Source organism: Primulina tabacum, chromosome 7, assembly GCF_025594145.1.
Source record: "Primulina tabacum isolate GXHZ01 chromosome 7, ASM2559414v2, whole genome shotgun sequence".
Taxonomy (NCBI): Eukaryota; Viridiplantae; Streptophyta; class Magnoliopsida; order Lamiales; family Gesneriaceae; genus Primulina; species Primulina tabacum.
The window spans coordinates 37,365,076-37,505,740 of NC_134556.1; the positions used below are offsets into that span (position 1 = coordinate 37,365,076).

Consider the following 140,665-nt stretch of genomic DNA (forward strand, 5'->3'; position numbering starts at 1 on the left):
AACTCATCCTTTATAAAGATTCACTGTGAAATATTAATCAAGCTGTAATATGATCAGTTTGTTTTAAACACAACTAGAAGTTGAAGCACTATTGGCTCACTCACATTTTTCATATTTCAGTCAAATATTCGGAGTGTCTATACCAAATATAGAAGATTCACACGTCCAAAGTAATCCCAAAAATCACGTACTATTTTCTCAACAGAAATCAAGATTTATAGCGACGCAAAGACTTCTTTTCTTTTGCTTGGATATTCTCATGTATGTATATTAGTCAAGGGAATTCCTCAAAACTTTAATCTTCACTTGCTTTTCTGAGATGGGATGGTCATGGAATTGCACCACAATGGTGGCAATGGGGATTGTGGTGATGGGATTTCTATTTCATGGCTGTTTCGCCTTTCCGCCGGAGGATCTGGTGGTGATATTGCCTGGTCAGCCAGTGGTAAAGTTCAGGCAATATGCAGGGTATGTGGATTTGGATTTGAAGAAAGGGAGAAGTTTGTTTTACTACTTTGTGGAAGCTCAGGATGATCCTGATCACAAGCCTCTCACTCTTTGGCTCAATGGAGGTGATATTTATAACATTTTCTTGGTGAATACTTAATGTTTTCTTTCGGTCCATATATATATTTATATTTGATAATTAACTGCGTAAGTTAGAAAAGAAGAAGGTTTTTTTTTTGTGTTGCTTGAATGGAGTGATTTGCTCATATTGCAACATTTTCGCTTGTCCCTTGTTTAAATAATAGCTCTTGTTTTTTAGTTTCATCTTAATCTTTGAAAGGCATCTGTGTTCTGCTCGTGTTTTCAGGCCCTGGTTGTTCATCCATCGGAGGAGGTGCCTTCACAGAATTAGGCCCCTTCTTTCCTACAGGAGATGGCCGAGGCCTTCGAATAAATTCAAAATCTTGGAATAAAGGTTAATACCACCCTTTTTTCTCATCCAAACATGTGGAAATCAGGCAAGTCTCATTTTCTTACAAGTTTTCTTCCTTCCTATGTAGCATCAAATCTTCTGTTCGTGGAGTCTCCAGCCGGCGTGGGATGGTCATATTCAAATACAAGCTCGGACTACACCTGTGGAGATGCATCCACAGGTAAATTTCTGCTACAAAAGAGAGCATACAAACACGATACATGCCTGAACGTTGTAGAATTTCGTGTTTACTATTGATGAGTTTGTTTGTTAATTTGGGTGAATGAAAATCCCATTTTCTTGATTTATGACAGCTTCGGATATGCGTACTTTCATGCTGGGATGGTACAAGAAGTTTCCGACGTTTAAAACCCGAGATTTGTTCCTCACCGGAGAAAGTTATGCTGGTACAAAAATTACAGTCTGTATATTAAAGGCATATTTTGAGAATGAATACAGGTATCTGTTTTTTCTGCATAGGGCATTACATTCCTCAATTAGCAGTCGCCCTTCTCGACTACAACGAGCATTCTACCGAGTACAAGTTCCCCATTAAAGGGGTTGCAGTAAGAAATCATATCTCGATCTGAATGCCATTTTAGTACAAATTGTTTTTAGCTTGAGAATTATTGAACTTTTTCCAGATTGGCAATCCACTTCTTAAAATTGATCGTGATATATCATCAACATACGAATTCCTCTGGTCACACGGATTGATCTCAGATGAAACCAGTCTTACCATCACAAATGCCTGTGATTTTGAAGACTACACACTCGATGATCCGCACAATGTATCCAAATCCTGCAACATTGCCATATCTAAAGCCTTCGAGTCTGTTAGTGAATACACAGACAACTACGATGTCATTCTTGATGTGTGCTATCCATCTATTGTAGAGCAAGAACTACGGCTACGAAAAATGGTAACTTAATCTTATATTTTGGTTAAAATTTTATTTTAGGGGTTGACAAATACATGGACGAATAATTGTTTGTGCCATTTGTAGGCTACAAAGATTAGTGTTGGAGTAGATGTGTGCATGAGTTATGAAAGGTTTTTCTACTTTAACCTTCCTGAAGTTCAGAAGGCTCTACATGCAAATCGAACCAATTTACCATATGGATGGTCTATGTGCAGTGAGTAAGTTCACAAAACCTCAATGATCAGTATTAAATTATGGAGGAATCTATATGCACAGTTCAAGCTTTTTCTTCGCCGCTGCAGTTTTTCGATACTGTTTTAGCATTACATAGACTTAAAGCTAGAACAATTAACAGGACTACTGAAAACTTTACTCAAAACAGAAACTATGTATGAACTTAATCATTATTTTCCCTGGAAAGGATTCTGAACTACAATTACGAAGATGGAAACATCAACATGCTACCTTTGCTCAAGAGGATCATTCAGAATCAGATTCCAGTTTGGGTTTACAGGTAAAAAGCATTCATTCGCGTGAAACCGTTATGACATTATTTTCCATAACTTTGTCATAACTTTCAAAATTTTCAGTGGAGATCAAGATTCGGTTATTTCTTTAATTGGCTCCCGGACACTTGTACGTGAACTCGCCGACGATCTGCAGTTCAACATTACAGTCCCATACGGCGCTTGGTTCCATAAAAAACAGGTAAACATCTCATACCTTCTCATATGTTTAGTGCTAAAGGATAAAAAGGGATGTAAGGAGAGCTGAACAGCTCGATCAAAACATAATTTATCGTGCAACTTGCGAAACATATATATGAACGAAGCTCGGGATTGTGCACAGTAGCCATTCTTGAATGACTACCTACTTAAAAATCACAATGTCAACAAAATTACCACATATCACTCTCTTTCTCAATCGATCTTAAAAAGATTCCGACGAACGAGTCGTTTCCAACCTTTTGATCTCGAAAAAGTCCTATTCTGTTCACAGGTGGGAGGTTGGGCAACTGAGTATGGAAATTTGTTAACATTTGCTACTGTAAGAGGAGCAGCACATATGGTACCCTACACGCAGCCTTCAAGGGCTCTGCATCTCTTCAGTTCGTTCGTGCATGGCCGGAGATTGCCTAACAACACACGTCCTTCCATTGACGATTGAATGATCTCACGTACTGGATTCATTATCTTCTTTCATGTTAAATTTTTTCTTGTAGTTTTGATTCAAGTAGAAAACTAGCCGTGAAATTTGAAAATCTCAACTAGATTTGCCATGCACTTTTTTTTATATTAGTAACGCAAGTACATCATTAATTAGCTAATATAATATTTGATTCGTATGTGCCAAATATTGACTTGAGATATAATTTCAAATTTTTGAATATATAAAAATTTATAATAACAAAAAAAGAAGCGCGTTTAAGAGTTCACACGCTTTTCATATCAAGTGCTGTTTAATTGGGCCCGATAAGTGGGAGTTTCATAGGCCCAATAATATGTAATATAGTAGGGTAATTGGCAAAGAAATCAACATGCCGAATATAACCCTGCAAAAATCAGTCGAACAAAAGTTTAAAAAATATATAAAACCAGGGCAAAAACTTATGTGAAATGGTCTCACGATTGTGAGATAGATTTCTTATTTGAGTCATCCATGAAAAAATATTATTTTTTATGCTAAGAGTTTTACTTTTTATTGTGAATATCGGTAGGGTTGAACCGTCCCACAAGATCGCTTCACAAGAGACGTACTCTAAAACAAAGAACAATTTTACTCTTCGAAGTTTAGGCGGCTTACCCGGTGCTTAACAGGTCTGGATGCAACCCATATTCTCTAGCAAACACAAATGGTACAATCCCTTGGGGAAGAGCTGCCTACAGTACACAAATACCCAAAAATATTGCATATATACATATATATATATATATCAAAAAATTATAAAAAAAATTTTGATACCTGAACTATGGCGGCATGAAGGTGTATTCCTTTAAGCCCGACGGCTAGAGAGGCGGCGGACATAAGGACTGGGCCGCCGATAAATCGGACCACCATGGATATAGCTCCCATCTTTAAGCCACAAGCGATTATTCGAGGTCGGAGTGCCATGAACAACCCTAATATAGTAAAATTTAAATTTTTATCTGTTTTTTTTTTTAAAAAAAATTATTATAAAATATATGGATAGACAACATACCCAAACTAAACATGGCCATCCCAAGCCCTGCATCCGATATGATTTTGATCGAGTATTTCACCACACTCGGCATTCCCACATTCCATCTGTTTATGTCAACTCCAACAAGATTAGTCATTTCATTCAAAACTTCCCCAATTTCTTTTTTGATTCGCAAAATAAGTAACCTAAAAAATTTGGTGAAAAAAAGACATAAAATTCCGAGTCAAATGTGATAATTTTTTGTGTAAGAAAATTATCATACAGTACAGCTAATCAATGATGCTATGTGTATATTTGATTTCATGATATTAAATAAGAAGAGTTTTGATATGGTGAGCATTCGTCATGAACACTTATGTGAGTGAGGTGACGTACATTTATTTGATTTACAAAACACCACTAGGTGTATGCATGGTTCAGATTTTTCAGGTACTCACCTTTAAAAAAAAAAACTTAGATTTTCTCATTTTGTGGCTAAAATCACTTATGATTTAAAAAAATATAAACAAACTATCTTTCTACGTCATCCAAGAACAAGTTTATAGATTTTTTTTTTTTGGAAAAAATTTATTCGGGTTCTCGGATACCCGATAGGGTCGTTCTATCCGAACCCGACGAATAACTCGATTTACCCAAAATAATGCACCCGGTCTGGTAACCCAATTCGATTGCCCACTCTTAAACATCGATGTTCACATAGATGTTCATGATAGATGCTCACCGTATCAAGATCTCGGAATATAGAGGGACAACCAAACTTGAATTTTCATACAAGAAAAGTAGAAATTAAATAGACTTACTTAAATGAGATGAGAGACCACAGAAGGCCTAAAACACTGGAATAGGTATTTGGGTTACGCGAAAGCTTCCTTCCCACCACGATCAATATATGTCTTAGCATAACCACAGCACGTGGCAGCTCCTGATTGGCCGTCTCACCTTTCATATCAGATCCCTCTTCCACTGGAATCTTTATGCAGTCTCTAAAGCTAAGATCTTTATCTGAAAATAAACAATAATAATAATAATAATAATAATAATAATAATAATAATAATATAATTATTATTCCAACTTTTTTATTTTGATATAATTAAAATTTTGTAAATAATCATATTGTGTGGGCCAAACCATAAAGATGGAGTGGGAATATTATTACTATTACGACCATTACAACTTAAATTCAAATGATTAATGATAAAACATATAAAGTATCAAATCCTAATTCGAACTCACGTGCTTCCTTGTAATAATAATGTCATCCATTACCAAAACTACAATGCTCATCCCCAACAACAACATAATAATGTCATCCATTACCAAAACTACAATGCTCATCCCCAACAACAACATAAAACACTAGGAAAGGCGATAAAATATATATAGACATCCCCACGAATTTTTATTAACGGTATTTTCGAAGTTTATTTATACTTCTTTTTTTGTCTAAAAGCGAGAAAATGCCAACTTTGGATCGGTTTTAATCAGACGGACTATTCCATTTTTTTAATGAATTTATGGGTTTATTATTTTCCAGATATAAGTGAAAAGGTAACACAAAAATTAATGGTATAAAAGAAAAAGGGGGAAAGAAAAAGTGTTGGAGTTTTAACTTTAAATTGGATTGTGCGGGTTAAAGCGTTGAAAATGCATAGTTATTATGAGAAAAGACCCAAGTGAAAGTGAGTCGCAAAAGTTGGATGTTGAAAGATGAGAAAAGATCAATGATTGCTACAAAATTCGAAAAGCATAGTTATTATTCATTTCTAAAATAATTGTTTTTTTAAAAAATATGTCCCTTAATTAAGTAATAATTACTAATCTTCCTTATTCCCTTCCTATATTAGTCTTTATACACTTAAGGAGACTCAACACATATCAAATTAGCATATGTCGTTGTGATTTTCGCTTTTTCATATTATACTGTTTTTTTGTTAAGTTCGACCTCATAAAGTTGAATTTTTTTGCGGTTTTCGCATTTTTGTGCTAAAATAACTTACTTTCTCATCTTATAATCTAAATTATAGATGCGTAATTATATATAAAAAAAAAATTAGGTCATGTTGACTGGATTTTTTTTTTTTTTTTTTTTTGAATATGTGATTGGAATTTATGATATCAAGACCCTACAGAAGCCTGCCATGCATCTGCATGCATTGTCTCACGCCTATGTTTCCCGATTCTTTTTCGTAAATTTCGGTAAAAACAGAATCCAATTCAAGCTATCGCTAAATCCAAACGGAATCTTGCAAGAAATATACACTGACAGGCGCAATAATTTACATAAACATTCAGACGTACCTCCGATGTTAACATCACCTCTGGACCCCTCTGATGGTGACTCCAACAGGATTTTCACCACCGGTGATGGCTGCCGGGAAACCTTCCCCGATGCGGGGCTCGTGGCGGTGGAATCCATTTCGTTGAAGCTCGAGGCTCTGGGGGTGGGATGGAGGGAATATGCATCAGAAGAAGCGTAACCCGAGACCCTCGGGCTGAAGGGTCGGAACCCGAGACCGAACTCGTGGGGTGTGTTGATGGAGAATATCTCGGCGTTGGAGAGATTGGAGGCACGTGGGGTAGCCCCCATGGAGGATGATGGTGGTGCGGAGGATGTGGACCGTCGGATGCGGACACGGATAATGCGTCCGGTGTCGTCGATCTCGGAGTCGGTGAGGAGTGGGTTCCGGCCGTCGAGGGAGATCACGTCATTGTCGACGTCGAATTTGGTTACGGCGGCGGCGATTCCGCCGGGGTACTGGGTTTGTATTAGTATAATTGCGGCTCGGTACTCAAAGAGGAAGAGTAGTAGTGTGTACCTGCAAATTTCATTTTTTAATTTGCAAACATTGGGAAGAAATTAAAATATGTCATTAATTAAGATACCCAAATTGATTTAGTTTCAGGTTTTAAGAAACAATCCAAACTTAAATTTAAAAGTGAAATGCATTTAATTTCCGCAATTAAACTTTTTGCATAATATTTAAATTCACTTTCTACCTTTCTGGGGTTGCGCAAATGCTTCCAAACAAATGGGAATTGGCTCTTTGTTTATACTAGTTACTCTGCACACTGATCTTTTTTATTATTATCGATTAACTAAAGTGAAATTTGATAAATTATGGAGGGACTAAATTGATATTTGAATTGTTGAAATAAAAAAAAAAATAAAAAGGTGCGTTGAAATTGAAAAAAAAACAAAAAACAAAATTGTAATATTAGTATTATATAAGAGTAAAATTGAAAGATTGTGTGTTGAAATTGAAAAAAAAAAAACAAAAAACAAAAGTGTAATATTAGTATCATATAAGGGTAAAATTGGAAGAAAAAGATGGTGTCTTCTCTAGGTATTTATTATCATGTCCTCACACTTGATAATATAGTATAGATATCTTGAAGACACAAACACACATTTCAAATTTTCAATATATATAAATTCATGGATTTTATCAAGACTAAGGTTTATTTTTTATTCAGATAATACTTCATCAAGAGTGTTGAACAATTCAGCATTACATTAATGTCACACTAGCATCACATAAAAAATACTAAAATTACAAACAAATAAAAAAATAGTGGATTTAAACTGAAATTTTACCAATACGGAAAATCAAAATCGCAAAAAACAAAATAAAGAATATATATCTCATAAATCTTGAGTCATGCAATTCCAAGAACAAAATATATGAAAATATAAATCGACACTTATAACAATATACGTACCAAATAAGACATTGAAGCACAACCAGTTGAACCATGATGCTCTGTGTGAACTCCCCGTACATGGCTCTAAGCAAAGGTATCCCCATAACCAATGTATTTGGCAAAGTTGAAACCGAGAAAATAGTAATCAGCCACTCCAGTTTCCCTCTAAAAATGCACCAAACTGACAGCAAAACAAGCACAGAAAACTTAGAAATGGTGTCCGCCAATATGAACTTGGTGTCCATTTCATAAGGGTTGTTCTGTGATATGAAATGAAACGATAGAACAGGAACCGCGAAAATCGCTACGAATCGGTTGATGCCGGAGCATTGCTCCGGTGAGAATATGTTGCAAAATTTTACTGATATGTAGGCCACAAGCATTGCGAAGTAGAGAGGCACCATGGCACACATCACCTTGTAGAAATCATCTGTTCTAATCATTTTACATATATATATATATATATATATATATATATATATATATATATATATATATTTGTTTGTGTAGTGAATGTGTGTGTGTTCTTAGGCTTCTTATATAGAAAGTTGTGTGGTGACGGAAGAGTAAAATTGTGAATTTGGGAGTATTTGGAACCCTTTTCCAATATGATGTTTTTTTAATAATTAAATAAATAAATTGGATTATTTCTCCCAAAAAAGTATATAGGTGGATAAAATAAGGTTTGTGAGATACCTATGATTTTAGCCTTAACAACTTCGTACACTGGTAAATGAAGGGCAGAAGTGTTTTTTTCGGGGCAAAAACTTGTGTGAGATGGTCTCACGGATCGTATTTTGTGATACAGATCTCTTATTTTGGTCATCCATGAAAAATATTTCTTTTTATGCTTAGAGTATTACTTTTTATTGTGAATATCGGTAGGGTTGACCCATCTTACAGATAAAGATTCGTGAGACTGTCTCACAAGAGAACTACTCTTTTTTCGGATGATTGAAAATTAGTTTTGCTGGTTATGTTGTCCGTTGCTTAGTGGTATCATTTTTAATACTAGTAATTAATTGGTAAGTAGTGGTTTAAAAAGTGAATAATTGCAATCCATTGAAAGATTAAAAATTATGATGGAAAATTTCGTTGTTGGGTCAGTGTCTCTATGAAGCACAGTGTTCTGTTTCACGAGAATTGTATAACAAATGGGCAATGTGCTTACACATATATAAATAATAGAGCAAAAGTGTACGTGACACATTGGTGTAACGCCTTAATTTGCTCGTGCACATGTGTTGGAAAAGTCCATTTCTCCGCCTCTTATCATGTATGGGGGCCGACCAGCTGGGGTCGCTCTAGATCAATTGATTCGCACAAACTCGTCTCGCATATGCATGTACTGAAACGAAAGACATATCTACCAGTAGAAAAAAACATGGAAATGGTAATTGAAAATACAATTTGAAAGAAAATATTCATAGATTTGGAACCATGATGGGTTTTTTGCATTCACTTCTTCTGTATTTAGTGTGTAACATTTACCTCTCTTATATTTACCACTTTTGTACTTAATACGAGAACTAAAAGTCAAATACATAAATATTAAGGGCCGTAAATGCAAAAATCTCATTAACCCAATGGAAATAACTTTCAGGAAAGGATAGTTTTTTTATAAGAAAATGGTAAAAATTGTGGAGATGCATGAATTAGGTCGAGTGTTGGGAAATAAGGGGCAAGAAATGTCCATACATGGTAAAGAGACAATATGAAAGTGTAAGGACAATCAATGTAGGCGTGCAATGGGCCCACCTCCACGCATGCGCCGGCCCATCACTTTTCTGTTTTGTCCCATTCTCCTGCGCTTTTTGTCTTCCTACTTGCATTTCTTCACTTAAAACACCTAATTAATGTTAGGTTTTGATACAAGGATTGGATTTGTGGAGGATTAAAAATAACATTGAACCAAAACCAGATCGAACCAATTTTTGAGAAACTCTTCCAATGACCATTTGGCAGATCACACAGAGAAAAAAAATGCAAAAAATGAGCGAGCTACCTTTTTTGTTGTTGGCTTGTGAAATTGTCACAGGCCAACTTTATAGATACTGAAAAGCAAGACTGTAAATGCCATCAAACGTTTAGGGTGTCACGTGTAAAATACACAAAACTATAAAGTATAACCACCAGAAAATTAATAAAACGAGAATGTAATGAAATGAAATGATTTGATTTGATAAGTGCACAAAGGATTGGGGTTTGTGTTACAGGAGAAGGACGCAAAACACCAAAATTAATGCTACAAACGTATGAATTATCAAATAAATACAAATGAAGTATAAGGGACATCCTATTGAATACCAATCCGAACTGCTGCAAGCTTAACTGGTTATTCTTGTTCAGCTACATTCCCTACGACATAGTGTACCAAGTAAAAGAAAAATAATCACTGAAACCTGGCCAAGTCATCTTACATAAAGGCATTTCTCTTGGTTGCTTTAAACATTCCAATCCAATGCTCTTCACAATAGCTTCGACAATCGGATAGTAACTGTGAAAATAACAGTGTTACTGCCCAAATTCATGCTTCGAGATTATTATACTTACTGTCACGTCTGAACAAGCTTTGCCAAAATGGCCATATCTAGAATTTTGACATCAAGCGTGTCGTCAATTTTTACGATTCCATCCGTGCCATCAATACCAATGAGCTTCCCAGTGGCTCCACGATGTGCACCACCCATGATCCTTATCTTCTCAGCCTTCCTTGGTGCCACAATCTCTATTTCGTTAGGAAAAGCATTGATAGATTCCCCATTGCTTTTTGATCCGAGAGCCACTCTACATGAGCCATCCTGAAAGACAATAAGATGGACAATGACAAAATGGATTCAGTTTCCGTTCTTGAAAGATATCAATTAACATACCCTTCATATAAAAGATATATATATACATGTATATGTTCTAGCAAGTACCACACGCTGATGTGATTTAAAAAATGGTACTACTTGATACCTGACTTGATTTTTTTTTGGTCAAGTCAATAAAATATATTTACTCAATCAAAATCTATATAAATACAGTGGGCATACCCAGACCAAATAATATGGAAGCCGATACAGAATAATCTGCTAACATCTACAATGTTTTGGACAAAAGACAAATCTTGAACGAAATAGAGACAGTATTAGTGGTTTCAAAATCTAAGCGCAAACCATCGTTCAAGTAAGTCAAGTAACAGGTTCTATCACACAGATCTTGGGGGAATATAATAAGATCGTCACATCCAATTCATCATCTAACCCGTTTCGATCAATTACACATGACATGATATTTGATCATTTAAGGAAGCGACTTGTCAGCAAGTAACAGAATGGCCTGAAAAATACATTATTAATGAAAAGTTAGTCCAGGTAGCCTACTTAAAATTGGTAGGTAATAAGTATTTTCGGGCAGTTGGTGGGTAGTAAGTATTTTTGGGTATATAAGTGGTCAGGGCCTCATGCTCACACCCAGTTAGCCCATGCTGCAGAAACAGCCAATGGCTACTTTGGATAATAACAAAATCGCCATTCTCATGTACCTTAGATTTCTTTTCTCGAACCAACAATTACCAATGTAGATTGTCAGTCATGAACATGTAGAGAGAAGAAACTACAAAGATCGAAAGAAATATACCGGAAGTACATCTCTTATAACTCCCACGACAGCATCATCACCAGGTCTGCGGATGTTGACCAGAATATCTGGCAAGAACCAAGGACCTTCATTGTCAGCACCTGCAACAAGAAAATATTGCAAAATAAAACATCATGTCATAACGAACTAGTAGAGAATCTTAAACAGAGTTCTGATAAGGAATACCATATGGATGTGTGTAGATGATCTAATAAGATGGGGAGACAAACCTACTACTGGCGACATCATATCCAAGCAACCACTGCCAGGTGTCATTGGTTGTCCACCCGGTGTACCTGGTAAATATGCCGAACTCGGTGTCATCGGTGGCTGTCCACCAGGGGTAGACGGCAAGTATGGACTTGGAGCATTTGCTGAAAAATTCGTGCATTTTTTCGTAATTAAAATCTGACGCATGTAAAACCCAAAGGAATGTAAAAGAATTTGAGATACCGTAGGCAGAACTGTTCTCCCTAGGAGTGCCAGCATCATTATAACTGCCACTTTGATTCGTCCACCCTGATCCAGGTGTTGGAGCTTCATAAGCTCGTGATGGAGGACTACCCGGCTGAATAATAACAAGTTCATTGATACCATATAACACAATGAAACTATTTCGAAGTAATAATTATAACTTGAGAAAGTTACCTGATATTGTGGACTAGTTCCCCAAGATCCAGGATTTCCATCTTCCCAGTTGTCCCTAAATTTTGTCATTAAAATTCTATGAACTTCACATCAATAGCATCAAAGCTTCTAATTACCATTGAGAGGTGCAAGGCATTGGAGCAATGACCGGGGAGAGTGCATTGGTTCCAGACTTTTAATGACTTTTATGGAGTTTATAAATCTAAAAGTATTCAATCTATATTTTTATATAATCTATAAAAGTTTCCTAATAATCCATGAAATTTTTTGTAGATTTTGAAAAGGTATTGTGGTAATCAAACTTGACTTTTAAAAACTCTACAAAACTCCATAGATAATCGATATGTCAATAACGACCTCATGATATTTTATTAAGTACAAGAATTAAAACGTAAGTCACAACAATAAAATATCAAATAATGTCTTTGATTCAACCTAAAGAGTTAGATGTACATTTAATTGGAAAATATCCTAAGCTCAAATACTCATTTTCATTTCTATTAAAAATAATATCAACACAAACATTAAACTTTCATTTTTTTTTTTGAGTTTCAGTCAAAAAATCTCGTAAAAATTAAAACTATATTTATTAAAAAATATGATAAAAGTTTATTGCGATGCAAAACAAAAAAATTTATAATTTTTTGTTGGGCTATAAATTGAAAAAAAATAATATTTTTAATAAGTAAAATTTAAATTTTTATTAATTATCATATAAATATTTGATGTTCAGTTATTTTATAATCTATATCTTAATTTTGATTATAAGTAAAAATTCTTGCAAATGATGGTGAATAAAAAAAAGCTATAATACTTGAATGAATATATATACACACACACATATAGATATACGTGTGATTTATAAATAGTTTAAAGTTTATCAACACATATATATAAGAATAACTATAAAAATTAAATATATTAAAATTATATAAAATTACACTAATTGCAATTATTTTAACACACTTATTATTTATTTTCAGCTACAAATAATTGTCTTGTTTATTTTTTTTGTTAAAACATATTGTCAAAAACAAAATTGATATATTTTTTATACAAAACATTATTTAAAATAAATGAATTATTTTAACTTTGTTTATTTATTAATATTGAAAAATATTGTTAAGTATTTTAAAAATATTAATTAATTACATAAACATGTTGAATTGACTTGAATAATTGAAGTTTAATTGTAATAAATTTAGTACCTACTTATTTATTGTCTTTTGTAAATTAAATCAATAAATTAAAAAATATTGATATTGAGAGATAAAAATATTTTAAATAAATAAAATTTTTTCACGACCAACCGTTAATACAAAAAAATTAAAAAAATATCAAGATTATAAATTACCAAATCCATAAGGTTCTATGAAAAAGTTAACAAATATCATTAAAAATCATGCAAAATAAAGCTACAAGATTAAATGAAAATTTTTAGAAATCTGTGAGATGCAAAAGTCGGTAGAAATCTATAACCCTACAAAATATGTTATTTAAAAAAATCAGTTAATCTATCAACTCCACAAAAGTCTGTTATTTAAAAAAAGTCAGCAAATCTCTGCGACGAATGCACACCCCTAAATGTCATGAATTCAGAAGGAGCGCGCATGTTGATTTCAATTTAAAATAGGACCAATCCAAGCATCGTAGCACATAAATGATATCCTTCAACAATCAGATTCGGACGTAGACCACAACACAATCGTAGGAGTTGCCTTATTCGATCGATTCAGAACATATTTTCTTTAAGAAAAAACAAATCTATGGCCAGACATTTCTATTGTATGTTAAGTGAAACAATAAACTCGCAGAAAATTCCAAGTACAGTGCTAATTATACACATATAATTGGATCTTGAATCAGATACATACCTTGGTGGACTCATAGGTGTATAAGGATTCCATGCTCTGTCACGCATAGGTGTCCTCATACCGTCATGGATGGGAGTTGCTGCATTAAATTAAAAAGACCAAAAGGTATCAGGTAATCTCTTCCATACACCAAAATAATAAGAGTCCTGAGATAAACAAAACAGCAAATTTTACCTCCAGAATCTCTCATTGGAGTCATATAAGGATGAAGTGGAGTTCGAGAAGGATGCATTGGGGTTTCACTACCCATTCCATATCTAGATGTTTCCCTGCTAAATGACAACAGAAGAAATGACAACAATAATGAAGATCAACAACATTACCAACAATAGAAATAATCATAATGCAAGTAAATCAGACCTATAAGGTGTTGAAACATTCACGTTGTCAGAAATATAACTTCGATCAACTGCATAAGAATTTGATATCAGTAATAATCAAACATAATCAGATTTACAGAAATATTCTTCCAGATAATGGGTAACTTGCCTGTGACAACCTTCATTTGTGATTCTAATTCAACCCGAACCATGGAACCTTTAACTTCTACGACACGACCTTTGCATCCCTTATAATGGCCCAAACGAATTTTAATTACAGCTCCTGCCAAGGAATCATGACCCCTTCCACCTCCATGGCGTCCTCCAACTGTATAATTCAAATTATTGAAAATGAAACACATAATTTAAAAGATGATCGCAATACCCTCACCCAACTAAATAAACAAAAACCCGAAGCTTATTTTTCGTAAGTAGGACAAGAGGTCAATCGCATAGTAATCCCACCCCATCCACCTATGTTTGGGGGAGAGTGGCTGTCTGGCTGCTCCTGGAGCTTTACTTCCCCAACTTTTTCCACAATTAGATCGGGGTGAAGCCCACATGTTTTGATAATTAACCAATCCAAATGTGGTGGCATAGGCACTCCCTACGTTTGGTTAGCACAATTCGGCCTGCTCCATATCAATAGGGCCAGTTCAAAGTATTGTTTCATTGTGACATCGAACCTACTGACAATCTGACATGGTGAGTTGACTTGTCATCCCCTGTAAATTCACAGTTAAAGACCTAAAAAGCCCTCTTGTCCCCATTATGTATCTTCAATTTCCTCTCCCCTCTTACTCTAAAATCCATCAACAACTCTGCCGCACGACTCGTCTGCAAGACATTGCCCATCAGGGAACCTCCATTGGCATTTCTATCGTTAGTGATTATATAAGTGATGCTTATTTAATGGAGATAAAAAAAAAAGATAAATCCCATGACATTCTCAAAATTACTAACATATATTTCTCTACTTTTGAGTGAAACATCGCTTCATGGAGCCTGCCTGAAAAGTGCCGAAAGTACGATGGTTGGGTGGCAGCTACCAGAACTGAGCAGCGGGTTTGCAAATCTTGGTTGCAAAAATTGCTTGAAAAACTCAACATTGTGTTGATGTTCATCAAACCAACAATTTAAACAAAGAAAGCTGCTTTGGGACTTAACTAATGAAACCCTAGTTTTCAATATTGAAGAAGAGTCCGATGCAGAAAAATCAAAACAAATTTTGATTAGAAAGAATAATAAAAATAGAAAATAAGCTAACAAGGGTAAAACTGTACAATCCCATAAAAATAAAATTATTTGTTCATTCATCCGATCAACCAAACAATTTAACAATAATCCCACGTCGTTTCTTAACTTATGAAAACTGTATATACTCGCTTCATTATCCTATCAACCAACTAAATGTAGCCAAAGAGGTCAACAGCAGTTGAAAAGTTAGCTGTGAGAACTATATCAGTAGAAAAGTAATTGGTCTAAAATAGGGAATCACATAGAATAGGTAAAAAAAAGTTCTTCGACCACACCACTTACAATTCATAGGACCACCTCTAGGTGTTCTCATGGGAGATTGGGGAGCACGAGGTGGAGTTCTGAGATGGGAAAATCTCGATGTCAATGCATTACCCTACACCAAGAGCAATTTAGAATGCAGATAACCACAAAGAAAACACCTCAAACGAAACAAGAACTTGAGGTCAGATTGAGATCCATACACTCCTATCTCCATTTGCCCGTGATCCACCAACCATCATGCAAGATTCAGATTTAACACAAATAAAACCAGCATGCTCCAGGTGATGCCGATCATAAACAAACAGGATTCCTTTGTATATATGTTCAACAGGACCCTGTTTCCCCTGGTATAAGAAAAATTAATTGGCATTGGAAAAAAAACCAGGTGAATGACGTTCAAATAAACAATTAAATCCACCGTCAAAAGCTAAACAATATGAGTTGAGCAACATACTCTGCATGGACCCTCCAAAATTTTTACAACATCTTTCACAGACAAAGTGTTCTTGTATCGATCTTTCGCAAAAAGTTTCTTGTCAATCTTGTATTTAATCTCTCTTAACCTCACAAGTGCAACATCAGGCCTCTCTGGGACACCCTTAAGGACCTGACCAGTTGTAAACCAGGTTCAGTATGACCATTTTTATAATCTTTACAGATTAATAATAAAAGCTGATTACCTGAAAAGCCTCGCTCTCAACACGTATGACGACGCCGAAACTATTATCACTGCATGGCCATAATTTTATTAACACCACGAAAGGAAAAATCCAGCAAAATGAAATATGCACAGAAGAAAAAAGCTTACTCAAGCAGAACAAGGTCATGAAGCTCATAATTACCAATCCTGGTAATGCCAGAGGTGACTTCAGAGCTTTCCACAACATTATCCGCAAACACACGGAGCTGAAGTCAGATAATACAATAGCTGAAAAAACAGTGTCAACTTAATAGAAAAAAAAATTTAAAGATGATTGACTCACAAGTTCTTTGGTCGTATCTGAAACTATATTCACAACATGTCCTTCAACAGAAACAACCATCCCAGTCGCGCCTTCTGTAGAACCAGATACAACCTTCACATGATTTCCAGGTTCAAAATACTTGCATAGTTCTTTGTCACTGATAGCAAGAGTTGTCTGGAAAAGAAAAGGGAAAAAAGCACAAGCTTCTTTAATATACAGGATCCACATCCAAACATAACATTTAGAGATATATAAGGTGGGTACAAATCTATCAATTTTACTCACATTAAGGCCTTCTTCACTAGGCTTAATATGAACAGTATCTTCTTCCACTTTTTCCACGCATCCTTTTAGGTTTCTCAGATCCCCCTTGACAATTATAACTCTATCGCCTTTCATGAAATGACCTTTTCTTCTATTGGCAAAAAGCATTGACAAACTGGATGCGTCACCATCCCCAGTTTCACTAGGCTGTCTAAATTTCTCGAGCTCATCAAATGTGGGTTGCACATTAAGAGTGCTGAGCGACTTTAATGACACATTCTTATACAGGAAACCATCTTTAAACATCATTCCTTCAATTTTTTCATAATAGTCTCCAGTAGCAGGATCTCTCTTACGCTCAACACGTATATGCAGTTCTCTGGATTGAAACCAAAATTCAAAATTCATATTACAAAAAGAAAATATAACCACTGACTGGGAAAAAATTAGAACAAAGTAGATTACCGAGCTTCATCAATATTCATAAAACGTGCAGGTGGAGTAAAGGCCTTCTTCTTTGGAACTTCCCTCCCTTCCTAGAAAAAGGCCAACAGGGCTCGTTACACAGATTACATATAAAAACAGTTTTGTTAACAGCACGTAACTCTTGTGAATGATATATCAGTGGAAAAAATAAAAACAATTACATGTAGGATGAGCTCAATAATAACAATCTATAATAAATTTTGAAAAAACAAGAGGGAACACAGACGATTTTATTGGCCAGAGCTTGCAAGTCAATCCTCGGAATTAATTTCACAGTTGCTCTTTGCCGGACGTTGTCAACATCAACAACCTTCCAATTAAAAAGAAACAAAAGTTTCACATCAAATTCTAAAATCACGATGAAAAGATTGACAAAGGGGGAAAAAGGAAAAAAGAAAAAAAAAAGTCCGGCATAAACATACCTTAGCGATATCACCCTTGTAACTTCCTATTTTCATTCTAACCCATTTATCTCTAGAGATATCAATTGCTTTAGTCTCCACAGAAAGCACATCGGTCATCTCTTTAATAGGGACAAGCATTATTCTACTAGGATAAATATTACGCATCCCTTTAACTGCCTATAGCATAATCAAATAGAGAAATTCAAATGAGTAAAATCAGATGAAAATAATCATACCCCACCATGTCAATCAACAATTTAAATCGTGCAAAATTACATGCATCCAAAACAACAAGCAGTTGCATACCTCCCTCACATGGGCTTCCTTGTCTGCCTCGATGTATATATAATTTTTTAGATGATCGAGGGCTATGGCAGATCTAATCTGCAATTCGGACCCTTTGTCAATGCACTTCTGCATTAGGCAAACCGCCACCTCCCTTTCACGACCAATCTATGTTGCAAAAAAATGATACATAATACATTACTGACTGCCGGTAAAAACAGAAAGCCAGCTTACTCATTTAGTTGTTTGAACTGAAATGAATCATCCATTATCATACCGCACATTTCAACATCCAGAGTTTCGGGTCACGAACAGAAGGCAGTATAGATTGCTGTTCTACATCCGATGCCTCCTCTACATATTCCACATTAAGGCTCTTAGCATACCTCTCCTGAATTATTCTCTCCATTTCCTCGACGTCCACTTGCTCATCCTCACGTGAAAGCAGTGGACGCCGATGACTTCGCCTCTCATCTTCATCAGGTATATCAGCTCCAGTGTCGATGAAGTCTATATCATCAGAACAGCACATAATGATACAAAAGCGAGTCAAAAAGATAATCTATTAGTACATGTTCCTCGCTAAAATGTCAAACTCACCGCAAAAAATTTAAGCTATTCAACAAGTTATTAAAGGTGCAATGTAAATGGGCGAAACCATAGGCATAACGAGTCTACCATTTTAGTTCCAAATATTAAGAATTACGCATACAGGAAAACGGAAGCAGAAAAAATATAAACAAAAATTCCTAACCGTCTTCGCCTTCCTCTTCCTCCTCTTCATCATCGCTGTCCACAGCAGCCTCCTCGTCAAAGAACCCCGACGCCGCCTTCCTGTGCCGCTTCCCTCCACGACTACCCGCAGAAACTCCATACTCCTCGTCGTCATCTTCATCTTCCTCATCGTCTTCTTCGGCGTAATCATCTATAAAATCCGATCTGCTTCTTTTTCTTTTGTCCTTCCCACCGCCTCCACCATAATCATCAGCTTCGTCGTACTCCTCGTCACCATCTTCATATTCCTCCTCATCCTCCAGCTCGTCTTCGTAGTCGTTTCTAGGCATCTCAATTGAATTTGTGTGTGAAGAAGTGAATGAATTTGATCGGATTGCACCCTAGCCTAATTGGGGGTGAGAGACAAGACAAATAGTAGGGGATGGAATAGAGAAGTAGTTGGGCCTTCATTCGGATTGGGCCATCGAACTACAGTCTCAATTATATTATAATTTCTGCTGTTAAGATTATAATTAATATTAATATCCTTTTAAATGAGGAAAACAAAAAAAACAAAAACAAATTTACTAGAATTTCTCATTAAAAATTGGGGGTACAGTTGTGGTTATTTTATCGATTTAATTGTATGACTTCATTAATTTAAAAAAAAAAAGACAAAAACTTGTGTGACTGGTCATATTTTGTGAGACAGATCTCTTATTTGGGTCATCCATAAAAAATATTATTTTTTATCGTGAATATCAGTAGAGTTGACTCATCTCACAGATAAATATTCGTAAGACCGTCTTTCAAGATACCTACTCCTAGAATTGAAAGGGGACAAAAGTTTCAAAACTATGTTTAGAAATGATGATGATTATTTTTCCCCTAAATGGTAAATGATAAATGAACCTTTAATATATATCAATTTTTTTATAAAAAAAAAAACTATTCGAATAAATGTTGAAAGTTTATTAATTTTTAGCTTTGAATAAAAATTTAAGCAGAAGTTCAAAAACAAAAAATTATATATAGTTTTTAAATAAATATTTGAAAAAAATAAAATATTAATTTTAGTCATTTATGTAATGTTTTATGATTTTTTGTCATGTATGATTTTTTGAATAAAAATAGACATGTCATTATGCAATGTTAATTAATTTTAGTCATTTCTCCTCAAAATATTATAATTAAATAACCAATATTATTGTTAAATTTTTGCAAGTAGGTGTATGTTAACAATGATATAAGATATTTAGATAAATTATTTTGATAATGACTAAATTGATCAAAATATATAGTTACAGGATTATAATTGATTTATCTAAATATACAAGATTAAAAATGTCACACATTAATACATAAATGATAATCATCCCGCTACTCATGAGGGAAAGTTTGGATGAAGACACAAACTCGCTCGACATTATATCTATTGAATCGAACCTAGCTAGCTAGGATTCTTTTGGTTCTATTTAATGTCCCCTCATCTGTTAACACTTGCGCAACAAACCAGACTCTATATTCTTGAAAATACCTCGTCATACATACAAATATGGAGGACTAATTTTCTTAACTTCGATTTTTTTTTTCCCAAACTACACCATATTTCTTTGCGAGGGACAGTTGAAATGAGTAATATCTTAAAGCACTTCATTTGATGTTTGGAGTTTTTGGTATGTTAGATAATTAGTGTCTTCATAAATATATATACCATGCATGCATGTTCTTGGCTAATTTTCTTGATTTATTTAATTATTTTAGTTTCATATTTATTTATTACATTAACAATGTGTATGGAGCTTAATTAAGAGAACAATAAACTCTTCCCAATTTATATGACAGGAAATGTCACTGGTTTGTTCCTCTTCCTGTCTCAACTGTAAGGCAGTGATTTCTACACCATTTTTATTTTTTGTTCTGTAAATAAATATATTTCTTCGTTGCTAAATTATTATATATCGAAATTAATTAATTGTAGGGTCACGTTTAAGAGAATCGTGGCAAAAAGATCGACTGAGCAATTCTCCGGCGTACCATATGTCTTGACTTTGCTCAACTGCTTGCTTGCATCTTGGTACGTACTTTTTATCAGTAACGCAAAATTATTATAACTTTATTCAAATAAAAGAACTCAAGTTTCATCTTTTTTAGGGGAAAAAAAATGGAAATCTTTGTATAAAATTGTAAATTAACAAGCTTGAACTAAAATCTCTATTTTCATATTTCACACAACACAAGCTAACCTTGAAAGACGAACTACTTCATCGCCTCGCGACGAACCTAGCCCGAGTCATGGTTCGAATTCGTAGCCGGACCATTGTATTGAATCACACGAGTCTTTAAAATGCAATATTTAGAATAAAATAATTTGAATACGTTGAACATTTCTTATCAAACATGCATCCTGATATCACTCATCTTAATCCCGTCTACCCCTGCCAAAAAGAATAAATGGTCATGGATTTGATTTATTAAAATGCATGCATGCATGCAGGTATGGTTTGCCATTTATATCAGAAAACAACACTCTAGTGACTGCAATCAATGGAACCGGCGTTGTGATCGAATCGATAGATACACTCATATTTCTAGCGTTTGCGCCGAAGAAGGATGAGGCCAATATCTTGGGGCTTCTCTTATGCATTCTTGCTGTTTTTTTAACGTTTGCATTGGTCTCCTGTTTCGCCTTCGATTGACGACCCAAAACAAGGAAGAATATGTGTGGATTTGTTGGCACCATATTCTCCATAGCTATGTATGGTAAGAGTGCTCTAGTCATATGATCTAAGCTCGAGGGTTCTCGAAAATGCATCTCATCTTAATCATTTAATTTGTACAGAGGAAGGTGATCAAGACCAAAAGTGTGGAGCACATGCCCTTCCTATTATCACTATTCGTCTTCCTTTGTGGTACCTCTTGGTTCATCTACGGTCTACTTGGAAAGAAAATTTCATAACAGTAAGTTGCTTCAATCAACACTCTGTGCTATGTTATTTAGATCTTTATAAACCCGAGATCTCTCGTCTCGTCTCGTCTCGTCTCCTACTCTAAGATATATTTGGAACTTTTATTGATTCATGATAAGTTATAACAACTTTTGAATTCTACCAAAGAAGAGAAAATAGAAGGGAAAGATAGATATATGATGATTTTGTAAAATCTTTAAATGTACAGTTATCAGAGTCGAACAATTCTAATTAATTTCCAACATAATTTTGTTGAAGTTGTTACCATTTTTTTTGCAGGTGCCGAATGGATTTGGGTGTTTATTAGGAACGATGCAGCTAATTTTATATGCAATTTATTGCAATAAAAAAGATCATGAAGACAAGAAATCTACCGCTAGTGTTTCAGTCGAAACGTGACTTTCCTATTAATGGCATTAATCGGCAGAAGCTATCAAATAATTTTTAACTACTACTTTCGAATTAATGGGAAATCTTATAAAGATGTGGAGTAGATTTCTTGTGAGACGATATCACGAATCTTTATTTGTGAGACAGATCAACCCTACCGATATTCACAATAAAAAGTAATACTCTTAACATAAAAAATTGATGATATGATAGTAACTGCTTAGGAAAAACACAAATTTTTTCTTCCAAATTTAACCTTATATGATACTAATATTACATTTTTTTTTAATTTCAACACACACTTTTATTTTTATTTTATTTTTTTCGACTATTCAAATATCAATTTAGTCGCTCCATAATTTGTCAAATTGTGTACAAAATAATTAGTATAATTTACGATTATGAAAGTATCTCTGTCTGGTTTATTTATTTCTTGCCACATATTTATTTTATTTCGTTTAAATTTTTTTACATAAAAATTATTTATGACATCAGAATATAGGTGGCCCGTTGGTTCGAACCATAGTACACGGATCATGCTAAGAACAAGGAAGTAAAACATATATCATGTTTGAACTATTCTAATTTCGAAACTAAAATATTGGAACGACGCCGCAAGAAAAAAGACATGGAATTGGAGACAGAAAAAGTGAGTTAAATAGTCTTACATAACTTTTTTACAGGCGCTTGCACGTTGTTCTACGACTAGATTAATTGGTTTGCTACTACATATATTACACAGTCAAAAGTAAGTTCTTCCGCATTAACAATTTTTGCATTTACCTCCAGGCTGAACTAAATATTAGCATTTTGTCTTCCCATCCAAAATGGAGAGCACCAATCTCCTCTTTCACTTTGTATCTATCTGAGTAATGCTTTATGAGTTCACGGATTTCGTCACTCACGTTTCGACTAATAGGACACGAGGTGAAACCAGCCATACTCATCCTAGATCTCCATTTTCCTGCAACCTCGTAACGCTCAATCCTTTCTGCTCCTTCACAGGCGACAACGTTAATGATATCACGTGCAAGACACTGTTTCTCTACGTTCATTCGGTCTTGGCTGTTTCTACTGAGAGCTGCATCGAGTGATTCAAACACTGCTGAGTAGTAACTGTATGCTTCTGCAAATCTTGGTAAGAATGGAGCAGTGTTTGTGTTCACGTCTTGCTCCACAACTGTGACAAGTTTTGGGTTTAACCCTTTAACCATTCGAAGAAGTTGGTCTCGAATATTTATTGTCGATACACTCTCGTCTGGCATGTGGTGGAGTTGGAAAGCAAAGTTTACGATTAACGCTCCTCCAGGCTGGCAATCTAGCATTGATGGAGAGACCAAAGCTGTTTCAGAAGCAACAATATGAAACTCGAATGAGAGCTTCAGATCCTCGGCCAGTAGCTCGAGTCGCTGCCCAATGGTTTTTAAGCCTCCCACTGTTCGTTGAACCGATTCGGGGTCATCCACTCCAGTTAACCTCAAGTGGGGACGTTTCCCAGGGACTTTAGCCAGGGATGTCAGCAACGTGTAATACTGACTACCTTGATTTATGTCGAAGTCTACGATATGAACCCTATTTTCGTCTTTAAATGCCTCTAAGATTGCGCCATTGGCCACCATGAAACCAAATCTAAAACATGGACACCCTTCAAAGAGGACCTGCATGGCAGAAAGTCTTTCCGGGGATGGTGCCTCTTTGCATTTCAGTGCCTTGTAAAGACCTTTACCAGAAGTAGCCATTCTAGCCGCCAAAGCTTCTACCATGTAAGCTGCAATTCGTTCAGAAGGTTCTCCCTGGATTGAGACCCTCTGCCGGAGCACGTTGATTATGCATGATGCTTTCTCCAGATTTCCACCGTGTATCGCATCAGCACATATAAATAGCAAGGATTTGGTATCCTGCGGGGTAGAAACTGAGATTTCCTTACAGCAGCTTATTCTACTAAGATTAGAATCTGAAGATAATTCTTTCGGTGAGTCATCAAGCATCTCATATGGACGAGAAGGGTCAGTCTGTTCAAAATCAATGTCCATGCTATGATCTCGATCTTCATTGTCATCATCACGAAGTGCCTTCTCAAATTCTTGTAACTTCAATCTCATCTTATCTTCATCTATAGCACCAGGACTTGGACAATTCAAATATTCTGTGTCATAATTGAACTCATAATTATCATGTCTCGCAGCCACCAAAGTGGAGATGAATGGATTATTAGCACTGGCAATTTCTTCCGATGGCGAGCGGAGAAAATAAGTTGGATCAAAACAGTCGCTGCTATATGATTCAGCAGGGTAAATCATGCCCCGATCGTCTGAGTCAAAAGTGGACGTTGATAAATCGGAGCTTTGATTGCCATCCTTCAGTGAGTAAAGTTCATGGCTTCCAAACAATGCAGCAGATCTGACTAAAGACATGGTTCACTCCTAACAATTTAAAATTTTTGCCAATGAAATACTTATGTGGTTTCCGGTTGGATACAAACTCCAAAATATCGATATAGTAAAACAGCAAGTTGATGTGGGACTCCCTGTATCAGTTACAAATTAAAGAACGTATAAGGAGAAGTTATAGAAACATGAACTTATGAATATGCATAAAAAATCAAACACCATATTCCCGTAACTAATCCATACACTTGAAAAGGTGTACAAGGTAGACTTTTTTTAAAAAAAATCCTGCCTCACATTTTGTTCAACCCCGAAGAGTGAGTCGACTAAGTCCACTAAAGGAGACTCCGTTAACGAGTGAACTTGAAACTCCATCTCAAATAAAACTCAACTTCTGTTCCAACTTCCACCACGTTTCTTGAACTCACGACTTAAGGACGTTTTAAAGGATAAATTAATAATCCAAACATTGAAAAGAACATACCGCCACACAACTTTCATGTGATCGGAATTCTTTATCTGTTTCTCTTCGAAACATAACTCAATTCCAGTTTCTTAATTATTCAAAACCGTCATGGAAACAGACTGTACTGGTGTTTTATATTGTTTTGTTCAGTAGAAAAATCGCCGGGGCCTTTTTTCTTGTCCACTGAATCTGAAAGATCATCCTTAAACTACGACAGAATCTTTATTCAAATCCGAATATTGAAGCATACGTAGATGGGATGTAACCCAAAAGATGTACAAAATGCTCCACATCCATTAAAAAGGCTATAAGTCTTCCTAAATGAGATGTTATCTGACAGTTCTTGGGATGAAACAATAATTAGAACGCTCAGAGTCACAATCTGCAGAAAAATCAACTCTCAAACATCAAGAAACGTAAAAACAGGGGACAAAAACACGTACCTGAAGATCCAAAACAGAGCCGAGGGAAAATCAAAACAAACCGAGAAATATCAAATCAGAGACAGCAAATCTGCAAATTGCACAGCAACAAGAAACATATGCATACCAAGCTCAGATTTGGGTTTGAGGAGAAAACAATACTAGGGTTTTGACTACTAACAAAAAATAAAGAAAGAAGGGCCGTTGGTTTAGTGAATTAATATAATTAACAACAAAGGGACACAAACGAAAAAACAAATCAGCAACCCTCGAGTTGGTTTGGCGAATTAACAACAAAGGGACACAGATGAAAAAACAAATCAAGAATCCAAAAGGACTTCACTTTACTTAGCCTTAAAACTTAATTCAAAACAAAAGATTTACAGCAAAGTTTGAATGAAAAATAAAGAAGCAAACTTGGCGGTGGGATTTGTTTTCTACCTGATTCCTCCATTCAATATAGTGTGATAAGATGAACATTCAAGACAAGAAAAAGCAGAGAAACTTCCAAGGAAATTAAAAGTGGTGCCAACTATCCCATTTCACATTACGATATTCTCTCTTTAAAATAAATAGTACGCTCACGCACCATGTATTCATATAAATTAATTAAATTTATATTAATAGAGATATATCTAATTGTAAAAATAATAAGATGTTTAATTGTAATTTTAAATATAAAAAACAAAAAAGATAGAGTTTTGTAAATGCGATCATGGGACCCTCTCTTTCTTATTATTAATATAGCAAAAACTTGTGTGAGACGGTCTCACATATCGTATTTCTGAGATGAATATCTTATTTGGGTCATCCATGAAAAAGTATTATTTTTTATACTAAAATTATTATTTTTTATTGTGAATATTGCAGGATTAACTCATCTCACAGATAAAGATCCGTGAGAATATCTCAAGAAAAACCTATTCTATTAATAATACTTCTTTTCTTTGCGCGTTTGCGAGTCAACCATCGAAGTATTTGAGAAGTGCCTGTTTTGCATCATCTAGTGGAGGGGACAACTGGGTGATGTTCTTCCAACTCGAGGCGCACTCCAGAAGTTTGTCGAGTAATCCCATTAAATAATCAATTATTAACAAAAATATGCATAAATTTGGATAAATGAATTCGAACCTTTTAAACGTGTTAAGAAAAAAAGATACAAAAAATAAAGTTTGTAGTAGTTTTTAATAAAGTGTGAAAAGAACCTTTCATGAGATACATGTACAAAAGTTGTAATTCACACACACTCTTATGAGATTGTTTCATAAAACAATTTTGTGCGATGAATCTCCAACTTGATCGGACTCATAAAAAATATATTTTTTATTTCAAAAATATTAATTTTCATTATATGCATATATCGAATTGATGCATCTCAGATATAAAGATACGTGAGACTATTTTATAATGAAGTTTTGGTAGTTTATTATCTTTTATGAACTGTTTTATGGTCATCGAACACAAACCAGAAACAATTACCAAGTCAACTTGACCTATTTTCTTTGAAATATTCTATTATTATATATAAAAATTGGGTTAATTTATTTGGTTATATTAATAAATCAATGTTGTCACCACTAATATATGACAAAAAGTGTTCTGGATAAGAACTCAATAGTATAAATCATTAACATTTATTTAATTTAAAAATTATCGGGGTTCTAAAATACAACTTGTGATCATATTCTAATTGGTTAAAATGATAATCTGGATAAGATCTATAATTTAATTAGTTGCAACACATTTAGAAAAGTTTCCTTGAAAACCATCTTTTTAATCGAGCTCAAATTATAAAGGTAAAAACTTGTATGAGGCGGTTTCACGAGTCATATTTTGTGAAACGGATCTCTTATTTGGGTCATCCATGAAAAAATATTATTTTTTATGCTAAGAGTATTAATTTTTATTGTGAATATCGTCAGGGTTGACCCGTCTCACAGATAAAGATTCGTGAGACCGTCACACAAGAGACATATTCAATTATAAATATTTATCAATGATTGATGTTGAATATATTCTTAAAAATGTCCATATGATGAATTCGTCGACCTTCAATCGAAAATTTGTCATATCATCGACTATGACGATTATGTTATGTCTATGTTTTAGTTGTTAACGTGTGACGTCCATGTTATTTCGAGAAATATAAATATTTCATTCGATTTAAAAATTTATCTTAACCTATAAATTTGTTTAACTACTTATTTTCGTGTGTTATTCAATCGATTTTTTACTCAACGAAATCCAAGAGTTTGCTCTCGATTCCTTTATTTTCAGAGAGGAAAAAAAAAATTGAAGAAGATGGTTTGAAATGGGCCAGGCACCTAATAATTTAGATTCCCTTACCAGGTGGCCCATCTGAAATTAAGTGATCCACAAATGCCAAAAAACAATTAAGATCCAACCCACTATGGGTTGAAAGCCCATCATCTAACTTCTTAAGTTTCCAAATTTTAGCGTGTCAAAATGCAACACGACCCGTCAACTCGATACGACCCAACACGAAAAAAAATCAGGTTCGGGTTGGTGTTTTTTGGGTTCGGGTTGGGTGGGTTCGGGTTAGTGATGGGTTAGACGGGTTTCGGGTTTGGTCGGGTTGGGTCGCGGATTGACCCGAATTTTTTTTTTTAAAAAAAATATTACCTATATTTTTATATATTGTATGTTTGAACAAATTTTATTGTATATTTATATGATAAATTTTCATCATTTAATATTTATTTGTATATTTTTTATTTTTTTAACAATTTTTTATTTGATTTAGTAAATATACTTTAATTTTCTACAATTAAACTTTCAAATTTAAATCGGAAATTTTGTTATTATGTCTTTAAATTAAAATATTATTATTATTTTTAATTTTTTTGAAATTTTTTCATTAAATTTTTTAAAAAAAATAAATAAAATTCGGGTTAGGGGGGTTAGACGGGTTGAGTCGGGTTAGACGAGTTCGTGTTCGGGTTGGGGGTTTTCGGGTTCCTTCGGGTTTGGGTTGGGTTCGGGTTGAAAAAAAATAAAAAAAAATTCACGGTTTGACCCGAAACCCGACCCAACCGACCTGATTGACACTCCTACCAAATTTTACTTTGTTAAAAGTTTTGTCCTATTTTTGTATTTTCCTTCAAAAAATACAAAGAAAAAGGTTTTATCCCATTTATTTAATTTTTGTTTGTTTATGATAAAGAAAAAATTCATTTTGGAAAATATTTTTCTCTTTTAAAATTAGAAGTAAGTGACAGACAGAACAAACATAACAATAGTTTGAAGGGAAAAAAGCAAATCAAATCTTAGAAAATTAAATTTATGTTTATATTATATTTTGTATCTATATGTATATGCTAATTTATGTATTTATATATTATATATACAATTTTTTTTCCTTTCCCAACTCAATAAAAAGTAGCAACGGGTCTAAATTAGTAATCAATAAAAAAAAGTTACTAAAACTTTAGTTTAGTCAATTGTTAAATAATGAATTCATACCTTTATTTTCAAAGATGCACACCGTAATTCATTGAATAAATTATTTTTTGCCTAAACGAGTTAATCAACCATAGCTTTGATTAGTACGCAGGATATATCTATTAATGGTTGGCTAGATGTTACGATATCAACCCATTCAATTTCTAGAAATATAAATGTGCCCGCGCACACACATATTGTATAATCGAGTGTTTGTCGTTTTATCAAAATTTATAATTTTTGATAGAAACTTCAATATTATAAATTTCATGTACCCTATGTCTTGATCGTTTTGCCAACAAAGACAATTATTGTATCTCAACAATATAAAACACCTTGATTTTATATATATTAGAGTTATACATGTTCACAATAACATTATAGTATATTTGTTGGGTGCAATAATTGTCCCTACTTGGTAGAGCGATCAAATCGTGGTGCTTGAGCTGCTGTGCGGTTTAAAAGATTTGAGTTGCACCATTATCACCATCTATAACTTTTGATAAAGCGGCAAGCGCTCGATCCTACAATATTCATTATTCTCAAATCTTGATTACTTCTTTAAATAGATTTGTATAAAATAAAATAACACGTGAGTTAAGGGTGGACTCTATTGTCATTTTCCAAGTACTCCATTCGATGTCTTTCAATTTCAACTGTCCATGCATTATAATAGTTATATTGCAAACTTAAAACTAAAATCAATTAGCCAAATATATATTAACTAAATTTGTTCACCTTTTTTTAAAAAAAAATTAAAAATTAGCTGCGCTGTCACAATATTAATTTGCATACTTCACCTTAATTAATTGAGAATTAGTGGCAATTTGTTGACTGAAAATGAGTTGCAATCTCTCGATCGTTATAATGTATATAATATTACAATCAAACAGTAGTTTAGAAAGATTAGTTATCGAAGGAAAATAATAAATCGGGGGTTGGTATTAACTAAATTTCTTCAATAAAAGTCTAACCCATATTTATTTACGTAATTTTCAAGATTATTCCATTTGAAATTTTGTTTTCACCCTAATTCATGGTGTACGTACAATAAACATTTTAAAATTAATATTCGATAAATTAGTAAACTCACGAAAACAATAATTTTCTCGGCCTTGACTTGATCGGATTTCGTTGAATTAATAATTTTGTAAATTAATAAGACGATAAATTTTTGAAAACTCTTGAAGAAATATATTGTCACGTCAATTTCATATATTAGTAATGATATATCCTTAATTATAAACATAACTATGACAAATTAATAAAAAAATTGAATCTATTATGTTTTTTTTGTTTATTCAACATCCAACTTTTCTCATTGTATCAAAAAGCTCTGATATTTTGTTTTCGATCTGCAACAACAAAATTTTATGTGAGTGCTTGATGCTTCCTCTCCCATAATTGATTCCGAAGGTGTTATGATTGGATTTAGAGTTTAGATGAGTGGTTATTGAAATATTTGAGTTTGAGATGATTCTCAAATCGGACTCAAGAGTTGTTAATTATAAAATTCTTGATCTAAATCGGACAACCAATTTTTAAATGCTGGAGTAGATCCTAAAGAGATACCTCAAAGGTTTGGCCGGATCTGTGTAATGGTATATTCAAATTACTAAGATTTTAACAATGTAAATCGAATAATAGTAAATGCGGTAAAAATAGTACCACTTAAACAACAATACAACATATGTTGAATTAAGTATTTGGCGGCTCCCTATTCAGTGTTATGCATGGTTCATTGGTAACTTCTAGTTTGATCAGGGAAATCACAGAAAACGCATCCGCTAATGAAGGTTACAGATTCGGTTTAATCCTTAGATTCAATCGATTCGAGAACTCTCAACATTTATTAAAACAACGACTTGATAAGTGTTGATAAATCCTAGCTGATCATTGATAGTCTGCAATGAACTTGAACGAGAGTGCTTGTGATCGGTTTAAAAATATTCAAATAAGTATGCTCGAAAACCCTAAGAAAATTGAGAGTTTGTAGACTTATAAGTTGTTGATGGCTTCAAATGAATAAAAACACTATTAATTTATAGTTGACTATCGCTTTGTCTCAAAAAAATCTTCTAATATAACCAGATGGTAGGTAAGATCGCTTTGAACTTTGTGAAGTCCAACTCGAATACCAAATACACTGAGATTTGCAGAGTCTGGTTAGGCTTGAAAATCTGGTTTGTTACTAAGATATCCATTTTGACATATTTCAGCTAGACATATCATCTGGTTGAACACTTATATGAGCAAGTCTTGAGTATTCGGTTCTAGAATCCAGTGTAGTTTTACTTCTTGAACTCCAGTCCATTACCTGTAAATATTCGCGTCTATGTGAGTGGTTTAAGAATATTTTAAATAAGTGTACTCGAAAATCCTGAGAAAATTGAGAGCTAGTAGACTTGTAATTTGTTCAGGGGCCTCAAACGAATGAAGACACTCTCAATTTATAGTTTTTTTTTATTCTAATGCTCAAATCCTTGTAAAGTTCGAATTCTGTTTTACCGGTGCAAAAACAACTTTATCTCAGTATTTTCTTGATTCATAGTATGTTGCTTTAAATGATTGTTGGCGCCTTGCCAAAAATGGTAACAAACAGCTCTAAAATGTCGACATTTATGAGAGAAAACTATATCAATTATCTGTCTTATTGGGAGACAATATGGTCTTATAATGAGCTTGTTTCCTGTTCATGATTTATCAAAAATATCTTCTGATATAACCGAGAACTTTGCCAATTCCAGCTAGAAGACCAAATAGGCTGAGACTTGCGGAGTCCATTTAGGCTTTAGAAAATCCAGATCGATACTAAGATATCATGTTTGCCATATTCCGGCCGAATATATCATCTGATTGAGCATTTACATGATCCAATCTTGAGTAGTCCAATTCTAAAAGACAGTGCTGTTAGAATTCTTGAACTCTGGTCTGATACCCGTGAATTCATGGAAAGATGGATGCATCATATAATAGTTAGATATACAGTTTTTTTTATCACCAAAATCAAAAAATTATATCTCAATAAAAGATAATTGTACTAACACGTATAGTAAATTTTATTTGACTCGTCAATACATTGGACATTATCTAATTTTTTAAAACAATGAATATCAATTACTTATTGATATATAACGAATATAATATAGATATATTAGTGTGATACAAACATTTTTGTATGTAATTAAATTTACGTTAATAGAATCGAAAAATTACTCTTAAAATAATATAATGCAGATGACAAGTCAAATACAAACGTTGCAAGGTACAACGCAATAACCATTTTAGTTTTTGAAAAATGATTTCTTAACAGACTGATTAATGAACATTCCACGAAATATATAGATATCCATGCAGATGACAAGTCAAATACAAGGCACAACGCAATAACCATTTTAATTTTTAAAAAATGATTTCTTAACAGACTGATTAATGCACATTCCACGAAATTAATGACTTTCAATTTGGATTTGTCTATATTAACGTCACCAATTGTATGTAAAAGCATACAATTAAGCTATATATATATATATATATATATATATATATATATATATATATATATATATATATTGGTGGGTATAAAATCGGTATCTATATATTAATTAATGTGTGGTGATATGTCTTTCCGTCATTAGTTTTTATTTGCCTAATCAAGTTATTACGATCTCCCATCTCACTATTAATTCGTTCAAGTTATTCTTACATCTAGGTGGGCTACACGTGTGTGTTTATATATATATATATATATATATATATATTTTGTTATGCTGCTCAACAATAATGTCAACTTATGTAATTGCTAATGAGATAATACTAATCTATTAGATATATAATTTTGATATGTTTCATCACATTCAAAAGATGAGTGTCAAGTCATTGGTGGATAGTGAGAGGGCTGTTGTAACGACCATGGGCTATCCCGATCTTGGGCTCCCTCGGGGGCCTTGTCCCGTCTTGGATTCCCACTGGGGCCTTTTCTCTCACGGGCTTTCCACATGCGCCATTACTCATATGACTCTCCACACCATGTTGGTGGAGTGATACCTCCCCAAGTCTCGAACCCATGACCTCCTGGCATAAGTACATAGTTCAAAGAGACTTGGTACCAATTGACTAGCTCAACTGGTACCAAGTCTCTTTGAACTATGTACTTATGCCAGGAGGTCATGGGTTCGAGACTTGGGGAGGTACCACTCCACCAACATGGTGTGGAGAGTCCTATGAGTAATGACGCATGTGAAAAGCCCGTGAGGGAAAAGGCCCCAGTGGGAACCCAAGACGGGACAAGGCCCCCGATGGAGCCCAAGATCGGGATAACACATGGTCGTTACAGCTGTTGATCATAAACGTACATGAAATTAATATACTATGTGTATCAGAAGTTAGTGTTATGCTATGGTGTTGTCAACACGAGGGCACAACAGCAGCGGGAATTAATTGTTTAACACACAAGTATAACTTGAATAAATAGAGACAAAATTCTAATTATGAAAAGCACGAATACTTGAGCAATGCTATTGACAAAAATTTACTTAAAAATATGTAATCATTTACACAAAAATAATACTAATGAGAATAACAAAACAAAATTCCTTGACACTCCAAGAAATTAAAATGCATCAAAATAAACCAAAGTCAAAACTAAATGCATAAACTGAAGTTGCTTAAAAAACATCAGAAGAACACTCTTCGATCAACACTTTGTGTCAGTGTTGTTCTACACGCGTCATCAAGACCAATTAGCAACACGGTATAAACGTGAGTCGATCACTCAAATTCTTTATTACAAAAATTATCTCCAACTCTGAACGTCATGTACGTTCAAAGAAAAACTCCAGCACTTGCATAAACTTCCTTACCAAAGTCGTTCTTATCTCAATATTCCATATATATAGATCTTCATATCTTGACCTAATTATCTTTCCAAAAGAACAAAATCCTACAAACATGGAAACAAAAATTTATTAGGAATAATACTCTATTCAAATATAAGATATTATAGTTTAGGGATAAATACCAAATCGTATAGGATAATTATCAAGATTGAATTATCGAAATCTCATTATCAAGTCAAATTAGTCTAGAAATACAAAACTCTTATTTTTCAATTTAAATAAAGGACAAAGATTAATAAGGAAAAATATTCTTTTCAGGTAGTATAGCAAAACCATACACACACGCATATAGTTTTGATATATTGCACACCCAAGATGCACATCTATGTGAGCACCGTTGAAGTGTCACTCACCTATTAAATGTGATGATACATAATATAATTATACATTCATCAAGTGAGTTTCACCTTCTTGCACATATATATATACATCCACACAATCTTTTCTTCTGTTTTTTTGATTAATTAATTATATACTCACAAAGTTCTGGATAGAGGTGTCAAAATTCGGGTGGAGTCAGGTCAGGTCGGGTTGGTGTATAATCATATTTAAAAATTGTTTAACCTGAACCCAATCTAACCCGAAAACTCTTAATCCAAACACGAATCCGACTAACCCGATCAACATGACTAACCCGATTTTTTTTATTTTTTTAAAAGTAAATAAAATTAAAAATAATAATAATATTTTAATTTAAACACATAATAACAAAATTTTTCTTATATATATGATTTAAATTTAAAAGTCTATTATAGAAAAATAAAGTATATTTAGTAAATTAAATAAACAATTGTTTAAAAAATAAAAAAGTCCACAAAATAAATATTAAATTAAGAAAATTTATGATATAAATATACAATAAATATTTTTCAGACAGACAATATTTAATAATTATATTTTTTAAAAAATTAAAATTTTCGAGTCAAATCGAACCCGACCTGACCCTATCATTTGTTTCGGGTCAGCTATCTGGTCCAACCCGATCTGACCCGAACCCAAAAATCTCAAATCAAAACCTAATATTTTTCGGGTTGAACCGTGTCGAGTTGGTGAGTTGGGTCTGATTTTGACACCCCTAGCTCTGGACGAGGATCTGAGTTATTAGAGTAATTGAACGTTTGATCAATAATCATGTGTTCGATTTTGTCTGCAACATATTTTCGAACGAACATGTGGTCTATCCGGATATAATGAGTTACATGTTAATGGATTAATTAGAAAGTTTACAATGTTTATATATTCATAATGACAAAATAATCTAATATAAGTAAAACCAAGTACAACTAAAATACATGTGAAAATCCCAAAAATACTCTTGTATAGATTAAACACGTGTATAAAATTATCATAACCTTCTGAATCACATATCAACAGTATCGATCTGGACTCCACTTATACTAATACACATGTAATACTACTCTAAGGGAGTGTTTGGTTGGCAGGATTAGGGGGCATTATTTTTTTTATCCTGCCTAGTCAGCTGTTTGGTACGCGTGATTATTTAACCAAGTCAATCCCTCATATGAATGATTATGTTATATTAGGTAGGTTAAAATAATACCTCCTCACCCCATAGGATTATTTATCCAACTCTTAATACCTCCTATTTTTCCAATTTCACCCCTCTATTATATTCAAACTCATCACCACTTCCCGCCACCGACCGCCGGCGCCGATTTTTCCGGCTGGCCGTTTCCTGCCGCCGCCCCCGTCAGCCGTTTCCGGCCCGCCGCCGGCCCGCCGCCGCCGCGAAGGAGAAGGGCAATTTTGTCTTTTCATCAAAAAATTCAAAATTATCCTACACTTAAAAATCTTACCAAACATAATATTATTTTACATCATATATTACAATACTACCACAATCATTTTCTTCATCATTTACATACTAATCATTAGTTTATCCTATCCTTCCAACCAAACGTAGCCTTAGTATACGTGTAAAAATTTAACCATAAATTCAATGTGTAGAGATATGAGGTGTTATTATGAATTAGAAAAATATGCTAGACACATTGAGAAAATTGTAATATTAATTTTATAAGTTCATAAACTTTTTGGGCTTTAGTAATATAATTTATCGAAATTTGATTTTTATCAGATAATTAGACGTGATTATTCGAAAACCACTAAATCAATCGAATATGATTTATTTAACAATGATTCTCTCCTACGTGATACATTTGACGAGAATAAAATATACATTACGCACATTAAAATTCACCTAAAAAATGTAAAAATAAAATAATATGACATCGATACTTCAAAATGATTGGATTTTTTTTCATATTTTTTATTTTCGTTATAATACATGTAATATAAAATTTATTAATTTTGTTACATGAGGAACATATGATGTGCAACAATGAATTCTAATCAACATAGAGAATTACTTGCTCACATAGGTGTGCACGGTCGGTGTGCAGCATATTAAAATTGTATATATATATATATATATATATATATATATATATATATATTACCTTACTAGAATGAACCCGTCTAAGCAACACATCAACAAACAATGATAAACCCTAAGCAAACAAACTTTGACTAAAGTGAAGCTTAGCGACATAATCTATTTATATATATATATATACACACTGTAGATTTCAGCCCCAGGAGTTAACATACATAATATATGCTAAATATAACTAAGTTGCATATTCTACTTTACTTCTTTTAATAAATAGTTACCATATATATATTTCTTTTAAATGATAAAATTCATTAATATATATGTATGTAAGCCAAATCTGTCGTGTTAAAATTAATAAAGAGACATGACTGATCAAACTTATCAATATATAATTGGAAAGGCCACCAACCATCATACGCAATACATATAAATATAAGATTTATTGATTAGAAAATTTACTTACATAAAATTATAAAGAAGAAAGCCTCTCATCTCTGATATCGATCCTTTTGTATTCTGGAGCAACGATCTCCCTACTGTGCAAGGGGGCACATGCTTTAGCTTCAAATAAATTTCTTCACACATAGTTTATTCTCGTCTCTCTTTCTGAATTCAAGGTGAATTAATCTTAGTATTTACTTTGAATTTTAATTTATCCTTAGTCTTCAATGTTTTTTTTAAAAGTTTAAAACTATTTATAAATTATGTAATCTTGAGGTAAATGATACATTAATCAAATTTAAAATTAGAGTATATATATCCATGCTTGACCTACGATTCAGTACAATAATTATGAGGACTGCTAAATTTGTTGACACGAAACTCGGCCGCCACTACTTATATGTCGATCCACCACACCTCTAATGCTAAATTTTTTCCTTTCTAACATTATATAATCTTACAGACCCTTCAGATCCATGGATGAAACTAATTATTGTGGGGGATCAAGTGATGATACAAGGAGTACTACTGCCTGTCCAGCGCTTCGGGGGCATTGGAGACCTGCGGAAGATGATAAACTACGACAACTGGTTCATCAGTACGGACCTCAAAACTGGAATTCCATAGCAGAAAAGCTTCGAGGAAGATCAGGTACACCTTGCACACGCACACACCGCGAACTTCTAGTGGTGAATATATAGAGAGAAACCCTTTTTTTTCATTTCTTTCGAACTTGAGCCCCTTTGGGTATATCTAGCCCCCTTATATATCTGGAGTTATAAAAGTTGAAGAGGTTATATTTTCCCTTGTAAAATACTCTGGACTCTCAAATTTTAAGCTTCTATCTTTTTGTACTACAAGTAGGTCTTTATATAAAGATCCACGACATTTTTCTACAATCATTTCTCATTAATTTATATCATAACCCTAAAAAACTTTGCCCTTGTCCGCATTACATTAATCTACCAATTGAAGTTAATCAGAGTGTGTAGATCATATATTAATCTGTCAAAAGTAATCAAATACTCAAATTCTATTTATATCTTATATATTTTGCACCTTAAATTAAATCTTATATGATCAATCGAATATATGCAGGGAAGAGTTGCAGATTAAGATGGTTTAATCAACTCGATCCAAGAATAAACAGACGGCCTTTTTCGGAAGAAGAAGAAGAAAGGCTACTTGCAGCACACAAATTGCATGGCAACAAATGGGCACTTATATCAAGACTTTTCCCAGGTAGAACCGATAATGCTGTAAAGAATCATTGGCATGTTATCATGGCTAGAAAGCAAAGAGAAAATTCCAAGATTTGTAATAAGGGAAGCTTTCAAGTTCAACATGATGCAGCTACCAGCGACTCCAAGTCCTCCTTTGATTATCACTATGATTTTCGAAGGAAAAATTCAAGGCTCCAAAGTGAACATGGCTCAAGAATCAGCTTTGAAAATGGTGGGATTTTTGAACTACATGGCCGAAACACAGATAAGATATTCTCCGTTGCATCATCTGGTTCATCACCCTCGCTGGCTAATAATTCATTTTCTGCTTGTAAATCTCTTGATTTTTGGGCGAGAGAAGGTGTACTAAACGGTTCTATCTCCAACAGCTCGAATCATCGAATGAATTTTGTCGTATTTGGTGACCACAGGGATTTAAGAACATTTGATACCCTTAATAAGAGGACGGTCATTCCAAGTTCCTTAACTTATCTTGAATATGGAAAAAAAGATAGAGGGCATATCAACGTCCGAGAGTATGTTAGCCGTTTCAGCGAAACGGGAATGAGTATCAAGCAGCAAGTTGAAGAACTAAACCCCATTCAAAAGAAGGATGTTCCCTTCATCGACTTTCTTGGTGTGGGGATCTCTTCCTGATCATATATTACATATAACATAGCTCAATTTATGGATAAAGATATGAATATGTGCTGCTAGCTAGTCTAATTTGTAGTTTATGTATAAGGTTTTGATTTCTTATGTAACCATAGATAGATTCTATAGAAGTATAATGTGTTTCTAATACTTCTTCCGGAACAAATTTTAAATATTGTGTGAAATTAAGACATATTATAATGCAAACATGTGCTATTTTGTATTTTGACAAGCTTTCTGAAGCAATATTTCTCCTGTTTCATCAACTGCATGCTGGCTATATGTTTCATTTTCTGTATTTGAGTCTGTTACTTAGTGTGAGACAATACTTTTGAACTATTCCGAGGTTTGAAAAAAAGGGAAAATTGCAATTTCAATCTACATGTTTGCTTATTTGCAATCTTGATGTTTTAATAACTTTTATTTTTGACAAATTTAATCATTTTTTTGCGAAAAAAATGTTGCGCCGTAAACGCCAATGACATGTCACATAATCTCAAAGAAAAATGCAAGTTACATAAAAGTTCGTCAAGACAAAAATATTTTCTAGTTGTAAGTGATGACATTAACAAATCAATACTTCTTAATCAGAAGCAAAATTATATAAAACATGTTAAAAATATATTATTAAGCAACTTTTTAAAATTGAGTTTGAAATGATTTTTTTTAAGCAATTGAAACGAGGTTTTTGTTGCAACTAAATTGGTTGAAAAATCTAAACATACTAATGGGCCAGGTCCAGATCGATAGGCTTCATTGTTTGTGGACTCACAAGTAAAGCCCACTATATAATCCAAAAAGACCCAGGACATATTGGGCTTTGGTTTGTGGAGGTAAAACCCCTAAAACCATCACGCTTCTCTGAATGATCGTGGCTGGACCAGAAAAACGTGCGCCGCAGCACCACCGTGATCCCATGGCGAAAATTCTCGCGGCCTCAAAATCAGAGTTCAAGAAGAAGCAAAAGCAGTCGAAGAAATCGAAATCCGGAGGATTTGAGTCTCTCGGATTGAGCTCTAAAGTCTACAATGGTGTCAAGAAGAAGGGATACAGGGTGCCGACACCTATCCAGCGCAAAACCATGCCTTTGATTCTATCCGGATGCGACGTTGTGGCCATGGCCCGCACTGGTTCCGGGAAAACGGCGGCTTTCCTGATCCCTATGCTGCAAAAGCTCCAGCACCACGTCCCACAGGCCGGAGTTCGGGCACTCATCCTCTCTCCCACACGCGACTTGGCTCTCCAGACTTTTAAGTTTATGAAAGAACTCGGCCGCTTTACAGGTGAATGCTTTATCCTCTGGTGTCAATTCACATTTGTGTAACGATGTAATGTAATGAATGGAGCGTTTTGTCAATTGCTTGAGCTGATTTTTGGTTTTGAAGCACGTAAATAGCTACAATATTTATTTTCCTAGTGCAAGTACTGGTTCTTTTAGAAGTTTTGATTGATTTTGTTCTCATGTTACTGGCATAGCTGAAACTTTTACTTTAAAAGTGCTGTATCGTCGTCTTTTTTTCTAATCGTGGGAGAAGTGGGCGTTTTTGTTCTTTCAAAATTTCATTTGTTGTTTTGTTTCTCGTTTGGTTTAATTTGCTGAGGCATGAATGCCTCCTGGAATGAGTATTATAAAAAAAAGCTCCTACCTTTGGTGCCTAATACTTGGTTTTTTTAATCCCGCTGAAGATCTGATTTCTTTTTTTCTCAGTATGTGTGAATAAATTGGAATGCAGCTTTAGAGATGATTTCACTTCGATCAACACACAACTTTTTCACTTTTTTTTGTTAAATTTTAGATCTACGGGCTAGTTTACTGGTTGGGGGCGATAGTATGCAAAGCCAATTTGAGGAATTGGCACAAAGTCCAGATTGCATTGTTGCTACCCCTGGTAGGCTTATGCACCACTTGGAAGAGGTAGATGACATGTCATTACGAACGGTGGAGTATGTGGTTTTTGATGAAGCTGACTGCCTCTTTAGCATGGGATTTGCGGAGCAGCTTCACAAAATCCTTGCACAGCTGGGTGAGAACCGTCAGACTTTGCTTTTTAGTGCAACTTTACCTAGTGCCCTCGCCGAGTTCGCCAAGGCTGGCCTTCGAGACCCACAACTAGTGAGGCTTGATCTGGAGACAAAAATTAGCCCTGACCTGAAAACTACTTTTTTCACATTACGCTACGAAGAAAAGTATGCTGCACTGTTGTATTTGATTAGAGAACATATAAGTTCTGATCAGCAGACTTTGATTTTTGTTTCCACTAAATATCATGTTGAATTTCTTTATGCTCTCCTTAGAGAAGAAGGTATTGTGGCTTCTGTTTGCTATGGGGATATGGATCAAGATGCCCGTAACATCAATGTATCAAAATTTAGAGCTAGGAAAACTATGCTGCTGATTGTCACTGATGTGGCTGCTCGGGGAATTGACATCCCATTACTTGATAATGTAGTTAACTTTGACTTCCCTCCTAAGCCTAAACTATTTGTCCATCGTGTTGGGCGAGCTGCAAGGGCTGGTCGTACGGGTACTTCTTTTTCTTTTGTTACTTCGGAAGACATGCCTTACGTGTTAGATCTTCATCTCTTTCTTTCAAAACCACTTAGGGCCGCTCCTACTGAGGAAGAGGTCCTGCAAGATATGGATGGTGTCATGGCTAAAATAGATCAAGCAGTCTCAAATGGAGAAACTGTCTATGGCCGATTTCCCCAAAGGGTTATAGATCTGATTGCAGACAGAGTTCGAGAGATAATAGATTCATCTACAGAACTGTCTGCTTTGGTTAAACCTTCTTCGAACGCATTTACCTTGTATTCAAAGACAAAAGCAAAACCATCTAAAGAGTCTATTAGAAGAGTCAAAACCTTGCCTCGTGAAGGTCTGCATCCGATGTTCAAAAATATTCTTGGTGGTGATGAATTAACAGCTTTAGCCTTTTCCGAACACCTGAAAGCATTTAGGTGACTCCTGAATCAGCTTTTATTCTTGTTCTTTAAAAGTGTATTATTTCTTATTAATTGTATTATTTATGAATAAAACCTTTAAGCTATGTTTATTGCTAGGCCTAAGCAAACTATTATTGAAGCTGAAGGTGAGGCTGCCAAGTCAAAAAATCATCAAGTAATGTCTAGGTTCATTTTTTGCCAATTCAATAGCTATTGGTTTTTTATAGTATTAATACAGTATCTAGGTACAATTTGACGAGGATAAATTTTTAGGGAAAGTCTGGTCAATGGGTTGATGTGATGAAGATGAAAAGAGCCGTTCATGAGGAGGTCATAAATAAAGTCCAACAGCAGCGCTCTAAAAATATAGTGGAGAAGGTAATTCTTTTGATAAAAAATTCATTGATGGATTTGGATAGGTTACCTGGCAATCGGATCAACTTTATGTGAGCAATACTATAATTTATTATTACTTAGGTTTGTTCGTTACTCAGGAATCGTGAGCTTAAACAATTTAGATAATATAATATAATTTTATTGAAATTTGGGGACTGGGGTATATGCAGAAGCTGTGGCATGTTAAAAAACCAATTTCGTGGTATGGATGTAAGAGTTCCGATTAACAATTAAACCGGCATTAAATATGTTCATAATTTATTGGTTGAAATCTGTGATCGTGTAATGATTTGCTAGTGCTGAAAACTCTACCTTGTTCCATTTCTCAAAGGCATTTAATAAAGATCGATTCCATTTTGTTTTTTTTCCTTCCACCATGTATGAGATCCCCAATTGCTTTCTTTCGAGAGACACCCAAGCCACTAGAATTGAACAGCCTGAATCCCTTCATACTTTTGATTACTTTTACACGCCTCTTTGCTCACCCACCCTCCAGGACCATTTTCAAGTTGTAAAATTCGACGTGTTGTGCTGTCATTTACGTTTTATTGATGTCTGTGGTTCATTCCTAGATGTTTTTCCTGTTTACTTTCTACTTTTTTTCTTGTGTAGGAAATTGATTCTGAACAGAGTCTTCCAAATTACAAGCACAAACAAGGTGCTTGTTATAACTCTTAATTTGTTATTCACCTTTACCCATACCTTTCTGTGACATTTGGAATTTTATATCATCCTTTTTTAGATGTTAAATAAATCTTTGATTAGAAGTCCACTCTAGAACCATGAGCTTCAGTTCTAGGATCCTGCCGGCTTTTTGGCCGATCCTTTTGACAGATGTACATCTACATATTTTGATTAGTTGTAATGTTGTTTACTTGATCTTGGTAGTTTTTGGCTCTAAAAGAAAAGCATGCAGCTTCAAAGACGATGAGAATTTTATTAGTTCAGTGCCAACAAATCAGGTGGATTACCTTCTCCTTGTTCTTTGTTACTTTTTCGTTTACTTTCAGTAGTATGACTGCTAATCTATGAGAAGATCTTTTTTTTACCTTGATGACCTGGGGTTGTGTAAAACATACCATAACATTTTTGTGATGTCAATTTCAGCATTTCGAAGCAGGTCTTTCTGTGAGAGCTAACCAAGGGTTTGAATCAAATAGGTGAGGATAACATCAGTTAAAAATAAAATTCTGCCCACGGGTCTTATGCTCCTGTCTATCCCAGTGTGTATGAGAAGTTGTCACACTAGCAGTACATACCTATTTTCTGCTTTAAAGCGCTTCTCTCTGACTTCAAATGCGTCGAGCATTGACTTGTTCAAGTATGCAGGTTGGAAGCTGCCATTCTTGATCTGAATGCTGATGATAATACAGGGTTGAAGAAGCAGAATTCTTCTTATCACTGGGACAAGGTACTCAAACTGTTGATTTTACGCTGATGACACACTCAACCCAATGTGTGTGTGGTATGGATAGTGAGAGACAAACACAGTAAAAACTAAAAAGACAGTGAAAAATGAGCCCAGCTTAAACACACTCCTTGAACACCTTAAACTGATCTACTTGCGTGTTCTAATCATCCCACAATTTGTTGCAGAGGAGCAAAAAGTACGTCAAGCTAAACAATGGAGAGCGTGTGACTGCTAGCGGAAAGGTATTTTCTTTGGCAAATAGTCATTTAATCAAAAGATGTACATTTGATTTAATACCTGGTAATGATGAAAGTTATAGCTTGTTAAATTTGCTAAAATGATGACTGCTTGGTTGGTCGTATATTTAACACAATGGTCAAAGAGCACCTACCGTTAGCTTTTGTGGCTAGCCTGCAATGTCTGAGGTCTCTCTTACTTATTTTCCTAATCCCTTAGAAGTGTAATGATTTTTTAAGGTAATAGTCTGTTGGCAGTTGCTGAATATCTCCGTTTAAGTTCCTGAGAACATCACCCGGGCATGATAGATATCCCATGTGATAATGTTGATCAGTGATTTTAACCACATTAATTTTGACAGACTTGAAATTTTTTACATTAATTGTATGAATCAGAAAAAATTTGATTATGGAGAACAACCCTCTTTAATTTAAGATGATTGGTCCTCCCACTTCTATCTGCCAAAAATATGCAATGCTTTAAGATGCATTTGCAATTAACCATTTTATATAAAGTAATCTTTCTACAATAGATGCAAATTATATTTGTAGCCACATGCATGCATGGAGACTAAAGTTTCAATTTTTAAAATTTTCGTATGTCAAAGGCTCTTTGTTTTGGTTATCTAAACTGGTATTGCGTTTCTATTTATTTTGCAATCTTTTCCTGCAGATAAAAGCAGAAAGTGGTGCAAAAGTGAAAGCAAATAAAACTGGTATATACAAGAGGTGGAAAGAACAGTCACATAAGAAAGTATCACTTAAAGGAACAAATGATGGCACTGCTGAAGGAGCTGCTACTTCAGCAGGTAAATTTCGATGTGAGCCGTTGCATCGTGTACATGTGTGTTATATATGAAACTTTCAATCAATATGATCCCATGTAAATAGGATATGATCCCACTGAAATATTGACTTGTTAATTAATTATAGTTGAGGCTACCGGTGAGACATTCATTAAAAATTCATGGTAACCATTAGAGTTGAAAGAATTTTTGTTGCCTAAATTTAAATGGTTGTGCAAATATGTGTCATATTCAATCATATTTTTTTGTCCAAATACGTGGTCTTCAAGTTTTTTATGTTCAAATATTTAACATTTTCGATGCTTCGTCTTCAATTACATTCACCTAATGTTGAAACTTTTTTCTTCCACTACTTCCGTATTGGAGCATGCGTTTACCTCCCCCTCCCCAGCATCTCCTTATTTCATCATTTCAGTTTTCAATGTTCTGGCACTTGGTCCTTATTTCTTTGATTTTACTATCATTTCCAATGAAAGGTAATCCTGGTTTCCGAGGGGACTATCGAAGGTTCAAAGGTAGAAATAATCTCAATTCCGTACCAAATGCTCATATTCGTTCTGAAATCAAAGATATCGAGCAAGTTAGGAAGGAAAGGCAAAAGAAAGCAGACCGTGTTTCTTATCTCAAGGGCAAGTCTAAGAAAGGGAAGAAGAAATTTGGTGGAAAAGGGAAACGGGGAAAAGCAAAATAAGTTATCCCTAGACACTGGGTCTCTGTTAGTTGGTTTCGAAAATCGAGTCTGGTTCAAATGAAGTTGGTGCAAGATATATTCCCAGATTTCTAGAACCTGAGGTCTCTGACTAAAGGTGCAAGGACGCTAATATGCTATTGTCTTTATATTTGCCTCCTCGAGACTAGATATGTTTCAGTCTCGGGGATGCATAATTGCCATACAGGGGGCTGGTGCTCTTATGTTTCTATAATGTGGGCTTTTATACATTTGCGCTGTTTTGTAGCCCTTTTCTCCTCTTGAGTTTTGTCTAGTAAAGTTTTTTGTAGATTTGGCATTGTTCTTGCAGCCGTTTTTCTGAGTTATGATTATGATAAACGAACAATCGAGGGCTGAAATTGATGTAGACGTCGACAAAGGTAACCCAAGTAATTTGCTCGAAATAATGCTATCCCTTCCCCTGTTTTGTAGCACAGAGAGGACGACATTAAATAGTTTATCGTATATTTAAATCGTGGGTGTTGCACATCATGTTTACATTATCCAACTTGTATTTGACCACTCTTTTCAAGCACGCGGAAAATCCTGATTACTGCCACATTTCATTTCGAAGAATTCATAAAAGTAGCAGAGTAACAAAAAGGGTCCCTAAGATAACATAATAGCCACATTTCGCCCATTGCTCCATCTGCAAAAAGGTAAATATACAACAAAAAGGTACATATACAACCAAATGTTCTAAAACGATGTACTCAAAACTACTCTTATACACAAGGTTGGCTTCTTTCACCCATAGGGATTAAGATTTTCCTTCAGAAGTCTTCAGTGAGCTAGATGAGCCATTGCATGCGTGGCACGGTGAGCTTGGACAGCACATGCACAATGCACTGACGTCAACCTCAGGCACCCACTGATTATAAGGGAATGGCGACCGGAACATGTATGAAGAGCTGGAAATGAGTCACACAGTACCTGCACTGCGTGAGGAGTAAGAGCAGTGCATTGGCTGATGTTCAGGTTCGTAAGACCTTCCTCCTCGTATCTATTCTTCTTCACAGATGCCCATATATCATGCTTGTTTTTCACTCGGCTATGTGCCAGAGAATACATGGCTCTGTCGGTGATATTCTTGCAGTAGTATAAACCGAGGGATCGCAGATGAAGGCAGTTGTTTGCCAAGGCGACAACACTCTCATCTGCTCGATTTGCACCATTGAATATAGCAAGTACAGAAATAATTGCTTAGTATCAAAATCAGGATTCTTTCCCAGGGGTTCGAAACTAGAATGATGTAATTATTGTCTTATTTTTTTTAAAAAAAACGATGTAATTATTTACACCCAATTATTTTGCAACTATAAAGAACGTATTGTAAAAAGGGATAAACCTGTTATAAGAACACATCCACACAAGTCGAGAGCTCGGAGATCAGGACAACCATAGGCTAAACTCTTAACCCCTTCATCACCAACTCGGTCACACCATCCTATGTTTATCGACTGCAATTGATGACAATTGTAACCTATGGCCTGTGAAAATCAGTCGAAGTCGTAAATCTCAAGAACCGCCTTAAATGTAATGATCTTAAAACAGAGACCAGGCCACAAGATTCATACCTTCAATGCCCTATCTGAGGCAGCCTTGACACATCCACAAAGATTCAAGATTTTCAATTTTCGGCAAAACCCAGACAAATATGCCACAGCAGTATCACTGAAAGCCGAACAGCCACTTATGTTCAGCTTCATGAGATTAGGGCAGCCACGTGCTAAGGCATACAAGGATCGATCAGTAAGCCTGAAACTCTTGCTCAGATCCAACTCTTGGAGGTCACTACAATGATTTGTGATTGTTTCAACAGCAACGTCCTGAAGTTGAGGCGAGTCTTGTCGCAGAATAAGGACCTGAAGTTTTGTGAATTTTGGAACCAGTGATAGCACCAGATCATTCATGTTCTTCTTGCACCTGAGGCAGAACAAATCAAGTAAAAGGTCATGGTTATTTAAATGAAAACTACCACAATTTGCATATTATTACTCCCTTAACAAGCAAAAAACCAATAATCCAACATCCAATGCTACAAAAAATTGGTGATAAACATAAAACAGAATCAGCACAACACAAAAATAAAATAAAAAAAAAGTATACCAAGAGAGTGAGAGATGAGTGAGGCCCCAAGAAATGGCATCCCTCCATCCATGACAAACACCAGATGCCACAATCACCGTGGGATCATCCACCAAAGAAAGAATCCTCAACAAAAGCTCCACTGGAATATCTTTCCACTCACTCATCTTCGATCCTCCACAAAGACCTCCCCCAACTTGACAAACCACAATTTCATTTTCATTCACACACCCCACATCACCAAAAACCATCATCTTCTCAAAATCCAAGCCCAGACCCTCCCCTTTTTCTCTCATTTCTCAATCTCTCAAGCATCAACTTTACACAAAAATCATATTAAAAAAAAAAACCAAAAGCCAAGAAAGATGCCGCCTGTATGCCCCTTCCTGTCAAAGAAAAAAAAAACATGAACTTGGAATGATCAAGAAATACAAAACAGTCACTATGTTTCTTCAACCCAATACCTCTAACCAGAGTATTAGGCTATTAGCAATAACCAAAGGCTAGGAGATAATAAGTTTCAACAGGGGTCAAGTTTCGACAACAAAATGGAGTCAAAAATTTCACTTTTTTTTTTTAAAAAAAATCAAAACTAAACGAACTATCTTTTTCTCTTTCAGGTATATTTCAGAAAATTTTATTAAAGAAATTCGAATGTACAAGATAAACAGAGCTTTGTGTACCTATTAGTCAACGAACGAGTCAAGAGCTCTGTAATCTATGGCTTTGTGGTGAAGTTCTCCTATTCTTACACACACGAACGCATTGGGCAACGAGGCGACCGATTAAAAGCCACGTGTCAAATTCACATGGAAGATGTGTCTAAAACAGTAATTAATTAATTATTACATATTTTTGACACGATTAATGTAGTCTTTTCAATATTTTATACATTTTTTGTCTCTTTCTATATCCCAAATATAATATCTACATTTTTTTTTTCATTTGTCCGAATCATACATCAAATATCTATATTTAATCATTTATTAGTACTGTTGATATATTTATTATATTATTTTACAAGTATATTTAATTTAATTTAATTTAATATATTACCTATTTCCAATCATTAAATAAATTGAAAATTAGTTTATATAATTGGATTTTCCAACTATATTTTTAAAAGGTGAAAAAATAAGTTTATATATTGGAGACGGAGGTCTATAAAATTTGTATAAAATTTCAATTTAATCCACATTAGCAATTTGAAACTTTTTATAAACTTAAGTATAGTTTGATATACTGGATAAGAGAGATTGAGAAATAATCCTCATTATCCCACGTTTGGTATCTTTTTAAAAAGCTCGTGATAATATCATGAGTCTGTTATAAATAATTTTATAGAAGGATAAAATATCCCTTTTACGATATGTGATAATTTAAATGTAATGATAAAAAACACCACAAATTACTTAATTGTCCCCAATATATAAAAATCATCAACCCTATATATGATCAAATTCTAAATTAATATCACTAGATGATAATTATATAAATGATTTTTATAAATATCTGGTAGGTAGAAATTAAAAGCAAATAAATATTTTTATTTATTTTTATATATTATATAAGATAATAATTATAAAAAGAACTCGAGATAATTATATAAATGATTTTTATAAATCTCAATAAAATCATTCGATTAACATTAAAAATTTATATTCGATTGAATCACAAAATCAATGGCTCAATTATCATATTATATAATGTAGGACCGAACGCTTGCCACTTTACCAAGAGCTATAGTTAGTGACAATGGTGCAAGTCAAATCTTTTAAACCGCACAGCAGCTCAAGCACTACGGTTCGATCGCTCTACCAAGCAAGGACAATTATTGCATCCAACAATCTCCCTCCCAATGATTGCACTCATTGCAATCAATGAGAATCGAACCCGTGACCTTGGCTCTGATACCAATTGTAGGACCGAGCGCTTGCTGCTTTACCAAAAGCTATAGCTAGTGGTAATAGTGCAACTCAAATCTTTTAAACCGCACAACAGCTCAAGCACCACGGTTCGATCGCTCTACAAAGCAAGGACAATTATTGCATCCAACATATAATATAAAATTAGGTAAAAATAAATAATTCATGCAAGCACTGTCATGAACAGATAAAAAATATGAACTCAAGAAACAACTTTTAAATTATAAACTTAATTATGATAAGGTTAATTTTGTCATTACAATCTAATATATAAATTTAATAACTCTTATTAAAATCATATCAAATATTAAATATAATATCCTACGTCTTATTTATCCTTACCTTATCTTTATATTATATATCACATATTTATCTTATCATTACACAATACCTTAATGTATATCAAATATATGATATATAATATTATTTATTAGACTTAGAATAAAAAAAATTATTTATTCAAAATCATCTTTTAAAGATTGATCAAGTGGGACCTGTTAATGTTTTATGGAATGGAAGACACATTAACGGGATTTAATTAATTATATAGTTAATCATATGTGACAATTTTATTCTAACAGTATGATAATGACATCTATAATAATACATCCAAATATTCAAAATTAATAATACAAATAGTTTTCTTTCAACATTTTCTCATTTTGTGATTTATGTTACTAGTTTGATTTACAAATTATTGTGTTAGTCTCAAAGTTTATCTGATATACATCAAAGATAGATACTATATATTTCATATAAAAAAAATTAGTATAGACGAACGTGTCGTATTTTATGAGACGAATTTTTTATTTGGGTCATCCATAAAAACTATTATTTTTTATACTAAGAGTATTACTTTTTATTGTGAATGATTGATCCGTCTAACAGATAAAAATTCGTGAGACCGTCTCACAAAAAACTATGTTTTTTTTTTGTTTCGGTTCATGCTATTAACCGAACCGTGAGAACTTCTAATGGTTAATGGAGCACATACATATAAGATTGCAGGTGTGAATTAAGTGTAAACCTCTCAGCCTTCAATGATTTCCACTAAAATATCAGCAATGTTAACGTGTGAAACGTTTCAACGTTTTTTGAGTGATAATATATATAGTTAATGATACGTATATGTGTATAAATATTGATGGGGTTGAACGGTATTTAGATCGCATACAATTGTTGACTTTTCTCTACCCCCGAAGTTGACATTTAATTAAATTTTTTAGCGACAAATAATTCGGATAATTTTTTAAAAATTATCCTCTTATAAAAAAAAAAGAAAAGAAAAGAAAAGAAAAATGAGTGGTGATAAAATATTCGATATATATATATATATATATATAAATTAAAAAGAATGAACCACAATCGAACTCTTAGACACGAAACCGTAGTTTAAAGTTGTGGAATTAATTATTGCTTTTTTACCCCTTCACATATTTATTTATTTATTTTATATAATATTTCACAATTTATTTATTTATTTATTTTATATAATCGTGGATGTCCTGAATATTTTATATATATTTATCTCCTAATAAAGTCCTAATTGATTGTGTGGTGGGGGAATATTTATTTATGCTAATTCCACCGATTAAATGTCTTTGTCACATATGCGACCGAATGAATATTGATTAAGCACCGTTAATTATAAGTCAATCTACCTTTATTTGTTTTTTTGGAGTCGATAAATGTTGGGTGCAATAATTGTCCTTGCTTAATAGAGCGATCGAATCGTGGTATTTGAGCTGATGTGCTGTTTAAAAAGATCTGAGTTGCACCATTACCATCATCTATAGCTTTTGGTAAAACGATAAACACTCGGTCCTACAATAAACTTATAAAATTGAAAATAAATGCTATGAAACTGAATATATGACGTGTTTTGCTTTAAATTAACTTTAATTTCCTTGACAAGTTTCCCTGATTTCCATTAACACAATCCTTTTGGTAAAATTCCTTTCTTCGATCTCATTTCAATCTCATTATCTTTACTCCATGCATGCATCTTAGTTGAATTTCAGATGCAAAATATCACTCTAAAATATAAAAAAAATGAAAAAAATTAATAATTTAATTGGAACAGCAGATTGGAGATGTATACTATACTTTGCATCTTGGCTTTATTCTCGTCCAAATGCATTTTCGAGATCAATAATGATCGATTATCATTATCAGTACTATGGATATATACTTTAATGAAAAATAATATAAAATATATAATTTATTTACACACTCAAGAAACAAGGAGATTCCCAGATTATTAAAAACTAGTTAAGTATGTATAAAATATATTATATGTATTATTTTTGAAAATATTTTGATTCTAAACTTTTTGTAATATTCACATCCAGAGGCTCTTCTTTTGTGCAAGCTGGTCGACAAGTATTTTTAACTTTTTTTCAAGATATTTTGCTCGAGTCACTTGAAAAACTTGTGCAGAATACTCGAATATTTGTGAACCAATTTTCACAATCATTTTCTTTGAGCCATCTTGGATTTTACTCTTTTTTGGATTTATTAATAATTTGGAATTTTCAAGTTAATTATATATTATCGTCGTTGTTTTAGGTATCATGTGTACAATCGATATATATTCAATTTATCTCATCTATTACTATTATAAATATATGAGTTTGAATTGTGAGCTTACATTTTTACTCTTTTATTTATTTTATTATTTGTCATGTTCATTTGGTTCTTTAAGTAATTTTATATGTTAGTTTAATATGTTAATTAATAGTGTACTTAACTTTCATTTGTGAGTTTTCTTTTTTACCCTTTCATTTGTTTTATATTTTTTCATGTTCACGGGGTTCTTTAAGTCATTCTTCATGTTATTTTAATATGATAAATTAATAGTATACTTGACTCAATCAAATTAATTATTATTATGATTTTACTTATAAATTAATTAATAGTATACTTGACTCAATCAAATTAATTATTATTATGATTTTACTTATAAATTTATCATAATGTTATAGATTTAAAAAATTACTAATATTACTAACATCTATTTTATTTTATTCTATTATTATTATAAATATGCAACTTTTATTTGTAAACTTACTATTTTACCATTCTATTTATTGTCAATTTTCAAATTAGTTTAATATGACAATTAATAGTGTACTTAACTCAATCAAATTAATTATTATTTTGATTTTATTTTACTTTGTAAACCTACTATTTTACCCTTTTTTGTTTTATAATTTGTATACTGTTCATGATGTTCTTTAAGTTATTTTCTGCGTTAGTTTAATAGGATTATTAATAGAGCACTTAACTCAATCAAGTTATTTATTATTTTAATTTTACTTTTATTTTTAAATTTAATTACTTTAATTTATACAATGACTATCAAATTAATAGAAAATCACTCTCATAATGTTATACATTAGAAAAATTATTAATATTACGAACATTAAAGTAATAATAGGAAGACGATAGAGATGTGTGACATTGAAAAAAATTAAATAATTAAAAATATTAAAGTCATATAAAACATCTTCTTTCCATTTACAATAGAGATATTTTAAGACTACTTATGTACCAACAATATATGTGATTGAGAGAAAATATTTGTATGTAGGTATATACATTTAAGCTATTTGGTCAATTTTCGATATATAATGTTAAATAAATATTATCTATTAAATATATTATTTTCATTTGTAACCTTACCATTTTTCATTTTTTATTTTACAATTTTTCATGTTCATGATGTTATTTAAGCCATTTTTTATGTTAATTTAATAAGATCATTAATAGTATACTTAACTCAGTCAAATTAATTATTGTTTTAATTTACTTTTAAATTTAATTTTAATTACTAAATTTATAATTTCCATTAAATTAATGAAAAATATCTACCATATTGATGATAGGTAATAATGGGCAGATGAAGGAGATGAGTCGGATTGAATAAAAATAAATTATTAATAAATATTAATATTATATAAAAATTCTTTCTCCCATTTAGAATAAAGATATTTTCAAATTCTTTATGTGTCAATAGAGATACATGATTGAGATAAACGTTTGTATGTAAGTTATTCTAAACACTGTTTTTAAGCTATTTAGTCAATTTTTTATATATATTGCTAAATAAATATTACTAAATAATATGCTTCATTTGATCATTTTGTGTTCTTGCAATGAGATGAGTTTTTTTAACATATCATTACATGTTTTGGTGTTATATGTCGTTTGTATTGATCATGCTGTGTTTGGATTCCTTATGTGATTTGTTTGTTCACCGAAAGAAAATATAAAAAAAAATCATATATCCCACAAAAATGATTATTTTTAATTTTTTTTTCCTTGAGATATTTTGTTAATTCTTAAACACATAATGCATGTTTTCAATTTGCTTGGATTACTTAATTTGAAGCGACTTAGAAAATATTAAAAATGATGAAATTTTTCTTTGTTTTCAGCTTATATCTCAGAATATAAAGAGATACTATTTTTTATTTATTGGGACAAATGTATTTCCAGAGTTCTGTCTATAAATCAATATTCAAAATTTTTACAATATTATTATATTCTCTATTCAAATTTTTTTATTTAAATTGATTGAAGATATTTGAATTTGAGTTTTTATGTGCTTGATTATATAATTTTTGTAGTATTATTTATTCTTAAATTAATAGGTGGACTAAAAAAATTAGTGGATCTATGAGTCCTCTGGTGGACGACAAACATTGATAAATTGTTAAAAGAGATAATATCAAGTAGATTTTTGGCATACGATTTTGTTCTAATTAAATGATTATGCATGATTCTAAATTTTAATTGTATCACAAGTTAACGTATGTTTTGTCGTTGCCAGATATATTTTGTCAACGATATAATATTTTTCCTTTATATAAAGAAAATTGTGTGACTTTGTATTATATTTTTATTTTTTAAGGTTTTATGAAAGGATTTTTCATGATGATTTTGAGGCACCATTTTTTCTTTTGTGTGTTTTTTTAAAAAATAAAATATTTATGAAACCATGACGTTAATAAGGCGTCTTCTCTTTATTTGAAAAAAATATTGCAAAATTTATAAATTTTTTGAATAATATGAGTTAGTATTTAATTTGAGAGTGATTTATGCTTTTTGTTGCTCGTATATACTTCAATTTCTTTATTATTGTACTAAATAAATTATTTTTGAACTTTGAGTTATCATTTTTTATGGAGGTTGTTTGTGTCATGAATTTTTTAAATTCATTTTGTTTAGTATTGTTGGCGGCAATTGATTTTTCTGATATTCTATTATTGGTCTTAATGTTTATATGAAAATATGTATGAGAGTATACCAATCAAAGCCACATATTTTGGGTCTTATGTTCTACGGATAGTGTAATATATGATTTCTGTGAACTATATAATTTATTGGTTCTTCATAAATGTAGTTAAGAAATGAATCAAATTTTGAACAGAAAATTTATGACAAACATAGTGGATGAAAAAAACATGTTAAAATAATGTTGCGTATTACTATGTCCCTATTTCTGTATGATATAAATCAAACCCATTTTTTTAGTTAAATTTAGGCCTAACTAAGTGACATGAAACATATACATATATATTTGAAGTCGTATTTAAAGCAAAATATTAAGATCAAGAATGATTTATATTTAAATTTCAACGCAGCACAATGAATAAGAAATTGAAAAATTGTATGTGTAAACCTTTAAGGGTTATATAGTGATTATGTTGCTACTTCATGGTTTGCAACATATTGATACCATATAAAATATCAATATTTCTCGAAGAATAAACAAAAAGAAAAAATTCTTCATTCAGAAAAAGAAATACATGAAAAAATTGTGTATAATTCTCATTCTATTTTTAATGGTATGAGAACAATTCTAAAACTTTGTGGACACAACAGATCAATTTTGTGCATTAATTTTAGTAAATTGTGACATTGAGCCGGTTGCAATTTATTTCTTCAAATATTATCTCGATAGATTTCGAGGTGGCTAAGATTGTTGTTTTTATCTATTTTTTAGTTAAAGTGGCTAACAAACTAATTCATGAGATATATGATGGTAACATAAAGAACTATTCGTCGAATAAATTCACTTAGCCGAATAGTGAAATTCAAATTGAATTTTACAATATTTCATCAAATTAATTTTGACTATTATAAGATGCTCATGAAATTTAAACAGTTATATTATTAGATGAGATATTTAATAAGACAAATACTTTGATATATATATTTGAATGATATCTCATATACATATCTTAATTACGTTATCCGTGTCCTTCTCAAGATTTTTAAAATATAATAATTAATTTTGTATGTCGTTCCGCAATATATAAAATATTATAAAACAAAATGTAAACTCGATAAAATAAAATTTGTTTTGTTTATGAGATTGAAACTATATCATCCCCATGCATGCACGCAATCATTGTTCCAAATCTTCTAAAAAATGACGAACGAAATGATTTTCCTGAATTGCGTCAAATTAAACGATGACACAGTTATAAGATATAGTCATTTGAAAAGATTTTCAAGTTTTTTTCTCACACTGATTGAGAAATAATTGTTAAAAATTTATTAAACTTATAGCTATATATTGATAATATTGATATTAAATATATAAAAATGATATTACAAATATCACGATAACAAATATCACGATATTTGAAGAAATTACAGCATCATTCATTGATTATGTTGTTGAAGAATATATAGGTTATACATACTTTTAGTCACAAGTAAAAACCAATCACGACTAAAAACCATATTTATTCTTATGAGTTATAGTTGATGATTGTCAAAAACTGAAAAATCATTAAACAATAAAATAAATATTTGGAAAATAAGATTACATGATAAAAACAATGTAGAAAACCGAAAAAACGTGCTGATAGGGAAGTAAACTACGAGCATGTCAGATCCCAGACGAGGATTTTAAATAACATAATAGATGTTAAAGACGATCATATACTTGCTGAGTATACCAAAATGGTTATATGTATATTATAACAAACTACGACAAAAAGTTGTAGAGTTATCAAAATCAACTAAGAAGTATATTGAAAAGTGTGTCATGTGGATAAGATAACTTCTCCGATTCATATACCGTTTATGGTCATTATTTTTGATTTTGTGGTTTGGTTTGTTTCAATTAAGAAATGTTATTAGCCATATTTTAATTCATTTAAATATTATCAAATTTTCGTACTTATATTTCCAGTAATTTAATTGCTCACGTGCAACACATGTGCACTTTTCTAGTATATTTAAGTTTTTGTGTGTTTTCACACGAATTAAAATAATTATTGTAAAAGTAAATTTTACAAAGAATTTCTCAATTTACCCTTATTTAATGATTGTTTGAATGTGATTAAAATTTGTTGAGACTAGTTAATGTATTAATGGATGAGAGCAAATTGGTAAAATAATAGATATAATAATATTAGATATGGAAATTGAATTATATATTTGGATGAACAAAAAAAACGTGATATTTATATTTGAGATGGAGCTAGAGAGTTTATATAAAATCTTATGTTTTTTAAAAGTAGGGTTCTAAAAGCTCATTAATCTTAGTCAATATGTTTACTTTTTTTTTTAACATTTTGATATTTTATGTTACCTAACATCATATTTGATTCTTATTTATGTCAATTTTAGCAATTTTTGATCGGAAATGTTGATGTTATATTACACATGTGCATGGATATCACATCAACAAAAAGAATAAAATTGCAAAAAAAAGAAAAGAAAAGAAAAAAGTAGTGAACTTTATATATATATATATTCGGATTCCGAGCTTTTATTACAATCTTTTCCTAGTATGTGTACAGTTAACACATAGAAACTAGCCCAGAAGTTGTCTCATTATGGTACAAATCAAGAAAGTCTAATTTATGTACATAATATTTATAATTAGCTGCGGAACTTTTTCAACAAACTTCCGAAGAAAAAGCTAGTGTTAGCCCATCCACCTGCTTCAGCTGCCTTAATATCTATTGGAGCCTTTTTCACATTAACTCTCATTGTGCGCCCGATTTCTTTTCGTAATTCTTCGATGATCTTGGCGTCGACCGGATTCCCAGACGCATCGTTCACGTAGAAAACGTTCATGGCCTCCTCTCCGACAGTCGAGACACCTGCTCTTGTGACGGAAAGCCCGTTTTCTCGGAGCACTCGAGTCACTTCCGACAGGAGCCCTACTCGGTCTTTTGCGCATATTTCTAAACTTAGGCCCTGATATAACGTTCCAAAACATGTAATCAATCATGTTTCAAGATATTTAAAAAGTTTATGTTGACTTATTCAGGAGCTAGGGTGATTGTTGAGGTTACCTCGCTTGTTCGTCGTCGGATTGAGGCCTCGAGACATTTGACGACCTTTTCTTTCTCTTCTTCGGTATCTAACATGCGACCATCCATGTGACGAATGAAATATTCCTACAAGTTTAGTATCCTCAATAGGATGGTCAAAACTCAGCTTGAACTCGAGTACTCGCCTACCTGCTCGAGCTCGAGTAATGATAATTTTTTATTTATTTTTCTGCGTGTAACTTTGTTTAATCACGATGTTATCCATATTTATTTTCATAGCTAATTTTATTGAGACTGAAGGGCGTTTTTCTCATTACTACATAGCTTTACACTGTCATATGCATTCAAGTTGATCTCGATCTCGAATTCGATCTTGAGTTCGGGTAACTATTTTTTCATGTTCGGACCCTGCTTAACTGAAAATACGTTCAAGTCTTTTTGAACGCAGTTTCAAACCCCAAACCTTGGTAACTCCATGGCTTCCCACTCACTGTTGTGAAATACGTAGAGAGTTCTATCCTAAAGCTTAGTTAATTAGGTCTCTAGCTTCTCATCTTCCCAAAATGATCAATGAATCATTATGTACGTACGTCAATTCAAGAAAAGAAACCAAGCAAATACCTGTGAAGCGTGTGGGCCATCTGATGAAATAGTGGCATGGAAAACAACGTACTGCATATCCGTAAGAGTGCACACAATATCAAACATAAGCTTCGGTCGATCTCTGCACCTGACAGACACCACCAAGTAATCTTTGTCTTCACACCTCTCGATCACAACCTTTGGTTTGACTGACGGAGGCGAATCCTCTTTAGTATCCAAGAAAGTACACTCGTAGTCCCTGTCAGCAAATAATAGTTGGTGGAGTCGTCTGTCAATATGTGTGGAACCAATCGAGAAACTCGTGTGAGCAACATTTGCTTCGTTCCCAGAGCCTCGAAGAATATTTTTGAGCTGCTCCTCCATAGATGATAATCGAGATGCGTCATTCACTGCACTGCATGTCGTGTCATCATTTACATATAGAACACAAGCTATGCGACTGTTATGAGTCCAAACTTCAGCAGCAGCAACATTGAGGTGGAGATTGGCAAGCACCGCAGAAATCTCTGATAAGAGACCGGGGCGGTCCCGGCCTATAAGCTCGATGGCGGTGTAATCTCCCATTGATTTCACTCCCACTCTCTTTTCAGGAGAAGCCTTTAATATGCCTGAGGTGTATCCCTTGGGTCCCAAAGCCTATCGTTTATGTAACAACAAAAATTATAGATTACATGAAAGTGTTCCCGATTGTATATATGCTAGTTAGTGCCTACGAGCCTCGTATAGTTGAGACATATCGAATTCTTTCCCCCATTCAGACTCCAAATAAAACTATTTATTCACAGGATTTCAGCATGAGCCTGTTAGCTCCTCTGCCCAGTAACGGATTAATGTGAAAACAATGAACAGTTTAGATAAAATCAAACCTTCTCTATGTACTCAATAGTCTGAGTGTCCCTAATCTTGCGCCCTTGTTCATCGGTGACATGAAACACTGTTGAAGGAGGACAGAAAATAAAACGAGTATTTTAGTCATGAAAGGAGCTTCTGACTCACACTCGAGTTCTTAATATATATGCACGAGTAAAAGATAAACAAAATGGACAGCTGACTGAAGAAACACAATCGTGCACCTTTAGTTTCATAATATTGCTTATTGATGCATATTAAAGACATTTCATTTTGATCACTTGAGTCAATAAATATTCACAATGATGTGTATCGTACCATCCATAAACCAGCCGCCGTCGGAGGAGATGTAGGCTTTAGTAATAATAAGATCAAGATCAGTAAGAATTTGCACCACTTCAAGCAGAATCCCTGGTTTGTTCATGCTGTCAACCTGAGGAACACATAAACATTAATATTATCGAACTAGCAAATTCACAATTTCAACCCTTTAGAACACGAGTAAGAAGTTACCTTGACCAGAGTACAGTCCTTGCAACTAGAGTTGTCCACAGAAACCCTGAAACATGTAAACTGAGATGATTTAAAACCACAAAACCAGATGATCATGATTCAACGATCAATACTTCACGTGTAGAAAATAAGAAAATAGTAGCACATAGTAGGGAGTTCATTTGGAGTCAGGAAAAAGAACAGAAACATGTACAAGATGTGTCAAAGTGAAAGTAGAAAAGGTTTTGAAACTGAACTGGGGAGGATTTATTCTGATATTTAATGTCTCGTATTCAGGATCAAAGTATGCCCACGAACCCATTATCTTGTCTGCATCAAACACCAAAGACGGTTAACATAGAAGTCAAATTCTTGGGTAAGGTAATCCTTGAAAACTAAATCAAAACAATGAAGAAATGCTGAAATTTTTATCAGAGATGGCTACCTTAATTGGACCCACGGTAATGAGTTTCAGTGGTTAATTAAAAAGTGATCCTTCCTTGGATTCTTTGGACAAAAGATTTACATATTACAAACGATCCGACTGCAATAAGAAGATACAATAAGTTGTGGTCTAAACAGTCACAAATTACCTAAAATAATAACCAGTAAGACCAATTTGAACCAATATTTATACACAACTAGCTACGAAAACAAAATAAATTTCAATTTTCATGCACGAACACAATGAGAAGACAGCATAAACACATTGACATGGAACATGAAATTATGATATCATTGTTAGGTGATATTTTTAATGAGGTGGGGCCCACGTTGAATTAAAAATTCAGAAAATCATATCCCACATCGGAAAACTTATAAAACCGAATGAAGGAATTAGTTATAAATATAGCTTAATTCCTTCGGTTATTGTATCCCAAAATCAAAAGCTTTTCAGCTCTGATAAAAAGAGAGTGCATAGAAAAAAGAGTGTATTTTTTTCTTGAGTGCGGGAATTCTCTTGTGTGAGTTAGAGAAATTATTTTCTCGGTATACTCGGGGTTTGAGAGTGAGAACTATTGAGTGTATTGGTGTATACACTTGTTGTAATATTTCTTCCGGTTATAAAAGTTGCAGTGCTCCGTGGACGTAGCCTATCTTGGGTGAACCACGTAAATCTTTGTGTTCTTGTTGGTTATTTTATTCCGCAATTTTTACGGCACTATATTATCATCGTGGTTGGCATCGCTTCGGTGCAATCTCCCAACAACTGGTATCAGAGCCTTGTTGTGAAAATTCTTAAAAATTCTGAGTATGCTCTGTGGTTGCAGCTCTGTCTGATCTTCCACATCAGAAAAGATTTTTTAGATTTTTTTGTTAAGGCTAGAGAAGTGATGGCCGGAGATGATGGATCGGGACCGGGAATCAGCAAGTTCGACGGAATAGATTTTTCATTCTGGCGGTTACAGATTAGAGACTATCTGTATAGCAAGAAGTTGCATCAACCTCTATCAGGAAAGAAGCCGGAAAAGATGGAGGATGATGACTGGAAGCTTCTTGACCGACAAGTGTTAGGTGTAATACGATTGACCCTAACGAAGAACGTGGCACATAACGTGGCGGAGGCAAAAACAACGGAGGAGATGATGTCCATTTTGTCGGACATGTACGAAAAGCCATCGGCAAATAATAAAGTACATCTCATGAAGAAGTTATTTAACATGAAGATGAGAGAAGATGCATCGGTGGCTAAACACATCAATGAATTCAACACGATTGTTTCACAGCTAACATCGGTTGAAATTAAATTTGATGATGAGATTCGGGCACTTATTCTTTTGGCGTCTTTACCAGACAATTGGGAACCAATGCGGGCTAGCGGTTAGCAACTCTGTTGGAAAAAGAAAGCTACAATTCAATGATGTCAGAGATCAAATTCTCGCCGAGGAAATTCGTAAGATGGATTCTGGTGAAGGAACATCATCAAGTTCTGCTCTAAATCTCGAGAATAGAGGAAGGGGCAGGAGTGGCGAAAAGAGTTTTAACCAATGGCATGGTAGTTCCAAATCAAGAAATGGAAAAGACAATAACACATTCGAAAAGAATATAAAATGCTGGAGCTGTGGTGAGACTGATCACTTGAAAAAGAATTGCAAATCAACAAAGAACGACGCTAATATTGTTACTGAAGGAGGTACATGATGCTCTATTACTATCCATGGAAAGCCCGGTTGATTCTTGGGTTTTGGACTCGGGAGCTTCATTTCATACCACTGGTAATCGTGATGTATTCGATAATCACATTGCGGGAGATTACGAAAATGTTTTCCTGGCTGATGGAAAACCTTTGGAAATAATTGGTATGGGTGATATCCGGATGAAGATGACAAATGGATCTGTCTGGAAAATGAACAAAGTTAGGCATGTACCAAAGTTGACACACAATCTGATTTCAGTGAGACAGCTTGACGACGAAGGTCATAAGGTGACCTTTGGTGATGGTTCTTGGAAAGTGAAAAAGGGAGCCATGATTGTTGCTCGAGGAAAGAAAACTGGAACACTTTATATGACTTCCAGTTTGAGAAATAAATTAGTGGCTGTGGATGCTGGAGCTAATTCAAGTCTATGGCATAGTAGGCTTGGGGATACGAGTGAGAAGGGAATGAAGATGCTTGTTTCAAACGGAAAGCTACCGAAATTAAAGATCGTTGAACACAAGCTGTGTGAAGCTGTATTTTTTGGAAAGCAGAAAAAGGTGAGCTTTTCAAAAGAGGTTAGAGAACCGACATCAGCTAATTTGGAGCTGGTACATACTGATATATGTGGACCATCTTCTGTGACATCCTTTGGAGATCACTCAAGATATTATGGCACTACTGTTGACGATTCGAGCAGGAAATTTTGGGTTTATTTTGTGAAAAATAAATCGGATGTTTATGGGACCTTTAAACAGTGGGAGTTAGCCATGGAAGATGTGATAGATTCGCTGTCATCCAATCACATGTGGAAGTTGTCAGAACTTCCTGAAGGTAAAAAGTTTTTACATAGCAAGTGGGAGTATCGGTTAGAACATGACGGTAGCAAGCGGTACAAAGAAATACTTGTTGTAAAAGGTGAAAAGAAAGTCATTGGTTACACTGCTATTTTCTCTCTGGTGGTAACGTTAACTACTATCAGGACTGTACTTGGATTGATGGTCAAAGAAGATTTACATCTGGAACAGTTAGATGTAAAGACGACGTTTCTTCATGGTAAGCTAGATGAAGAAATGAATCAATCACAGGGATTTGAAGTACGAGGGAAAGAGAAAATGGTGTGCAAACTTCAGAAGAGCTTGAATAGTCTCAAACAAGCTCCAAGACAGTGGTATAAGAAGTTTGATGGTGTAATGAATAATGATGGTTTTATGAGGTATCAGGCTGATCACTATTGTTATGTGAAGCTTGATGATTATTATATCATACTATTGATATATGTAGATTATATGTTGATAGCAGGAGCTTATCTGGAGGAGATTGATAAACTCGAGAAAGAGTTATCAAAAGAATTTGCTTTGAAGGATTTGGGTGCTACAAAAAAATCCTTGGAATGAGGATCCTTAGAGATCAGGTGAATGGAGTCTTGAAGCTTGAGAAGATTCCTGGAAGCAAGAATCCAGCTGATATGCTCACGAAGGCTGTTACCATTGAAAAACTGAAGTTGTGTTTGACGTCAGTTGGTCTCCTAGACTAACAATGGAGATATATGAGCTGCTGCAATGATGGTGTGAAGACATGATTGAAATCAAGTCTTCAAGTGGGAAAATTGTTAGGTGAGATTTTTAATGAGGTGGGGCTCGCGCTGAATTAAAAATTCAGAAAATCATATCCCACATTGGAAAACTTATAAAACTGAATGAAGGAATTAGTTATAAATAGAGCTCAATTCCTTCAGTTATTGTATCCCAAAATCAAAAGCTTTTCAGCTCTGATAAAAAGAGAGTGCATAGAAAAAAAGAGTGTATTTTTTTCTTGAGTGCGGGAATTCTCTTGTGTGAGTTAGAGAAATTATTTTCTCGGTATACTCGGGGTTTGAGAGTGAGAACTATTGAGTGTATTGGTGTATACACTTGTTGTAATATTTCTTCCGGTTATAAAAGTTGCAGTGCTCCGTGGACGTAGCCTATCTTGGGTGAACCACGTAAATCTTTGTGTTCTTGTTGGTTATTTTATTCCGCAATTTTTCTGCACTATATTATCATCGTGGTTGACATCGCTTCGGGGTAATCTCCCAACAATCATGCCATGTATTAATAGACTCTGGCCAGAGACAAAAGATAGACACCCCTTAAAACTTCAAATTTTCTCATAAAAAATCTATATTTTCAAAATAAAGACAACCAAATAAAGCTTCTCCCCCTGAATTGAATTCCTTTTAGACTTCAGCACCAAATCAAAGCCAATATAAATTCCCACGTCGTCTGAAAGAAAAAACAAAGGCAGCTAAATACATATAACGAACATTACAGAGCTGCCTGATTTTCCACCATCAAACTAATATTGCTTCGCAAAGACAATCAATAAAACCAACAAAGCGAACCGACACAAAAGTGACGAGGAAAATCATCTTCAGTGGAGCAAGAAATAGAGCTCAAATATACCAAGATAAACAAATTTTAAACGATAAGTCAACCCCAGAAAACAATTTGAAGTCGTGAATTAAACATATAAAATAGTTAAGATTTGTTCAACTATCCCTCAAGGAGAATCCTTGATTTACATCTGAAGCATACAAAAAATCATGCGTGTATATATATATATATATATATATATATATATATATATATATTCTTCAAACCCACATCAGAAATCAAGAGCATGAAATCACCTGAGTTCTGAAACAGAAGGATGAATCTCGCGCAGGTGGCAATTGGCTTCAGAAATAAACACTCTTGAGTGCGTGATAAATTAAGAAGAATAATGAATTTTAGCAGAGATTTATTGTTTCGGACACAAAGTACGGTGTTAACTAACATAATGATGTGGCGATCAAACCACGGATTCCTGTGACATTTGACGTGTCCAGTCCACTCTCCTTCTTGGGCTTCACCGCTACGCTCATCAATGAATTTGGATTTCACGTATGAATACATATTGATTTGAATAATTTATTGATATTATATATTCGTAATAACATGTGTCAATACATTTTAAAAATAGATCAAATCGATCCAACAGTCATATTTGATGTTTAATTAAGAATGATGCAATTTAAAAACATACGTCAATCATTTGCTTATTTTTACTGAACTGGGAATTCAACGATATTTTTGGTTTGCATCGTGTAAATTTTTTGACTAACATCATATAATGTAATCACATTAGTTGAGTAAACTGTACTGACAAACTTTATACAACATGTTCGTTTGAAAAAACGTTGGCGAAGAGAATTCAATTCATTGGTATTAGTCAAGCGGTCAATTACTCAATCGACACAAAACTCATTTATTCTTGATATTAAATAGGACTAGCTCGAATGAATCTGGCATAGCTGACTAAGCAAATCAATCAAACTCTATTAACTATTTCAACAAGTACCATAATTGATTAACTAATATTTAATTAAGTACATAATTATTGCTAGTTTGGCACCATCAATAATATATAAACCTACACCACGAATGACTGGTGGATAATCGCTATCATCTCAAACTTGGCATATTTTTTTTGAACCAATAGAAATAGAATCTTATTCCACTTAAAACAAAATTAATTGTAACCAATTGGATATGCATGCGTTAGATTCTATATCATAAAGAATAATGAATCAGACTATTCACCTTTTCATATTTAAACTCTCTAAATACTTATTCTTATTAAGTGTATTCGAGTTCGACTTCATTTATTAGTGTTAAAACGGAGAGGGAAAAAAGATTTGGAAGGAAAAGTGGAAACCAAAATTATTTGGGTGTTTTCCGAGTTTGAGCTCAGCTCAAAAATTTTTTGGGAGTTGTATGTATATGTAATTTAAGTATTTTCGACCAAAGATCTCTTAGTGTAACGACAAGAGTGAGATCTCAAAACTTTTGAGTATGTTTGTGAGTTGTATATATATGAAATTTTCGCCATCTTCATGAGCGTATATATAAGTTTTTTTAGAATATAAATAATTTTTTTAAATGCAATCTCAAAATGTTAAAATCATCGTAAATTGTATCAACGTCGTGTCAAATCTTTATTACGCCCGCATCGATTCCACAGTATCCCGCATTTTAGCATTAGCGAGGGTGGACCTCAACCACAAATTGAAACACCACTATGAAGCCAATGGGGCTCACAAAAAGGCATGGACTTTACTCGGAATCTCATCTGTTCATGCCTTCAATCGTGTTACTTCCATTATTTTTAAAAGTCAATTCTATGTATCAGATAAGAAAAACACATTTTTCTCTTATATTTTATATAATTTTCTCTTTTTTTTGGCAATCGCTATTAATAGGTACACACTCAGCAGGTCTAAGAGGCCTAGATATCCCATCATCTGAAAGGAGCGCTAAATGCGGATTTGGATAAATTATCGGACTAATAACGATACTCTGTAAACTACGTCGATCAGATAAAAAATACTAAACAAACAATGTGTGACATACTCGTCCAATGAAGTATTGAAGAGAATTGAACATGTGACCAATTGGTCGCAAGTTCATAATATTCATTTTTTGATTTTATTATCAGTTAATTCACGGTTTTAATCCAATACCTTACAATTTTTTCTTCAGTTTTTGTCATTTTTCTTCGTAGTGCTGACGTGATATTAGACATAGCAACAATATCTGTCGCCACATCAACACTCAATGACTAAATTGAAATGGGCAAATTAGTTGAATACAACGGTAAATTGATAACATGATCAAATGAAAAACATACAAGTTATGGATAAAAAATATAATTTACTTTAAGTTACACGTATAATTTTTTTTTCATAATTTTCATGCGCATTTATAATCAGATAAAATACATAAAATTAATAGTTTAATGAAATAAGAAAAATAATATTATCACTTCACCTATATAAATTATAATAATCATTTTATCTACATAACGCATGTGCATGGTTCAGTATTTAATTAATTAAAATTGGAATATTTATACTAACTAACTTATAATTGATTTGGTGAAGTTTAATTTAAAATTACAATTACTCTTACTATATAACTTTACTGATGATTTTTTTCCCTAAATTAACATTTATTTTTAATTCTTCAATTACATTTATACTTCTAATTTTAAATTCAATCATACGGTTATCTATATTTTTAAATTTTTAGATATTCTATCACTCCTTATAAAAAAATATGAAAAAATATTAATTTAAAAATAAATAATTATATACATAGGTCATCTATATAAGCTTGGAAAAGCACTAGTATATTATTATGTAATAGCAATAAATATGTTAATATTATTCTAAAATCATAAAATTCAAGATAACTTTAATATACAATACTCTTATCTCAGGCATATATATGCTTAGAATCACTTGAAAATCACACATTACTCCATTTTAGAATATGCAATTTCTTGAAGATCCTTCGAAACAGAGTTCATTTTTACCAAGATTCTGCATCAAAAAAATAAAAATAAATAAACATTATTTTACACACACATTCAGTGTATCACAATTGGCTCCTCAAGTTGACCACATTCTGTAGTGCTCTATTAAAAATTATCCATGTACCTCCACATGCAGCCCTCAATTTCTTGTCTCCCATTCTCATATATATATATATATATATATATATATACACACACACACACACACACACACACACACACACAGGAAATAAATTTGCAATGAACTTTGTCCTGGTAAATGATATATTCTGATCTCATCTTAGTTATCTCACGTCGTTTGGATAAAATCTTTGGGAGTTGCATATATGAGTTTAGACAATCCTCCTCCTTTTAACTAACTGTTGGGGTTGAGTTAGGACAAAGTTTCAATCTTAACATGATATCAGAACTTAGGTTCCACTGTTATGTGTTAGACTGATTATAGTTGGGCCACTCGCTCTGCCCATAGTTTAGTTATTCGTAAACTTCACGCTCCAAATGTTCATTCCTGGGCGTGATGTGGGTATGTTAATTGTCTCATATCAGTTGGATAAAATCTCTGGGAGTTGCATATATGGAATTTGACAATCCCCACCCTTTCAGTTAGCTTTTGGGGTTATTGTATACAATTTATGCAACAAATGGAATAATTATCTGATGATGAGATGGAAGAATTAGAATGATAGAGGGACAGCCTCACCACAACTTCCTTCCTAGAAGTGGATATTCATTTGATAGTTTTATTCTGAAAAATGTATGCACAGAATGATTACGAGGCATCAGCTTCTAAACATCAGTGTTTTCATGTAATTTTTGCTAGAAAGATGGTCAGAACTTGTTGTGATTGTATGCTTGTACCGGGCATCGACATCTAAGCCTTGAATCTGAGCAGAATTAGATCATGTCAAGCAGACAACCGTTGGCAAAGAAATGTAGGAAATCTAGCTTAAGGGGTCTCCAGCTATTCTTTATCATGTGATGTGGAGTCATATTCAAAGTCCAAGGAACGACGAGACTGAAAATGGAAGCTCAAAAGAGAGAATTGAATATACTATCACTGGAAGTATAGGATAATATCACCTCAGCTAAGTCGGTCTCTCTGTTTGTTGTCAAGATGAAGCATCAGCTGCTCAGTAAAGTGGCGTAGACGATCACTTTCGCCTTCAAGAAGGTGCAACACCTGGAGCAAGTGAAGGGAAACGTTAATGAAGCATGATATATCAAGTTAACAATTCCCAACCAGCCATAGATTTTATCACATTACAACGAAAAGCATCCTATTTAAATATAAACACAATTGTCAAAGAATATAAAGAATCTTTTGTACAGAGAGAGTGACACAATAATAGTATGTAAACCCTCAGATTTATAAGATTTCATTCACCTCTCCCATTGTTGGCCGCATTGCAGGTTTGGTTTGAACACATAAGTATGCTACAGCAGCCATTTGGCAGAGTTCATGTGTGCTGTACGAGCTTCCAAGACGAGGATCAACAAGCTCTGCTAATGCCAGTTTCCGAATTAATGGCAAAGCCTGGAACACCACCAGAGCAGATCTTCATTGGTATCTTATCATATAACCAATTTCAGCTTATTTTGAATAAGATCAAGTCACATTTATTTCATTTGATAGCTTGGATATCAATCTTGAAACATACTACGTCAGTCAAATTTAAGGAAAAAAAAATAATGATCAATCGAATACATTAGCGTTAGCAATTAAGAGGTGAAAGGAAGAGCATACCCACTGTTTAAGAGACCTTTGTTGGTTGTCTCTCGTCGGAACCACATCTCTACGTCCCGATATCATTTGTATCAGAATAATCCCAAAAGCATAGACATCTATGCTCGTAGAACAAATCCCATTTTCCCTATACTCTGGCGCTAGATATCTGCTTTAGGTGAGAAGAAACCTTCATCTCGAGTTGGCAAAAGGGACAGTTGTCCCATAAAAGGAACCTTTTTCATCACAAAGTATAAAATCAATGCTTACATAAGACCGTGAAAATGTCTAGTCTTCGTTTTCCACTTCGCTATGTTGCAGTCTCCCAGCTGTGCATGAATAAAATGAATATGTTATAAGATGTAAAGCATAATTTGACCACCAGACAACTAAAAGCAAAAAGGATAGTTAAGTTTCTGCCATTGCACCATTTGGTGTGAAGGATATGACTCCACGTCCATGTCTCATTCGTAATTTGGCTTGAGTATTAAAACAATTGGAGTTAAAAATAGTTAAGTTATTCATATCAATGATCTATCAATTTATTATCCCTATATCATAGATCCTTATCATCCCATTCCATGAGCCAAGAGGTGCCTTAAGAGAACATCTAAAGAAGATGCTAAAAGATCTTGAACTCGTATTTATCTTTCATCAGAGACTTCTTCGAGTAGTGCGAGTATTGAGCAACGTGATGCCACTAATCTACCAAGTTCAGGCATGAAAACTTAAAAAAAGAAGGCAACATCCACAAAGATTTACCAAGGGAACAAAATTCTGGTTGAGTAATATATTACTTGGCCTCACATCCCGATGAATGATAGGAGAACCTCGACACTCTTCATGCAGAAAACGCAGCCCTTTTGCAGTTCCAATGGCGATAGATTGTCTGTGTTTCCATTCAAGAACATGCTCTGTATTATCTATCACAAGAAAACAAAACCATTAAATACGAAGGTGAGGTTGCAAGGAGGTCTATTTAAGATGGAAAATTTTGCTTACCAAATAAGTGCCACTTCAGCGATTTATTGGTGACGTATTCATAAACCAATATGCTAAGATTTTCTTCGTAACAATGACCGAGAAGCATCACGATGTTCTTGTGACGTGCAGAGATGAGGACTTCTATTTCAGACTGAAATTCTGCAAAACTTTCAGTCCTTGCTTCAGTTTTCACCTTCGCAACCATGAGCCGCCCATTTTGATGCTGCCCTTTATACACTACTCCATATCCACCTTCTCCAAGTAAATTCTGTTTGGAAAAATTATCTGTTGCCTCCTGTATTTCAGAATAATTACATCCCATTGAATTGTGCCTCATTTTCGACTTGCTAGCAGTGGCAAAAGCAGGGGCTTCAGAATGATTCTCAAGACTTCTTTGCTCTACTATCACTTCCGGAGAGTCGTATTCATTTTCATGTTCATAGGAGCTGCCTATTAAAAGTATATGTTACATGCAAGAACAAGAAAGAGGCAGAGATCATAAGTTTCAGCATGGTAAGCATTTCATAGCTTGATAATCCTTGCTGAGAATTTGAGGCAAAATTCACCTTGCAAGAAAGATTTTTTATCCTTGAAGTGCGACATGGATGATGATGCTGAACCATATTCGGGAGCATTGGAGCTCCTGGGGGAATCCATGGATAGAGAAATAACGGAGTTCTTGTCACTTTCGTTGTCTTGAGAGGGTTGAAGTAGAACAGGCTTTGACAGCGAGTAAAGCAGCTTGTGCTTGATAATTTCCTTAAAATTGTCTGATTCATATGGTCTCACAACCTCCAAAGACAAGTTATCAAGGACCATAGCGACCTTGCAAGGTATGTGCTTAAGATAAAACCTCAATTCCGTTCTTAGCTGCCTGGCACGCTAAACTATCAATTATCCTTGTGACATTAAGTTTTATGTATGCTTTTAAGGGGAAACTTGAGCATATATTACTGATTAATGATTAATTGTGCTTCTTAGTTTGCCATGAATAAAAATAGGAAATCTAGTATGGAGATCAGACAAGCAATGATAAAAAAAATTGAGAGAAATGTATAGGAAACGGAGAAAATTTTGTAATTCAGCTCATTGAGGATAAAAATGTTGTCGGAAAAGACAACAATGAATGATACCTGTCAAGTATAGCCCATGTTGCATTTGAAGATACGATTTCTTGCACGACAACCTTTTCTATTGGAGCACCAACAGCAATTTTGACTTCAATTTCAACCTGCGAGGAACATAACGGTGAAAACGAATGAAAAATACACATTCAGTGGGAAATATCAGAACGATCACGATATTTTTACCAGTAATCTAGAGGGCATGCTACAGATTTGGATCTAAGTAACATAATAAAGACCTGACTAAATAGTGCAGAAAGAAAGAAAGTGTACCAAACTTGTTTAGATTGAATAAGAATTTGAAAGTAAAATATATTACCCCTTCACTTTCAAATTCTACTACACTGCGCTGGAGCATGCCAACATATGCATCAACATTTCTTGATGCATCTTCTTTGATCGCGCGAGCATGAGTTCCGACAAAAGAATTGGAGCCAATTTGAATTTGAAAACCCACTGCACAAACATTCGTTTCAAAACGCTAATCAAATTTTTTTTTTAAAATAAAAATTTATGCTTAATTTCTCGTTCTCTCTCCCTCCCTGGCCACTAATCAAATTAATGCAGACTTACTGGGGTGCAGTACTTTATGCAACACTCCAAACACGGTAATGCTCTCCGCTTCTTGAATCATGTCACGCCGCATACGAATATGAGCAATAATATCTTTCAACTCCTGAAAATTGCGATTTTTTGTGGCATCGAAGGCAATAACTATCCGCCCTGGCATCAAAGTGGTGGTACTAATAATACTACTACCGCCACTGCTACTCCTGTCCGTGTATGATGCCATTATAAACAATTATATCTTAAATTAACATCCCGCAAAATTATTAAAGTGGTGTTTGGAAAGATGGATTTGATTTGGCAGTAGTAGAGATTTGATATACATCAAAATCTTCCAAATTAAATGAACTGATTCTCGAATGTAAGAAACATCCCCTGTTCAAAAAGCTGGATGACATCAAGGGATATCAAGAAATGGGCACTTTTTTGCTTGAGAATCTTGGAGGTGAAAAGTTCATGTCCTGCCTCGATTCAAATTTCTGCATCACATCAACAAAGAGGCGGTTCCCATTTCAAGGATCTTGAAAGTGAAAACTTATTGGCCTGTCATTCTTCATGTCTGGATCTTGTCGGCTCCATGTATGTGGAAAACATAGTATTTTTTCTGGGGTATGTAGTTGATTGCTATATACTGTGGATATTCGAGATTGTTTTCGCGGAGAATCAGAGAAACCACCTATGTTGCTCGACATAGATATTTGAGAAGCAGTGAAGAAAACAAGAATAGTCAGTAGTCTTTTAGCTCCTGGTACTTATATACGTTCGGTTATGGAGTATGGGATCGTTCTATGCGAATAGGCGAACATGTGAATTCAACAAAAAACATTTGAGGGTTCATCAATATTATTTTTATTCCGCAATGAGATTTTTGCGTGAACGTCTTATACAAAACAAACCGGAGATAGTATTCCCGGTAATCTGGAATCTGTACTCGTTTAATTTACAAATGTTAAGGTGTAATAATTGTCAATATTTGTGCGGTGTAAAATATTTAAGTTGTACCATTACAATCATCGATAGTTTTTTTTTATAAAAGCTCAGTTCTAATGCAATTATTGAGAGATGGTTTGTTGGAGTGTAATAATTGTTCATGCTGGTTAGAGCAATTGAAACGTAGAGCTTGGACTGCTGTAATATTTAAAAGATCGTTACCACAAACTATAATTTTTTATAGATCAACAAACATTCGGTCAGTTAAAAAATTTGCTGTCAAATTTGACACCTAAATTATATGATAATAACCCTTTTAATAGGTCTCTATCTTAACTCAAGATTTAGTTTTATTGATGTTATACCTTATCGTTTAATTGATTCAATAGCATATAACTCAAGTGACTGATAAATAATATCGTAATCTTTTTGAACTAAAAAAGACTATTTGATTGATTAAGTAGGTTATAACCAAGCGTGTAAACAAACTGCATCGGTTCGAAAAATATATGATTCATATTCGAACCAAACTCGAACATATTCGAATTTTTTGGAGTCAAATTCGAGCACAAATTATATTGTATGCGCTCGCAAATCTTGATATTTTATTAATCATAGTTTTCACCGGTGTGATGCACGAGTATTATTTATGTAATTAATGATTAAAATTAGTAATTATTAGTGTTTGAATAATTATTTAAAATTGTTAATATAATATAATGAATATATTTAAATTTTAAATATTATTATAAAAAATTATTATAACAAAATATTTATATCATTTGATATAACACTCAAATGATGATAACAATATTTTGTCGTTAAATTGACTTATTTATCTTTGTGAAGTGAAACAGCTATTAATAAAAATAATAGAAAAATATTTAAAAATTATATTTTTTTTGTTACCGAAATTTTAAACAATAAATAAACATTTTTCAAAAATTCATTCTTTTTGTCAGTTGTTAGATGAATAAATTTTGATTAAAATGTAATTATTTTTGAAACATTTTAAAAATATTTATATTAAATTTCTATTAAGATACATATTTTAAAGTTTTATTAACATACATAATAATAATAATAACAGTTTATGGACACTCTTTTGAAAAATTGAAAAATGTAATATTGTATAAAAGCTTTTATATTTTATTTAGTATGATAGAGAGTATCAAACATAAAATATATAAAAGTAATGAGTAGGTCTCTTGTGAGACAGTCTCACGAATCTTTATCTGTGAGACGGGTCAACCCTACCGATATTCACAATAAAAAGTAATACTCTTAGCATAAAAAATAACATTTTTTCATGGATGATCCAAATAAGAGATTCGTCTCACAAAATACGACCCGTGAGACCGTCTCACACAAGTTTTTGCCAAAATTAATACACAACTTAAAATCATAATTGAAATCGAAATACTTAAATATAATTTATATTTTCAAAGAACATCAAATTTAAATTTGAATTTTAAAAAAAATTTGAAAAGAATTCACATTTAATTACATATTTATTTCATATGCGGGTAGATAATATCAACGAAATAATCAGAGTTTAAGCGCCAAATGTATTTTTGGATGATTTACCTCATATGTGATACTGAACATTGTACTCATTATTTTTTTATTCTGATCTAAATTGATCGTCTGAACATGATGCAGAAAGCAAACTGAATTATTTATACAGTTTATAATAACAACTAAATATATCATAATAACGCAAAACTATATCTCAAATTAAATGAATTGATATGATAAATACAAAAATTTAAAAATGGTTTATGTTTTCAATGGAATTCAGTTTTAATTTGAATAAAGAAAATAAAAAACATATAATTCATAACTTACATTTGGATTGATATAAATTGAAAATTGAACGAATTGATATAATTAATGCAAGCAATAATTGAAATTTATGTTTTCAAATATCTTCAATTCACATTTGATTTTTTTAACTTCGAATCAAACTCCAATATATCTATTTTGAGTCGAATTTAAGTCTTAAATTATTCATCATATTAAGCTCGATTCGATTCATTTACACCCTTGGTTTTATGAGTGAGTCTCATATGAGACCGTCTCACGGATCTTAATCTGTGAGACGGATCAACCCTACGGATATTCACAATAAAAAATAATACTCTTTTCATAAAAAGTAATATTTTTTCATAGATGACCCAAATAAAGAGATTCGTCTCACAAATACGACCTGTGAGACAATCTCACACAAGTTGTTGCCTGGTTTTATAACTAAAATACAAGACTAACCTTGTATCAATTGTTCAATATATTTATTTTTCTTAACCGCTTGTATTCGGAGGACTTGTCAGTTGTGACTGATATCGTAACTATTGAAACATTTCAAAATATATATTTTCTTAAGAAAAAGCACATCCCCTTGGGACCGAGATTGGCCCATTGATCACACATTGGCCGTATTTGATAGCATTGGTCTTTTCCACCGCTGAAGATAATGAACTCCTCTCAAGAACCTTGATATATTGCTCGGTACGAAACCTAACTCTCCGTACTTGGACATTCTCTCCCCTTTTTCATAAAATCTTTCCAAACAAAGGTGGTTTCGGTTTTTGGATGATCGTAGTTACTTGAAAGAATTCACTCGAGAGTCATCTTCTTACCGAGAATCTTACCTAGAATCACCTACAGTCCTTGCACTATGCTAATAATTGGTTTAGAATGCACTTTTTTGAAACCCAAGAAGTTGCCAACCCGAAAAATTTTGGTACCATCCACCATCGTTCTCAATTCTATATTTTCAGTCTCTCTGAGCTCCTTTGCCATTTTCTTGTAGATTTAATAAGCAGTTGATCAGATAGTTGAGGCAAAGCAAACCACGTTGATTCCATGCCTCTAGGCTCTACCACAATGTTGATTTCCACGTCTCCCTTAGCTTCATTGATTTTTGGAGCATCCACAGTCACAGATCGAACCAAATGGAAACGACCATAATTGCCTTCATCACTCCGATTCATCCAAGCATTTAGTTTGATTTAAGCAAATCAAATTATTTCTTCCAACATGATGGTTCATCTAGGTGCTTGGAACAATGGTTCCTCCCATAAATTATTTTTCTTTCGAGGCACCAGATTCTATTATATTATGCATGAATAGCGTATAACATTACTCGCTAGAAGATAGCACGTCCATTCCATGTCCACCAGCCAAGTCTCATATCTCATGGCATTTTCTGAATTTCGCTCTTAGACATTACACCAGCTTCTGCCTGGATTTTTTTGGATTTTAATGTCTTTCATCACCCGTCTCACCAGTTCCGATTTTTCCCAGTCTCCTCCTGAAGCTAATAGGCCCGATAACTGTACAAGAGCACCTGAATTCTGAGGATCTAGTTCAATAATTCTCTCGGCTACTTTGTCGGAAAGAGACTTATCTCCATTTGTTATGCACCCTCTTAAAATCGCTGACCACATATCTGAGTCGGAATGAAATGGCATCTCATCAATAAGATTAATAGCTTCTTCAAGAAAACCTGCCCTTGCAAAAAGATCAACCATGCAGGAGTAATGTTCGATCCCAGGATCGATATGATACTCGAATTTCATTCTGTGGAACCAGTTCTTTCCTTCTTTCACGAGTCCACAATGATCACAAGCAGATAAAACTGCAGTAAATGTGACTTCGGTGGGGGAAACACCTTCTCGTCTCATTTCACGAAATAGATTTAGTGCTTCAACTCCGTGACCGTTTGTAGCATAACCCATCAACAAAGAATTCCACAGAACCGCATCAAATTTCATTATTCCATCAAAAAATTTTCGACCGGAGTCAACAAGACCACACTTGCAATAGAAGTCAACGAGGGAGGTAGCTATGACCTGATGAAGATCGACACCAATGATGGTAGCTCTAGCAAAAACCTGTTCACCAAGTTCAAGAGATGGAATACTGGCACAAGCACTAATGGCACCAGAGAGGGTGAAACTATCCATTCTCCAGTTGGTCTCATTCATCTTGCAAAAGAGATTTAATGCTTCAATTGGACGACCATTTTGACTCAAACCAATGATCATGGAATTCCATGAGATCAAGCTTTTCGATTTAATATCAACAAAAATGCACTTTGCTTCCTCGATTCTATCGCAATTACAGTATATAGTGATCATAGAATTCAGTAAAACAGTATCATGAGTTTCAAGTTCACCAAATAGCTTGCAAGAATCGCTATGACTCCCACACTTTGCATACGCATCAACGAGAGAACTCGCAACAACAAGGTCATATAAAGTTCCTAACTTATGAGCATGAGCATGTAGTTGCATTCCGTTTTTAAGAATACCTACACTACCACAGGCCCTTAGAACACAAGACACAGTAGACAAGTCTCCCAAAATACCCTTTTTGTGCATCGTGTTGAATAATAACAAAGCCTCCATGGAATCGTCATTAGCAATATATCCTGAAATCAAAGAATTCCATAACACAGCACAAGGACTAAACTTAAGTTCAAATATCCTTCTTGCATCATTCATCCTACCACAATTTGCATATACTGCTATTAAAGATGACAGGGAATAATCATCTGGATCCTCCATGGCATTCAAAAGATGACTCGCGCTATCTAAGTCGCCACATTTTGCATACATGTTCACTAGAGAACTCTCCATGACCGAATCAAATTCAATGTAATCAACTATCATTCTAGCATGAACCTGCTTCCCTAAATCAAGGCCTCCCAACTCTGTGCAGGCTCCAACTACAGTCGCCAAAACAAATGGATCTAAGCTCAAAACACCACCCGTTTTGAGTGCTTCCCACTTTATAAACTCTTTAAAAAACCCCAAAGCCATGTTTGGTTGTCCATTCCTCGCATACCCGTGAATCATTGTATTCCATGCAATGCCATTCTTCCACGGCATTTCATGAAACAACCGCCGCACAACATCCAACTCACCAACTTTTGCCAAACCCGAAATGACTGCGTTCCAAGAGAACTCATTTTTCTCAGGCATTGAGGAAAAAACATCCAGCATCCCAGTTTTATGCCCGTCCTTCGCATAACCTTCGAGAAGGGTATTCCAAGAGAACAAATTCCTCTGGGTCATTTCGTCAAACAACCGCCGAGCATTATCTATTCCTCCACACCTGCCGTACATTTGCAGGAGGCGATTGGCAATGGAGAGAGTGGAAGACAGAACACCCTTTTTGATGAAGAGAAGGTGAAGCTGCTGCCCGCGCGTAATGGAATCGTGGGTGTTCAACGAATTGAGTAAACGGGCACACGACTGCAAATCTTGAACGCTCATGGTTCAAGTAAACAATTTTTTTGACAAACGACGCACGATTACATTTTCAAACTACCATCTATCTTCTAGAACAACACCAAAATCAAGAATATGGCGAAGTGGACGTAAATACATCTGCCATAATCAAGGACGTCATATTCATCGTTCAGGATTATTTCTTTTTTGGAAAAAAAAAAAAGAGAAATCGTAAAGCCACCTCCCCAAGTCTGAGTTGGATTCTTTATCACCCCTAGTTTCTAGAAACAAATAATAATAAACTATCAATTTTAATTGTTATTTTTATTCATTTCTTAAACTATAAATATTCCTCAAAAAATTAATAAAAATAAATTCTCAGTTTTATTTGTTTAATCATCACACCTATACCTTTCATGTCATTAATCAAACGAGAGAAAACTAAAATATAAAAAATCTTATTTTTTAAATAAAAATCTTTGTAATTCCAATTTCATGAGCACCAAAACAGTTAAATTCATCCCCATGAAACAAATAATAAAAAATAAACCAATTTTTTAAACTATGTTATAGGTTGACCAATAATACAATTTTACAACGCCATTCAAACAAGGGAGTTTCTGAAATATTCTAGAGTCGCATTTCAATTCATCCATCAATATCCCCAATATATTGACTACAACGGAAGCATTTTTTGTGACGAGTAATACGTGGCCACTATTATTAGGTCGACCTCGAATATCATCTGCGGTGGCTTTTAAATCACAGAGAAGACAGCAGATAAACTCAACTATCGTTAAGACATGACAAGAGTTCGTGTGAGACGATTTCACGAGTCTTATTTTATGAGACGAATATCTTATTTGAGTCATCCATGAAAAAATATTAATTCTTATGTTAAGAATATTACTTTTTATTGTGAATATCGATAGAGTTGACCCGTCTCACAGATAAATATTCGTTGAGACCGTTTCACAAGATACCCACTCTTGAGTTAGAAGGGGTTTGAAACCATTTTTTATATATAAATCTTAAATTTTGTGGAACATCCATTTAACTCCTTTTAATTTTTGTCCAATATTTAAATTATTATTATTAAAAAAAGACCAAATATATGTCCTAAATCCTAACCTTTTAATTAATGCCCAAATCCTAGAGTTAGTATCTTCCCTAACATGACACTTTTCTTTTATTTCTAATGAATATTTTATATTACATGGCTACAAACTGCCCTGATGTTATCTCACTATGCAGATAGGTTATTATGTTGTAGAGAGAAATTATGTTCAATATATGTAGATTTTATAGTCACGAGATATTAATTAACATGTAATTGATATTATATAATATCAATTAAACATCAATTAATTTTACCTTTTGCTTTTTTATTATTTATTATTATTATATTATTGTATCTTTTTTTTTTATTGGTTGATTTTAATACTAACCGAGCCGATCTCTTCATAATTACATTCATTAATAACCGGCCCTCGTGTAATCCACTATATACATATATATATATATACATATATATATATATATACACACACACTATATATATTACATTCATATATTATAATTACATACATTATACTCCTAAAATGAATGTAATATATATACATACAAAATAGAGTACATTCATACATATATATATGAATGTAATATATATACACACAAAATAGAGTATAACATACTCTTAGGAGAGTATGACGTAGTTTACTTAACTAACGTGATTTGTAGACTAATACGTTAGCATGTTGTTAGCCCAAATATTTACTTTACCTAATGTTGTATTGTCAAAAAAAATGTAAATTTCATATAAAATAGTGTACTGACGTACGCAACACAATATTTTTTATAATTAATTTGATTTATATTAAATGAAGATCAAAATATAATTATAAAAAATAGTGAGAGACTACAAAGTAATTTTGATATATGAAGAAAAAATAAAAAGAAAAAAGAATGGGGAAAAAATTAGGAATTTAACCTGTAACTTGATGTTTAGGAGATAAAAATTATATTCACCAAACTATATGTGACTTGCATTAAAATTTTAGTACTTTATTAATATATATAATTATTAAAACATATCGTGACATCAAAAATTAAGTAATTTAAATATATCAAATTTAATAATATAACAGAGATAGTTATCAGGGTGAATAGCATATGGAAAAAGAGAAAAAAAGGATATTAAATCTGACAAATAAGTGTTTCCCATCAAATTTCAAAACGAAAGCAAACATAAAAGTAAAAAAAATGAAAAATGGAGAGAGACAAAACCGAGGAAATTTGGGGAGAAATATAGGCCCTACGCCCCCACATCTAGAAATTCTTGACTTTTTAAACATAATAATAAATAAATAAACAAAAAAAACCAATAACACACTTTATATTTAATTTATTTTCTATCATCAAATTAAAAGCTAATTACAGTGTACCTAAACTCATTGATAACAATCCAACGACAACCCAACTTTTGCCTCATTTTCACTCCAAGAACAAATCATGTATGATCCAAGAACACACGATCGCCTAGGTCGCTTTTATCCCAATCCGGGCTCGGACAGTTTCATAGGAGGTGTCAGAGAATCATCGCAACATAATGACGGTAATCATAGCAACACGTGCCGCGAAAAAATAGTTATGTCACGACCCGAAAATCACCAGGAATCCATGGAAGGTGATGATTCAGGAGTTCGCTCCCCGCCCTTATGGAAGAACAATCCAAGCCCACCAAAAAGTCCCTCAGAACCGCTTTTGGGAGACCATAATCAGAGGTCTTTGTCGCCTAATTCAAGAACACAAGCCATTGTTAGAGGGCAGTGGGAGCTCATGGAAATGGTGAAGAACATGCCTGAGTCATCCTACGAACTCACCTTAAGAGACCTTGTCGAGAATCCCACCACAGATCAAACGGAAACAACATCGCCGAAATACGAAAGATCGTCGATAATTCTGCAGCAAAAGGGAGAGACGAAGGTTACGAAGCAGGAGAGTTATAAGAAACATGAAAAGCATGTGACGAGAAGCGGGGGTTTTGACAACAAGGGGCTGTTTCTGAACATGGTGTTTCCGTTTTCTTTCAAGTCCAAGAAAAAGAAGGGCTTCGCGAGTAATAATAGCGGTAAAGTTTCTCCCAAGCCTGAGATAGTAAAGGGTGTTGCTGAAAAAGATTGGTGGAAGAAGAAATTTACGGGTTCGAGCGATAGTGATAGTAGCAGAACGACTATTAATAGTGGCAGCAGCGGCAGCAGCGGCAGTAGTGGTGGCCGGAGCACCAGGAATACACGGTATGTCAAATTCTGGTGTTATTTTGCTTTTCTTTGTGTGGGATACATTTTGTTTTTTTGTTTTTGTTTTTTGGTTTTTAACTTGATCAAGAATCTGAAACTGTCCAGAAATTTTGTTGTCGGTCTTTATATCTGTTCATTCACTTCCTTAAACAGAGAATAAAATAAATCTTCACCCCATCGAAAAGATAAGTTTCGTTGATTTTATGGCAAAATCAAGTTCTAAAATTCTACACAGAATTAAGTTTCTTTTCTCGATACTAAACTAACTACAGTCTAAACTGGCCTCACAAGAAGTATACAGAATATTAATGAAGAATATTATTATTATTTTTTTCTGATGCAGAACAAGATATGGCTTCCTATCTGGTTGCTGTCCCTGTTTCTTCAATGGCAAAAGAGAAAAGAAGCCGTAGATCGGAGGGATAACCCCTTTATGTTTCTTTAATGGTATGTATATTGATTGATATACTAGTTTTATTTTCAGTGAATTAAGCGCTTTGAATAATCAAAGGTTTTGAATAAATAGAAAAATATTCAAAGGGATAATTTGAGTGAAGCATTTGTATATTCTTTTATTTCGTTTCGTTGATGACAAGTTTAAGATAATTTTATTTGGCAAGAATATGATCAGCCTGCAGATTCTGCTGGATATTGTTCTACAAATTCCCAATATAAAACGTAACCTTGGGACCCAATGTAAGAAAACAGCCGACTTTGCTTGGGATTAGGAATTCAAAATTTATGGTTAATTGCTCTTCTTGTATAGTTCGCAATAAATTTAGGCCATTTACATCTTTGAAGTTTGAAAAATGAATTATCCATTTGTCCTGCTTGAGGTTTCAAGGAAGAAAATGATTATTTTACTAATTTAAAGATATTATTTTCCATTTTTACCTCTTCTGAAGATCGACCTCAACGCCAACTATCTTCATATAATATATTTAGTAGGTTTTTTGTGAGACGGTCTTACAAATCTTTATCTGTGAGACGGGTCAACTCTACCGATATTTACAATAAAAAGTAATACTCTTAGCATAAAAAGTAATACTTTTTCATGGATGATCCAAATAAGAGATGCATCTCACAAAATACGACCCGTGAGATCGTCTCACACAAATTTTTGCCAAAGATATTTATTTAAATGCTAGGACGATTATTGACATTTATGGTTCACCATAAATGGTGACAATGCTTACATCTATTAAAAGCCGATGATATCAAATATTCGTTCATATCTTTATATCAAAGAGAGCATTGATTTGGAGCCATCCGGCATCAGAGCGATGCAGCACATGCAACATAATAAATTAACTTGTCCATTCACATTTCATGTTTTGTGCAAATACACCAGAATAAAATTTGACATCCCAACCATATATTAAAATAAAATTTGAATATATATGCAATTGTCTTCAAATCATCCATATCTGTATTTATACTTTGATGTCGATTGATACCCAAAAAATGACAAATCGTTTGAATTGCTGGTCATCTTGGATCTAAAAAGTAAGATATTTATGTAAAAAATAATAACCCCTGATATTACAAACAAATTTGAGAAATTAAGAAGAAGCTCTCCCTACATTTATATATGGTTTCACAAGATTCAAACCATACATATCTTGCTCAAGAGAAACGAGATAGCTCATAATTACCGCGACCAAAGAGACGCGCTGGTATCTAAACTTCTGTACTTCAATTACGCAATTAGATAGACTCGAATCACAAAATCTTGATCGAGAAAATCGAGCTGTTTATCATTGACACCAAGAGATCGATGCCGGTTATCTAATATTACAATATGTTAAATGCAGCATATTATGTGCACAAGTAATGTCAATGCATACCATAATATCAAATTCAATGCGTGAAGTGTTTGGACGTATAGCAGCCCACCGTGTAACCATAGGTGTCATTTATTTCAATTTGGGACTCTTGAGGTCAAATAATCAATAAAGCCACACAAGTGTGTGGTGCTAGGCTGATAAATATGAACCCATAACCTATGAAGTAGAAACATTTAATGAATCCTGGACCACTTTTCTCACAAGGGAGCCATCAAACTCATGTTAGAAAATTTACCTCTGCGTGCCAAAATGGTAGGCATAAACCTAAACAAAGCGGCTACGAAAGTTTTCGAAACGTGAAAATTTAACGAAACACGTTATATCTCATGCCAGACATATACTATCCGTTAAAAGGATCATGGAGTATGCTTGGAGCAGGTGTAAAGTGCATTCGAATTTCATACATCAAATGTAGTCCATGTTATACAATATTCCATTCTGCAGTGGCCCGAGGGGAGGGGGTTGGTGTGGGGATTATACAAAGGGGCCCAGACTATGATCCAAAGATTCAAGGGAGTCAAAATCATGTCACATATGTGTGTGTATATGTATAAATATAAATTAAACTAATGCATATTTATAATCTATATTTATAAAACATAAATGTAACAATCGAACAATGTTAATTCCAACTACTACAATGCAAAATTTCTTCAAGAGCTAAATAGGCTAGCCACTTGTTTGCAAATGAGGCTCTAACTAATTACCTGTTTTTCTTAGCTTTGGCCAACTTCTTTTTCTTCTTCTTCACCGCTTTTGGAACCTTATTCTTTCTTGCCTCCCTTTTCTCTTCTTTCACTTTCTTCTTGTTCTCTTTCCGAGCTGCTTTCCTGTCTAACGGTGTTGCCTCTGTATCACTACCTGAAGAAGAACCCTCCTCTGAGTCACTCGATTCAGTTTCTGATTCGGCCTCCAGTAAGTCAGTTGAGCAGGGGGTCGATGCAAGATTTTCCTTTACAACCTCCACATTTGGATTTTGCTGCTCGTTTTCTGATATGGAAGAACTGGCGAGAGAAAGAGCTTTATTAAGACCTGTAATCGTCTGATAATACATATTTCTTGTGTCTTTCCCACTGATGATTTGTTGAACATCCTCCTCTGCATTCTTCACATGATCCAAAGTCTTTGGAATGTACGACTAAAAGGGAAAAGAGGGATTTTGAATAGTGTGTTTCAAATAAGTCATGAAGAAATTGATCCATTTCAAAGCTTTCAAACCTGCACGAATACGGAGTCAGCAATTTCTTCCTCGGCAGAGATTTTGTCACCTCTAGCCAAAATTTTTTCTTGCGCCTGCAAATGATTTGAAAATGTTAAGAATGAATATTTCCCAAGTCATTAAAAGATGCGATTAGAATTTATGATGACTCCGGGGATGAGCGCATGTGAAATAATTTGTACCTCTTCAAGATAACTGTCCACGGAATCATCATCTATAGTAGGATCCACTATAAAATCAAACAATTCCCGAATTGTCATGACAGCTACCCCATTCTTCTTAAAGAAATCCTGCGGCCAAATGAGAAGGCAAATGTAAGTTTTCTGCCGGAGGATACAAGAAAGGAATTAGTAGAAGAAATACTTACGGAAACATGAACACAATCTTCTCGAAGGAAATCAAGGGCATGGGGATGGTCAAGATCAACTGATTGAGAGACATCAATTATGTACAAGTGACCCTGCATTACACGAGAAGTTAATTATACAAAGTTCTGCATGTAATTCTTTCAAAACAGAAAATAAATGCTTACCTCAAAATAGAGTATGTTATACTCGCTAAGATCTCCATGCACAAGCTTGCACTTTTGATACAATGTTCGCATCACCATGATCATCTGCAACACAACACAAAACAGAAAATAATAAAGAAAGGATTCTAACTGGCATCGGTTTGAAGAGGAGTTTCAGCACTGTAATATTGGATGCCCTCCCTCAAGGATCATGTGGACAACAAAAGTCACATCATCTTATTTACGTTGTCCTTACCATGTATAGTTATATTTTTTTTCCTATGATACTACAGAAAATAACACTATCTCAATGAGGAACGAAAAATAATTTTTATCCAGAATTGAAGATACAGCTACCATAAGTGCAAACCAAAAACATATTGAAAATGACATCCAACCACACCTCCATATAGCCTTCACGTAACTTGTCGAGAGATAAAGCAGCATCCTTGAGCCGAGGTGCAGCCCAACCTGCCGTGCCTGTCATTCAAAGAGATCACGTATACCACTGAATCAAATAAAGGTTTTCTCAATCATTAGCTAATATTTTGAGACAAATCACAATTAAAAAATTTTCAGCTTATTAGCAATTTGTGGGTATCCAAATTCAACAAAGTCGATTTTAATTGGAAGAAAAATGGAAGAAAAAAATTAACAAAGCTACAAGAAAATTTATAAAGTGTTAACACAATGATAGATTGATAGTACCTATGAATTCCATGACCAGGACATGAAGCCTCAGAAGAAGTGGAGCTGGACACCTAATTCCTGCTGCCCTTAGCCTTCAATTTATCACGACCATATAGAAAATGGAATAGGAATCAATACACACACAGGGTAAACATAGGAAACAAATGCTGCTAAAGGATGCATTGGAGAGCAAAATCCTATCTAATCATTTAAACAAATGATTTCAGTTTACAATCTCTAACTCGAGTATTTGGAAAGTTATAAGGAAACACTTTTTACCTCGACAGGTTTTAAAGGATTCATTAATTGTTTGAATGGAAAAAAGGAATTCCGTGTAAAGTTCTCAGTTTCATTTAACAACGAAATTGCTTACCTCATAAGATTTCTCATTTCTTTCTCAGCCCATGTTTTAACCATTTTTCTAGGATTGTGCTTGCAGTATCCATATCTGAACCTGTAATCACCTTGTACATATCGATCTCTATCCCTGTTTGTTAATGTAGATATAGATGGATCATTTCAGCATAGGTTCGGTGATAATTCAAAATGGCCACCAACAAATTCTAGAACCACAAAACTCAAAAAATGAACATTAGTGATAAAACACAGCCACCACTTAAATCCTCCAACAAAAAAATAGAAAGACAACAGACTGGGAAGGCTAGCAGGATATTAACCTGTATGAAGTTGGTTTATTTTCGAATATAAAGGATAAAAAAGGCAAGATGTTTTGTTATATCAGGCTAGCTAATATATTACATATTTGTGTAAGAACATATCCCTTGAGACAAGAAGACTAAATAAGTAGATTATATTTTTTTTATATGCAAGAATTTCACAAAATAATCATATTCTAAGTTGACTAGATTCATCAGCTACAACTCGGTAAAATACATCACATAATGAATGGTGGAGACAAAGAATAGGTTATCGGGCCATACTTGAATACGAGAACTGAAGTTTTGTAAACCTTGATCGCCAGTTCTTGACCATCAGATTTTGTGGCATGATAGACATTTGCCTGTTTAAAAGAAAGATAAAGCAGACTGAATTTAACAATGTTGTATCTGAAACAGATAATAAAAAGATCGAGAAAGTATGAACTTCCCAGATAACACGCAACTGGGAGAAAATCATAAAAGTGGGAGGAGAGACGGAGTAAAATGAGGAAATGTAAACATTCTAAACATAAGACCACAAACATACTTCTTTTCCAGTTGAAATGCAGCCGTTTATATCACGAAATACACCACGGTTCAGCATTTTGAATAAAACCATACGGGTTCTTGGGTCGATAGCCTGATAGCAAGGAGAGATTGTTAAGCAAAATAGTAGGATCACAGGCTGATAGCACTCCAAAGCATAGTATCATGCAACTAAAAAACTTCTTCCTAATAACAAGGATTTTTATGAAGTAGGAACACAGAGAGAAGATTTAAGTCTAGTTGCCATAAGAGACGTGTAGGTGGATCGACTCATCAAGTTCCCATTGAAATAGGATCCACACAAGGAAAAGCACTTGCCATTCGTTGGTTATTAGCGGTCCCGACATATGATTAACTGAAAAGGTATAAAATCTGATCGGTGAGTATCCTGCATCTGCAAGCCAATGCACTCACATACCATGTAAAGCGCCAAATAACGTAATGAAAAAAATTGAACTATTTGAGGCAAAATTGTAATTACCGCACCGTCAATTTGATGGATGAATGTAACAGCAGAAACATCATGATGTCAGGAGAAGAAGAGATACAGAGATTGGCATGCAAATAATCGTTTTTCCCGCATATCAAATGAAACAAAGAAAGATGTAGGGCTTCCATGAAAATTCAAGTATGCAAAAATTACCTGTTCAACAGTAGCACGGTCAGCTTTCTCAGTTGTCTTAGTCTTGCCAATGGCCATATCACGAACACTTTCACGAATTGCAGTTGTCACAGAATTTGACATGCCAACTTTAAACCTGCCTTCCCACTCCTGCATATTTTAAATAGCCTGTAAGAAACTATTCGACATACTACACAGGTTAAACACTGCCAATCACAACATATCTGATCAATGTCTCAGCAAGAAGGATTTCAAAAAATCACATACGTAGCTACCACATTCACACTCCGCATTGGATTAAACTATGCAAAACTGTTGATAAAGTAATCGAACACCACCTTACTTCTTAAAAAATCTAAATTTTTTTCATTGCTAAAAGGGGAGGACCTAAGAATTGTGTGGGGGCGGGGGACCAATATTTGGGGGTGAAACTAACTATTTTATATAAAACTAAGCAAATAATTTCAAATCTTGTTCGATCGCCCCTTCGCCCCATACCAGGTCTCCCTGAATACCACTACAAATTTCAAAAAAAAAAAAAAAATTCTAATCACTTGATGTCTCAAGAATAGCTTAATAGGTCGTCATCCAAGAAACCACAAAATACATTCCAGAAATTCAGAAATCCAAGGAGCGAACACCTAAATTTCAGGAAAAAACCAGTCTTTAAAACTAACAGACAAAACCCACAAACATCATTTAACAATTCATTGGCACCTCCAAAGGTGACGCCCTGATACGACTCGAAAGTTTCTGGGATTTATTGGACACAGGCTGGAGCGACGAGGTGTTAGGCCGGGAATGGAACCCGCCATGAGCATTGGGCCGCCTTGTATATAGCAAAGTGAACGAACCGTCTAGCGTCCCACCTTCTGCATCATCTATCGAATCCAAGTAATCCAACGCCTCCCCAATTTCTGAATCCGATGAAAGCGAGAACTCCTCTTCGTCCTCGTACTCCTCCTTCACTTGCTCGTTTTCATCTTGCCTTCTGCACTAATATAGTCGGCATCTTCCCACCGTGGGTATGCTTGACACTCTGTTTCGAAGTTCTGGGGTAGAATCAGGGACTGTTGGTTGGAAGCGGCGCGTGGAATATGAGCGACTTGAGGTTTCCTGATTGCACAAGAAGTCCAAATCCAAGGCCCAACCGATAATTCATAATTGGAGTTACGACCCGATTACGAGTGTTGAAATCTTGATGTTATATTTCGATTTGAATTCTATCGGATCTTTACTGGATTCGGATCCAGATCCATCAGGCTACCATGTCCGAGTAGCTTGAACTCATGTTATCTTGATTCTTGAACCTGGAATCTAAACTAATAAATATTGCATTTGTTTCTCATTAGAAAATTATTTTTTTATGTGGGAGTTTTATGAAAGAAAAGGATATTCACTGAAAATATGGTTGTTGCCTTGAATGTGTCATGGATGATCGTGTGATCACTCGACTTGAGAGTTTAGATAAGTCGAGAGTTACTAAAATCGGTAACAAAGACGTTAGATATGAATCAGAAGTGTGCTCCGACATATCATATGGTCTCATCCGACAATAAATATACTGAAATCAAAGTGAATACAAAAAATACCTTTTATTTATAGAGAATGAATGATACCAAATGTAAGAAAACCCAGGGGTCATCACCCTTGATCAGAAATTGAGCTCCCTAATTCAAATAAGTCAATCAACCTACGAGATCTTCTCGTACTTCGTCTTGTCCCTTGGAATGAGGTCGACAACCACCGTGCTCGGCTAGATAGCCGACCTCGAGAACTTTAATAATCTCCATCGGAAATCAATTTTTGTGTGTACTTAATATAAACAATCAAGGAGTCGCTCTCACAAATATGCAAATAGTTCAAAACCAAAATGATATTTTTTTTTGTTATGGGAGTGGAGGTCACATCATTCCTTACTCCTAAATTAACGCACCATTGTTTTCAGTGAGATATATTTGACTAAAAAGACATATCAAACCCTTTATTTTTACGCTGTTTGAGTGAGTCTCGTGGTTAATCTTCATAGACCTAGTCTTTTTGTACTAAACCGACCTCATCTCGGGATCAGATAACATTTTCCTTTCCTTGTGTATCACACTTAAATGGAATGAAAAGTATCAGGTTATTGAATCATTTGAATTCATTCTAGAAGGGTATTTAAATGAAAAGTATTTATTGAATAATTTGAATTCAATCTGGAAGGGTAGCTCATACAGGGCCACTTTCACAACGTACCAAACGCAGCATAGATCAAATTTCATATAAAAAGCGTTGAAGGTTGGAAAGTTGACATCATCCTCGAACCAAAAATTTCACAAAGTTTTTTTTTTTTTTTTTATCAAGAATTCTTTTCAATTCTTTCTCCTAATCTCTCGCCGCACATACAAATTTGGTTATACAAGCAATATAGAATTCAGATTCCTTTCTCTCTATCTGTGGACTCAAACAAGACTCGAGGGTTTCTGAGGGTTAATCTTCTCAAGATCCTGATTGTATGTTCATTTTAATTATATCTTAGTTTGATTCTCACGATTATCGATCTTTGTGGTTGTATTTCCTATTGGGTTTTTGTGTTTCCAGAGAAGGCTCGATCTTTTGGTCTTTTTCGGCTGATTTTGTTTTAACTATGCACTGGCGGATGGTGTTGGATTCTGGTTGCCCCTTTTTTGTTGGATGTTGTTCTGATTACTTGATTTATCCTTTCAGTTACTCACGTGTACGAACTTTTTTAACATTTCTTGATCTTGTTTTTTTCCCCTAATTTACTTGTGGATTTAGAGTTTTTCGCTTCTGGTTAGTTTATAACTTGGGATGTTTCTCTTTGATTATTTATTTACTACGGTGTACTTTTTTTGCACCTCGTAATGTGAAGTTAGTCACGATACAGCTGAACGAGCAAAAAAATGGTCTTGTTTATATGTTTGTCTTAGTTGACTTTGTGTTTTCAATTTTCCAATTATCTGAAGTATATTCTTTGAATAAATCGCGCAATTGTGTATCTGTGTTGGTCGATATTGTCTCATGTTGCTGTAAGGAGGAGGTGGGTCATATCCTCTTCACCGGACTGAATTAGCTTCATTATGTGCAGACAAGTGCAAACCTGATGTTTATCGTGATTGTTTTTACATTGATGATTTGTTTTGACTTGTTTCTCTTAGGAAAGTGAATTGATTGTTCAAAAATAGGCAAGTATGGCTAATGCGGCGTCTATTGCTGAGAGGGCCACCAGTGATATGCTGATTGGTCCAGACTGGGCTATTAACATAGAGCTGTGTGACATGATAAATATGGATCCCAGGTGTGTTTTCTTTTCCTTTCCAAGTGCTTGTGTTTGTGTTTTTATATCTGCTTTCTCTTCTAATACTTGATTCTTTTTCTGTCCTTTTTTCCTGGTTTTTCCACTTTTATGTGTTATTGCTACTTATTCTGTACAGCGTAATAATCTCACTTTTCATAATCTAATTGCAGTCAAACGAAGGATGCACTGAAGATACTAAAGAAAAGGCTGGGGAATAAAAGCCCTAAAATACAGCTTCTTGCGCTCTTTGTAAGTAATTATTCTGCTATCTTCTTTGTTTTGTAATGTCCACCCACAATCCTTTGAATATTTTAACTTGACCAGCTTGACAAATCTGTTACCACTTCTGCTAACTTGCAACTTGCATTTGTAATTAACATATATGTGACCTGCCGTATTACAAAAAATCACATCAGCCATACAGCATGCCTTCAGATTGTTTGTTGAATTCTAAATTGTTTCAGTTTTTTTTTGTTTTTTCTGGTAGATCAAAGACTATAACTATGTTATCTAAAACTTTGCTATCTACGTCATGTGATTGTTGGATCTGCGTGCTGGTACAAACAACATTTAGCATCGTGCTTTTTATTCGACATAATCGAAATTTAGAAAAATTAGATCCAATATCTGCTTCAGAATAATAGAAAAATAGCGCAGAGAGTCAGGGACCTTTGAGTTACCTCTGAATTCTTCTTGTTCCTGCTTTCCATGAAGTCCATTAAATCTCTGGATAGGACTGCAGAATTTTGAACTGCAAAGCCAGTCTCTCCAGTTTCAATTGTAATGGAAGTTGTGAAAAGAAGAAACTTATAATTACTGGAATAATAATCTTAGCATTTAATGATAGACTATTTGCGTGATGTTCTAAATATGCCCTGTATCTATTATTATCTCACTTGCATATGTTTTGCAAGTGTTTCTGTAGCGTTGAATATAGTTGGGCTATTTATGATGGTAAAAACTGTTCATTTGCATAAATTTATGACTAGGTGCTAGAGACGCTTAGCAAAAATTGTGGGGAGAACGTGTTTCAGCAGATAGCTGAACGGGATATTTTGCATGAGATGGTCAAAATTGTAAAGAAGAAGGTGATATTTCTCTCTCTCATGTTTCTCTTTCTTTATCAGTTATTTGAATCTCTGCATATTTATTCATCTGCCCTCTCATGCGTATTGCAGCCTGATTTAAATGTGAGGGAGAAGATTTTAGTGTTGATAGATACTTGGCAGGAAGCTTTAGGGGGACCCAGGGGAAGGTTTCCCCAGTATTATGCTGCTTACAATGAACTGAAGGTGATTTGATTTTGTTTTCCTCTTTTCTTTGTTGAGTAAAGTAAGATACTAAGATCTACGAACAAGCTCTTAGTTAAGCTTTGAGCTGGTTATCTGCTTTGGTTTGCTTCACATCTCCTTTTATGTTAAAGCTTTTGTTGGCTACTAGGTATTCTTTAATTTGGCCATCAATCCCAGCCTTTTGAATGTTGACCGATCTCAAATTCATTTTATTATCAATAGCACAAATGCGTAATCATGAAATCTTGGGTAGACTGCACAGTTAAACAGTTAGATTGATGACTATTCCTTGACCAGGCTTTTTGGTTTTTTAGCTAAGTTGGATAAGATAGGAATAAAGAAATGAGCTGGAAAACTTTTGGGTAAAATCTTCTAGTTAGATTGGTGTTCATTTTTCTCTTTCTGGTAAGTTGGGGAGGCCAGATGGAAGGTTTTGCACTTGGAATTGTTCTGGTCATAACTAATCGGGTCACTGGCATATTGAAATTTTCAGTCTGTTGGAGTTGAATTTCCACCTCGAGGGGAAAATAGTGTGCCATTGTTCACTCCACCACAAACCCATCCAGTAGTTCACCCTACTGTCTATGAAGAAGCTGTTGTTCAAGCCTCGCTTGAGTCTGATGCTTCTGTACTCAGGTATGTTTTCATTTATTTGTTGTATCCTTCTACTAAAATCATTATTCTGGATGGCAATAGGGACTGTGGAGGTAGGGACCCCGTGGTGTATTATTTTTTGGGAGGTGTTCAATTTTGAATCATATTTAAAACAGTGACCTAAACTATTTGTTTTTTGGGATTTGGTGGGGTTCAAATATTATATTTTCCGTTTTACTGTCAAAATATCAACCGGGTTTCAATTTTTTATCATTTTAAATATCAACCCAGCACAAGGTACAACACAATAGACAGAGGTCAATGGACCCCTTTCGCTTTTTTCTAGCTGCCTCCTCCCATGAATGGCAGTATCACTGTTTGCTCATTTTGTATGCAGAGTGGACTTTGCAGTTTTAGTCGTTTAAGCTCTAGAATCTAGATAAAAGGAACACATTCTTGGAGTCTATATATTCTATAAACACCATTTTCACTCCATCCTCTATAGCTTAGCATACTGTTAATGGCACGTCATTTTTCTTTAATTTAGTTGATCTTTTCACTATGTCTATTATATTTATATATTTTTTCCTGCATTTACTTCTGTTGGAACATTTGTTGCATGCTTAAAATTGGCAAAACTTGAACAAATATATGCAAGTTTGATTGAGAGGAGATGATCTAACTTACCCGATTTGAAAATACATTTTAGGGCATCTGTTCTTCCTTTGCCATTTTATACCCTGAGTTTCTTTTGGCCACAGGAATTGTACCCCTTGAATTTCATATATTTCTTTTGAAAAACAGCTTGCCCGAAATTCTGAGTGCTGAGGGACTTGCAGATGTTTTATTGGAAATGCTAGTTGCCCTGGATCCAAAAAATCCTCAGGTTGAACTTCTTGTTCTATTTCATCTGCTTCTTTAGAATTGTGCTTTTTACTTATTTTATTTGTTGTCGCATGTTGCTCTTTTACAAGTAAATTACTAATGGTGACAATCCTTCAATATCTCTCTGTGTTTCTTTGCACGGGGAGAGGGGTTCTCCTCAATTATAAATAGATATTATGTATTTGGTAGAAAATATTAATGTCCCCCCTCATTAGCGATACAATTTATGTCAAGTTATCAAAGTTGAATTAATTGGGAGAAAGTATGCATTAATTTTGCACATATAATTTTAATAATAATTTAGGTTAGTTTTTCTTATTAAATGTATTCTAATCCTAATCATAAGTCAGATTTTATTAAAAATTTATTTTATGTTATAATTTTCTCGCTAAAATATTAAATTACATGGATGTTTAAATTTATGAATATTGAGATAAAAAATTTAAATTTTTCATTCAAAGCATTTGTATAAGATTCGGTATAAGATATTATTTGGTATGATTGATAATATAAGTATGAATTGTTCAACCAACTATCAATTCACACACCAAATATTATATAACAAACACTACATAACCTTCTTATATCTATCAATTTTTGTGTGGCTCATGTTATATATCCATATCTTTTCATCATCTTATCCTACGAGCAAAGCGAGCCTAATACCATCTATTCTTTGCACAAAATAAAATCTTTAAATGTTTTAACCACCGATCCATTGTTCCTGCTCCACCCCTGTATAAATTCTTGATCTGTGTAATTCTGTGTTACTTACAGTGACTTAATGGGGTTTAAATTTGAAACCTCTGCTATTACTGCGGTAGAAAACTGAAAAGTTATCTTTCATTGCTTTATTGTTTTGTGACCTGTCAAATTATCTTTCATTGCTTTATTGTTTTGTGACCTGTCAAATTATATCAAGGACATAGCGTAGCAGTAATTTTGGGAATGTCTGGTTTATTATTTGATTCCTGATCTGTTTGTTAAGGTAGATGCCCCCTGATGTTCCTCCGAACATAATAAATTCTTAGTATTCCTTATGAAAGCCTTAAAGGAATGTCGAAAATTGTGAATCACTTGTACTTGAATTGTTTTTTGGGTCTTATTATAGGGTATCGAGGATGAGGTTATTGTTGATTTGGTTGAGCAGTGTCGTACGTACCAAAACCGAGTCATGGTTCTTGTGAATAATACCTCGTAAGCTTATATTTTACTTTTGTTATCTTTTTAAGTCTTTCCATTGTAAGTCTATAGGTTAATATTTGCTTGCAGAGATGAGGATAATCTGTGCAGAGGGTTGGCCTTAAATGATAATTTGCAGCGAGCTCTTAGCCGATACGATGATATTACCAATGGAAAACATGCTGTTTCAGTGGCAAATAGAGAGGCTCCTGTTGCACCTCTTATGAATGTGAATCACGAGGATGATGAAGCTGAAGATGATTTTGCTCAGTTAGCGCATAGGTACCCCCTTCATATAGCTATTTTGTTTTGTCCTCTGTTGTTCTATTCTAATATTTAACGGAAATGATTGGAGTGTGATTCTTCTTGTCAAAAAAGTATCTTGGGCTCCTCTATGAGATCTTAAAACTAGCGTAGCAGGAAGGAACTGTTAATTCAGTTCATTTTTATGGTAGACAATGAGAATAATTTTCTGGTTCATTTTCATTGCCATTCTTTATTTTTGTTGGAATGCTGTGTTTAGCAAGCTTATTAAAGTATTTTACATAATTGTAGATCATCAAGGGATACATCTCAAGGGTTAGGACGAAAGTCAGCACTTGCCAAAGAGCCTGTGCAGATCAGCCCCATTCTCCCTCCTCCACGGTCCTCGAGAAAACCAACCAGTGCAGATTCTGGCATGGTCGACTATCTCAGTGGAGATGTTTACGAGACACAAAATTCCTCAAAAACAACTGGATCTTCATCCTCTCCTATCCCTACTCAGTCAAACAACCGAGGCTCGATACCGCATGAAAGTCAGAAGCAATCTTCCTCACCTCCCGACGATTTCGTGAATCCCACAGCATCGATGTTTGCTCCAAAACCGACATATGATGAAATTGCTCCTACGAGCAAATCTGCTGATCATTTGCCACCTGCTCCTTGGGATGTTCCATCTTCAGGCAACCTTCCACCTCCACCTTCTAGGTATAACCAGAGGCAACAATTTTTCGATCAACACCAAGCTCATGGTGGTGGCCGCTCTGTTTCGAGCAGTGGTGGATCTGGTTCTTCTTATGATAGCTTAGTGGGGCAGACGCATAATCTCTCCATTAACTCACCTGTACACACCAATCAAGAAAAATCCAACGACGCACTTTTCAAGGACCTTGTGGATTTTGCTAAATCCAAGTCAGCATCCCCTAAATCTAACCGCTCTTTCTGAGTTGGAGAGAATTTCTGGAGCGGTACAACTTTTAAATTGATTTGTTTTTAATTACATCATTGAGAGTATTGAATAAACATGAATGGACCTATTTCTATCATACTATTGACTTGAAAATGTAGTAGCTTTTGTATATCTGGATTATTTGTAGTCGAGATGAACACTTTCAGGGTTGAGCCTGTTGATGTATATCGATTTGTTTCTTTCTTGTACCGTATGGAACGTTTAGCTATATGTATTATTCTGTTCTTTTCTACTTGTATGTCTGACAGTCCATTGTTCTCTCTCAATTACATCGAAGCACGGGTTTTGAAATTACCGACGAGTACCGTCATTAGATTTCAGAAGAGTTCCTTTTGATTCTCATTTTGAGTTCGTTCTCGTTTCACAAAATGATTAATTCAAATTATTCTTGGAGACCACGTACATCTCCAGCACGATGTGAGGCGGGTATTACAGTAGAAGCAGACATTCTTGTCGAGGCGCAGGTAAAAAATCACTGAGTACGATGTGAGCTCGGCTAGCAAAATGAAAAGTAATTCTGTAGTTGGTCAACTTGTACAAATGTTGGACTCCAGGTTTTTGGATGGAACTCTACAGTGAAATGCAATCAAGCAAAGAACACAGCAGCTGATGCACCGAATTGTGCATTGAATCGAAAAGTTGTGTGTACAAGAATTGTTGATCAATATTTCATCCTTTCATATACATAAAAAAAAAAAAAAAAAAGAAAAACCAGATCACTACCGAAAACAATTCTTCATAAAATGGAGACTCGAATTTGAGTTCCAGTTGTCCGTCCAACTGTGTCCCCGAGAAGTTTCACTTGTGGCAGGTGGGAAGCTTCACAAGTCGTGTATTAATGAATTATAACAGCAAGGCAAATATAGCTTGAAAAATTGATTTTGGAGTATCAGATTTTTCCTTGCTTGCAGATACGAATCCATTTATCTTCTCCATTCCTTTGCCCCGACAAATCATCATATTCGGCAGCAATTGTTACATAAATTTTACTATGAACACGACTGAAATAGCATCCTTTAAAATTCAATGGAAACAAATGAGAGGTGTCAGTGGGATATAAAAGAATTGTGAGGTAGTTGACACATAAATCGTGTATTAAGAGAAAGGAGGCTTGACGTGTCCAATTTTAATTTTTGGGCCAACTCTTTGGTCCAGTAGCTATTAAAATTTGGCCCACCACTGAGGGGAAAGGTGCGATACTCCACCCTAGGTCCAACTCCTCCTTGTCTTTTTTTAATCAAATGGTTAAATTACTAATGCCCACATTCTAAAATCTGTTACAGCTTCCCAAACCCAGAGACAATATTAAGATAATGTTTGTAAATATTAAGAGATATGATTTTTAAGATCCAATTTGTTACCGACTTTCATAATCGGTCTTTAATTGTATTGCTCGGTTAGAGACTGCTACTAGTATTCCCACCTCCTTTTCATGGGGCCATAAGGTGAATGAGGAGTTGCTCCATGCACTTTTTACATGAAATATTTTAATTCTTGAGCATAGTACTACTGGTATTAATTATCTTTAATTTTCTTTTTCTTTTTCCATGTTGATATAAGGAATGGACAAAAAGTGAGAAGCTTCACCCTTTTGAACTGTGGGTTGTCCCCTAATCCAAGGCCTACTGCTTTTTATCATAAGCCTTTCCTCCCTCGTGATTGAATTTCAAGAATCACAAGTGTGATCTACTTATGTCTTCTAGGTCTGTTTTATGGGAGCAATAAAAATGGAGGCACGGTTGTCTTGGGTATACCAATCTCGGCTGTTGCATATGTATGTATGTATGTATGTATGTATGTATTTGGTTGGACATGTTCGGGTTCGTTTCATGGGTGTAAAAAACAAATGATAAAATTGCGACCTCCATCAACGTCGCAATGAATCCAATTCTAAGTCTTAAAAATTGAAGAACATCTAACTTAAAGATGTACAGGGAGACTTGCTAGATACAAGTCTGCCCTTCAACATAAAAAAGGTCCACCTGCGCTGTTCCAAGCTTGAAGGGAGGATAAATTTGGACTCTTGTCGGGTCTAACCCAGTGAGATAAGTCCTCAAGTAGCATTATTAACTAAGGAAACATCATAGTTTTTTTATTTTACTGGTTAGGTAAGATGACAAAAGCAAGAAACAAGGAGCTGCTAGAATCTTTGAGGTATTATTATATTACATTTGTCTCCCAACTATTTCACCTTTTCTGGAACAAACAAGTTGGCAGCACTTCTAACATTTCATGTCTGCTGCCTCAACCTGCCTAAGAAAGCATCCTCAGAGAAATAAAAGAGGCTCTGAAGAATTTTTGGATTATTCATCATGTCAGTTTCTTGGAGGAACAAGTGCATATTCTTGAGTTTTCTTGCTCTTGTTGTGGTCGCGGAATCATCAAGATTGTCTAATGCACATATTTGGGGGCAAATGCTGCCTAAGAAGCTGCCGTCTCCGTCTTCAGCTCCATCGAGAGGCACAAATTCTGAAACCACATCTTTGAAAACGGAGGAAAGTGATCAGAGACTCCCATCTGAAGGTGGAAAAGTTTAGTGTACAATAGATAGGTAGGTTAACACATATTTCTGAAAATTGGTTGGAAGACATTTTCTAGTTTGTACGCAGTGTAAATTGAAGGTCTAATGACAGCGCAAGCGATTGACATACATTGTAAATTTAGGAACTAGCTTCTGCAATTCCAAAACTTCTAACTCTCAGAATGAATAAATCAACTTGTTTATTTGGACAAGCGCCCGAGATTGATGAAAACATTCACTGCTATGACCAATAATTAGTTCCTACAAGCTTCTATTTTGTCATTGTCTATATTCTCGAGTTTGGTCTGGGATTCTCTTGCATATAAATGCATTCCGGAGCCATTTCACAGTAGGCCTCTCCACTACTTAATATGTTTAAGCATTTTTTTGGGTAGCCAACTAACTTCTGTTTGGTGCTCAACGTTATAATCGATTGGCAAATGATGGTCAAGAATACTATGGAAGTCATCTCCATAATCACAACTCAAGAAATTCACCACACTCGTCCTAGTCAGAAGCGCTGAAAGGATGACTCCAAATTTGTGAACTTCCCAAACCGACACTTCCACCTATGTCAATTGGACCACATAATCATCTATAGTATTGGTTGAAGCAAGGCAAAGCACTTCGGAGTCATATGATCTAGTAATATGCAGTGAAAGACCGTTCCATGAATAATGTCGCTAGAATGCATTGAGCCAAGCACTTCAGCAGTTTCGTAGCTATCGTCCGACAAATATTCCATGAAAAAGAGGGAGCAAAAGACCATCATCTTGAATAAAATCATAAAGGATGTTCCCGGTTATGAATTCATAAACCAGTAATGGGACTAGCATATCCAAACAACCAATCAGTTTCTGTTTTAGCCTTTGTAACAAACAGTTTCATCACATTCCGGGTGTCGAATCCTGGAAAAAGCAACCAACTTATCGATGAGCATCATTTATCTGCTTCCATGAAGTTTCATACATCTTTATGGCAACCATCCGGTTCTTTCCACAAGGCAAAATGCCTTCACAATGATTCCGAAATTCTGCGCTTGAGCTCTTCAGCGGTGAGAACTCTCGAGTGTTTACTGCCAATCAACATATTCTGAAACATCCCCGATTTCTCTCAAAACATATTGTGTCACAATTTAGCAACTTTCTTTTCCCTGCGCCTCCATTATCCAACGACAGTGTCAACAGCAGGAATTGTCGAACCCGTTAGCTAGAAAATTAGAAAACTCTGACTCAATCACAGCTCATTATCAATTTCATGCAATGCTGCTATTGTTTTTTATATCATTCATTTGAACACATGTAGCACAGATGTGATCAGCACAATCATGTTCTACACCGCCAGTTTTCTGCGGGCCGGATAAAAAGTAATGAAACTGGTATGTTAAATCCAAGGGGCGAGGTATAATTTATCCAAATCCAATAAGATTACCAAAAGGCAGATCCCTTTATTTCATTTCACGGATGGCGGTGGGCAACCAAACTAATTTTCTTTCCATCTCCTTCAAATCCCACAGGACAGGCACATGAATAGCTTCCTGGCAATTCTCACATGTTCCAATACAGGGCTTTGTTGCAGCCCACTCATCGATATCTGGGAATTCAATTTGTGTAATGAGTCAAAAGGAACTCTACCCAAAATCGTCATAGGAAAAATCATGCACATGCACACAAAATCAAATCTAAGGATTTCCCTGACAAATGCATGTGTCACAGCCAATAGTGGTGAACCTCATAGAATAGTTACCTTTTCGGTCCCATTTTTAATATCAAGTGTCCTTCGCATCGTTGAAGTGAAGATGGATGTTCCAAAATTTCTTCTATTTCAAAAAAGGGAAAATCACTCATCAATTCTGCAACATCCCATTGGCCATCTGACCGAATAAATGTAGCACTTTTTGATCATGTTGTGATTGAACCGATTCGTAAATTTTTCCTCAAGGTAAACCTGGAATCCAAGCATCTTTAAAAGTCGAAATACTGCGTCCATCGTTCATATAACAACAAATTATATAAAATTAATTTGTCCAATTTGTAATATTATTGTTTTGGTGTAAAATATACTCTATATACCCCTTTTTTAATTCCACTCAAACCTTTTTATTTGTTAACTACTTAAATATATTGATTATTTACAAAAAAAATATATAATTAATGTTCCATTTTCTTGTTTATGGTTTTGTGTTTTGGTAATAGAAAATGCAAAAGCTTTAACTTAATATAATAAATTTATAATATATATATATATATATATATATATCAAATATTAGATATTAATATAAAAATAGTTAGCAAAATGATATTGGTATATTTTTTTTAAAAAAAAATTATTGTTCCTAGCGTATTTGAAATAGGTGAGTCACTTTTCAAAAAAAAAGTTTAACCAATATCATTTTTCAAAATTTATATATAATTTTTAAATTAATATGTAACCACATAAAAACGCAATACTTAAAAATTTTAAAAAAGAAATGGCTTGCAATCGTGGAGATACTAATGTCTGACGTGGGAGAATTAAAAAAAATGAAGTGGCCGATAACTTTAGCTTTTTGTACCTGGTACAAAGAATTTGATATTATGGACACATTGAATCTCGTAATATTTTTTTAAAAAATAAGACTGTGCTTAAATCTCTATATATATTTACCGAAAAAAAGTAAAACTAGAATTGACTTGAATCTATATAAATCCTTGTAAAAAAATGGGCTGGAGCCAAGCATATGTCCGTCCTTGCTTATAAAGAAAATAATATAACAATTATTGGCGGGGAATGAATTATTTTGTTGTTGTTGTTTTTGCCTTATTTGTGACGCGTATCATTTTACGGGAAATGATAAGGTTGCACCTTGCAATTAACAAGTATATTGGATATGTAATTTACCTATTATAGATTCATTCAAACAACTTTTATTTGTCTAATTATAAATTCAAACTCATTACAAATATAAAGATGATGAAAATACATATGAAATTCTTCTATGACGCCAATTTTAAATGGAAAGACTTTATTATAGATTAATAAGTTGATCAGTCACTTGGTCCATATTTTAATTTGGCAAAATACGCAACCACAAATTCTACCAACTCACAGTCGTCTTATGTCGTGCTTAGATCGATGATTTTGGGATGATGAATTTTAAATTCATTAGTTTTAAATTCTTTGATTTGTTTGGATGGATAAAATTGAATCGAATTCCAAATTATTTTCATGTGAAATTACGCGATTTTAATAGTAATCGTAGTTTAAATTAAACTAATCAATCCAGATGCAACATCAGATTTCTTCCAATTTTCAATGGACGTGATTATCGATCTCGGATTAGTTCCATCCAGCTAGGGATGTAAACGAACCAAACCGTTTGTGAGCTATTCGAAGCTCGATTCGATAAAAGTTCGTTTGAGCTCGTTTAATGAGGCTCGTTAAGATAAACAAACCAAACTCAAGCTTTACAGTATTCGGCTTGTTAGCTCGTGAACATGTTCGTTGGTAAGTTCATGAGTAATCTTTTAGATGAAAAAATAATAGTTTTGATATTTGATTTATTGATTTTGCATATTATTTATGAAATATATATAAAAATATATTAAATTTATTTATTATAATAAATTTACAAATTTTAATAATAATAATAATATATTTTTCTTTAAATATATAATTTATTTTTTAATTAATTTAATGAAAATTTAAATGTATAATTCATATTTATTAGGTTTGTTTAGGCTCGATAAATGCTTGAATAAGCTCGTGAGCCATGCATATATTCGTTAAATAAAGCTCGAGCTCGGTTCGATTATAAACGAACCAAGCTCAAACATTCAAGAGTTCGGCTCGGCTCGACTCGATTACATCCCTACATCCAGCTGCTCTAACTATAGATATTTACTTGGAAATTAACTTTTACCTAATTAGCTTCTCTAAGCATTGAATTAATTAATCATTTTCATAATAATATTGGATTCTAGATGCTGTGGGGCCCAAATTTTTAAATAATATTACATGTTATATATTTGCCCTCTCTTACATATATACCAAAAAACAAGAAAAACATTGTCGCTGAATTGAAGAATTAGCGAGGGTGCGTGAAATAATGATAATTATTAATGTTAGTATTTTAATAATGATAATTTTTGGAATATATATTACTTTGACAACGTAATATTATCAATTTTTTGTATTTGAAAATACTATTATTTTATCATATGTACGTAAATCGATCTAATGACAAGCAATATATCAATTATCATGAGCACGAGAACTAAGCAATATAGTATTCAGAGTTACTCTTTCCAAGCAATTATTACTAAAAAAAAATCTTTTTTATTGATAACTGTTGGTGTACCCTCAAAAAAAATTTATTGGTGTGAAATATTTGATTTAATAATAGATTCATAAAGTTTATGCTACGTGATTAATGCATAAAAAGCTGCGATTATCCTATTGGCCAATAATCTAATCCAATGATAAAATATATTTTTTTCTATTTTAAAATATTATTCATTTATATGAAAAGTGTATGACCGAACGATTGTCGTTTTAGTAAAAGATATAGCTAGTAATAACTGTGCAACTCAAATATGTTAAATTGTATAGAAACTCAAGCGTTTTTATACTATCGCTCTATACATTAGAGACGATTATTGCACTCCAATAATTTTCATCCCAATAATTGCACTTCTTGAAATCAATAAGAATCAAACTCAAGACCTTGACTTTGTTACGAATTGTAGAACTGATCGTTTGTCGATTTATCAAAAGATATAGCTTGTGATAATACTGCAACTCAAATTTTTTAAACTATACAATATCTCATAATTCGATCGCTCTATATATTAAAACAATTATTTCACATCAACAAAAGCATTACGTATCATGTACGAGTTTGAAAAGGAAGCAACATTTTCTTTGGACCACAAATTGCTCGTGTTCGTGTTGTATGTAAGCAAACAAAGGATACTATACTAGCTACTGTGTGTTCATAATAATTTTTATTTTATAAAGGAAACAAAGGATACCTTGTATTAGCGTAGAAGACTAGAGTAGACAGATCTTCGTAGCCTTCGTCATTTGTCTCACGAACAAGCATTAGATATGTCGGAAGTAATTCGATGTAGACACTTTGATGCTCAACTCAATAACAAGTTCATACGTATTCTCTTAAAATTGAAAGCTCAAATAGAAGAAAATGAGATAATGTGTCTTGATAATGAGGATAATCTTCTATTTATAGATTTTTTAACAGTGTTTATTAGACTTTTTTTAGGCAAAATAAGCTAAATAATTAAATTATACTTATAACCCATCAAATCAAACTTTGTTACGATATGGTCCCTAGATCAAGAAGTGACCAATATCACAAGAAATCAGAATTCACAGTCAATCTTCCGAAACAAGGGAAAAGAAAAGGCTCGACAAAATGATAGTGCATGATGCAATAAAAAGTAACAAACGTGATTGCTTTGCCCATGTAACCGTTAACCCAACGGGTTAATTATAGCCCGGGAACGAATTTCAAAATCCGAAAAAAGCACACACAAAGTAAAAGCCCCATTTTCCCCATTTCTTTAAGCATTTTCTATGTCTCACTGACATAATATATAACATTAACCACTTTTTTTTTTGTCAGCAACGAGATTTCCAAATCCAAAAAAATGGGTTCTTGCATTAGCAAATGTACGAGAAAGAAAAAATTCAAGGAAGATTGTAGCTGCAGCCATGTTCACGACAAGCTTGTCATCTCCCAAGATCATCCCAAATCTTCAAGTAACCCAACACCACCAACAATGTTAAAGCCCATAATTACACCATCACAATCTTCTTCATTTTCTTGTTCAAATAATAGCAAATCATATGCTACGATGGCTTCATCCATATCATCTTCATCGTCTTGTAATTCTTCTTCGGTTTTGATCGGTGCGAAAGATCGGTCTTTTTCGAACGAGTTCTTGTGGTCTTGTGTCAAGGAGAATCCACATATTACAGGAGTGAAGCAAAGCCTTGAAAATCCCAAGAGAACCCCACTCCAAAATCTTGAGCACTCGATAGAATTCTCACCATTTGTCACGAGAACGAAGCATTCGGTTCACGAAAACCTTACCGCTTCGACTCCTAAGAAAAGAGCTCGTGCAAATTCACCAACTCTGGTTCGGCAAAAGAGCTTCAGGAAAGAACAGAACAGAGGACTCAGTTCGCCTTCTCCAAACCGACAATTCATAGGAGAAAACAACAGAAGTTTTTTGGCAGATGCAAACTCGTGCAAAGGCCCCATTTTTCCCAAGACTAGTGCCACTAATTCTTTATCATATGGTGTGAAAAAGGAAAGTTTTCGGCCTCCAGCCGCAAGTCCAAACCGCAATTTCGCGATCAAGCGTGATGTTAATGTCCGGAAAATGGAAGCTTTTTCTCAACAGGGTAGTAAAAAGAATGGCGGCAATCATGTTCTTGGAGAAAATATTCAAAGCAGACAAGGGTTGGATATTGTGATGGAGGAGGATATAAACAATCCACTTATTGCATTAGATTGTTTTATTTTTTTGTGATGCTCTATAAAAAATTTTATTACATTTTTTCGTGCTTGTATTTTGTGTGAATATGGGTTGATTAATTTGTGGTTATAGTGTGTATCTTGGAAGTTCTATAGTCGGGAACAGTGTTATAATTTGTAGCAGAAACAGATAGATGCAAATGCAAACGTTTGTAATTTGTTCAATTGGACAAGTGTTGTACTTTTTTGCTGGAAGCTGTGTTTTGGTCAGATGGTCGTTGGTCTTGTTAGTATTAGCCAATAAAGATTGTAAAAAAACTAATTTAAAAATAATACCAATATCAATTAAAGCCTCAAAATTATTTTTATACTTCCTAGGTTTTAAAATTTAGTCCTAAAAAAATGCTCGTATTGGAAGTGGGTCATAGTTTACATCTTGTATTTTATATTTAAACAAAGTGGGTTGGAACCTTAAACCAACTCCAGTTTGGTCGCTTGGTTTGATCAACGACAAAAACTTGTGTGAAACGGTTTCACAGGGTCATATTTTGTGAGACAGATATCTTATTTAAGTTATCTATGAAAAAGTTTTACTTTTTATGCTAAGAATATTATTTTTTATTGATAATATTGGTAGGGGTATTATTTTTTATTGGTAGGGTTGATCCGTCTCACAAATAAAGATTTGTGAGATCGTCTCACAACATAACTACTCTTGATCAACATACATGAGGTTGAATATTACACTTTTTTGTTTTCCCTTTTTGCGGTAATGCTAAATTTTTTCTCATAGAATAGTAAAACTTTTTGCACGGAAGCTTTAAAAAAAATTCATGGAGCCAATTATATACATTTCCCTCAATTTTAAATTATTCGAAATATAGATTTGATATGAAAATAATGATTAAATTTAGAAAGCTCGTGAAAGCAAAACTTCTGCATTCAGAAAAACTTACGATTACATTTCCCAAAAGAAAAAAAAATAAAATCAACGCTTATTTTACATCCCGAAATTAATACATTCTTCCAAATATAAAATATTTCATATGATTGAATATCTACATAATGATTCGATTTCCAAAGTAAAATCAAACGTGTGTTTTATTTCTATAAACTATTCTTAAAAAATATTTTCCATTCTTGAATTCTTCCCGGGATATGAATTTACGAAAAGTTTGAAGCCACGTGAAAGAGAAGCATCAGCATATTTATGAAAAAGTGAACACTGCGGATACTATGGCTGAAGATGATGAAATTCCGGTGCAACATGCAACGCCAAATCCACACCAGAAAGGCAAAAGCAAAATCGACGCTATTCCTGTTGAAGATGATCGATGGGTAATGGATATTTATTCCCAAGATTATTCATTTCCAGTTGAAGATGATCGCTGGGTAATAGATTCATCCTTGGATTATTCATATTATTATGCCATTAATGTTGACGATGAAGTTAAAATGACTGATTCATTACCCAAAACCCGAAAAGTTTATGAAGGGCAATCCTCCAAACGTGTGAAGTCTATCGTTTTTTCATCGACCATGTGTGAAATTTGTGCCGATGAGAAATTCACTAGTGATATGTTCCGAGTTTTGGGGTGTGATCATTCCTTGTGTTGTGTATGTGCGGCCAAATATGTGGCTTCCAAATTACAAGACAATATTACTGGTATTGAGTGCCCCTTCACTGGCTGTAAAGGGTTCTTGGAGCCTGAGCATTGTCATTCCATCTTGCCAAAGCAAGTATTCGACAGGTGGGTCGATGCCTTGTGTGAGGCTGTGGTTTTGGAGTCGGAGAAATTTTATTGCCCGTTTAAGGATTGCTCCGCCTTGCTAGTCGACGAGCGGCATGGGCCAAAGGAGGTTATAATGGAATCTGAATGTCCTCATTGTAACAGGCTATTTTGTGCCGAGTGTAAGGGGTTCCTTGGCATTCGGGGGCTACGTGTGCGGAGTTTCAGAAGTTGAAAACTGACGAAAGGAGTCATGAGGATATAATGTTGGTGAATCTGGCCAAGAAAAAGCAATGGAAAAGGTGCCCAAAGTGCAGGTTCTATGTTGATAAGAGAGATGGTTGCTCAATCATTAGATGCAGGATTGTCCCCTTCTTTTTTTCATTCTCACTTTTTTGTTGTGGAATTTCTTCATAAGATTTCTAAGAAGTTGCTAGTTTGATTGTTCATTGAGCTTTCTACAATCCCAATTGCATTGCATGAGAGTAAGTATTTATTCAAATGATATATATTTCACACACAAATTTAAGGTAGTCCATGCTGATGAATAAATTATTGTTCTACTTTGTATTTTGATCCGTTGGAGTAAATAGATCCTAACTTATGTTCTCTATTGTTTCTTTTTTTTTTTTTTTTTTTTTTGAGTTTAGGTGTCGCTATTCCTTCTGTTACACGTGCGGAGCTCGAGTGAGAGGTGGCCTCGGCGAATTTTGTAGGCGTTGTTTTAGCCACCGTACTTGAGAATACGAAAAGTTTCTGGATGATGTTTAATAATTCATTCATGTTTTCTAAGTTCTTGAGTTTCGTTTCTATTACGTACAAAAAAAAAATTCCTTTCTTTTCACAATAACCAGTCAGTGTATATGAGCAAATTGCAGCATTACATTGTATCACAACTGAACTCAAATTATCTTTCAGAGCCCACCCGACATGGGACTGCACGACTATTCAAGACAAAATTCCAAGAAGCAAGCGAAAAACGGGTTCGGAAACACCAACTCAATCCTTCTATTTTAGGTTGTCGACGGGACAACCCCCATAGACCTAAACACCTCTAATTATATGAAAGTACGACATTCGTAAAATTCCTCAATCCTCCCTGTTTCAAAATATTCAGGTTCTCGTTGACCCGAGCATCTTGGCATATGGACAAACGGTAATTAAATTAAAGTCATATATTAGATTTTTAGTGGTATCTGTGGTTCCATCCCAAATCAAAATGAGGTAATTCTGAAGGGTGGAAATAATAACATATTTCAATGACATGTCCACACCACACACAAGATTTATCAAAATATTCAATCCAAGCAGTAAAAATCACAAAAAATGAAAAATTAAGAATACTCATCAGTCCCATGTTACATGTGAAGTTTTATAAATAGGGTTCTACTTTGCACCCCTTCTAACCCATAATATTTAAACAAATTAAAGACAATAAGCAACACAGATGACGGATGGATTCAGAACCTCGAAATTACATCACATAAAAGATCCAAGCTCAATAAAATTTGCCAAAGCTGACGATATGAAAAAAAAAATAGATGTTTTGAATGAACATCACCACCATGTAACCGTTCAAGAAGGAACACTAAACTCGAGACGGGGGTCATTGGGCGAACGTGCAATCCATCTAAACCAAGTTCTAATGTCTGTTTGTGTGGTCTTTTTTAATGTCATACACACCACCAACATGTCATTGCATATCCACCTTACAATATAGGGACAAACCAAATGAAACTAAATAAAATCTTTAAGTTCAAATTCAGCAAATTAACAGCAAACATGACACTCCATTTTTTGGTACTTAGGGGCAGGGTGTTTGCATTAAAAGAATCAATATGAAATAATGCACTGTAATATTCCATAAAATTCAGCCTAACTGAAATTCATAGGCATTATTAAAAAGCTCTTCAAATGCACAATCTATCTGCATTTTAGTACAACCGAAAAAAAAAGTTAAATACAAACTCGAATGATAATCATCGAGATGACATGAATTTCAGGACAACTATTCTGGTAATGAATCAAGGAAAAAAAAGTTAAATCAACCATTCTCTAAGCTACATGCCACCATTTAATCATGATTTTCTTATTAAACTAATATGAAACAAGATTTTCAGAGTTCATATAAAACAAGAAATAGAAGAAACAAGTAAATGTTTCAACCACATCAAAATTTATACAGTTAATCAAAGAGCATGGATAATAAAAATAATACATGATAGATTATTTTGAATATTAATTTCGAAAACTAATTTTGATGAAGCTTTTTTGTTTTACGTAAAATAATCCATTATTTGATTTCCAAAAAAGCAAACCATTATTTTAAACTTTCGCTCATATTATATAATATCCGTTTCCGCACAAGTTTTGTGTATTGTTAAAACATGAATATTATTTATTATATATATTATATTTTTATTTCTAACATATTTAAATTCAAAAATAAAAAAATGGAGAAAATCATGGACACGTGAAGATTAACATAAGATATATATTTATATCATAATTAAAACTTTCATTAAACAATGAACATGTTTAAAATATTTGTCAAGAACATAGGCAAAGCTTTAACAAACAAAAAGTTTGTTCCCTTATTAATGCTTAGACGGGCTAACTCATGAGCCACAGAGTTTAATTTGCTGATCGTGGGTATAAACGAAGAGCATCTGAGGGTGCGAGAGAGCACTTGTTTCTACAATAGGTTCATGAGGCGCAAGTAGGAGATGATTGCATTAATGGCGGTGATAGCATCGGATTCTAATCTCCATTATGTCCAATCAGAGTCAACAATTTTTGTCATACTTTCCCGATGACAATGAGCTTGGCCATATGTGGTAATAGAATTCTAGAGATCTGTCTGCCTTCAGCAAAATGAACATGTCCAGAATAGTCTTGTCCCACAATGCCTATACCAAAATAATCCTTGGATGTGATATCAACTGCATCTACATTTACCTCGAGAGCTCCAGGTGGAGGATGAATGACAGTGAGCATGAGTTGCCAGATTTGAGGTAGCAGGCAGCTTGTTATTACGTAGATCTCATTCTTTCCCCCCGAGCAATGATATTATCATTAGACTCAGATACCTCATGAAATATCTTCATGTTACGCGCAGACCATAAGCTCCAACAGAAGAGAGAAAATGACTCCCTCCTCCACCGTCCTCGAGAAATCCAACCATTACTGCAGATTTTGGCATGGTCTGTTGGTCCCACGTACGGAATTTGAGATAATAAAAGCCGAAAATAAAGAATAAACTGGACACCAAGATTTACATGGAAAACCCCTAAAAATTATTAGAGTAAAAACCACGGGCAAGATGAAAAGAATTTCCAATATAATATTTTGTGGTGTACAACTCACTCACTGTGTTTCCAAAGAGAACACACACTCTCTTAATACATGATAACAAAACACCTCACAAATATTATAGAACTAAGCACTCAAATGCTTATAAGATGAAAGAAAACTCGAAGAAGGGATGATTTCAGAATGAAGGAATGAAGCTCTATTTATAGAGCCCCTTGACAGTGTGAAAACGCGTATAAAAACGCGTTTTCTCTTCTGAACATTCCTAGTCAAAAATGACAACCTCACGTTTTTCTTCTTTTCTTTGACTATTAAAATTTGCTGCCAGCCTTGTGCATTGAATGATATGCTCCTAGCCAACATTTCTCCCACTTGGAGATTTGATTGAGAATCAAACACATCTCCACACATCCTTTCAATCTTGCCATTACCTGCTGCTTACGTTTCTGCTAGGCCACTTGAGGATCTACACCACTCAAACTTATCAGTGTTTACTGGCTTGGTCAAAAATCACCTATGTTATCCTTCGTATGGATCTTCTGTATATCCACGCTTCCTTCTTCTACTACTTTTCGAACAAAGTGAAATTGTACTCCAATGTGTTTTGTCCTGGAATGAAAGGCTGGATTCATTGCGATGTGCAAGGCACTCTGACTGTCACAAAACAAAGAAACATTTTCTTGTTTGTGCCCGATCTCCTCCAATAACCTTTTGATCCATATTGTCTCCTTGCAACCTTGAGTAGATGCCATGTATTCTGCCTCTGTTGTAGATAACGTCACAACTGTCTGCAGTTTTGAAACCCAGCTTACTGCTCCTCCTGCAAGTGTAAACACATAACCAGTAGTAGATTTCATCTTATCAGGATCACCTGCATAATCTGAATCGACAAAGTCCCTGAGTGTAAAATCCGATCCTCCATAACATAATGCAGCATTCGAGGTACCCTTAATATATCTAAGGATCCTCTTAACAGTGCTCCAATGCTCTCTTCCAGGATTCGCCATATACCGACTAACTGCTCCCACTGCTTGAGCAATGTCCGGTCTTGTACATATCATGGCGAACATCAAACTTCCCACTGCTGATGCATATGGTACTCGAGACATCTCCATCCTCTCTGCTTCACTGCTAGGTCACATCTCGGAGGATAACTTGAAGTTAACAGGAAGAGGGGTCGAAATTGGCTTACTATCTTGCATGTTGAAGCGTTGCAAGATTTTCTTTCAAATAATTTTTCTGGGAAAGCCAAATCTTTCTGTTACTTCTATCTCGGTGAACTTGCATCCCTAGAATCTTGTTTGCTGGTCCCAAGTCCTTCATATCAAATTCCCTAGCCAACTGTGCCTTCAATCCTTGGACCTGATTTTTGTCGGGGCCTGCTACCAACATGTCGTCCACATACAACAACAAAATGATATAATTATTACCAGACCTCTTGAAATACGTACAAGGGTCTACACTCAGTCTGTTATATCCAAGGCTCATGATATAGGAATCAAATCTTTTGTACCAACACCTCGGCGCCTGTTTGAGACCGTACAGAGATTTTTTCAACCTGCAAACCAAGTTCTCTTTGCCTTTTTCTGCAAAACCTTCTGGCTGGAGCATATATATTTCTTCTTCAAGATCTCCATGAAGAAATGCCGTTTTTACATCTAGCTGTTCTAGATGTAGGTCAAACACCGCACACAATGCCAATACTACTCTGACTGTTGTAAGCCGAACCACAGGAGAAAATATCTCATTGAAGTCAATATCTTCTTTCTGAGCATACCCTTTTACCACCAATCTAGCACGATACCGCTCAACTTGGTTATTGTCATCTCGCTTGATCTTATAGACCCATCTGTTACCGATGGTTTTCCTCCCTCGTGGTAGTGTAACAATATCCCAAGTTTTATTCCTGTCTAATGCATCTAATTATTCTTGCATTGCTATCATCCACAAAGATACATCCGAGCTTTGAGTAGCCTCGTGGAAACTCGATGGCTCACCATCCTCTAATAATAGACAATATGCAATGTTGCTTTCAGTGACATAATCTGAAAGCCAACCTGGTGGTCTTCTGTCTCGAGTTGACTGCCTCACATTGGAAACCTCAGACTCAACATGTTCTTGTTCTTCGTGCTCTGGTACTGCTTCACAAGAAACTTGACCTTCGTCCGTCTTATTTTCCACCTGAAAAATAGTAGTTTCTGAATTCGATGTGCCTTTGTCTCTCTTTACTTTATCTTCCTCGAAGATAACATTCCCTGCTGATGACAAGCTTGTGAACAGTAGGATCCCACAAGCGAAACCCCTTTACTCCATCAGCATAACCCAAGAAGATACATTTTCTAGATTTTGAATCCAACTTCGATCTTTCTTGCTCATTGTACAGAACGTACACATGACTTTCAAATGTATGCAAATGAGAATAATCTGTCGGCTTCCCGGTCCACATCTCCATCGGAGTCTTCAGATCAATCGCCACTGAAGGAGAACGATTGATAATATAACAAGCGGTTTTGACTGCTTCTGCCCAAAATGACTTTTCTAGACCTGCAGTCCGCAACATAGCTCTTGTTCTGTCCAACAAGGTCCTGTTCATCCGCTCCGCCACTCCATTTTGTTGAGGTGTGTAAGCCGTCGTGAACTGTCTCTTGATGCCCTCGTGTTGACAAAATGCATCAAACTCGTCACTGGTATATTCTCCTCCATTGTCAGTCCTCAAACACTTGATTTTCTTTTCAGAATCAAGTTCAACACGCGCTTTGAAATCTTTGAAGACTTGGAAAACATATGATTTCTTCTTGATTGGATACCCCCAACATCTCCTAGAGAAATCATCAATGAACGAGACAAAGTATCTCGCTCCTCCTAGGGATACAACCGGTGCTTGCCAAACATCCGAATGAATCAGCTCCAATATGCTTTTGCTCCTGGCAGTAGAAATGCCAAACTTTAATCTGTGTTGTTTACTGGTAACACAGTGCTCACAAAAGGGTAGTGACACTTTTGTAAGTCACGGCAGCAGCTTCCGTTCTGAGAGAATTTTCAACCTTCGTTCTGACATATGCCCAAGCTTTCTATGCCATAACACTGTTAATTTTTCTCCTGAACCAATTGATGTAACAGTTAGTTCTGCCTCTTTGTGTGTTTCTCCCAAAAGTACATACAGATTTGCAGCAAACTTTTCCACCTTCATAACCACAAGCGCACCCTTCACAATTTTCATGATCCAGTTCTCGATACGAGTTTTGCACCCGATGTCATCCAATTGCCCCAAGGACAAAAGATTTTTCGTCAGTCCTTTCACATGTCGTACCTCCTGTATGATGCGAATGGTGCTATCAAACATTTTAATTTTGATAGTACCGATCCCAGCGATTTCCAAGGCATTATCATTTCCCATGAATACAGATCCTCCTGAGACTGGTTCATAATGATCAAACCATTCTCTCCGAGACGTCATGTGCCACGTCGCTCCTGAATCCATAATCCATGTATCACAAAATTTTTGTCTGCCTTCTGTAACAGTTGTTGCTTCGCTAAATAATATTTCACCACTGCCTGAAGTACTGGCCACATTTCCTTGAGAGCTTTTATCGATACTCGTACACTCTTTCTTGAAGTGCCCTTTACCGCCACATTTAAAGCAGTAAATATTTTTTTTCTTACTTCTTGACTTTGATCTACCTCGTCTTTGGCTCCCACTGGAGTCACGGTCCATAAATCTTCCTCTTATCATCGGTAAAGCCTCTGCCTGCTTCGATGTTACCAACCTATCTTCCTTATTCTTGCGCCGGCTTTCTTCTCCGAGAACCACAGTTAAGACATCGTCGAATCTTAGAAAGCCCATAAGAATATTGTTGGTAATGTTGATGATAAGTTGATCATATGAATCTGGTAGACTTTGAAGTAGAAGCTCCGCACGTTCATTTTCCCCTATTTTATGCCCCATGGAAGTGAGTTGGGCAAATAAAGTATTTAATGTGTTGATATGGTCGGTCATCGATGAAGATTCCGCCATCCGAAGAGTATAAAGTATTCTTTAGGAAAATCATGTTGTGTAGCGACTTGACCTCGTACATATTTGTCAGAGTATCCCAGCTAATTTTGACTGTTTTTATTTCAGAGATACTTGACAGTACTTCATCTGCTATAGCCGAGTGTAAATTGGCAACATCATTGTCATTCATCTCATTCCACTTTCCATCATCCGTAATCTCCACCGGTCTATCTCCAATAGCCGCCAAGCAATTCTCCTTTCTTAAAACTGCTTGTATCTTTATTTTCCACAGCATAAAATTGCTTCCGTGGAACTTTGCTATCTCGTACCTTCCTGCCATTATGTCTACAACAATTTTAGTAGACCAGACAAAATAATCTCGCCTTAGATAAAAAATCTCAAAAAATCTTTTCTGATGTGGAAGATCAGTCTAGGCTGCAACCACAGAGCATACTCAGAATTTTAAGAAATTTTAAACCAAGGTTCTGATACCACTTGTTGGTCCCACGTGCGAAATTTGAGATAATAAAAGCCGAAAATAAAGAATAAACTGGACATCAAGATTTACGTGGAAAACCCCTAAAAATTATTAGGGTAAAAACCACGGGAAAGATGAAAAGAATTTCCACTATAATATTTTGTGGTGTACAACTCACTCACTGTGTTTTCAAAGAGAACACACACTCTCTTAATACAGGAGAACAAAACACCTCACAAATATTATAGAACTAAGCACTCAAATGCTTATAAGATGAAAGAAAACTCGAAAAAGGGATGATTTCAGAATAAAGGAATGAAGCTATATTTATAGAGCCCCTTGACCGTGTGAAAACGCGTATAAAAACGTGTTTTCTCTTACGAACATTCCTAGTCAAAAATGACAACCTCACGTTTTTCTTCTTTTTTTTGACTATTAAAATTTGCTGCCAGCCTTGTGCATTGAATGATATGCTCCTGCCGACATGGTCGACTATCTCAGTGGAGATGTTTACGAGACACAAAATTCCTCAAGAACAACTGGATCTTCATCTTCTCCTATATATCCATACTCAACCAAGCAACATAGGCTCGATACCGCATGAAAGTCAGAAGCAATCTTCCTCACCTCCTGATGATTTCGTGAATCCCACAGCATCGATGTTTGCTCCAAAACCGACATATGATGAAATTGCTCCTACGAGAAAATCTTCTGATCATTTGCCACCTGCTCCTTGGGATGTTCCATCTTGAGGCAACCTTCCACCTCCACCTTCTAGGTATAACCAGAGGCAAAAATGATTAATTCAAATTATTCTCAGAGACCACTTCCTAAGCGACGCACATCTCCAGCACGATGTGAGGCGGGTATTACAGTAGAAGCATACATTCTTGCCGAGGCGCAGATAAAAAATCATGAGTACGATGTGAGCTCGGCAAGCAAAATGAAAAGTAATTCTGTAGTTGGTCAACTTGTACAAATGTAGGACGCTAGGTTTTTGGATGGAACTCTCCAATGAAATGCGATCAAGCAAAGAACACAGCAGCTGATGCAGGAATAATTGTGAAACTCATGTTGATTGGAGGAAACCTTTTCAAACGTTCTTGCCAAGCCATAACGTCTCCAGGAATAATTGCGAAACTCATGTTGATTGGGACTATGATGTATTGGCAACTGCATTCTCAAATCATTGGCAAATAAATGGGCCACATATGGAGGCCCATTTACATCAGCTACTACCCTCTCTTGGATGCACCATAATATTACATAAAATTCAGCCTAGGAGCAATTGAAATTCACGGACACTATTTAGTAAAATATTTGGTTCAATCAAAGATAATTCTTTATATTTTATTATTATATCTTATGTTTTAAAGTTTGTACTTTAAGGATTTTGACCAAGTCATTAAAAAGTCTATTTAAAGTTTTTCGACTTCTATATATAATTTTTAATGATAAAAGTTGAATATCACGTTACTTTTTAAAACTCCAAAAAAGTTTATTTGTTTATAATTAATTTCCATAGAGTTCCTTTTGATTTTTAAGCCACACCAAAATCTTTAAAAATCAATATTATTTCTCCTACTGTGAACCCATAAATCAACATTTTTCTCCCAAAAAGTTACCGAATTAGCCGATTTAATTTTGGTTCGGTGTTGGCCGGTTTTTGTAATCAAATCGGTTGGTTTTGGTTATGAGAAAACATATCGATTAATCAGTTTCAGTTATTTGAAATTTGGTTAGGTTGGTAACCAAACTATATACACACACAAAAAATATGATAATAATATAATTTAATAAAATTGGTTTTACTAATAAATCTTGTGAAACCCTCGAGTTTGACGTTTATCCGGGTCCCAAGTAAATACATTAGGGTTCTGCGAGGGTTTTACGACACCGTTTCTAGTCGGCTGCCAATGCCATCACTCGTCTTTTCCTTTGGTAAGGGGGTTGTCTCTTTTCTCATTCCCCCCGTCTGTAATTTTTAAGTTATTTTACCCTCTTTTTTTTCCGAAAAATTTCAATCGGGTGCAGGAAGAGTAATGGCTAGAAAAGATAAATCTTCGAAAAGGAAATCTAGAGAAAACGATTCAGCTATAGCAAATGGAGTTGATTCTGAGGCTATTCCTTCTAAAGGTGTGGTTTTTATTCAAGTTTCCTCATTTCTCCGATTTTTTAATACAGGTAGTAGTATATTATTCGTTCTGGTTCTGGTTCTGGTTCTGGTTCTGTTTCTACATCAAAAGAAAAATTGTACAGAAGTTTATTTGGTTGGAGTTGGGGTACTTGTTTATGTGTTAATTTACAGTGCTTGTACAATATGAGGTCGAAACTATCCTGGGAACACACTAGAGAAAGAAAAGCAAAAGCTAGATGGATACTGAACATTTCGCTCTTGCTTTTCAATTGCAATATTCTGCTTGATGAAGTAAATTTTAGATGTAGAATTTTATGCTTATAATTCAACTAATATATGGGAGAGAAGACCTTGAATTTTCAGCGTTTGCTGTCTATTTTCCCGAAATTTGTGCTGATGCTTAGGCTTTCCCTTTTCTACCGTAGGCTCAAAAAGAGAAATTTTAGTGTTATTTCCTCCATTTGCAAGGTAAAATGATATCCATTACAGGTGAAATTGTTCTAATAACATACTCAAATAGTTGAGACTTGATATATAGCAATGGAAGAATTTGACCACCTTCGAGTTTTTTTTTATGTCTCGACATATGCTTGCATAACTAGTATCATTGAAAGAATGACATGATTATGCAATCATGCAATTGGTTAACACACTTCCGAGCATCAGTTTTTGTTCTTATGGATAAAATCAATTGTGGTATAAAGAATCATTCAGGATTTCCTTTCTTTCTCTTCTGTTTTGTGGCAATAGTTATTGGAGATAAAGATGGTGTGGTGGTGATGGATGACATGAATGAACCAACCATGGGGGAAAAACTCGCGAGCCTCAACTTGGCTGAAGATGGTGAAGCTACTAATGATGATTTTCTAGATATTTCTCGCACAAAGCCACCTACTGTGGATTCAGTTTATATCTTACTCAAGCAAGCACTTCGTGCTGATGATCAAGCACTTCTTATAGATTGCTTAAGAAGACAGGATGAAAAGGTTCCGGTCAATGCAGTCTTCGTTTGTCATAGTTTTTTCTCGACATTATTTAGTCATGTGCAATATTCTTTTTTTGTGATAGATTATGATGGATTATTATGCTGCAGATAATTACAAATTCACTGTCGCTGTTGAATCCATCCGATGTCCTTACGCTCCTACAGTCTCTGCTATCAATTGTTGGGTTGAGGTAATGAAAAGAAAGAAATTCCATAATTGGTATCAGATGGAAACTTGAGAATGAGCAGAAAAAGATTTAACCTGGTGAAAAAGTATTTCTCGATATTTTATTATAAGCAAAAATGATTCTGGCCAATCTCTCGGATGTCCATACTTGATTCGTTCCTGAATGTCATTATCTGGCTGTAACTTAGATGAATTGAATTTTAGTATATGAAATATCAAATAGACAGAAGTATCTATTTTAAACTCTTTAACTTATAATTACAGTTTCATCAATCTGTGGATTATATTTTCTTGTGCATCTGATTTGATAGGGGTGCTGTGTTGGCTTATGCTCTTCCATGGCTCCGAAGTTTACTGCTTCTGCATGCTGCCAGTATAATTTCGCAAGAATCTTCTCTGGTGGCATTAAACTCGTTATATCAGGTTTGAAAATAATTTCATAGAAGAAATCTTTAATTGATATGATAGTGTGAATGCTACTTAGCATGTTTGTGTCAGTCTGTAAATTTATGGATTCAAATAGCTCATTTCTCTTACTTACAGATTAATACACTTGGGAATGACTAAATGAGTAATGTAACTTGTCATTTCATTCTGAATAACTTGATTGCACTTGTTAATGGGCTCGCAGATTATAGAATCCCGTACCTCAATATTTGATCAGGCTCTTCAACTCTCAAGTAGCCTGGACATTCTTTATGCATCGGTAGGCACATTTGCAGAATCATTGTAATTTCAGGGCACACATCAATTCAGTAACATTGCTCTTTTTTAACTGTAGACTGTTGATGACGGAGAAGAAAATATCAATATGGTAACACCTGTTATATTCGAGGATAACGATGACAGCGATAATGAAGGATCTCAAGATTCCATGGAAACCGAAAGTGTTCTCGACGGTGGAGAGCCTCAAGTATATAGTGATATAAGTGACTGAAGATACTGGCGCTACAAGCGATTGAACCGAATTTTTCAAGTTCGTGTCTGTATTAGATAATATCCGATCAATGTAAACCAGAGTTTCTTTCCATTACCACTTAGTTATGAAAAACAGATAAATTTTTCCCTAGAGTTTAAAGATCCAATGGTATCCCCGCCCCTTAATTTTTATAAAGAACATCGACTTTTTTCACGTCCATAATATATTTTTTATAAAGAACGTCGACTTTTTTCACGTCTATTTTTAGAACGTTAAAAAATGATGTTCATCACAAAATTTATATATGCATCACTGTAGCCTATCGTTGGAAAAAAAACGTAGCATCTGATATACTTTGAGTCGAATAATATGCCGTTTCATTGACAGCATATGCAAACAACTTGATAATTGATTTGTCTTTCGTTAATCTACGCACGACAGATATATATTATACAATGTTTATATTGTAACATTCAAATGCATTATATATCAACTTAATTATTCGTTTTTTGGATATGTTTTATCCTCGCTCTAGTGAGTTTTGACAGTATCGACAGCGGAATTTTCTTTCGCATATTTTGTTATTTGCTTCACCACCTTTGTGGAAATATGCTCCTTTTCTTTAGGAATAACGCTTCCCTGCTTCCCAAATGATCCATACTTGCTGCTCTCTCCATTGTTAGGATTCATTTGGACAGATTAAATTTTGCTTCTTTCGTTTGATTTTGGTATATAGCTAGCTCTGTGTTTTATTTTGGGGTGAAAGAATATGCATGCAGTTATCACAATCAATTAATTATTGATGTTTTTAGCGTAATGGAATCCGGATATCCATGAATGGTATGATATTGTCCACTTTGGGTATAAACTCTTATCATTTTGTTTTCTCTTCTTTACTGCGTTGGAAGCACACGTCTTAAGTGAAGGGCTTGGAGTACCTACCATCTGCCTCGAGAACTGATCTCGGATTTAATGCAAGTTCTTACCTTTTTCGTATAAGTATCTAAGAATTCCACCCACATTGCTTGATCTAGACCATAAGTGATGCCAAGTATCCATGATTCCATCCACATCGCTCGATCTATACCATGACTCTGATATCACTTATAATGTAATGAAACACGAATGTCTCATAACGGTATGATATAGTTCATTTTGGGCATAAACTCTAATGATTTTGTTTTTGGACTTCCCCCAAAATGTTTCATATCAATGGATATATCATTTCATGTCATTTACCTATGATCTACCTTTTGATAAACTTTAATTGCATTCCCAACTATGTTTATCAAATTATAGATATGATTCAGAAGCTCCGTGAAAATTAGTAAGTACACAAATGTTTGACTACATAGGTTAAGAATCTAAATCAAAATAATATATTATTTTATTAAAAATTGAACCATAAAGTTAAGGACGACGTTCTTTGCCGACCTCTTTGGTAAAACTCTCGGAAAATCATTATACTTCGGTCTTTGGCTGTGTAGCCTGTGTGATGCTAAAAAATTTTGATTTTTTCTTTCAAACTAACGTCGCCCGTTTTAAACCTAATTTCTAGCCTTCTTGCATCAACTATACAAAATAATTCTAAGATTTTAGATACATTTACGGACACATACACATTACATTTATTTTTGTATATATATAGAACAATCAGTACTTTCGTAAAATATGACTAAAAAAATCTTTTCTTCAAAGAAATCCCATAGTATTTTGCCACAAATTACAGACATAAAAAATTCACAAAAGGATGATTAGTAACTCATGAGCCGATCCCGTCGTGCCTAAAACCTGACGGGAAAATTCAATTTTTGTTCGAAAGTTGCACATTTTCAAGTTTTTTATCATGTTGTCGAGTCAATTCATGGTTTTAGAGTATATAATTAATTCGTACGTGGATGTGTGTGTCGTATAATACATGCATGAAGACTGGAGACAAATGGAGCTTTGAACAGAGACAGATTTTATTCAAGTCTCAAACTACTACCAATTCGTGTCTCACACAGCGTAGCTCGACTTATATTCATATCAGACAAGTCATGTTGGCGCGTAAGGAGAAGACTTGGACTATTCTCATACTTAATTGATCAATTAAACAACATTAAATAAAGTTTGATTTAGTCTAATTTTTTTTACGATATTGAACAATCTCGATAAAACCTACTAAACTCCTTTAGATCATATATATTCATCGTACTATATATATATATATAAATGTTTTGACGGAATTAATTTATTTCGTCAACTTGATTAATTAGTGGACGTTATAGCTAGCAAAGTAAGATTAGACGAGGCAAATCAGTCTTGTTGGAAAGAAACTCGACCTGCAGACTGTTGGCAACTCAGGAAGAAATTTCATCAATTTCTCTTTGAAAATTTTGGATTCTTCAAATTGTTGAACCGGAACAAGAAAAAATTCAATTTTTTTTTTTTTACCATTTATAAGGTTGTGACGACAACAATTCCATTTTAGGTCAAGACTGAATGTGGTAGGTAGTGTCGATACGAGTCGAAATTAAGCTAACATGTTTTCTTGGCATTTTCTTGTCGATATAATAATGGGAATAGAAAGTCAAAAAAAAAAAAAAAAAAACTATTCTAAGCTCCAACGAATTGGACCTACTTGACTCAGGACGAGAATTTGTTTAATTTTGTTCACAATATATATATTTACTGTTGAAAGTTTGGAAATTAAGTTTCAATCTATATATTACTACTATTATTACTGTTGTTTAACAAATTACTACAATTAAATATGGGGAAACAGTTTTTTTTAGTCAATTAACTAGTTCAATTTTGAGTTTTAGTCTACTAATTAAACTTTCAAAGTTTGGTTTCGGTACATTAACTTGTACGTTCAATTTTAGCCATTTAACTTGTCTATTGTTTTCATTTTCGATTCTTTAACTTTTATTTTTACTTTCATTTTCGGTTTTTTTATGATCAGAAAATAAGATAGACTCCGATAAAGAAAAAGATCAAAAATGAAATTAGCATTTTGATTTATATAAAATTCTTGCATGAAAGATCGGGGAAATTAAGCTTTGAACCCTTGAGGGCATGAACACAAATTTCAATGTTCAAATGACACATATCTTTGTCTTAAAGTAATCCTAGAAGATATTCTCTCGTGATCCCTTCAAAAAAGTTCCATAAAAACTAAAACCACTTGAAATAATCAACTTGCTCTATTTATTACATATAAATTATCACTACAAATATAAATACAACGTAAACACAATCAATCATGCAACCAAATGACACATGCAAATGACAAGACATTATTCAATCTCTAGACACAAGAATTATAAATGAAATTCATTATATATATATATATATATATATATATATATATATATTAGTTTTGAGGATTGATTTTGTTCTTGTTCTTGTGAGTTTTGAAAGCATCACCAGCAGACTTGACAGCCTTTTCTCCATACTCAGCTATTTTCTTCCCCACCATTGTGGAAACATGCTCCGTTCTTTTTGGAATAACGCTTCCCTTCTTCCCAGATCCATACAGCTTGCTGCTCTCTCCATTGTTAGGATCCATTTCGACGCCTCTCGATTTGAAAACGAATTATTTGCTTCTTTCTTTTGATATTGGTATAGTTTGTATTTGTTCTGAGGTACTTTAATTTCTCTCAATGTGTAATGTGCAAAGTGTAAAGGGGTATTTATAGATAACCCGCTAGTTTTTTTTTTTTTTTCAAACAATATATATATTTATATATTTTAAATGAAATTACGAGTTTAATTAATTTCTGTGAGATTTCTCGGAAGTATTCAGCTCATTTGTTCACAATTTACAGTAGTGTTAGATGGAAATTATCGGTTTTTTATTTTTTTAAAAAAATTAATATCATAATGTGGAAGTGATTAATTAATTCCTATATTTTTTGAATACTCCCTATGTATGTGCCAACATTTCGTGTGTGTAAATGAATGAGCATTTTGATTTGTATAAATTAAATTGTTGCATGAAATATTGGGGAAACTAAGCTAATTTGAACTCTTTGAGGGGACCAACTTTCATATATTCAAGTCTCACAGCGTAACGTAGCATAAATTAATTTCAGAGGACCGACCAGACAACATTCGGCGTGTGGGAAACCCTCCATATATATGACATAAAACCTTACTCTAATTTTATTGATTGGAAAAAAAAAAGTTTGAATAACGAAGTAATTGATGCAGCAAGTAAATAAGTTATTTGAAATTAAGATCTGGGTGACCAGTTAATCGATGTGAAAAATTAGTTCAAGTGAATAGATGATCATTCCGTGCTTCTAATAAGTAAATTTAGGGGGTCATCCAACTGCATCACGAAAAAAAGTTGAGGAGTCGGAGAGATAAGAGATGAAAACCCTCTGATGCTCAAGTCAGTGATAACCTCGTATATATAGGTACCCTGAAAACAGTATAACTTTTAGAACATAAAATGATATTGTACTTCAAGATAGATATGTCCTCTGTTTATAGAATTCTCGAGATGGAGTGTAAATTTCTACTATTTCGTACGTAGGATAAGATGATCAAATAATATGGATATGTGATACAAGTGATAAAAAATACATTAAACATAAGATAATTTATGTAGTGTTTAATTAATTATATGAAGCTTGGTGGGTGTATAACTAATTAAGTGTGGGTTATGCAATCAATGATTATTTTATCATTCACACCAAACAGCAATGAGCTCGTCTTTAAGTTTAAAATATGTTAATGATATTTTAATTGTGGTGATGCGCAACTTAAGGAAAAATAAAACTCACATAACTTAAGGAAAACCAGAACACACCTAAAAAAACCAGCTGACATTCGATTAGGAGACATTTAGAATTCTGAAAAATTAAACAAAAGCCATTACTTAAGTCTCTTATGCTGAAAAGTTGAGTGCTTATCGGAATAAATCAAATCATATGAGACTTAAGATATTCATTTTGTTTGTACTTTTTACCGGATGATGTCTCTATTTAATATGATTGTTTTGTACATAAGTACACTTTATTAAATCTCATTAAATATGCCATACAATATCATTTACAGTTCATTATCATTTTGATTATAGAAACAAATAACAAGTATACTCTTGGATTCAGGTACTCGTAACGGATGAAAATGTTGTTCTTATTCAAACGTTGAAGATCAACTAAATAAAGTTTTCTCGAGGGTTTACAAAAGAACTCTCAAACTCTGAATTTTTGTGTGAATCGTCAATCTAAAAGACTCAAGTTTTTCAAGCATATTCAAAACCTCAGAAAAATCAGCAGACACTCTAAAGTCTTATTAGATTCAGAAGATCATCTGGGTTACTTTAATTCAAATTCTTTATTGTTATATCTACAGTAAATGTGCGTATTTTTAAGATGAAGAAAGAGTCTTTCCCGGCCATCATAAGATTTCTTTAAAGTGTTGAGTTGTAATACTTAGAGTTTCATTAGGCAAAGGTAAGACATACTGAAGTAAGTTTGTATATATAAGTGTGTATCGATCAAAGGCTTATAGTGATACCTTCTAAAAACAAAAGAATGAGAGACGTATAAGGGTTCTATCCTTTGAATTTCCAAAAACATGCCTTATGTCACCTTACTTTCTACTGCTTTTAATTTTATTAAAGTGTTGTGGACTAGTTTCGCACTTATCAAGTAGTCTACTACACTTTCAAGTAACGAGACAAGCTTCTAGAAACTTCGTGAAAACTAGTAAATACAAGTCTGATTATGTATATAGATGAAGAGTGTAATTATGTCATATACACTCCAAAATACGTTCATCGTGATGTTTAAAATCATGTACTGTGGCGTTCATGTCCTTCAATTTTTTATGCAATTTAGTTTATTTTAATGCAATTACACACACATAATATATTGTGGATATAACAAATTCTCGTCGTCAAATTTCTTGGAACTTCGAAATTTTTTTTTGACCTTTTATTCTCATTACGATATCAACAAGAAAATTCCAAGGAAAATGTGTTAATGGCTTAATTTCGAGTTAGATCGTCGAATATTAATCAAGTCTTGATCTCACATGAAATTGGTCATAACTTATATGTACTTCGTCAAAAAAATTCGATTTTTTTCTTGTTCGAATTCAAAATTTTCAAAGAAACTAACGAAATTTCTTCCCGATCACACAGTTGCGAACCGTTTAGCGTCTAATTAATCAAGTTGATAAAAAAAATAATTCAGTCAAGACAATTTTTTTTACGAAAAAGAAAAAAACAAAACTTTGTGATCAGCTAGCTCTCCCATTATTGTATATATAGTACGATGAATATATATAATCCACAATATATATGTGTAATTATTAATTAGTGTTAAAAGATTGAAAAGTTTCCATTCACTTTTATAAAAACAAATTAGTATTATAAAATATTAACTTTAATATCAGAAACTTCGTGCAAATTAGCAACTAGTATTTTATTTTTATTTAATAAATTTACCCCTAAAGCTTAATTTGGTTCTTTGGTCGTCCAACCCTCGGAAATTGTTTGTACAAATTTACAATTTTTATTTTTCCTTTTAAAATAATTTCGGTAGTTTCAAACATAACTACTACCCCTTCACGCATTAATTATACAAATCAATACATTGAATTATAGATGCATTTACACACAGGTACATATGTTGCATTACTTATATCTATAAAAATCAAGTTTTCATAGAAACTACTCCCAAATCAACATTCAAGTCCATCAAAAACGTCTCGGAAATTATATTTTTGATCTTATAAACGTCCATATTATTCATTTTGGTCATGTTATCGATCAAAATAGGATTTTAGTCCATTAAATTTGAATTTTATTTTTTTTAATCGATATATATTTCATTAGAGTGATGACTTAGGATCCAATAGATGTTCAATATTCGGGGTCACGGTGGTAGTCCATTGAAAAATGGCTAATTAATAATATTTTATTAGTAACTTCTGTGGAATTCAAAATAATCTTGAATCAAACTGCCATTAATTTCATATATTGCACATTCACATAAATTTCACTCTTATTTGTATGCGTCCACGCATAATAGGAACGCGGTTATATGTAACTGTCCCCACCTAAATATTTAACTATTTTGCGATTTTTGAATATTCATATAATTAACTTTTATTTACATATTTCAATTCAAGAATATAATAATTAATCTCATTAACCTTGTTCACAAATTTAAGTGAAAATTGCATTTTTTTATCTTGTATGTTTTTTTTTTTTTTGTGATTTAGATATTCTATGTTATCAAATTTTAGTCTTAGTTTTGTATCTTCTGATTTTTGACACATTTTTTTGATAGTACTAATGTGACACATTGATGTAATTTAGCACCACATCAGAAAAAGATTAGCAATGGAAAAAAATTAAAGATATCGAATTAAGATTAAAATTTGACAATATAGATAATACAAAAATATCGTAAAGAGACAAAATGCAAGTACAGAAGTGTGCAATTTTCCCTAAATTTAATATGCTATCTGCTTTAGGGCATGAATCCGAATTTCATTAAGAATATGTCTCTTGTAAGACGGTCTCACAAATATTTATCTGTGAGACGGGTCAACCCTACCTATATTCATAATAAAAAGTAATACTCTTAGCATAAAAAGTAATTTTTTTCATGGATGACCCAAATAAGATATTTGTCTCACAAAATACGACACGTGAGACCGTCTCACACAAGTTTTTGCCTTTCATTAATTTTCAGATGCCGCATATCATCGTCTTAAAGATAAACATACGTTGTTATTACTTATTAGAAGATGCAAGAAATTTTCTCATCCCTTCAAAAATGTGAAATAAAAACTAAAACTACGTGCATGAAATTAATAATCAACTTGCTGTATTATTATTACATACAAATACACTACATACCCAAATACAACACACACAATAAATCATGGAACCAATGGCGAACATGCACATTAACTACAAGACATTATTAGATATATCTGTTGTTGCCCTAGACACAAGATTTATACATACATACATTTCAAGTGCATTACATATCAGTCTTCAGTACTCTTGAGGATTTATTTTGCCCTTGTTCTTTTGAGTTTTGACGGCGTCGACAGCGGACTTGACAGCCTTTTCTCCATACTCAGCTATTTTCTTCCCCACCATTGTGGAAACATGCTCCGTTCTTTTTGGAATAACGCTTCCCTTCTTCCCAGATACATGCTTGCTACTCTCTCCATTATTAGGATTCATTTCGACACGTCTCGATTTGATCCCACAAAAGTTTTGATTCTTTATTTTGGTTTTGGTAGCTTGTATTTGCTTTGGGTTACTTTCTCTCAATGTGCAAGGTCTGAAGCGGTATTTATAGAGAATTAACCTAGCTTTTTGAAAATATATTTATATATAATTAAAATGAAATTGCAAATTTTATTTCTGTGAGAGATTTCTCCGAAATAGAGAGCTCATTTGTTCATAATTTACAAATGTGAATGCCCAAGATGGAATTCATCCATTTTTTTAATTAATATATATTATTTTGAAGTTATTAGTCCTATATTTTGTATTTGCTCCTTTTGTGAATCCAAATGTGAATGTATAGGCCAACATTTGGCCCATGTGTGAGTGTGTAAATGAGCATTTTTATTTGTATAAAATTCATGCATGAAAGACTGGGAAATTAAGCCTTGTATGTATGTATGTGTGTATATTGAGTCGGAGGAGAGGATTGTTTTAATTGGATCTCGAATTCGAGACCTAGCTAGTCCCTTGTTTGGGACCTTGATGCCACTACATGTCATCGGTCCTTTTATGTATATTCAAGTATCTCAGAGTAATGCAACTAAAATTAATTTCAGAGGACCTACCAAACAACATAGTTTTCGTCGAAAAGCTAACATAGTTTTCTAGGTAAAACTACGCATGAGTTCGTAAGAAAAAGTTGGATTTTTTTTTTCGTCGACTTGATCAATGGACATTAATTAGGGCTAGCTAATTGTAAATATCAGAAGCAGGATGGTCTTGAAAGACCCACTTCTCGGTGTGTCGTGAAACCCTGGTTTCTTGTAAATCTTGTTCGTCAAAGTAAATTGACCAAAGAGGTCCGTGACTTAATTTGTAACTAGGTGGAAATTTCTTTGAGAATTTCATTAATATTACTGAATCAAAACAACATAATTAATTTCAAAGTTGTGAGATTCAGATATACAAAGGGTTGTGACCATAATTAATCTTTTTTTAAGTATTTGCGGATACTATATATCTAAAGCTACGGAACGTTTCTTTAAGTTGAAATCTCGTGCATTTTCTTGACATTTTCTTCTTAATATACTTCCACTGTCCGGATTATTTAGTCTTACTATTTTGACACGGATCAAGGAAAATCACTGGGAAACCATATATTATGTAAAAACTTCTAATTTTATCCCTATTTAATGCATTCAAAAAATTGTTGCACAATTTTCAAGAGGGGTATATTAGTAAAAGAGTATAAAAAAAATATTGTTTAATGACAAAAACTTGTGTGAGACGGTCTCACATGTCGTATTTTGTTAGACGGATCTCTTATTTGGGTCATCCATGAAAAAATATTACTTTTTATGCTAAGAGTATTACTTTTTATTGTAAATATCGATAGAATTGACTCGTCTTACAGATAAAGACTCGTGAAACCGTCTCACAAGAGATTTGATCTTGTTAAATATAGTGCAAACCTATATATTTGAGACAAAAAAAGGTGACTTATTTAGTTGAGACGGAGGGAGTATATCATAGTGAGAGGAAAATAGTTTATAAAATAAGGATTGAAATCTCCAACGAATTTTACGTACTTGACTAGAAGATAATTTGTTTCATTCACAATAGATTTATTATTACCAAAAGTCTAAGATTTGAATATGTCCCGACTTTCAACAATATGACCCTCCCAATTTATTACTATTTCTTGTTTAATTATAACTGATATTTAACAAACTTTAAGTTAATTAATGCTTCCAGAAACTTCGTACATGAAAATGGTTCTGTCGATACCTATGGGGCAGTGCCCCACAAGATCTGGGCCGTTGATTTTAAAAAATTTGATGGACCCCGCATATGAATTGGTGGACCCCGCATATATGTGGTTAAATTTGGGCATTTGATCTTGCAGTACCCCATGAGGTAGGGTGAAATATTCCCATGAAAATGAGTAAATACAAGTCTGACGACATAGATGAAGAGCGTAATTAAGTTAGATGCTATTTAATTAGTCTTTTTATTAAACAAATTAATGTATCCGTAAAATCAGTAGGAGTTCGATTCTTCTTATCAACATCATTTAAATTATTTTTACTTTACATTTATGCTGTGTTGACACTAAAACTATAGTACTTGATCGAGTTTTTTTTTTTAAATCTTGGCTTCAAATTAAAGCTAATTTCCAGCCTTCATGCATAAATTATAAAAACAAAATTTGTAGAACGCTTTATCTTCTAAGAAATCCCGTTGTATTTGCCCCAAATTTGCAATTCTCGCATAGAAATTTTTTGCAAGAAAGGTTAATTAAGTGAGATTCATGAGACTATTCCATGTAAATACCTTCATACATTTGATTTCATCTAAATTACATTTCAAAATACATTTATCTTGTTGGCCCTCATCTTTTTATAATTCAATTTAGTTTATTTTAATGAGAAAATTGCAGTTTTATTGCTTTATCTTTTCTTCTTTGCGTCAAATTTTCAGATTGAGTTTATTATCTTTGTTATTTTGTTTTGTTTTTTTTTTTTTTCCCGTCAAATTTTGCCCTCATCTTCTTATTTTTATTTTTTCGCTTTTGTAAATATTTATATACACGTGTGCGTGGGACTTTATATATATATATATATATATATATATATATATATATATATATATATATATAATTGAACGATTTCCGTTTTATCAAATATTATAGCTGATGATAATGGTGGAATTCAAATTTTTTATATCAAACAATATACTGAATAGGATTGAACGATTTCTGTTTTATCAAATGTTATAGCTGGTAATAATGGTGGAATTCAAATTTTTTATATCATACAACAACCAAAAATCACATTGTGATTTACAGTGTTCTAAAAATCCCCGCCTAGGATCGTCTAGGCGGTCCGGACGCCGCCTGGCGCGAAAGCCGCCTAGACGATTTTACAGTTAAAAATCCGGAAGGTTGAACGATTTTACACTTAATTGGAGTTCTTTTGAGGGAGTAATTACTTAATTGATTATTCTATATTTATTATTATATATGTATTCAATATTAATATTTTTTTAATGTAGATCCATACTAAGAAAAGAAATAGACTAGATACCGGAAGGTTGAACAATTTAGCTTATGTTCAATTCAATGTTAAGATCATCAACAAGAAGAGAAGGCAAGAAGAAAAAGGAGTTGATGTTCTACTTCCTAGTGAAGCAACTATAGCACAAGGATGGATTGTTGATGGTGGAGATGAAGATATTGAGACAAATGTTGAAGATGTAAGGGAACTTCACGAAGAAGAATTTGTATCGGATGAAGAGGAGGAAGAAGCCATGGATTTTGAGTTTGAATCCGATACAGAAGAAGTATTGAAAAAATATAGAGATGAATTAGAAGAGTTAGATGTTTAGGTTTAATATCAATATATTATGTTGGAAAAAATGTTGAACAAATTTAATTTTCATTGTACAACGAGTGTAGTAAAGTAGTAAACTGATGTGGATGATTCATATATAAAAATTTATTAATATATATTTATTATTACAATTTTAAATTTTATAATAATATATATTTCATATACAAACATAATACTCATGAACCACTTAATGAATTTAAGCTTTAAAAAAAACCGTCTAAACAACTGTCTAGGCCCCGCCTAGTCGCCTAGGCGCTAGGCGATAGGTAACCGCCCGCCTATTGCCTACCGCTTTTTAGAACACTGGTGATTTATCAACCCAACAAACATAATTATTGTACCCAACATAAAGCATGTATAACATATTCCTTGTGTTACCCAACAAACATAATTATTGGACACAACATGAAACATGTATAACATATCCCACACAACCCACTATCTATATTATGAAACTTTGAATGAACGTGCTTTACTTGGACAATAATGCGAACGAGTAAATGGCTTACATTCATTTATGCAGATAAATAACAAGACGATCTTTGATATAGTTAGGTCAGGCCACATTACTTTATTCATTACATAATTAATTGGCTCAAATTATTGGCTCAAATTTCACGCTAAAATAAGATTTAGAAACCCAACTTCTCATTTGCTCCGTGTTTCTTACATTCCATGTACATCATCCTACATCTACCCTAAAACTAACCTATATATCCTACGTCGAAGCTGTGAAAAAGAAAGAAAAAAGAGAAGGAAACAAAAAACAAAAAGAAAAATATCTAAAGGCAAGAGCATATACCACAAGCAAAACTACGAAGGCAATAGTCACGACTCAAATCTAGCATAGGGAACGAAGCGAGGCGAAATGAACTTCATATGTGCTACTAGTGCATATTGCAAGTTGTCATAACATACTCATCTCTGGGGTCATCATTACTGATGTCCAAGCTAATGTAATCTGGGTATTTTCCCTCTTCACAAATTATGTCATCCTCACCTTCTGCAGGAGGCTTCTCACCAGTAGCCATACTGCATTCAGCAGCATCGATGAGCCCTCCATCAAAGTATCGACCTCTCACAATCTTTTGCTCGCTCTCAGGTTTCTTTTCTGTCTTCTTTTTAGGATGGTGGAGCTTGCACATAGATGATCGTGGACAGATACCAGTAGATTCAAAAGCAGGACAGACATAGGTGTGTTTCTTCCGGCACTGCAAGTTTGAGAAAATCATTCATTCACAAGATTTAAGATCAGTGCGGCAGTGTGCTTCATGAGGTGTGTGATTTGGTGGAATCTTGAAAATTACAAATAAACCAGGTAACAGATGTTGCAGCTTCACCGATTATGGGCAGTAGACCATATCTCTTTCTCACGAAATTGGCCACCTTACAGGCTCAAAATTCAAGAGGCAACCTTTTCTTCAGGATCAACACACAACTAATCATCAAGGATCAACATATCCCATTGTTGAACCACAAAATTCACAATCAAAACCAAGAAGGACGTGTTTCAAAAAGAAGACGCAAAGATAACACTGCTTACAAACAGTGCACATGAAACCAAACATTAAAATTCAGAAACCATGCGGAAAGAACCTCCAGTGCACCCAAAAAAAATTTCGGTGATATGGAAAAGAAAATCACTTCACTTCAAAATACTCTATGAAGTTCACTCTCTGATAATTTATTTGTTTTTGCATACAATTTTTTTTTTTCCATTTTTGTGAAAACCAGAACAAAGACCGTAGCCAGAGAACCTGTGCCGTACACACAATCAATAACCGTGATGCAAGATTCATAAAAGGGATGAGCCACATAACCCATTTCGGTGTTTTGCAACTGCTCACAGGCTTAATTAAAAGATTAAAATCCAGGACAAGCTATATACCTCATTCCCATCAGCGCAGTAACCCCTTAGAAATCTTTTACAAATCGAGGATTCAGAATTCAGAGTGACGTGTCTATAGGGACAATTTTCATTAAAGCATGACCCTGAAAAGGAAAAGAATGAGAGCTTTATCCCCTTGAAAAATTGTTTTGACACACATAAAATACACCAAGACTCACCTTTCAGAAAGTAAGAACAATCTGGCATTCTCTCAGGAATAACCTGTACGATGGATGCTGTCATCATATTTATTCAAGAGGAAAAGTGAAATCCACATGCTGAGCAACTCAAGACAAATCATGCAATACCTTGTGAGTTAATTTGCAGTCACTGTCGGTGCACGAACCATTCAGAAATTTAGTGCAGACCGCTATTTTAGAGGAATCATGGATATAAGGGCATTTTCCATCACTCTTGTTGCATTTTCCAAATCTAGTAAAAAACTGACAATATTTTCTCTTTCTAGCCAATCGCAATCTTGCAGTACGCAAACTCCATCGAACTTTCTCGCTCGCCAGCACACGAGTTCGTTTCTTTGGATCTCTAACCAGCTGGTTACCAGTACCAATTCGAACATATCTAAACATAGGTCAACACACTTGTTACAGTATAAACCAAATTTGCTTACAGAGTCACCATCTGTCGCTAAGATAACTTATTATAGTTTTAAAGCTATAACTTAATGGTTAAGGTTCAAATTTTAAGTTTCAAGTGATTTTTCAGCAGAGTATAAGTTTCACACATAAATATTGCCTTCGGGGAACTTACTCATCATTGCCAATAAGCAATCTCCTGGGAACGTAAGATTTTTTTAAATTATTCTCAGATTGGAGAACATCCGAGGGTGATGGTTCTTCCTCTTCTGCATAAAAAATGGAGAAAGGGGTTACATGCTCAATTTCCGAAAATTAATTACATCAAATGTAGCCATATAGGAAATACTGCCAGGGATACATAAGGGACCATAATAAGAGCTAACTTGTTTCAAGACTGAAAAGGTATATATCTACCCTCATCAATCTAACAGATGGATTTAATGATGCAGTATATAGATTGGTAAAACTATGTAAGGAAATTATAAGTCAGGCCAAATCTCAAAATATGAGTACACTGTAGCAACATCCAAGTCCCTATTCTTGTCACCATAAGCTATAATACACCCATCAGTGCACAAAACCCCAAGTGATTGAATCTTCCATTGTGAGCTAATACATACACAGTCCCCAGAGAGAAATCAACACGGGTGCGGGTGCCCAGTACCCTGAGAATTATGTCGGTTGCAATCGATAATTTATTGATGCTCTTTGCAGTACAGGTAACAAGACAAGTGAAACTAATGGAAAAAATCAAATATAAGTTCCACATGTGCAGGGATTTCATAACAACATAACCTTCTCGCTGACATTACCCTCTATTATTCCCCGCGCATCACTATTTTTTAAAAAAAAAATCTTGATAATAAATGAGCACAAACTGAATGCAATAAACAAAAAACAGTTTTGAAGACATAAAAACAATGTAACTATAGACGAATTCATCGAGAATAAATTTAGTGTGATGCCATAATCAGCATAACTGATCATGATTTTGCAGAGTCTTCACAGCCACATGTCATGTTCCTAATTTCTACTATCAAGGTGCCAACAACAAACAAATCTAATGAATTAGACAATTTTTTCTGGTCAAACAGAAAAATTGGAACTTGAGAAACTCGACTATGTCAGTGTAAATGAAAAGGTAAGGAACATGTTGCCAATTTAACAATGAATTACCAATCAAAATGCAAATTGGAAACGAATGAAAATTGGGTTAACACTAAGAATAAAACAAGCCTTTATTCAATGTGAGCAAAAACAACAGACACAAATGCGTTCATTGTCAGCAGAACACCTGTAATCCTGTGAAGACTCCTCCTAGATGGATCCATTTTGTATCGCTCAGAACCAATACGAAATATCCGTTCCCCTGTTCATGTAATTGTATACCAACTGTTATCCACTCCGAGAGACCATCAACGCGAAACAATTCAATAAACACTTGAATCTTAGATGTATCAAATGAATTAGGATCGAAGGATGAATGAAGTAGAGACCAGAAACAAGGAGATTATGCATATGGCCAGTCATGGATAACTAAATTCTTTATTTCGCTCTAATTAGATTGTGAATACTGGATGTGCCACACCAGGAATGCAGAGTGGCGTACCTGGACACAGCTTTACATTAACAACCGACTTACGAAAAACATGATTTCTGCTCTTTGAAAGAACGGAAATAGCACCCTTTTCTTCTTTTTTCCTCTTCTCAGCTGCCGCAACTGCTCGTGTAGCTTCCTGTAGACAAGACATTAACGCTATCATCCATATGAATGAAGACCTCAATCCAGGAGTACTTGTACACAAGTAGCTCAACAAACCTCATTAGCTTTCTTTGAGCTCCTCTCGATTGATTTTGACCACTTTAAACTACGGCCACAAACACTCAACACCTTGGAAATCCTGAGAGAATAGCCATGAGTCGATCTCGTGTAAACGGCTCCTCTTTTACTTGATAGAAGCAATTTTTGGCTGCAGAAAAGTTAGCCTGCATGCATTAGTTTTACCCACAGGGAATAAAATAGAAATATCGCAAAAAGAAAGATGAACTAGCTATCAGTGCACCTGATTGTGGGCAAGGAACGTCTCCTGTATGTAGCTCTTCTCCATGGAAACAAATATGGCCACACTTTGCGAGGTCCTGATGAATTGCTACTTTTGTTTGGCAATTGAGCACCATTTAGATTCCACACCAATGGCAATTTAGACAATTTGTACGTTTTGGAAAAACCTGTGACAAGTAACAAAAATAGTAACCATGTCCAATAATACAAAATTTTAGGAAGAAACCACATAGAAGTCAACAGGGAAAATAAAAATTTCACAAATTCATATACAATGAAAGAGTAAAACAAACCTTTACTTGACTGTCGCTTGCCAAAACTTGAAGGTAAAATTGTTTGAGACCCAAGGCTGTGCGAGTTTAAAGTTTCCATTGAATCTCCTTTTCTGGTATGACTTTCTGAAGTTACTCTTATAAGCTGATTTTTACTATTCTTGTAGTAGCCATCAGATAATGATGCTTGAGACTTATCTAGGCCTGGTGTAGATAAATCTTTAGAATCAGAAGTTGCAATCAACTGATTTGATTTTCGCTTGACATACGATATCTTCTTCCCGAGGCTCTCTTTAACAAGGGTACTCAGGCTGTCTGAATTATTACCTGAACCAGTTTGGCATTCAGGAATTTCAAAAGAATTCACAGTCTCTTTTAAAGTATCTAAAGTTTTTGCAGGACCACCACTTCCAAGGGAATTTGTCACAGGCAAAGACTCTGCCGAGTGGCAAGATGCGCTTCTCAACGATCTTCCAGTATTATTTGTGAGCAGTGACCGAGAACTTTCACAAGTATTTACCTGCCCTATTCTCGGTATACATGGAGTATTAACCTTGACTTGGTTTTTTTTAACATAATCCATACAAGGCCTTGTTGGATAAACTGAGGAACTTGAAGTATGAGCTGCAGTAACGCCTGATGATGAAGGTTTTCTTACTAGGCTATTACCCTTACGAACATATGAGCTCTGAGAAATCCTCGGCGTCTTTGGTGCACGATTTTGATGGAAGAGAACAAGGCCGTATTGTTGGTCTAGCAACATTGATGGACAATTGATCGGTTCGATGCCATGTCCTTGATTTTGTAAAATGAGTAGAAGGGAATTTCCTTGAAGTGTGAAAATTAGAAGCAGGATGACCAGCAAAAATGTTAGGGACCAAAGAGTTCGGTTTGTTTTTACTTGAGGGCACTTTATCTATTTTCTGAGGTAATGATGGTGGGACGTTTGTAATAGTTTGTAAGTGGCCAGAAGTTGCATTCTCTATAGGTTTCCTAAGAGAGAAGGTTGAAGAATGTATAGACACAGGTTTTATGTTAGATGATTGAAATCCCTCAAAAATCATTTCACTTTCTGAATGGAAGTCTGTATGAGAAAGTAAATCTTCAGGAGAACTGATGCAGGATGGAGTATCAAAACCAGATGCCACCAGTTCATCGCCAGATTGAGTAGTACGATAATCACTTCCATTAGCACACATTGACAAAGTCTTTCCAATGAAAGACAGATCATCCTTCAGATGAACATTGTTGTCACCATAAGCCAGGGTGCCATCCATCTCTGGAATAAAAAAGTTTTCACTGCCATCTGTGCTTGCCAGGTGCATGGCTGGAAGATTTTCTTCACTTTGATCAGCATCCTGTTCGGCTAGTCTGAGAGACACCTGATCAAGTTTCAAGTCATTGCTAGCAAGGCAATCTCCAATTGAATCATCAACCAAATAAGATGAATAATTCAATCTTGGGCTGACAACTTTCCTCTTCTTTATGTTTCCAAGAAATGATCCATCTCCAGAAAAGTCAACAGCATCCGGGTGGGAATCTTCATCTACAGAGGGCCCTTCTTTTAAACTGAATTTCACCTCAGAATTTTCTGCAGCACCAGGAAAAACAGCTTCTTTGACAGATGAAATATCTGTTGCCAAAATATTAGCAAGTTCATCATCTACAAAGCTATCCTTATCAATGAGCTCGGTAGCATTTGAACCAGAGAAACCCAATTGAGTACCTCTAGCCTTCCCCTTCCTCTTCCTCTTCCTCTTCCTCTTCATCTTGCACTCAAAAGTTCCTTCGACGATACAGCCACTTTTATTGGACAAATTGGCCCCATCTTTGTATGATTGGCTAACAGTTTTTACTAAAGAAATATCAGCTTCAGCTATAGTACCTTTATGATCCGCTGAAAGAAAATTAGACCTGGTCGCAGTGCCCAAACTCAAGCTTGAACAATCGGCAACAGCAGCAGCCACTGGAATTTTTGCATCCCTTGGGTTTGATGAACAATAACCTTCAATTTCAGGTATAGTTATCGGTTCCAGGAAGAATTCCTTTGAACTTATATCTGCAGACCTCTTCTCGTAATCGACATTCTCTACCTCCTTACACGATGAGTTTTCACACTCTGAAGCACAAGATTGGTGATGTTCAGTAAGATGTTTGTCTTTCTGAACCTTGGGGATATTACTTTCACGATGCCTTGACAAGCCAGCAATATCTTCAACTGAAGATGCACATTTGAAAGGTAACTCGTCAAAAGCACTTTCAAACAACACCAGTTCATCCTGAAAAGGCTGCTCATTAATACCATCCACCCTGCCAGCACCCAAACTAGTCAATAGATCTTTAGAATCAAGCAAGCTCTCAACCCCTTTTCGTACATGTAACTCAACACTAATGTTTTCATTAGCTAAGTATGATCCATCTGCATGAACTGTGACCTCATTGGTTCCCAATTGGCTTGCACAATCAGCATCCTTGGCAGGGCACTCAGTACTCACATCATCAGACAAGTGCAGAGAAGCATATAAAATGTTTAAACTGGTGTTTTTCATCTTTTGATCCGAAAAGGAGGGCCTATTTGTATCACTGCCAATGTCTACTTTCTCTGAAGCTATACTTACCTTTGATGCATCAGATGTACTGAAAGTGGAACTTTCAAAATCAACAATTTTACCACTGTCCTCAGACAACTGCAACCTGGCCTCATGCAAAATCTTCATTCTGCTTTTTCTTTTCTTTGTTTTGCGTCCAAGTCTTCTGCCAGATGTAAAATTATTTAAACCATGCGAATGCATGTCTTTCGAAGCTTCATTTCCAGAAACATTAAACTTTTCAAGCAGCTCTATTTGAGGACAAAGCACACCAGATTGGAATCCTGGCATTTGTGCCGTTACAACCTCGCTTGAGTTAGGCTTATATGCAGTCACGTTTCCATTTCCAGAAACACTGAAGTTTTCAGGCAGCTCTATTCGGGGACAAAGAACACCAGATTGGAATCCTGGCATTTGTTCTGTTACAACCTCACTGGAATTGGCTGATCTTGCATCAGCCATATTATTAATTTTTCTAATCTTCTGATTCCTTGTTAACAAACACATACCCTCCTTAGAAACTGGACTTGATGGTGCTAAAATAGCCTTTGCCACAAGAGAATTTGACTTAAATGAGATCGTAAGGTCCACTGGACTCTGCTCTGTCCCTTGATTATCCTTTGTTATTGTTTCCGAGAACTCAAAGTTCTTTTTATCTCTCCCTCTAAAACTACTGCTACTCAAATTATTCGATTTTTTCTTACCTCTAATGTAATTTCTGCGTGCCTTTCCTAACTGAATCCTATGCAAAGCACTCTTTTTTTGCACTCTATTCATCTTCCTAGACCTATGAAACTGTCTCTTACTACCCCCACTCCCTAACCTACCACTAAATCTATGCAAACCCAAATTACTCTCCAAAAATTCTTGCTGTCTATTTTCTAGTTGCAAAGAAATCCCATCACTAAAACCATAATCCAACCTGATCCTATCATTATCCCTGTCAAAGGACAACTCACGACCTCCGCTGATAACACGTTCCAATCTCCTAGCATCAATGTTCCTGTCAAAGCACAGCTCACGACCCCCATTGATACCACAGTCCCATGTCCTAACATCATCTTCTCTACCAAAGAACAACTCACGACTCCCATTGTCCCAGCTCCTAGCATCAGCGTTCGCATCCTTCCACCACATGTCACGAGCTTCTATGGCAGAAACCCTAGAACTACTGTATCTATCGCGGTGCCCCATCTCAGAAATCATGGAATTACCTTCCGTCGAACCACAGGGCAATTCTCGGTCCCAAGTTCGGGGCAAATCATAGGAACTATTATTACCACCCCTCGACGAAAAATCTGATCTTCTATGATTGAGTCTCGCAGCGGATAATCATGTATAATTCGAAAAGGTAAGTTGTCTTGACGTGGAGGTGGTATCAGCGGAGCGTGGTAGCGATCAAGATAAGGTTTTCTCAGCGGATCCAATTCCTGGAAATAGGATCTTTCCGGAATAGGTATATATGGTGCAGAGGAGAAGTGTAAGGGGAACGGGAGTTGCCTGTCGTGACGCTGTGGAAGCAGCGGTGGGAGAAGAATACGCGGTGGCGAAAGGAACGGCGGCGGCGGGGGCAGCGGCGTAAGATGGTGATAAACGAAACGAGGCGGGTGGGGAGCGTTACCGTACCTGGGATGACGGCGGAAGCGCGGCGGTAGATCCATTCGCAGATTTACGTGTTTTGGTGTATTCTCTTTCCGAATGTGGAATTTTCGATTTAGAGCAGTGGGAAACGAATGACCATTTAAGCTGGTGCTGGTATTTTGGGCTTTCTAAATTAGCCCAAACAAATCTGTACAGGGCCTTTGTAAGATTTGAAAGCCAGTTGGGCCTCTCCATTAAAGTTGAAGCAATTTTTTTAAATAATAAAATAATTAATTTTCGTTTTTTTAAAAAACCAATCTTTTTTTCCAGAAAAAAAAAAAACATACAGAAGAATCTTCAGGATCAATAGCATTATCAAATTTAGAGAAAATTAACCTGATTAAATTAAAATGTAACAAGAGTTGGAAGCCTTTTTATTAAGTGGATGGATATTACATTATGATTGTCGTTCTTCTCTTTTCCGTTTTTTAGTAGGTCTAGACAATTTCATAAATTTATATTTCTGATATGGATCGATATGATCAATATTTTAGAGTTAAAAATGATATAGAGTTAATAGAGTTCAAGAAAGTTGATATGGTAAAATTTAAGTTCAACAAACTGTACATCAATTAATCACGATTTAAAAATTATAAAATGATCCGAATACTATCTCTAATTTAAATTGCTGATGTGATGTAAAATTTAGAAATCTCCTCTCTAATTATTCTCCCACTGAGACTCGTAAAATCTTCAACTTTTTGATACAAAACAAACAAACAAACAAAAAATCATGGTGTTATTTTATGCATATTACCAACCATATCTGATTCGTGGAATCAATTTCCAAGTATTCCATTTTGTGATGTCGAAACTGCTTTCTGAAGTTCTTCCCAAGCTATAAATTCGCTCCAGATGAGCTTACATGTTTCACACTAGGCTAGATTTTTGCACCGCTTTTTTACATGAGTTTCGTCCAATGACAGCACTATAGGTTTTTTTAATTTATTATTCTTTTAACGGGTAAAAAGTTTATTACAATTAATTATTAAGTATCAAATTGAGGATATGTTAAATGGAGAGTTCGACGTAACTCAATTTCAAAAATTAGTTCAAATAAAAGATGATCTAAAAGTATATATACAATTCTCAATAATTTAATTCAACAGATACGAGACATTAAATACACCGAATCGCGATCAAGAACGAACAAATAGAACTTGAAATTTACAAAACATTATCGGGTGGTCATATATATAGATTTAGACAATCATCCCACTTGAAATAATTTAAAAATTTGAATCAAGTTTAAGTCACAATATTAACTTGATATTAAAATTCAGACCTATCGTTATATGTTGAACTGTCCTATGAACCATATGATAATATAAACTTCACATTTTAATTGTTCATTCATGAGTGTAAAAAAAATACATTAGATATTTCACGTCGACTTAACTAAATTTTTTGATTTGTACATACAAACTTATTCTATATTTCTCTTTGAACTATCTTTTATCTTCAATTAAATACAAGCTCATTTGACTGATTGTATCATCTCTCTCAAACAGGTTCTCTCCACTTTTAAAAAAATAAAGGTAAAAATTTATGTGAGACGGTCTCGCGGATCGTATTTTGTAAGACAGATATATTATTTGAATTATCCACGAAAAATATTATTTTTTATACTAAGAGTATTATTTTTTATTGTTAATATCGATAAGATGGACTCGTCTCACAGATAAAGATTCGTGAGACCGTCTCATAAAAGACTACTCAAAAATAAATATGATTCGTTTAAAAACTATGACCGCAGATTGTGTAATGAACGTATATAGAGACTAAAATTAGGAGATAATAATTTGAAAGATAAGTGTTGAAAAAAATTAAATGATTTTTGGATTTTATTTAATTAACACAAACACACACACATATATATATATAACACAGGAGGCTCAGATCTGTGAAGTTTAGTGGACAATTGGAATTCGACGCCGCCATGGCTGCAGATCCCGGTTGCTTATGAAGCCATCCGGGTCGCCACGCCAAGAT

At 34.3% G+C, this 140,665-nt stretch overlaps 16 protein-coding genes, 1 long non-coding RNA gene and 2 pseudogenes across 29 annotated transcripts; 9 read left to right on the top strand and 10 right to left on the bottom strand.

Moving 5' to 3' along the window:
* The first annotated feature begins 253 nt into the window (after positions 1-253).
* LOC142551671 (serine carboxypeptidase-like 42) lies at positions 254-3,047 on the top strand. The gene is made up of 10 exons (XM_075661033.1): positions 254-572; positions 815-922; positions 1,008-1,100; positions 1,234-1,326; positions 1,400-1,485; positions 1,564-1,842; positions 1,927-2,060; positions 2,264-2,356; positions 2,433-2,550; positions 2,842-3,047. The coding sequence occupies exons 1-10, from the start codon at positions 320-322 to the stop codon at positions 3,007-3,009; spliced, it is 1,425 nt and encodes a 474-aa protein (XP_075517148.1). The 5' UTR covers positions 254-319; the 3' UTR covers positions 3,010-3,047.
* Positions 2,829-8,202, bottom strand: LOC142551670 (auxin efflux carrier component 6). Of its 3 annotated transcripts, none has more exons than XM_075661032.1 (7): positions 7,746-8,202; positions 6,324-6,841; positions 4,825-5,026; positions 4,043-4,128; positions 3,805-3,962; positions 3,646-3,722; positions 2,829-3,022 (listed from the first exon to the last, which is right to left on the bottom strand). In XM_075661032.1, exons 1-7 carry the CDS (start codon positions 8,168-8,170, stop codon positions 3,016-3,018), a joined length of 1,473 nt encoding a protein of 490 aa, XP_075517147.1. In that variant the 5' UTR covers positions 8,171-8,202; the 3' UTR covers positions 2,829-3,015. The 3 variants fall into 3 exon arrangements, 2 of the variants coding, with proteins under 2 accessions (XP_075517147.1, XP_075517146.1); XM_075661031.1 differs by lacking the exon at positions 2,829-3,022 and adding an exon at positions 3,269-3,394; XR_012821605.1 differs by lacking the exon at positions 4,043-4,128 and having other exon boundaries at positions 2,965-3,022.
* A 1,678-nt stretch (positions 8,203-9,880) lies between these two features.
* LOC142551673 (putative transcription elongation factor SPT5 homolog 1) lies at positions 9,881-19,282 on the bottom strand. The gene is made up of 22 exons (XM_075661036.1): positions 18,873-19,282; positions 18,396-18,628; positions 18,140-18,286; positions 17,852-18,010; positions 17,656-17,739; positions 17,409-17,479; positions 16,965-17,322; positions 16,698-16,853; positions 16,523-16,620; positions 16,395-16,443; positions 16,169-16,321; positions 15,915-16,058; positions 15,733-15,826; positions 14,363-14,521; positions 14,234-14,282; positions 14,048-14,142; positions 13,874-13,952; positions 12,000-12,054; positions 11,805-11,919; positions 11,582-11,725; positions 11,352-11,452; positions 9,881-10,528 (listed from the first exon to the last, which is right to left on the bottom strand). Exons 1-22 carry the CDS (start codon positions 19,180-19,182, stop codon positions 10,283-10,285), a joined length of 3,099 nt encoding a protein of 1,032 aa, XP_075517151.1. The 5' UTR covers positions 19,183-19,282; the 3' UTR covers positions 9,881-10,282.
* Positions 19,283-20,670: 1,388 nt separating this feature from the next.
* On the top strand, positions 20,671-21,791 carry LOC142550742 (bidirectional sugar transporter SWEET1-like; annotated as a pseudogene).
* A 999-nt stretch (positions 21,792-22,790) lies between these two features.
* LOC142551674 (scarecrow-like protein 1) lies at positions 22,791-26,045 on the bottom strand. Of its 2 annotated transcripts, none has more exons than XM_075661039.1 (3): positions 25,908-26,045; positions 25,488-25,557; positions 22,791-24,614 (listed from the first exon to the last, which is right to left on the bottom strand). In XM_075661039.1, exon 3 carries the CDS (start codon positions 24,603-24,605, stop codon positions 22,971-22,973), a length of 1,635 nt encoding a protein of 544 aa, XP_075517154.1. In that variant the 5' UTR covers positions 24,606-24,614; positions 25,488-25,557; positions 25,908-26,045; the 3' UTR covers positions 22,791-22,970. The 2 variants fall into 2 exon arrangements, with proteins under 2 accessions (XP_075517154.1, XP_075517152.1); XM_075661037.1 differs by having other exon boundaries at positions 22,791-24,718.
* A 10,678-nt stretch (positions 26,046-36,723) lies between these two features.
* LOC142550948 (uncharacterized) lies at positions 36,724-38,783 on the top strand. Of its 2 annotated transcripts, XM_075659996.1 has the most exons (3): positions 36,724-36,859; positions 37,147-37,334; positions 37,782-38,783. In XM_075659996.1, the coding sequence occupies exons 2-3, from the start codon at positions 37,160-37,162 to the stop codon at positions 38,561-38,563; spliced, it is 957 nt and encodes a 318-aa protein (XP_075516111.1). In that variant the 5' UTR covers positions 36,724-36,859; positions 37,147-37,159; the 3' UTR covers positions 38,564-38,783. The 2 variants fall into 2 exon arrangements, with proteins under 2 accessions (XP_075516111.1, XP_075516112.1); XM_075659997.1 differs by lacking the exon at positions 36,724-36,859 and having other exon boundaries at positions 37,032-37,334.
* A 616-nt stretch (positions 38,784-39,399) lies between these two features.
* LOC142551675 (putative DEAD-box ATP-dependent RNA helicase 29) lies at positions 39,400-45,364 on the top strand. Its single transcript, XM_075661040.1, has 11 exons — positions 39,400-39,843; positions 40,357-41,518; positions 41,621-41,678; positions 41,777-41,881; positions 42,512-42,557; positions 42,788-42,861; positions 43,007-43,059; positions 43,229-43,310; positions 43,496-43,552; positions 44,220-44,355; positions 44,829-45,364. Exons 1-11 carry the CDS (start codon positions 39,426-39,428, stop codon positions 45,041-45,043), a joined length of 2,406 nt encoding a protein of 801 aa, XP_075517155.1. The 5' UTR covers positions 39,400-39,425; the 3' UTR covers positions 45,044-45,364.
* Positions 45,365-45,602: 238 nt separating this feature from the next.
* LOC142551676 (F-box protein SKP2A-like) lies at positions 45,603-47,933 on the bottom strand. 3 transcript variants are annotated; one of them, XM_075661043.1, is made up of 5 exons: positions 47,833-47,933; positions 47,171-47,535; positions 46,639-46,987; positions 46,410-46,551; positions 45,603-46,218 (listed from the first exon to the last, which is right to left on the bottom strand). In XM_075661043.1, exons 2-5 carry the CDS (start codon positions 47,443-47,445, stop codon positions 45,845-45,847), a joined length of 1,140 nt encoding a protein of 379 aa, XP_075517158.1. In that variant the 5' UTR covers positions 47,446-47,535; positions 47,833-47,933; the 3' UTR covers positions 45,603-45,844. The 3 variants fall into 3 exon arrangements, with proteins under 3 accessions (XP_075517158.1, XP_075517157.1, XP_075517156.1); XM_075661042.1 differs by lacking the exon at positions 47,833-47,933 and adding an exon at positions 47,614-47,817; XM_075661041.1 differs by lacking the exon at positions 47,833-47,933 and having other exon boundaries at positions 47,171-47,817.
* Positions 47,934-56,809: 8,876 nt separating this feature from the next.
* On the bottom strand, positions 56,810-64,364 carry LOC142551677 (ACT domain-containing protein ACR3-like). Its single transcript, XM_075661044.1, has 9 exons — positions 64,128-64,364; positions 59,767-59,865; positions 59,579-59,651; positions 59,343-59,388; positions 59,148-59,262; positions 58,847-58,914; positions 57,999-58,616; positions 57,399-57,503; positions 56,810-57,300 (listed from the first exon to the last, which is right to left on the bottom strand). Exons 3-9 carry the CDS (start codon positions 59,641-59,643, stop codon positions 56,980-56,982), a joined length of 1,338 nt encoding a protein of 445 aa, XP_075517159.1. The 5' UTR covers positions 59,644-59,651; positions 59,767-59,865; positions 64,128-64,364; the 3' UTR covers positions 56,810-56,979.
* A 3,111-nt stretch (positions 64,365-67,475) lies between these two features.
* Positions 67,476-72,011, bottom strand: LOC142550949 (proline-rich receptor-like protein kinase PERK8). Its single transcript, XM_075659998.1, has 10 exons — positions 71,258-72,011; positions 71,004-71,140; positions 70,694-70,791; positions 70,127-70,434; positions 69,579-70,010; positions 69,339-69,499; positions 68,847-68,905; positions 68,598-68,745; positions 68,238-68,387; positions 67,476-68,033 (listed from the first exon to the last, which is right to left on the bottom strand). The coding sequence occupies exons 1-10, from the start codon at positions 71,475-71,477 to the stop codon at positions 67,935-67,937; spliced, it is 1,812 nt and encodes a 603-aa protein (XP_075516113.1). The 5' UTR covers positions 71,478-72,011; the 3' UTR covers positions 67,476-67,934.
* Positions 72,012-74,426: 2,415 nt separating this feature from the next.
* Positions 74,427-77,670, bottom strand: LOC142551678 (putative pentatricopeptide repeat-containing protein At1g77010, mitochondrial). Its single transcript, XM_075661045.1, has one exon. The coding sequence runs from the start codon at positions 77,461-77,463 to the stop codon at positions 75,403-75,405; it is 2,061 nt and encodes a 686-aa protein (XP_075517160.1). The 5' UTR covers positions 77,464-77,670; the 3' UTR covers positions 74,427-75,402.
* Positions 77,671-79,859: 2,189 nt separating this feature from the next.
* LOC142551679 (uncharacterized) lies at positions 79,860-81,536 on the top strand. 2 transcript variants are annotated; one of them, XM_075661047.1, is made up of 3 exons: positions 79,860-80,714; positions 81,061-81,164; positions 81,338-81,536. In XM_075661047.1, the coding sequence occupies exons 1-2, from the start codon at positions 79,930-79,932 to the stop codon at positions 81,128-81,130; spliced, it is 855 nt and encodes a 284-aa protein (XP_075517162.1). In that variant the 5' UTR covers positions 79,860-79,929; the 3' UTR covers positions 81,131-81,164; positions 81,338-81,536. The 2 variants fall into 2 exon arrangements, with proteins under 2 accessions (XP_075517162.1, XP_075517161.1); XM_075661046.1 differs by lacking the exon at positions 81,338-81,536 and having other exon boundaries at positions 81,061-81,263.
* A 1,589-nt stretch (positions 81,537-83,125) lies between these two features.
* Positions 83,126-87,997, bottom strand: LOC142551681 (uncharacterized). Its single transcript, XM_075661048.1, has 12 exons — positions 87,529-87,997; positions 86,833-86,961; positions 86,191-86,283; positions 85,926-86,005; positions 85,358-85,471; positions 85,003-85,076; positions 84,698-84,774; positions 84,316-84,399; positions 84,151-84,243; positions 83,966-84,073; positions 83,783-83,857; positions 83,126-83,702 (listed from the first exon to the last, which is right to left on the bottom strand). The coding sequence occupies exons 2-12, from the start codon at positions 86,932-86,934 to the stop codon at positions 83,268-83,270; spliced, it is 1,335 nt and encodes a 444-aa protein (XP_075517163.1). The 5' UTR covers positions 86,935-86,961; positions 87,529-87,997; the 3' UTR covers positions 83,126-83,267.
* Positions 87,998-88,970: 973 nt separating this feature from the next.
* On the top strand, positions 88,971-95,534 carry LOC142551682 (TOM1-like protein 3). 4 transcript variants are annotated; one of them, XM_075661051.1, is made up of 10 exons: positions 88,971-89,091; positions 89,973-90,112; positions 90,283-90,361; positions 91,102-91,200; positions 91,291-91,404; positions 91,898-92,040; positions 92,803-92,884; positions 93,995-94,080; positions 94,156-94,347; positions 94,621-95,534. In XM_075661051.1, exons 2-10 carry the CDS (start codon positions 90,006-90,008, stop codon positions 95,270-95,272), a joined length of 1,554 nt encoding a protein of 517 aa, XP_075517166.1. In that variant the 5' UTR covers positions 88,971-89,091; positions 89,973-90,005; the 3' UTR covers positions 95,273-95,534. The 4 variants fall into 4 exon arrangements, with proteins under 4 accessions (XP_075517166.1, XP_075517164.1, XP_075517168.1 ...); XM_075661049.1 differs by lacking the exon at positions 88,971-89,091 and adding an exon at positions 89,098-89,306; XM_075661053.1 differs by lacking the exon at positions 88,971-89,091 and adding an exon at positions 89,098-89,282.
* On the bottom strand, positions 93,686-93,988 carry LOC142551683 (uncharacterized). Its single transcript, XR_012821606.1, has 2 exons — positions 93,788-93,988; positions 93,686-93,749 (listed from the first exon to the last, which is right to left on the bottom strand). It is a non-coding gene; the product is annotated as an uncharacterized LOC142551683 (long non-coding RNA).
* Positions 95,535-103,395: 7,861 nt separating the features above from the next.
* On the top strand, positions 103,396-104,540 carry LOC142550950 (uncharacterized). Its single transcript, XM_075659999.1, has one exon. The coding sequence runs from the start codon at positions 103,466-103,468 to the stop codon at positions 104,351-104,353; it is 888 nt and encodes a 295-aa protein (XP_075516114.1). The 5' UTR covers positions 103,396-103,465; the 3' UTR covers positions 104,354-104,540.
* An 823-nt stretch (positions 104,541-105,363) lies between these two features.
* Positions 105,364-106,769, top strand: LOC142550744 (E3 ubiquitin-protein ligase RSL1-like; annotated as a pseudogene).
* Positions 106,770-115,651: 8,882 nt separating this feature from the next.
* Positions 115,652-118,192, top strand: LOC142551684 (uncharacterized). Of its 2 annotated transcripts, none has more exons than XM_075661055.1 (7): positions 115,652-115,764; positions 115,853-115,948; positions 116,700-116,935; positions 117,043-117,125; positions 117,433-117,544; positions 117,753-117,827; positions 117,903-118,192. In XM_075661055.1, exons 2-7 carry the CDS (start codon positions 115,855-115,857, stop codon positions 118,056-118,058), a joined length of 756 nt encoding a protein of 251 aa, XP_075517170.1. In that variant the 5' UTR covers positions 115,652-115,764; positions 115,853-115,854; the 3' UTR covers positions 118,059-118,192. The 2 variants fall into 2 exon arrangements, with proteins under 2 accessions (XP_075517170.1, XP_075517169.1); XM_075661054.1 differs by having other exon boundaries at positions 115,656-115,753; positions 115,847-115,948.
* Positions 118,193-130,239: 12,047 nt separating this feature from the next.
* On the bottom strand, positions 130,240-135,427 carry LOC142551685 (zinc finger CCCH domain-containing protein 7-like). 2 transcript variants are annotated; one of them, XM_075661057.1, is made up of 10 exons: positions 134,466-135,427; positions 134,174-134,339; positions 133,930-134,080; positions 133,753-133,846; positions 133,405-133,479; positions 132,283-132,376; positions 131,823-132,093; positions 131,694-131,736; positions 131,515-131,618; positions 130,240-130,837 (listed from the first exon to the last, which is right to left on the bottom strand). In XM_075661057.1, exons 1-10 carry the CDS (start codon positions 135,205-135,207, stop codon positions 130,514-130,516), a joined length of 2,064 nt encoding a protein of 687 aa, XP_075517172.1. In that variant the 5' UTR covers positions 135,208-135,427; the 3' UTR covers positions 130,240-130,513. The 2 variants fall into 2 exon arrangements, with proteins under 2 accessions (XP_075517172.1, XP_075517171.1); XM_075661056.1 differs by having other exon boundaries at positions 133,720-133,846.
* Positions 135,428-140,665: the final 5,238 nt, after the last annotated feature.

What these genes read in the sequence shown, in the direction of transcription:
- LOC142550949 (XM_075659998.1), bottom strand. Translation starts at nt 71,477, where the DNA reads ATGGCATCATACACGGACAGGAGTAGCAGTGGCGGTAGTAGTATTATT. An exon ending in GCTGAAGTGGCACTTATTTG is followed by an intron (nt 69,500 to 69,578) that starts GTAAGCAAAATT and finishes TTCTTGTGATAG; the next exon opens with ATAATACAGAGCATGTTCTT. An exon ending in TGCGGCCAACAATGGGAGAG is followed by an intron (nt 68,034 to 68,237) that starts GTGAATGAAATC and finishes CACTTGCTCCAG; the next exon opens with GTGTTGCACCTTCTTGAAGG.
- LOC142551679 (XM_075661047.1), top strand. Translation starts at nt 79,930, where the DNA reads ATGTATGATCCAAGAACACACGATCGCCTAGGTCGCTTTTATCCCAAT. An exon ending in CGGAGCACCAGGAATACACG is followed by an intron (nt 80,715 to 81,060) that starts GTATGTCAAATT and finishes TTTCTGATGCAG; the next exon opens with AACAAGATATGGCTTCCTAT.
- LOC142551671 (XM_075661033.1), top strand. Translation starts at nt 320, where the DNA reads ATGGGATGGTCATGGAATTGCACCACAATGGTGGCAATGGGGATTGTG. An exon ending in CTGTGGAGATGCATCCACAG is followed by an intron (nt 1,101 to 1,233) that starts GTAAATTTCTGC and finishes GATTTATGACAG; the next exon opens with CTTCGGATATGCGTACTTTC. An exon ending in GGATGGTCTATGTGCAGTGA is followed by an intron (nt 2,061 to 2,263) that starts GTAAGTTCACAA and finishes TTCCCTGGAAAG; the next exon opens with GATTCTGAACTACAATTACG.
- LOC142551670 (XM_075661031.1), bottom strand. Translation starts at nt 8,170, where the DNA reads ATGATTAGAACAGATGATTTCTACAAGGTGATGTGTGCCATGGTGCCT. An exon ending in GTGCTTCAATGTCTTATTTG is followed by an intron (nt 6,842 to 7,745) that starts GTACGTATATTG and finishes TGAAATTTGCAG; the next exon opens with GTACACACTACTACTCTTCC. An exon ending in GATGGCCATGTTTAGTTTGG is followed by an intron (nt 3,963 to 4,042) that starts GTATGTTGTCTA and finishes TTACTATATTAG; the next exon opens with GGTTGTTCATGGCACTCCGA.
- LOC142551684 (XM_075661054.1), top strand. Translation starts at nt 115,729, where the DNA reads ATGCCATCACTCGTCTTTTCCTTTG. An exon ending in TGAGGCTATTCCTTCTAAAG is followed by an intron (nt 115,949 to 116,699) that starts GTGTGGTTTTTA and finishes TTGTGGCAATAG; the next exon opens with TTATTGGAGATAAAGATGGT. An exon ending in TAAGAAGACAGGATGAAAAG is followed by an intron (nt 116,936 to 117,042) that starts GTTCCGGTCAAT and finishes ATTATGCTGCAG; the next exon opens with ATAATTACAAATTCACTGTC.
- LOC142551676 (XM_075661043.1), bottom strand. Translation starts at nt 47,445, where the DNA reads ATGAGAGAAAAAGGGGAGGGTCTGGGCTTGGATTTTGAGAAGATGATG. An exon ending in ACTCATCTCTCACTCTCTTG is followed by an intron (nt 46,988 to 47,170) that starts GTATACTTTTTT and finishes GTTCTGCCTCAG; the next exon opens with GTGCAAGAAGAACATGAATG. An exon ending in CCTCAGATAGGGCATTGAAG is followed by an intron (nt 46,552 to 46,638) that starts GTATGAATCTTG and finishes TGATTTTCACAG; the next exon opens with GCCATAGGTTACAATTGTCA.
- LOC142551674 (XM_075661039.1), bottom strand. Translation starts at nt 24,605, where the DNA reads ATGTCTTTAGTCAGATCTGCTGCATTGTTTGGAAGCCATGAACTTTAC.
- LOC142551681 (XM_075661048.1), bottom strand. Translation starts at nt 86,934, where the DNA reads ATGTCAAATTCTGTGACAACTGCAATTCGTGAAAGTGTTCGTGATATG. An exon ending in AAGATTGTGTTCATGTTTCC is followed by an intron (nt 84,074 to 84,150) that starts GTAAGTATTTCT and finishes ATTTGGCCGCAG; the next exon opens with GATTTCTTTAAGAAGAATGG. An exon ending in CTGACTCCGTATTCGTGCAG is followed by an intron (nt 83,703 to 83,782) that starts GTTTGAAAGCTT and finishes TTTCCCTTTTAG; the next exon opens with TCGTACATTCCAAAGACTTT.
- LOC142551685 (XM_075661056.1), bottom strand. Translation starts at nt 135,207, where the DNA reads ATGTTGCTAGACCAACAATACGGCCTTGTTCTCTTCCATCAAAATCGT. An exon ending in CAAGCGACAGTCAAGTAAAG is followed by an intron (nt 134,340 to 134,465) that starts GTTTGTTTTACT and finishes TACTTGTCACAG; the next exon opens with GTTTTTCCAAAACGTACAAA. An exon ending in CGTTCCTTGCCCACAATCAG is followed by an intron (nt 134,081 to 134,173) that starts GTGCACTGATAG and finishes ACTTTTCTGCAG; the next exon opens with CCAAAAATTGCTTCTATCAA.
- LOC142551678 (XM_075661045.1), bottom strand. Translation starts at nt 77,463, where the DNA reads ATGAGCGTTCAAGATTTGCAGTCGTGTGCCCGTTTACTCAATTCGTTG.
- LOC142551673 (XM_075661036.1), bottom strand. Translation starts at nt 19,182, where the DNA reads ATGCCTAGAAACGACTACGAAGACGAGCTGGAGGATGAGGAGGAATAT. An exon ending in AATGTTTCAACACCTTATAG is followed by an intron (nt 14,143 to 14,233) that starts GTCTGATTTACT and finishes GTCATTTAGCAG; the next exon opens with GGAAACATCTAGATATGGAA. An exon ending in GGAGAACAGTTCTGCCTACG is followed by an intron (nt 11,726 to 11,804) that starts GTATCTCAAATT and finishes CGAATTTTTCAG; the next exon opens with CAAATGCTCCAAGTCCATAC.
- LOC142551675 (XM_075661040.1), top strand. Translation starts at nt 39,426, where the DNA reads ATGATCGTGGCTGGACCAGAAAAACGTGCGCCGCAGCACCACCGTGAT. An exon ending in AAATTACAAGCACAAACAAG is followed by an intron (nt 42,558 to 42,787) that starts GTGCTTGTTATA and finishes TGATCTTGGTAG; the next exon opens with TTTTTGGCTCTAAAAGAAAA. An exon ending in GTTCAGTGCCAACAAATCAG is followed by an intron (nt 42,862 to 43,006) that starts GTGGATTACCTT and finishes TGTCAATTTCAG; the next exon opens with CATTTCGAAGCAGGTCTTTC.
- LOC142550950 (XM_075659999.1), top strand. Translation starts at nt 103,466, where the DNA reads ATGGGTTCTTGCATTAGCAAATGTACGAGAAAGAAAAAATTCAAGGAA.
- LOC142551682 (XM_075661051.1), top strand. Translation starts at nt 90,006, where the DNA reads ATGGCTAATGCGGCGTCTATTGCTGAGAGGGCCACCAGTGATATGCTG. An exon ending in TCAAAATTGTAAAGAAGAAG is followed by an intron (nt 91,201 to 91,290) that starts GTGATATTTCTC and finishes TGCGTATTGCAG; the next exon opens with CCTGATTTAAATGTGAGGGA. An exon ending in TTTGCTCAGTTAGCGCATAG is followed by an intron (nt 94,348 to 94,620) that starts GTACCCCCTTCA and finishes ACATAATTGTAG; the next exon opens with ATCATCAAGGGATACATCTC.
- LOC142551677 (XM_075661044.1), bottom strand. Translation starts at nt 59,643, where the DNA reads ATGGGTTCGTGGGCATACTTTGATCCTGAATACGAGACATTAAATATC. An exon ending in CTATTGAGTACATAGAGAAG is followed by an intron (nt 58,617 to 58,846) that starts GTTTGATTTTAT and finishes CATAAACGATAG; the next exon opens with GCTTTGGGACCCAAGGGATA. An exon ending in ATGGCCCACACGCTTCACAG is followed by an intron (nt 57,504 to 57,998) that starts GTATTTGCTTGG and finishes CTAAACTTGTAG; the next exon opens with GAATATTTCATTCGTCACAT.
- LOC142550948 (XM_075659996.1), top strand. Translation starts at nt 37,160, where the DNA reads ATGGATGAAACTAATTATTGTGGGGGATCAAGTGATGATACAAGGAGT. An exon ending in AAAGCTTCGAGGAAGATCAG is followed by an intron (nt 37,335 to 37,781) that starts GTACACCTTGCA and finishes GAATATATGCAG; the next exon opens with GGAAGAGTTGCAGATTAAGA.